This window comes from Misgurnus anguillicaudatus, unplaced genomic scaffold (assembly GCF_027580225.2).
Source record: "Misgurnus anguillicaudatus unplaced genomic scaffold, ASM2758022v2 HiC_scaffold_28, whole genome shotgun sequence".
NCBI lineage: Eukaryota > Metazoa > Chordata > Actinopteri > Cypriniformes > Cobitidae > Misgurnus > Misgurnus anguillicaudatus.
Genome location: NW_027395278.1, coordinates 6825698 through 6969876, shown reverse-complemented (window position 1 = coordinate 6969876; position 144179 = coordinate 6825698). Strand labels below are relative to the sequence as shown.

The following is a 144179-nucleotide window of genomic DNA, read 5'->3' as shown; positions in this document are numbered from 1 at the left end:
AACAAATAAAGAACTAAGTAATGACCACTCAGGGCATATCAAGCAACAACAACAAAGTTAAGAAAAAGATGTAAAGGAGGAGAGACTTTCAGGAGCAACAAGCAATGAGTGCAAAGCAGTGGAGTTCACAAGCAATACACCTGGACAAAGTTGCTGCAAGGATCAGTAACACTTCAGCGAGGACCGGTAACACCAGTGAGAAGTTATTCTACAATAATCTCAGGAGGAACAAAATCTAGATTGAATACTAAAGAAACCAAAATAACAAGTAGACAAGGACATCAAAAGAAGAAAAGGACATCAACGGAAGGAAAAATATATATATTGGGGATATTTTATGGGAAACAACAAAAACATAATGAATAGTACAAATGGTACAACATTTTCAAAGATAAGAGAAATTGGTATGAACAATTGCTTATTATGCTCTGAATTACGAAAGGTAATAATAATCAAAAGTCAACATGATATTATAGGGGTGTTCAATTTAACAAATTGACAAATTCTGGTTTAAATATCCATTTTATAGGGCATATTTTGGTAAATAATCTCAATTTTGGAAAGTTAATAAAAGCATTAAAATAGGAAAAAGGCAGAATAGGAAAAAAAAATATATACTAAAGATTATAAATGCTACAGTAAACCTGATGGAACTAAAGATGAGGGATATTTAAAGGGAATATTCTATAACAAAGAACTTGAACAAATCAAATATAAAATTCCAAAAGCTATTATAAATCCTTAATAATTTTGGCTTTAGGTATGGAAAGGGTAGACAATGCTAGTATACAGTAAAAAGAATGTGGGAATCAGATCATAGCACTGGACATATGAAGATTGTAAACAGTAATGTTAGCAGAATTCTTTTGGTTTAATTTTGATTTGATGGGAAATGATAACTTATGGTGGTTCTGCAATTAGAGAAGAAATATATATGTACAAGACTAAGGTTAATTCAAGAAATCATCATTATTATATTGAAGTATATTGAACAAAATACAGAGAAAACAAATGATAAAACTAAAATAGTTTATCCCTAAATTGGTTTGGTATATATTCCTATTTATATGTTCCAATTTAAGCAAGAGATGAGATAAAATCATGGTTAGAATAAATATTGATTTAATCTAGAATTATTAAGTTATATCTACTATAATCAACAAAGGTTTATTAACTTTAACTAATAATGTTTTAACAATCTTAGAAAAACAATGAGATACTACAAAGGGGTATAGTTTTATTGTATGGAGATTAATGTTATGCTAACAATACAACATCAAAATAGGTATTCATTGAAGCTATCAAATAAGAGTTTAGGATAGGAACTGCAACTAATACAGGAAGAAAGAATCTTAATGTGGAATTGGTGTGATTTAAAATTAGGGAAATTGGGTGATTGGTTTGTCAAATTATCAAAGATATATTTTGGTATGTCAAATGATTTATAGGTTAAATGATGCAAATAATTAAAGGTATAGGTTAAAGGATGAATATTATCAAAGGTATAAGGTAAATGATACAAATTATCAGAGGTTAAGGATTTTAATTGGATGGATTGTTATTTGACTGTGTACTTACTATTTTGAAACAAATGTTAATGTTGAAATATCAAGATGAAAAGTTACTTCATATAGGACATTACAAAGTGCAGCAAAAATGGGTTTTACAAAAGTTAGAAAATGGTAATACTACATCAGAAAAAGATAATGAAAATAATAAGTATTGAAAAGGTTTTGACTCATTTCCACTCTTATGATGAATATGAATATAAGTTCTGATTTAACCACTACAATAACATCATATGGCCCATGCTTGAATGGTATGTTAAATTAGGGAGCAGGTTCTTTTCCTTCTCCAAGGAGAGGATATTTGTTCCACACTCCACCAAAGTGCGGCAGCATGATTAAGTCATTGGTAAGGGAAATATGGCTTAGTTGGGCCATTAATTAGCTTAACTCAATTGAACTGGATTATGAAGTTGCACTTTGGGTGAGACTTGTAAAAGTCTCAAAGGGTGGAATGAAGAAGATTTTTAATTCAGATCTGTATCTTTGGTGAACATGGTATTCAGATTCAAATGTGTTTTGCAAGTATGTATGTCTCATGTTTGTAAGCTGAAGACTAGCAGTCTTAAAGACTGCAATGTATGCAGGGTTTAAAATATGGTAACTGAGAGCAGAGCTAAAAATGCATAGGCTGACATTTGGAAGGAATGAAGTTACCACACCTGTCAAACATAAAAACATGCTAAAAACAACTACATGGGAGGGGTTTCAATTTTTAGAGAACTGTATATTAGGTTGAATTCTGAAAAAGACTCTTTAGTTGCTTGGCCACCAACTCGGCCTTATTGTTGTATGCAATAAAGTCATCTTTTGGCAATGGAACCCTCTGCTGAAAATTCTTTTTTGTAATCACTAAAAAATCCACAACACTCTTCAAATGTTTACAACAGAATTACAACACATAACTCTACATAAGCTGCCATATGTTCTATATCTTGCAACAACGAGTTCATTTACATCACCAAATGTCGACTGGGGGTACCGAGTGAGCCAAAAGCTCACTCGTAATTTTCTGCAGCTCCGAGTCCGAGTACAAAGGGAAGCGTGCGCGCGACAATGAGTTGGTCCGCGGCTCGGGGATTCACACAGAGAGTGACTCAACTCATAGAGCTTGAATCCGACGAGCCTTGCTCGTGTTATTAACCCACTGACTCATGTAGGCTAATCTGTTGCAATATATGATATGGTCCAGCGGGCCGTATTAAAATTTACCCCGGGCCATGTGCGGCCCTTGGGCCGCCAGTTGCCCATCCCTGCTCTACATGCATGCAACGCTTTTTGGCAAAACCTGCACTTCTAAAAAATTCACTTGGACAAGACATGTTAAACAGTTGTGAAATCATTAAAGATGCCACTAGAAACATTGCAAATGATACAAGTCAGAGTGTAAAAATGAAGAAACTGAAGGACACATTGGGGGTGTGTGCTGTGATCCATGTCACTGCTACATTTAGGTCGCATTTAGGTCCAAGTTACGAGGGACATACATTTAAAGAGTAACTAAACCCTAAACCAACTTTTTTTAGTTAATGATCTGTAAGAATGGGGCTTCATTAGTGCTGTTAATTGATTTTAGTAACTTTTTTGACATTTGGATATAAAGTGTTTCAATACTACAATATGTAAAAACGTCTGAGTGCTGCCCTCTTCAGATTGAATGGTAGCTACTGCAGTTGAATTGTCCTATTGGATGTTGGGTCCAAAAAATTATGTCATGACGTAAGCAGGTTCAAGCTCACCACGCCCTTGTTACGATCTCACCACACACTTCGTTGGTAAGAGCTTAGTTCGTCCCCTCTATCTCCATTGGGATCTGCCCACTTTTCTTGCATTTTTCAAATATTGCCAGTGGGTGGAGTCAGGCTAAAGGTAATCCAGAATCGTTTCATGCACTGTCGTTCATCGACTTCATCTTTTGTGCACTTAAAGCTACAATATTTAAGTTGTTTGTAATAAAATATCCAAAAAACACTTCACACTGTGATATATTTAATTCAGTTGTGTACTTTATCCAACAATTTCTTAATGATTTGTAAATTCAGAGAAATTCCTGTTTTAAACAATGTCTCGTCCCTTGTCTCTCTTGTCAGTGTTGCCCTTTATAGTTTTCGGTTGAAGAAAATATGGCAACATGAATGAACACATAAGTGGTGGTTATCTAACACGCAGTTGTTGTGCCTTGCAGCTACTTTATAATGATGGCATAAAACAAAGTGATCAAATGCGCAGGTTAAAAAAAACATTAATTGATTACGTCATGCATGAACATGATTAGCAAATTCCAAACGTCTCTGGATGCTGAAAACAACATATTTGCACTCTCCTTCATAACGTCATTAAGCTTCACCTTTGTTGTTGTTATTGTGTAGTAGCGCCCTCTGCAGGTAAAAATCCTATATAGTGTGCCTTTAAGGACTTTGCTGAAAAATCAATGTGAGGTTAGCAGATTTTGGCAACAAAGCTGTATTTCTGAATGGCCTTAAATCGGGATTAAGTGGATTTGAAGTGAAGATATGAACATATAATATGTGCCGAGAGCATTCAGTCAATATCATCATCTCAGTTTTGACAGCGGTGGCATTGCATCTGAGCTTCTTGAATGCTAATAATAAAGTGCAATAGACCATACTTTACATCCGTGGTCTCCAACATGGTGCCCACACAGAGTCTGTGAGTTGCCAGCCAAAGAACATTCTGTTTATAACCTCAATTTTAATATTTATTTATTACATTTTATTATATTAGCTTGGCTTCTTTTGTGTATGTTAAAATTTTAAACAATGATAAAACATATTAACAAGTAAAATAAAATAAGTTTGAGTAGACAATATAAAAAAGTAGCCCTTCAGATTATTTTATTCACTTTGGTAGCCCTTGCTCACAAAAAGCTTGGAGATCCTTGCTTTACATTATAAAATAAAGGGCACCATATAATAAAGTGCAATTTACCACACATTAATATAAAAATAAACAAATAAATGAAAGAAGTAACAAGCTTTGTCTTGAGATGATACAACTGCTTATTTATAACAACCTATTTATCTTAGTTTTCTTACCTTACAACCAATTCAAATTCTGCATCCTTTACTAATAAGCTGAGTTAGATGAGGGATAGAATTTTACAATTTGTTGTCATCTAACTAAATGCAAACCATAATTCATACACTGTAAAAAAAAGGCAGCATGAAGTTAAAACAACTTGGTTTTGCAAGTCAATTCAACCTATAGTACTATTTTAAGATTTGACTTGTGATATGTTGACATAACTTATTAAAACAAGTTAAAATGTTTAACTTAATTTGTTAAGTTAAAATAATATGTTGATTTGACTTTTTATTTATTTTTAATAACTTTATTTGGTAACACTTTACAATAAGGTTCATTAGTTAACATTAGTTAACTACATTAATTAATGTGAACTAATAATCAACTGCACTTATACAGCATTTATTCATCTTTGTTAATGTTAATTTCAACAATTACTAATACTTTTATTAAAATTTAGTTAATGTTAGTTAATGCACTGTGAACTAACATGAACAAGCAAATAAAGCTTATTTATATTAACTAACGTTAACAAAGATTAATAAATACTGTAACAAATGTATTGCTCATGGTTTGTTCATGTTAGTTAATACATTAACTAATATTAACTAATGAACCTTATTGTAAAGTGTTACCCTTTATTTTTATTTATTTTTTACAGTGTAGGTAAAGTCATGGCTGAGTATTTGCTTCATGAAAGATAGTTGCTTAAAGGAATAGTCAATTTTCTTAAAATAAAAATCCAGATCATTTACCACCATGTCATCCAAAACGTTGATGTCTTTCTTTGTTCAGTCGAGAAGAAATTATGTTTTTTTGAGGAAAACGTTGCAGGATTTTTCTCATTTTAATGGACTTTAATAGAGCCCAACATTTAATACTTAACTCAACACTTAACAGTTTTTTTCAACAGAGTTTCAAAGGACTATAAACAATCCCAAACGAGGGGTCTTATCTAGCGAAACGATTGTCATTTTTGACAAGAAAAATAAAAAATATCCACTTTTAAACCACAACTTGTCGTCTAGATCCGGTCATGATGTGCCAGCGTGACCCCACGCAATACGTCATGACGTCAAGAGGTCACAGAGGACGAACGCGAAACTCCGCCCCAGTGTTTACAAGTGTGGAGAAAGAGGACCGTTCCTACGTTGTTGTATGTCAACTGATACTAATTAATGTCTTTGTGTCAGTTTATTGTTTACAATGGTCCGCAAATGTGCATTTCATGTAATACGTGAGCTCCCTACGTCACTACGCATTTACGTTAGGTTGCGCTGGACCGGACCTAGACGGAAATTTGTGGTTTAAAAGAGCATACTTTTTATTTTTCTTGTCAAAAATGACAATCGTTTCGCTAGATAAGACCCTAATGCCTCGTTTGGAATCGTTTATAGTCCTTTGAAACTCCGTTGAAAAAAACTGTTACGTGTTAAGTATTAAATGTTGAGCTCTATTAAAGTCCATTAAAATGAAAAAAATCCTGCAATGTTTTACTCACAAAACATAATTTCTTCTGGACTGAACAAAGAAAGACATCAACATTTTGGATGACATGGTGGTGAGTAAATTATCTGGATTTTTATTTTAAGAAAATGGACTATTCCTTTAGGCTGCAAAAAATTTGGAATCAGATTGCCCCATTGATCAGTGTTTTTTGTAATTATTTAAGGCAGTTCTATGCATAAACATTAGTTAATACATTGGTAACAATGAACAACATCTTAACAGCATTTATTATTTTGAATCTGGTTTATTAATTAGTCTGGCTTATAATCCTTTCTCATTTTTTTAAATCAGGCCTACACATACTGTATTAATTACTGGAACAAAACCCACAGGTGTTAAGAAGGTGGTAAATTTGCTTCAAAAGGTTTGTGTACTAGACAGAAACGATTTTGAGCACTGTGCATACTAGCTGCACAGAAATACACTCCACTGTCGTTATCTGACAGATCTTTTATGACTAGATGACCGTACTGGTTTGCATCTCCTTTTAAATCAATTTTGTTTTTAAAATCCTCCTCTGGTTGTTTAGATCTAATTAAGAGATATCCCAATAATGTTAATCCATGGCTGGGGGTTTGTTTGTACCAAAGTATCACATTGTAGCTCGATATGCTGTGATTGCATTCAAGCTGGGCATCAGCTCCATTTGTTTTAAATAAATCTGAAGGACTCTGAGTGACTGTGTTACCACAGACAGAGCCTGTAATAAGAGATAAAGAGTACAGTATGTAAAAACAATAAATCATCAAACAAAAACGTTTAGGGTAAAAAATAGCATTAGCCATTTAGTTTGTACTCAAATGAAATAATACCTGTTAGCCAGAGCACTGTGACAGCAACAATAAGACAAACTCTGATCATCTTGACTTGTGCTGGTCAGAGATATTCTAAGAAAGATGTCACACCACTAAACATCCTGTGCTTTGTAAGGTGTCTTATGAACTGCCCCCAACTAAATGTGAAGTTAAAATGACACCTGCTTCTTAGTTTGATTTCAGGTTTTAGTGGTTAATGCGTCAGCTAACAGTTAACAGTCAGCTCGGGTCATGTGACCTTCTAAGCCTACAGTATAATGTAATGTGCCACTATGACTTGCTTATATGACAGTCATGCCGCATCACAATTTGCATACTTTTTAATCTAAATAGTTTCCAGAATATGAGTTAGTGTATATCAAATCCTCATCTAGCCTACCTGCTACTGGTCGACTTACACTGCACATTTTTGATGTCTTACTTAACAGACATAAACAACTCAGATTTTGAAGCCTTAACTAATAGGCTGAGTAAGATGAGGGCGATATCCAAATGTGCAGTGCTGGGGAATGTTCACTGACACAGGACTGGGCCAAAAACCTTTAATTAGGAAGGGTTTTTACCTAGGAAACTGTAGGTAACAGCATTACTTCATGAGAGATGGCGGCGAACATGTGGAAATAACGTGGAATCAGATTGCCCCCTGTTGATCAGTTTTCTGTAACTGTTTAAGGCAGTTCTATATTTGTTAATGCAATGGTAACAATAAACAGGTGTTGAATAGGTGGTAAACTTTAAACAAAACTTTTGAAAGAGACGTTTTTGTAATAGACAGAAACGATTTAGTGCACTGTGTAATAAGCTGCACAGAAATACACAGCACTGTCTAACAGTGTGATGGATTTGATAGTCAGAGTGCCTTTTTCCCTTGCATCTCCATCCAGTTTAATAGTTTTATCAAATTCAGGCTCTTTATTCTCAGCGTTATAATTTAGATATCCCATGAGTTTGAATCCCAACATATCTTGACTTTGTTTATACCACAGTAGTCGGTCATAGCTTGGTATTTTGTGTTCACATTTGATTACAGCAGATTCATCTTGTTTCTTTATTAGGTCACCAGGACTCTGGTCAACAGTATTACAAAGACAGACAACTGCAGAGAAAGGAGTATATAGTAATGTTTAGGTTATAATAATCTGTATAAAATCAAAGTAGCCTATATTTAAAGTAAATCCATTTTATTTGTTTACCTGTTAATCCCAGCAGATATGGAGATATGCTAAGGAAAGAGTTCATTGTTGGCTCTGTGTACTATATGTCTCTGCTATGAATTACATAGGCACAAGCAGGAGGAAGTGATGTAACCTGAAGCAGTAAACAGGTGGGTCACAAGTCAGTTCTGATATGTCAAGCATGGCAAAGAAAAAATAAACTTTCCTTTTATTTGTATTTAACAAATTTGATAGACTTTTCGCTGCAAAACCCTCTACATGCAAGTTTTTTGTGCACAATTTGAGTCAATTTGACATAACTTATAAAACACGTTGAAATTGTTTAACTTAATAATAATAAGTTATATATATATTTATATTTCACAGGTGAAATTTGAAGAAATATTGGTGGTTAGTGACGGAGTTCCAATAAAAATGATCTCAGTTTTATCCATGTTAAGTTTAAGAAAATTTGAATTAAGCCAATCTTTTATGTCCTTTACACAAGCTGAAGATCATTCACTACCTTTACCAGCGCAGTTTCAGTACTATGGAGGGGGCGAAAACCAGATTGAAAGGGATCGAGGAGATTATTTTCAACCAGAAAAGACTGGAGTTGGGAGGGTACAGTGCTTTCCAGCAATTTAGCTATGAACGGCAGATTTGAAATAGGGCAGTAGTTAGATAAAACTGAGGGGTCGAGGTTGGGTTTCCAAGAACAGTAACTGCAGCAGTTTTTAGTGGCAGAGGAAATGAAGCAGAGGTAAGTGAAGTATTGATGAAGTGAGAGATAGGTGCAGAGATGAAAGAATGCAACCTGATCTCACGAATTTCCGTGGCATAGTCACGGAATTTTGTGCTAATTTTTTGCTACGGACGGTCTTTTTCCGTGGCATTCTCACGGATTGGTTACTCAACTGTTTTGTCCTATTTTCTCACCATTTTCACTTCGGTTTAGGGTTAGATTTACATGAAATTACATCCCTACGCAAACCCAACTCTAACCCCAACGCCAGGCAATAATTGTTTAAAGTTTAGAAAATATAAAAGAATAAATCCGAAAAAATAGTATAAACCAATAGTTAAAGTGACATACTAACGCAAACACCAAATCTAACCCTAAACCGAAGCGAAAATGGTTTGAAAATAGGAAAAAGCAGTTGAGTAACCAATCCGTGAGAATGCCACGGAAAAAGACAGTCCGTAGCAGGGCCACGGAAAAATGTCGAGATCCGTGAGAATGCCACGGAAAAATGAGCACAAAATTCCGTGACTAAGAGTTGGATTTCATAATTAACTTAGAGACTGAAGATGGGGTTGTCAGAGAAAAGCTGGACATATTTTGACTGGATAAATTTGGTGGATGGTTGAGCGTTGTATCAGCAGAGAAGCATTGGTGGACGGCATCGGTCTTTTCAAGCAAATAATTCATGAAGGAGCAGCAGAGCTCATTAGAAGGTAGGGAGTCTTGAGGTGGAGGTTTAGTAAGTTTATTTATTGTGTTGAATAATGCTTTTGGCCTATTACTTGATTGGTTAATTGTGGCGGAGACAAAACTAGAGCGAGCTGAGATGAGAGCAGATTTGTATATTTTGAGATGATCCAGAAAAGCTAAATAATGTACAGTAAGACCGGTTTCCCTGTAAAGACACTCGAGCCGTCTACCAGTAGCCTTAAGGATACAAAGCTCAGTGGTATACCAAGGAGAGGAGTGGGTGGAAGGGACACGCCTAGTCTTAATAGGGGCATGCTGCTAAGATATCAGAAATTGTTGAGTGGTATGTAGATAATATAGTGGAGGCAGAGGAAATATTAGAGACATTGGAGATGTTTGAAGAAACAATAGAGCTACAGAATGATTCAGTATCAATAGCTTTAAGATTGCGGTATGAAATAACAGTTTTAAAGGTGCCCTTCCTCTGGCGTTTTTATTGTTTTAGACTGTTGTCTGAGGTCTACTCATGATGTTTGCATGATTTTTACATCCAAAAACATCAAAAGCAATAAGTAATAGGGTATTTTGTACCCTGGTTTTGAGGCTGGTTAGAGAAGTGATCCGTTTTAATGGGCGGGCTGCATTGACGACTTGGAAGTAAACACCCACTGCTATTATTGGATAACAGTTTTTCGTTCAAACTAACTTTCAATTTAATCTCATGTGCAATCAGTTTAATGTCAAGTGAGTGTCTTAAGACACAGTGTCTTTCTTACACACGCATATTTTATCATAAACCCTTTTGACAAACCCTTATCGTAAACCCACGCACAAACACACACACACACACACACACACACACACACACACACACACACTCTCACACGTGTCTTTTATCGTAAACCCTTTCGATGCGCGTGTAGCAGCGCATGCACACACACACACACACACACACGCGTCTTTTACACAAACCCTTTCGACACACGTGTAACGAACGCACAAACAAACACATGTCTTTTATCACATTCGATGCGTGTGCATCATGAATTCGCGTGAATCGCGTCCCTAAAGAGAACTCATAGTGACACAAAGTACTAAAGTGTTTTACTTGCACACACGCGTGCGTGTCTTTTATCATAAACCCTTTCAACGTGTGTGCAGCATGAATTCGCGTCCCTCCGAAGAGAAAACACCGGCCACTACAGTGACACAAAGTACTAAAGTGCTTTACTCACATAAGCTGCGCCATTCTGTCCGGATCCGCTTTTTAATCGCAGTCTCTCTTCAAATCCAGCGTTCTTCTGAACATCCAAATATGTAGCAACTGTTATGATTCCCTCGTTTAATAGGAATGATGTCTCTCGACGAAAAACAATGGCCCGATTACGGTACGGTTGACGTTTAGCCATCCTTGCTGTAACTTGTTATTAAAACTAACTCAACTACACGTAATATGTGGGCGCGGGCTCAAGTTGAAGAGCTCATGACCTATTAATGACCTCGATCAGTTCCACGTCACACTGATAAGCTTTTTTAACTGACCTGATTTCTACGCTTATTTCTTTTCAGTGGCTAGAGCTGACAGAGGAGGCAGAAGTTAATTTTCACATTCACGACACAACACAAACACACATGGACCTAACACATATCAAAAAATACAAGTAAAAACGGTTTTATGTGGAAGGGCCTCTTTAAGGCATTTCTTATGTATAGGCAGACATAGACTAAAATCAAGGAGTTTATGATCAGAGATACCAGTGTCAGAGTAAGAAATGGAACAGTTATCAGACATTGATGTACAAATCAGATCAAGAGTATGGCCACGAGTATGGGTAGGAAAATTAACATGCTGAGTCAAATTAAAACATTCAAAAACTGACATTAATTGATTAGTGTTAGAACAAACAGTATCAACATTAATATTAAAGTCACCAAGCAGGACAATGGGAAATGACAATGAACACGCAAAGGTTAATAGTTCACTGAGTTCAGAAAAGAAGCTCGACAGAGTTTTAGGAGGACGATAGAGCAGGATAATTATAAGAGAGTGAGCCTTCAACACCATATATTCAAATGAATTAATGTCGTGAAAATAGAGTTGCGTTAGTTGGAGATTGTCGCGGTAAATAACAGCGAGACCACCCCCTTTACCATGGAGACGAGGTCTGGACAGATATTTATATCCGACAGGTGTAAGGAGATTCAACTGGAGAAAATCATCCGGGGCTTGCCAAGTTTCAGTGAGAAGAAAAATGTCAAGCTTATTGTCAGTGATAATTTCGTTACGATAAGAGGCTTTGTCCGTTATTGCCCGACAGCTCAGTAGCCCAAAGTGACGATGCAGGGAATTGAAATTGGTGATACGTAGCTCGGCATCAGTGAGATTAATTAAACAGCGATGTAAAGTATTGACGGTGAGTTCTTGTCTGCTCATGGACGAAAATCTACAATTAGTCCAGATACATGGCGGGGTATCAGGCTTAGAGCAAAAGGTACTCCTGAAGACACGACGAGAGCGGTGTATGTATCGAGGGCGACGGAGAATCCCTAGATTCCAGCAGCATTCATATGTCACTGAATCGAGATGTGGGGTGGCGGTTCAAGGCCCTTAACTGGGATGGTAAGTATCAAAAATCCATTATGAAAGTGAGAAAAATGAGGCAGAACAGAGCAGAAAAAAGAAAAAGGAAAAGTTTTCCCCGAGACATGTTAGTGCTGAGCAAAAACAAGCCGATCACAGGCAAAGACCACATTAGCCAAACCCTGAACGCCACTACACCAGAAACAGCAGACTAAATAGGAGACGACACACCTAGATAGCAAGCTATTAAACGAGCAGCGCAACCGACAGAGAGAGCGGTAACTCACCCGTCCGAAGAGCCAAACGTGGTTGAGACATTTAACTGGTAGAGAGCTCGCAGCAGCCCGGCGGCAAGTTTGCAGACAACAATTCAAAAATGATAATAGTCCGGTTCAAAAATCAGTAGTAAGGAGCTGTGTAATCCAGACAAAGTCTTGATAAACAGATGTACAGTCTTGTTCAAAATAATAGCAGTACAATGTCACTAACCAGAATAATCAAGGTTTTTAGTATATTTTTTTATTGCTACGTGGCAAACAAGTTACCAGTAGGTTCAGTAGATTCTCAGAAAACAAATGAGACCCAGCATTCATGATATGCACGCTCTTAAGGCTGTGCAATTGGGCAAGTAGTTGAATTAGTTGAAAGGGGTGTGTTCAAAAAAATAGCAGTGTGGCATTCAATAACTGAGGTCATCAATTTTGTGAAGAAACAGGTGTGAATCAGGTGGCCCCTATTTAAGGATGAAGCCAACACTTGTTGAACATGCATTTGAAAGCTGAGGAAAATGGGTCGTTCAAGACATTGTTCAGAAGAACAGAGTACTTTGATTAAAAAGTTGATTGGAGAGGGGAAAACCTATAAAGAGGTGCAAAAAATGATAGGCTGTTCAGCTAAAATGATCTCCAATGCCTTAAAATGGAGAGCAAAACCAGAGAGACATGGAAGAAAACGGAAGACAACCATCAAAATGGATAGAAGAATAACCAGAATGGCAAAGGCTCAGTCAATGATCACCTCCAGGATGATCAAAGAGAGTCTGGAGTTACCTGTAAGTACTGTGACAGTTAGAAGACGTCTGTGTGAAGCTAATCTATTTTCAAGAATCCCCCGCAAAGTCCCTCTGTTAAAAAAAAGGCATGTGCAGAAGAGGTTACAATTTGCCAAAGAACACATCAACTGGCCTAAAGAGAAATGGAGGAACATTTTGTGGACTGATGAGAGTAAAATTGTTCTTTTTGGGTCCAAGGGCCACAGGCAGTTTGTGAGACGACCCCCAAACTCTAAATTCAAGCCACAGTACACAGTGAAGACAGTGAAGCATGGAGCATGATATGGGCATGTTTCTCCTACTATGGTGTTGGGCCTATTTATCGCATACCAGGGATCATGGATCAGTTTGCATATGTTAAAATACTTGAAGAGGTCATGTTGCCCTATGCTGAAGAGGACAAGCCCTTGAAATGGTTGTTTCAACAAGACAATGACCCAAAACACACTAGTAAACGGGCAAAGTCTTGGTTCCAAACCAACAAAATTAATGTTATGGAGTGGCCAGCCCAATCTCCAGACCTTAATCTAATTGAGAACTTGTGGGGTGATATCAAAAATGCTGTTTCTGAAGCAAAACCAAGAAATGTGAATGAATTGTGGAATGTTGTTAAAGAATCATGGAGTGGAATAACAGCTGAGAGGTGCCACAAGTTGGTTGACTCCATGCCACACAGATGTCAAGCAGTTTTAAAAAACTGTGGTCATACAACTAAATATTAGTTTAGTGATTCACAGGATTGCTAAATCCCAGAAAAAAAAATGTTTGTACAAAATAGTTTTGAGTTTGTACAGTCAAAGGTAGACACTGCTATTTTTTTGAACACACCCCTTTCAACTAATTGCCCAATTGCACAGCCTTAAGAGCGTGCATATCATGAATGCTGGGTCTTGTTTGTTTTCTGAGAATCTACTGAACCTACTGGTAACTTGTTTGCCACGTAGCAATAAAAAATATACTAAAAACCTTGATTATTCTGGTTAGTCACATTGTACTGCTATTATTTTGAACAAGACTGTATATATCCAAACAAAAAGGAGACAAACAAACAAACAATCCAGGTGCGAAGCGGAAGCACAGACGCGCACAGCGTTCTCGACCTGGAAACGGAAGTTTAAACAAAGTTTAAAAAACTTAATTTGTTAAGTTAAAGTAACATGAAAATATATGTTGTTTTGACATCATTTTTTTACAGTGTAGGTAAAGTCATTGTTGAGGCATTACTTCATGAGAGATAGTTGCATATAACAGTCTCCAAAAATGTGGAATCAGATTGCCCCCTATTGATCAGTGTTTTTTGTTATAGTTTAGGGCAGTTCTATGCACAACCGTTTAATACAATGGTAACAATGAACAATGGTTACAGCCAAGGGCGTAGGTTTGATTCTGGCATTGGTGGGGACATAAATAAAATGGTCGCATTGCAAAAACTGTTTATCACCGTTTACTTGACATAAACAACAGACTCAGTATGCACTTTACTCAGTGAGAAAGTCACATTGTAACATATATGAATCCATATTTACTTTATAACAATGAAGAATATGCAATTAATATTTAATTCTTAATTTAATTTTGCCAAAAAAATCCCAGTGTTGAAGTTGGTATATATATCATGCTGTTTCCTGAACAACGTTTATTAACGTTTCTGTAGTTCACATTAAATCTTCTTTTCATTAACAGACAGTTAATCAGTGTGAAAAAAAATAGTTTTAAGTTTAAAATGCAACCTTACATTATGTCTACATCTGTGCAAGTAATGACCACAGTGCAGTAATGTAAAGTATTCAGCAATCATGACATGAATTCATGTTTTTACCATGTTGAGGTTATTTTCTTTCATGGATTAGGGACCCCCTAAATAAATTGCTACCCCATTTATAAAAGGTTGACAAAAGTTTGTAACTCCTCAGGTTAACATGGGATTGTCGTGTATTGGTGAAAACACTGTCCTTGTGCATGAAACACTTACAGTGGGTATAATAATACTTTCTTCCTCACTTACCTGTAGCCCGATTAATCACGCGCGTCTTGTTGAGTGAACTTTGGCGCGTTGTACAAAGTGAAACCATCCTATCACACGTAGCGAGTAAAGACAAGCCCATCAAGTGATGTGCGTTAGAGAGGTGGGACTCAAGAAATGCTAATCCAATCATATTAGCAATGTGAGTAGAGAGGCGGGACTAAAGAATTGCAAAGCCAATCATATTAGCGATGTGAGCTACGGAGGCGGGCATAGCAGAGAACGAAAGCTGTTAACCGTTTGTGTACCACATAGAGCGTAATTTTTACAGAACGGGATTGCAAAAGATTTCTAATCTCATTTAAATGATTCCTGAAAAAAATATAATAAGTAAAAAATAGAAAACACAAGAATAAGACGGACATCAGTGGTTATATATAAATACAGATTAATTGTTTGGTCGAAATTATTGCTAGGGACAATTCAGTCTTCCCTGAATATTGCTAGGGACATGTCCCTAGCGTCCCACCCTAAATCTACGCCCATGGTACAGCATTTATTTATTTTTTTCGAATCTAGTTTATAAATTAATCTGGTTTATGCTCCTTTCTTCTTATTTTTTTATAAGGCTTGACATACTGTGTTTATTACTGGAACTGAATCAAAACCCACAGGTGTGGAGAAGGTGGTAAATATGCTTCAAACAAGACTTTAGAAAGAGACGTTTTTGTATTAGACAGAAATGATTTAGTGCACTGTGTAATATGCTGCACAGAAATACATTGCACTGTCTAACAGTTTGACTGATTTGATAGTCAGCGTGCCTTTATCCCTTGCATCTCCGTCCAGTTTAATCGTTTTATCAAATTCAGGCTCTTTATTCTCATCCTTATTAAAGAGATATCCCATAAATTTGAATCCCAACATATCTTGACTTTGTTTATACCACAGCAGTCGGTTATAGTTCTGTATTTTGTGTTCACATTTGATTACAGCAGATTCATCTTGTTTCTTTATTAGGTCACCAGGACTCTGGTCAACAGTGTAACATAGACAGACAACTGCAGAGAAAGGAGTAAAGTAATGTTTAGGTTAAAATAATCTGTATAAAATCAAAGAATATTTAGAGTAAATCCATATTTGTCTATTATTACCTGTTAACCCCAACAGAGATGCAGATATGCTAAGGAAAGAGTTCATTGTTGGCTCTGTGTACTATGTGTCTCTGCTATGAATTACATAGGCACAAGCAGGAGGAAGTGATGTAAACGAAACAGTAAACAGGTGGGTCACAGGTCTGTTCTGATATGTCAAGCTTGGCAAAGAGAAAAGTAAAACTAAAACTAAAGAATTCCGTCTAAAATGTTTTCTTGTAAATTAGCATATTTTTTATCAGGCTCTTATGTTTAGGTGGAGCAATTTCTGTTTAATAGCAATGAAAATGTTATTAGTCAGTTAATGAAATGCCTTAATTTCACAAATGTCACTTTAGTCATTTTATTGGTATTTAACCAATTTGATGGTCTTTTTGATGCAAAATCCTCTACAAGTCTCTTTTTATTGGGGGGGGGGGGGTACAACTTGAATCCATTTAACCTACTATTTTAAGTTATGACTTGTGATAAGTTGAAGTGTAGGTAAAGACGTGGCTGAGTAATTACTTCATGAGAGATAAGTTGCATATAATAGGCTGCAAAAATGTGGAATCAGATTGCCCCCTGTTGATCAGTGTTTTTTGTTATAGTTATAGTTTGTTATAGGCAGTTCTATGCACAACCATTAGTTAATACAATGGTAACAATGAATAATGGTTACAGCATTTATTAATTTTTTTAATCTAGATTATAAATTAATCTGGTTTAAGATCATTTGTTATATTTTTATCCAGGCATTGACATACTGTGTTTATTACTGGAACTGAATCAAAACCCACAGGTGTGGAGAAGGTGGTAAATATGCTTCAAACAAGACTTTAGAAAGAGACGTTTTTGTATTAGACAGAAATGATTTAGTGCACTGTGTAATATGCTGCACAGAAATACATTGCACTGTCTAACAGTTTGACTGATTTGATAGTCAGCGTGCCTTTATCCCTTGCATCTCCGTCCAGTTTGATCGTTTTATCAAATTCAGGCTCTGTATTCTCATCCTTAAAATAGAGATATCCCATAAGTTTGAATCCCACCACATCTTGGCTTTGTTTATACCACAGTATTCGGTCATAGTTCTGTATTTTGTGTTCACATTTGATTACAGCAGATTCATCTTGTTTCTTTACTAGGTCACCAGGACTCTGGTCAACAGTATTACCTAGACAGACCACTGCAGAGAAATAAAGAAGTGCGTAGTAATGTTTAGATTAAAATAATCTGTATAATACAAAAGTATATTAAAAGAAAGTCCAAATGTGTCTACCTGTTAACCACAGCAGTGATGCAGATATGCTAAAGAAATAGTTCATTGTTGGCTCTGTGTACTATGTGTCTCTGCTATGAATTAAGAGCACAAGCAGGAGGAAGTGATGTAAACTAAAGCCGTAAATGGGTGGGTCACAAGTGTGTTCTAATATGTCAAGCATGGCAAAATGCTAATAAATAATAAAGTGCAATAAACCACAGTTTACATTGCAAAACAAATGGGCGTTATATGATAAAGTGCAATTTGCCATAGTATATAAAGATCAATATAAATGAAAGAAGTAACAATCTTTGTCTTGAGCTGATACATCTGCAAACTGTATTTTCTTCATTAGATTTTGTATAATTCTTCGGTAGCTAATCTGTTTGATCTTGTAAATAAAATTCAGGTTCTGGGTTGTCATACATTAGGCAGCTGTAAGAGACCATACTGTACATATTAATTATGTTAATGTAACACAAAAAATAGTGCTCACATCAAAAACTTTGTACAAACTAAAAGTTTTCATTAGACAGATTTGTAAGGTAAAATATAAAAATATAAATAGTTAAAGAAATATCAGTCATGTTTGTTTTATAAATGATACTATGAAATTCAGGAGACACTTGCAGAAGGAAATAATTTCATCTTTTGGCACTGACATCAAATGTTGGTTAGTTGCTGTGAGATAAAACTATGAAGATGCAGTTCACCATTACTTTGTATTTAAATTTTATTCAGATTTATAAAAGATGAATTCTGAAAATAGATAAGATATTTGCATTTTCATATTATTTTTTCTGAATGTTTCTAATCTAGAAACTAGTGTTTTATACACAAAACTGATAAAGGACTTTAATTTGTTCAAAATTAAAATGCAAGAGATGTGCATTTTCAATGCTGTTTTGATTTAATAATAATGGACATATAGCTCCCTCTACTGTTTTGTGATGAAGTTCATCAGTTCCTCAAATGCTGGCAGCAAATCAAACTTTGTACCCTTCTGTAGGTGATACGTAGTTGATGTGTTGAATCGTGTAATAGCATTAGAGATCACAGACTATTTGTATTGAGGTTTTGACTATCTATACCACTGTGCATACTAGCTGCACAGAAATACACTCCACTGTCATTATCAGACAGATCTTTTATGACTAGATGACCGTACTTGGTTGCATCTCCTTTCAAATCAATTTTGTTTTTAAAATCATCCTCTGTTTGATTAGAACTAAGAAAGAGAAGTCCCATTAATGTTAATCCATGGCTGGGGGTTTGTTTGTACCAGAGTATCACATTGTAGCTTGATATGCTGTGTTTGCACTCAAGCTGGACATTAACTCCTTTTTTCTCAAATAAATCTGAAGGACTTTGAGTGACTGTGTTACCACAGACAGAGCCTGTAATAAAAAATAAAGAGTATGTAAAAACAATAAATCATCACCACAACAAAATTGTTTATATAGGCTGAACAATTGCATTAGCCATTTAGTTTGTACTCAAATGAAATAATACCTGTTAGCCAGAGCACTGTGACAGCAACAATAAGACAAACTCTGATCATCTTGACTTGTGCTGGTCAGAGAAAGTCGGCTAAAAAAGATGTCACACCACTAAACATCCTGTGCTTTGTAAGGTGTCTCATGAACTGCCCCCCCCCCCCTGGATGTGAAGTTAAAATGACACCTGCTTCTAGTTTCATTTCAGGTTTTAGTGGTTAATGCGTCAGCCAACAGTTAACAGTCAGCTTGGGTCATGTGACCTTCTAAGCCTACTGTATAATGTAATGTGCCACTAGCGATATTGACTTGCTCATTCTGCATCCCAATTTGCACTTTCCAAATGGTTATGAGTGTGTATCAAGTCCTCATCTAGCCTACCTGTCGACTACTTCCACTGCATATTTTGGATGTCTACCCTACCAGACATAACCAAATCAGATTTTGCCACCTCTACTAATAGACTGATAAGATGAGGGAGATATCCAAAGGTGCAGTGCTGGGTAACGCTCACTGACACAGGACTGGGCCAAAAATCACAAGATAGCTTTAAAACTACAAAACTTTTTTGTAATTTTTAATTTTGAAGGTAAAATGATGACATGTGAATCTACTTGGTTACCTTTTTGAAAGCTCAGTATTGAAAACTCAGTGGCAAATTATTTTTGCTCCTTAGTTATTCAAGTACAGTTTAGACACAATGAAAATGTCAGTTTTACATAGAATTTGTTCTGGCTAATTCATGCAATACAATAATTCAAACGTAAAGTCCTAATTGCATTACTTAAAGGCAGAGTCCATGATGTTTGAAAGCCAATGTTGATATTTGAAATCACCTAAACAAACACGCCCCTACCCCAATAGAATCTGGACCTTCTGTTGATAGACCCGCCCCACACATATGCAACCCGGCAAGTATGTCGGTTAGTAGACACGCTCCTTACTGCTGATTGGCTATAAGTGTGTTTTGGTAGTCGGCCCGTATCCTTTTCCAAAGCGTTTTTCAAACATTGTGGACTCCGCCTTAAATGGAAGACGGCTGCGAACATGTGGAAATAATGTGGAATCAGATTGCCCCCTGTTGATCAGTTTTCTGTAACTGTTTAAGTTCTATGCACATTGTTAATGCATTGTTAACAATAAAAAATATTTTACAACATTTATTATTTTAAATCGGGTTTTATCCAGTTTACAATCCCTTCTCTTTTTTTAATTGGGGTAGACATACTGTGTTTTATTACTGGAACTGAATCAACAAACACAGGTGTTATATGCTTTATACAAGACTTTTGAAAGAAACTGTTTTTGTACAGACAGAAGTGATATTGAGCACTGTGTAATAAGCTGCACAGAAATACACTGCACTGTCTAACAGTGTGATAGATTTAAAAGTCAGAGTGCCTTTATCCCTTGCATCTCCATCCAGTTTGATAGTTTTATTAAATTCAAGCTCTTTATTCTCATCCTTATAAAAGAGATATCCCATAAGTTTGAATCCCAATATATCTTGACTTTGTTGATACCACAGCAGTCGGTTATAACTTGGTATTTTGTGTTCACATTTGATAACAGCAGATTCATCTTGTTTCTGTATTAGGTCAACAGGACTCTGGTCAACAGTATTACAAAGACAGACAACTGTAGAGAAAAAAGAAGTGCATAATAATGTTTAGATTAAGTAAGTTGTATAATATGTAGTTTTAAAGTAAGTCCAAATTTGTCTTTACCTGTTAACCACAGCAGAGATGCAGATATGCTAAAGAAAGAGTTCATTGTTTGCTCTGTGTACTATATGTCTCTGCTATGAATTACATATAGGCACAAGCAGGAGGAAGTGATGTAAACTGAAGCAGTAAACAGGTGGGTCACAAGTCAGTTCTGATATTGTCAAAATGTGCAATTAAGCATGTATTTTGGATATAAAAATAAATATGACGTAACCCTGATAAGTCCCTTGGGGTCAATCTTACCCCCAAGCCACTTTTTTTGTTAAAAAACATTGTTCCCTTCATCTCAGTGGAATAAGATTTTGATACTTTTCTAGACTATCTATCAATATTCATATAAAAACACTGGGCTTGATTCGGTCATTCTAAAGGTGTGTAAAAATTTACCAAAAGACGCCCTTTGGGGGTAAAAATGACCCCAATTGAACATGAATGGAAAATGCAAAAAAACTTTTTCTTTTAATTTGTCAAAATAAAATCAATGCATTTAGAATAAATCTGAAAATTTCAACACAGAAAATTAGGCCTGGTACTGGTAAGCGAAAATAGTAAGAAAATAGGACAAAAGAGTTGAGTAACCAATACGTGACAATGACACATAAACAGAAATTTGTGATACGATCACGGAAAAACGCAGAAATTTGTGACAGTATCACGAAAAAGAATAAAAAAATTATGTGACTATAGGTACGTAATTTCGTGGTTTTCTGAAAACTAAAGTTCATAATTTAGTCTTTAGATGTAAAGGTCTAACCATAAATTTAGTGTTAAATATGAAGCGCACCAAACTGTAAATTAATAATGAGACAAAGAGTAAATGCAAATGAAAATGATAGTAATAAGCAACACATTAATTTTGCAGACTGCAACAGGCTGAACATGTGTTGAGACACATTGCCCCCTGTTGATCAATGTTTTACTCTATTTGTTGATTTTTTAAGACACCTGTTTTTTGTAGACTCTCCCCAGACTTTGAAACACTGTGTGCTCACTCACTGAACAGAAATATATGGCATCATCATCTGGCTCTAAATCCTTCACAATTAGAGATCCACTCTCAGGTTCAGATTTATTGGCCTCTAGTTTATCTTTCTTAGAGTTTTCATATTCTGGTTTGCTGTAAGTGGTTGTGAACGCTACGAGCATCATAGTTTCTCCATGGCGTTGTCGGTACCAATACATCAGTCTGTAAGTTGAACCCTTATTCTGCGTGCAGTTTATCTGAACAGAACTCCCTTTCGGTTTATAAATAACAGTAGGATTTTGCTCAACATCATTTTTACCAGCAGTACCTGCGCAAAAATAGAGTACATGAGTTTAATAGTTTAAAGAATAAAGTGAAGAATAAAAAAGAAAGAGATGTTTGCATTCAGGGTGTAGATACCTTGCCACCAAACCAAAATTATAATTAATAAAATTGTAGTTCTGATCATGTTGGATTCTAGAGTGTAACGTGTTGCACTAATGTGGGTTGATTAAAACTGCTGCTGTTGTACAGGATGTGACATCAAAAGGTTGAAAGTGACTAGCAAATCAACTTACAGTAAATACAGCAGTGTTTCAATAAAAAGACACCTGACTTAAATAATAACATTAAAAATTATATATTTGTGTTGGGTTTTGGGTTAGAATATTTGAATAACAAACTATACAGTGCATAATGTCATGTAGTTGATCACGTATTACAAGATGGGTTTTGATTATCGTTATTGGATAAACTTAAGTTCCAACAAAATGTAAAGGATTAAAGTAAATATTTCATATATTTATAATTAATGTGAGCTGGTAATAAACTTTTTTTTAATGACAGGTATAAATGCATACGTAAAGTGTGGATATCATTTTAATAAATCCTCCATTGCTAGATACAGACAGTTGCAGTATTTAGGTACAAAGAAACATATCTCAAACCATCTGTTATAAATGTTGGCAGGAAATGCAACCACTTTCCATCTAGAGGTGAAACAATTTCATGGTTTGTATGTAAAAGCATTTTATTCAGTATGATACCTTCAAGCTGTCTTCTTGCACATAAATACATGCAAAGGCCCTTCTACCCTCAATTGTTTGAATTAACTTTTGATTATGAACCATAAACCTTGTCATGCAGGCTTTGCAACTAAATTTTAATTAATTCGTCAGTTGCAATGTTTTATGGCGTAATAGCACTTTTGGAAGTACTTCGACTCGCCTGAAAAGTCCGCTCCCCTTCTCACTCTCATAATGGGAGAGGGAGGGTGTTACTGCGCCGAGTCGAAGTACTCCCAAAAGTGCTATTACGCCATAAAATATAGTTACTCTTTTATCTCTAAATGGCAGCATTGAATGAATGGGGCTAAGCTAAATGCTATCGTAGCGTCGCAGCGCGCTCCAGCGCTTACGTGCACACACACAGATGATAGAGGGATGATTCAACAGTTCTTAGTTAAGGTAATAACATATTTTAATATTGAAAATGAGTAGACTATTCCTTTAAGCTCTGTCTGGTTTGAGGTAGCTAACTCAACTGCTCCCCTCAAGCCTTCAAATGCAGTCCAAAGTCTAAACTGTGGAAAAACTTGGTCTCCGTCTTCTTAGACAAAACTGTAGAAAGGCCGAAAGACAATAGAAAAAGGACAGATTGTGGGCCCTATTTTAACTATCTAAGGGCATTGTCTAAAGCGCATGGTCTAAATGGGCGTGTCCAATGCCACTTTTACTAATTTAACAACGGGAAAAATGGTTTGTACACCGAGTGCACGGTCGAAAAGGGTTGTTCATATTCACCTAATGAGTAATAGGTGTGTTTTGGGCGTAACGTGCAATAAACCAATGAGAGTCTTATCTCTCATCCCTTTTAAAAGCCAGTTGCGCTGGCACTATGTCTAATCCCTATTTAGATGACAGACTTTGTAAAATGAAAAAATAGGGAAAATAGGAAGAAGACCACCAGTTTAAGCATAATGTTAAAAAAATTTGTTGTTTTCATTTTTATTGAAATTTTAATTTTTTTAGATTAAAACCTTAAAAGCATTTTTCTTTCAGTCATAGAATACAAAGAGCAGGCTTTTAATTGCTGTAATATACAATAAATCCGTAGGGTAGCATTTTAAAAACATTTAAAAATAGATGCATTGGTTTAAAGCAAAGCATTTATTTGCAGGCTACAGGTGAAGCAGCTCTTTACGCCTTCTAATGTCTCATAATCGGTCCTCATTTATGTTCAAGAGACTTAATAATAATATTTTATATTTCAATCCTTTAATCTTTTATATTTAAAAGCGATTTTGTGCAGGTGCGCATTCATGTATGTGATAAGCAAACCCGCGTTGTCGTCCTGTTTATATGCGCATATTACTAATGCGCTCTTTAAATAACATATTGACTTTTGACTTTAGACCAGGTTTTAGTTGGTCAAGGGCGTAGTTTGTTTTAGTTGCCTCAAAATAGCAATGCGCCAACAATGCGCCTGAACACAACTCGTTTTCAGACCAGAAAAATTGGGCACAAAATTGGGCGCAAATGCATTTGCTATTTAAACAATGTGGCGCTAAACGTGAAAATGATAATTGCGCTGGGTTGAAACTAGCAAAAGACACTTGCATCGCGCATTGCGCCGGGTGTATGATAGAGCCCTGTATGTTTCTCTTTAAAGGTTCAGAGACTCTCTTTCATCTTATCAATCTGCAGCTAATTCAATGAGAACAGCATTATTTTTCTAATTTACTTGAAACCAACCAAGTGCCTTTTCTCTATTATTCAATTGATTGTGAATCCCTCCGTCATTTTCTCACCGGCTGCCTCTGTTACTCTGTGTGAAGCCTTCTTGAGATATTTCAGTGATTAAATTACTGATATAAGACAAAATTACAGATATAAGACCTAGTGTGGGCCCTATTTTATATGTCTCTCATACTCCATCATTATTTTCTGCCTCTTGCTTTTAAACCGGTTGACTTACAGGACGTGAAAGAAGTGATTGAAAAGTTAAAACCCTCCATCTGCCCTTACTATATTACACATCCTAAATTCTCAAAATTAATTTTTGCCTCAGTTGGGCCTTGTTTGGTATCTCTTATTAATAAGTGCCTTCTGACAGGCTCCGCCCCTGCGAATCTTAAAGTCCCATTGTTCAACCCTCTACTCAAGAAGCCTTTACTGGACCCGTCAATCCTAAAACATTTTGGCCAATCTCTGTTTTACCATTAATATTCACATATTTCATATTTTATAAATATGACAAACATGGGCAAGTCTTATATCAAATGAAAGCTCATTCTCAGGAATAAGACAACATCATTATCTATTATCAACACATATCCAACAATCGTTGAATGAATAATAAGGTAAAAAATTGTCTTTTGTAAATTTATGTGAAACTTGAGCGTGAACAGCCTCAGATAGCACAGATAGCCACAAATGCTACACCATCTTTTATTTTAGGTCCTACTCTAAAAAATGAGTCCATTCACAGCATTTTCTTAGGTTGTGTGCATGACTAATACCTCGCTATTTATTATATGTGCAAAACAAAAAAATAATGTTTATATGAAAAATTTATTTTCACACCCTTCAGTAAAATGAGAATAACTTTTGAATGCGACATGCTTAAGAGTTCATTCTTTTTTTGGGTGTTTGCTGCTGGTAACAACCAGAACTGTCTGCCGTCTGCTAGAGCACCCAGAACCAGAGTTACTTTCAAATTAGTGTTTACAACACAAAAAAAGAAAATTTGGTGTTCCCTTTCAGTCGGTCACTACGACGTCACGTCGTGACCGACGAATTGGGAACCGCTTCGCGGGTGACCTATCTGCTTCGAGAAACCTTTAAAACGCCAATGAACTTGGCATGCAGATAATTGCATCTGCCGGCGCCGCCCCGCCGCACAGCTATTTAATGAGCGGCAGGTGCAGTTATCAAATCAGCTTTTTAGCTTCGAAAGCTGGCAGACTGACTGCTCACGAGAAGCTACTCTCTGCTCTTTGGAGAACTCTGCGTGTTCGATTTGGTTGGGCAAAGGCATTTCAGCGGAGGCTCGCGGGTGTTCCACCTCTCTTTTTAATTTTTTGACTTTTTTCTCACTCTTAGTTGAGTGTGTGCGTAGCCGTTCCCCTGTGTGCTTCATCAACATCAGCACATTAAAAGAGTATTTCCTCTAAAAGAGTATTGCGGTGTTCTGCGTCTTTTTAAAGACAGCATTTCACTTGCACTGAGACGGGAGCGTCTTTTTAAAGATGTCTTTCCGTCCGTGTTTCTGGATGCGGCAAATGTATGGGTCCCCGGGTGGCCTCGATCATTTTCTCTCGTGCGCAAGAGTGTATGCTGAGGCTGCGATCGTGGAGGGTTCATACTCCTAAGAGAGCATGAACCTCTTGGATGGCGGAGACGGGTTTCGTACCTCCGGGAACGTTACCCCTGTTTTTCCGTTGCGGAGCCCCGTTCAAGGTGCGGTGGCAAAACTCCGGAAATCTTATCTCCGTATAAACGGTGCTGAATCGGTTAGCTGGTTCGTCCAGTGACTCTCAGCACCCCCATCCACAGCCAGAGGTGCCGTAAGAGACGGGTGGCGCGTGTTCTACGCGCTCTCGTCCTCTTTCAGTCCTCACGAGGATTCTATGTCTGTCACAGCATCGGAGAGGGGGTCGTCTATTCGGTCGCCGACTCGGACCCACTCCTGCCTTCGGGTTGGGTAGGGGCTTCCGTGCTCGACCCCGAGTGGCGGCCATGTACGCTCGGGAGCGCGGAGACGGTCTGCGTGGAGCGGAGAGCTCCTCCCCCACCGCACCGTCCCGCCTAGATGATTGGCACCTCAGGACTGCAAGAACAGCCCCGACCTTCTGTGCCTTTCTTCCCGGGGTGCATGTTGGTTGACACGGTCGTGGAAAACTCGTTTTCCTCCCGGAACCGATCGTTCAGCCATCACCTCTCACCTCTCCTGACGGCGGGGCCGCTAAGGTTGCTGCTCCAAGAGACCAGCCTCCCTCCCCTCACAGACCCACGGGCTTGTGAGAGGCGGCCTCTGCCGTGCGCGCCATGGCGTGATGCAGGTCCGCCAGGCTAAGGCACTGAAGGATCTGCACAGGTGAGGTCACGGTCCGGCAACTAAAAAATCCTGTGTGGCTCTGACCTGGCGCTACGTGCGACTGGGTTCACCCCACAGGCCGCCGGACGTGCTATGCCCACCCCCGGTGGTCCAGGAACGCCATCTCTGGTTGTGTCTTGCGGGCATTAAGTAGGTCGTTAATAATCGTCCTAAATGTTCAATTTTAGACCAGCCATTTCGGCGACGCGGCTGAGAGTGTCCAACAATGATCGGCCGCTTTAGAGCAGACTGAGGCATCATGCCACGTCGGAGCCTAGCTGCCCCCTCCGTTACGTCAGTATATTGGTCTGCTTTTCGCCGAGGGCGTCCTGCTACGGCTTTTTTTGTTCCTTCATCCCGGCAGCTCTGAGGAACCTGTCGTAAGCAGTACACCCGCCCACTCAGCCCGCTACAGAGGTGGAAAATGAAACTTAGCGGCTCTGAGTCGGGCGATCTGAAGATGGAGAGGATCGCTCTTCAGGAGATGGTGAAAGCATCATTCTCCCCCCCCACCCCGGAGGAGGGCCGGGTGGGGAATCCTTGGTTTCGTTTTGTGTTCCGCCGACTTCAATCGGCACCCACTAACCTCAAAGAGCGAATTCCTCTTCTTTCTCCAGATCACCGGAGGCATATAGGAGTTTCGGACGGGCTCAAAACCCTGAGTTCTCCTCTTCCTCTTTCGCCAGCGGATGTGTCGAGCGGGACATCTACAAAGGAGCCTTTGCTCAGCATCCATCAGCGGTTTCGGGTGAGTGTTTCATTACACACAACATCTCACAATGCGGCCAAAGAGCACGCGTCGTTGAGCTCCCCGTCTCCGCTCGCCACGGGTACACACATCGTGCCGGTAATTTCCTCTCGCTCGGTATCTGGGGGCCTGGGAAGAGCTTCCCAGCCCGTCGCGTTGGCTTTTACGCACGATCCGTCTCGGTTACGCATTCAATTTGCCCGGCTACCTTACAAATATTCAGGCATTCGCTTCACCACGTTGAAGGCTGTCGATGCGCACGTACTGCGTGCGGAGATTGCTGTCCTATTGGCGAAAGGACGCGATCCAGCCGGTCCCTCCAGCCGAGATAAATTCGGGGCATTACAGCCCTTCATTGTACCCAAGAAGAGTGGCGGGTTGCTTCCGATCCTAGATCTGCGCGTACTGAATCGAGAATTCACAGAATTCACATTCACAGAATGCTGTTCAAAATGTTTACGCAGAGGAGCATATTTTAATGCATCCGCCCATAGGATTGGATCGCAGCCTTCAACCTGAAGGACGCGTACTTTCATGTCTCCATACTCCCCCAACACAGGCCGTTTCTCCGCTTTGTGTTCGAGGGGAGGGCATATCAGTACAAAGTCTCACCGTTCGGGCTTTCTCTCTCTCTCTCCCTCTGTCTTCATGAAAGTTGCGGATGGCGCACTGCAGCCCCTGAGAGAGAGAGAGTGGTGTTTGCGTTTTGGCGTATTGGCTCATAATAGCTCAGTTTCGTCAGATGCTGTGCACACACATAGATCGTGTACTTAAACACCTCGCTCGTCTCGGTCTTCAGGCCAACTGGGGAAAGAGTAAACTTTGCCCCGTGCAGAGAATCTCTTTTCTCGGAAAGTAACGGGATTTGGTCGATTTAACAACACGTCTCATAGAAGCGCGTGTTCAGTCAATTCTGGCTTGCCTCAACATTTAAAGGCAGGGTTGCGGTTCCACTGAAATAAGTTTAGAAACTTCTGGGGCATATGACAGCAGCCGCGGCCGTGACACCGCTCGGGCTGCTCCATATGAGACCGCTTCAGTGTTGGCTTTATGACCGAGTCCCGAGGAGAGCGTGGCTCACCGGCTTTCACAGTATTATAATTACATCGAGATGCCGTCACACTTTCACCCCGTGGTCAGACCCAGCGTTTCTCAGGGTGCGGGTGCCACTGAGAGGTCTCCAGGCATGCTATTGTTGGCAAAGATGCCTCTACCACGGGGTGGGCAGCCACGTACGGCGGGCTCGTCGCTTCGGGGGTCTGTTCGAAATTCCAGCGACATTAGCATAAATTGCCTCGAGCTGTGCACTGTATATCTTGCGCTCGTCCGTTTCGTCAACGTGATTTGATGCTTAAGATGTAGTGCGCACCGACAACACTGCGGCTGTAGCGTATATCTATCGCCAAGGCGGTCTGCGCTCTCGTCACCTGTCGCATCTCGCCCGTCTCTCCTCCTCTGGAGTCAGAAGTATCTGAGGTCTCTTCGTGCCATTCACATGTCGGGGTCGCTGAACACAGCGGCAGTCGCGCTCTCACGAGCAGCGCGCTCCGGCGAGTGGCGACTCCACCCCCGGTCGGTTCAGCTGATTTGGAAATGTTTCGGCAGAGCGCAGTTAGATCTGTTTGCTTCTTCAGAAACAACCCATTGTCGCCTGTTTTATTCATTATCCGAAGGAACACTCGGCGTGGATGCACTGGCACACAGCTGGCCGCGGGGTTTTCCCCAGTAAGCTTTATTGCGCAGACACTGTGCAAAGTCAGGGAGGACGAGGAGCGCATTCTATTAGTTGCGCCGTAGCGGACAACTAGGAATTGGTTTTACAGAGTTCACTCTCCTCGCGACAGTCCCTCCCTGGCTGACTCCTTGGCACATTATGGCACCCTCGCCCCGATCTGTGGAACCCCCATGTGTGGTCTTTGGACGGGGCGCGGAGGTTTTAGGTGGTTTACCCCAGGCGGTATCTAACACCATCGCTGCAGCGCGAGCACCGTCTATGAGACAGGCGTATACGCTGAAATGGAACCTGTTTGTTGTTTGGTGTACCTCTCAGCGAGAGGACCCCCGAGAATGCTCGATCAGTATTGTGCTTTCATATCTCCAGCACCGCTTGGAGAAGAGGCTGTCACCATCTACTATTAAAGTAGATATCGCGGCAATATCCGCGCATCACGCACCTATAGACGGTAGATCTGTGGGTCAGCACGATCTGGTCATTAGGTTTTTAACAGGGGCACGGAGGCTGAATCCTTCGCGCCTCCCTCTATTCCTCCTTGGGACTTGTCCATGGTGCTGAAAGTTCAGCACTGCCCTTTCGAGCCTCTGCTGACGGTGAGCGTCAAGTTTCTCACTATGAAAACTTTGACGCTCCTCGCATGGGCTTCTATTAAAAGGATAGGGGATTTTCATGCATTTTCGGTCAACGATTCGTGCCTTCAGTTCGGGCCGGCTGAATCCAGCGTTAAACTGAGACCCCGGCTGGGCTACGTGCCTAAAGTTCCCACCACTCCCTTTAGAGATTGGGTGGTGGACTTTTCAAGCGCTGCCTTCGGAGGCAGACCCAGCTATGGCTTTGTTATGTTCTGTACGTGCACTACGTGTGTATGTGGATCGCACTCAAAGCTTTCGGACCTCAGAACAGCTCTTTGTCTGATACGGTGGTCAGCAGAAAGGGAAAGCTGTCACTAAACAGAGGATGTCTCATTGGATTGTAGACACAATCGCCCTGAAATATGAGAAACAGGGCATTCCTTGCCCTTTTTGTTTGAGAGCCCATTCAACCAGAAGCGTGGCTTCATCTTGGGCTTTGGCTCGTGGTTCCTCGCTTTCAGATATTTGTAGAGCTGCTGGCTGGGTGACACCTAATACGTTCACTAGATTCTACAGTGTTCGTGTTGAGCCGGTATCCTCTCGAGTTCTCTCGTCAGATCAGTGAGAACATCGAGGAACGGCTCCTGTGTCGGCTTGGAGCCTTTCTTTTTGGCTGCGCAGAAACCGCACCATTATGGAAGGCCATTAAGGCAAAAACGTTACAAAAAATGTTTTTTGTCTTTTCCACCGCTTGGTGACCGATGTTGCGGAGCATCGGCTGCCAGCCTCTCACTAGATGTATTCTTGACTATCTGGGTGAGGCTAGCGCCCACATTGCGCCCCCTAGTGGTTTCTTTGTGAGTATTTCCGTGGAAAGTTTATGATTTACCACGTTTCCCTTAGCGGAGTTCGTTCCGCGCCTCTCTAGTGTTGCTAAGAGAGTGTATTTTTATAGACCTCGTGTCTTTTTATCCATCACCTTAGTGGTAGACCCCTAGAGGGTTTTTCTTCCGCAGCGATCTTAGTCCCGCCTGACGAGTTCGCTTCCCAGTTCGCCTAGTCACTATCGTGGGTTAAGGAACAAGTAGTGACCGGCCTCTGCTTCAACCCCATTTCCGTTCCCTTAAAGAGGAGAGTCGGAGGGTTTATGCAGGCACTGGAAGGGTCAGCTTCAGTGGCGCTTTGGTAGGGATTCCCAATTCGTCGGTCACGACGTGACGTCGTAGTGACCGACTGAAAGGGAACGTCTCGGTTACATATGTAACCCTCGTTCCCTGAAGGAAGGGAACGGAGACGTCACGTCCCGTCGCCACAGTTTGCTGTTCCACTGCTGATATCGGCCGGACCCTTTCCTTCTGTCCAGCTTTCTCAGCAAAAAATAGCTGATTTGATAACTGCACCTGCCGCTCATTAAATAGCTGTGCGGCGGGGCGGCGCCGGCAGATGCAATTATCTGCATGCCAAGTTCATTGGCGTTTTAAAGGTTTCTCGAAGCAGATAGGTCACCCGCGAAGCGGTTCCCAATTCGTCGGTCACGACGTGACGTCTCCGTTCCCTTCCTTCAGGGAACGAGGGTTACATATGTAACCGAGACGTTTCATCATATGAAAAACAACATAAATAACAATGTTTGTCACAAACAGCAGCTTTTTATGTAACTTCAAAGGGTTTTCTTTAAAATGATATAAAGAAATTGCACTTATTCCACTGTATGTGGTTATGGGGACACTTTTTTAGGCAGAAATTGTATACAAAAAGGGTATTATTCCTCCCATCAGTTGGAGCAAAATAACTTTTGCATAGATTATGATAGAGAAAAAATTCCTTTTTCCTCTGTAAGCTGGCAATTGCTGGAATCAAACAAAACTATCTGCAGGTAGCTGAGGCACCCAGGGCCAGAGTTATACACTTTCAAATAAAAACTTTAGAAAAAAAACATCAAAAAGTGGCTATTTATTTTTGTGTTTAGAGGACTGACATCACATACAACCATGTTTAGCACGTTCAACAGTGTTTTATGTAATTTCAAAGGGTTTCCTGTAAAATTATACCAAACTTTTGTATGTAAACCTCTGCATGTGGGTATGGGAAGCTTTTGAAATTGGGTAGGCCAAATCCAGGCGAAAATCCCTAAAATAGCTTCAGGTTGTAAGAAGTTAATTTCTAAGGTTATGGAGAAAATAGTATTGAATCAACTGCAACACTTTGTGACAAATAACTGTATGACACTTTTCAGTCTTGCTTTAAGTCTGCTCACAGCACTGAGTGTGCCTATTGAGAGTGTTAAATGACATTTAACTATTGGTTATCTATCCGGTGATTCTGTGATTCTCATTCTTTTTGATTTATCAGGCACTTTTGACACTATCGATCACCCCACTCTTATATTTAGACCTAAGTTGTGTGTGGGTCTAAAAGCAACAGTGCTGAATTGGTTTCAGTCATATCTGTCTGATGACAGAATTTTGTAATTTGGGTAATTTTATCTCCCCTACTGCACCCTTATCCTATGGTCTTCCACAAGGCTCTATCTTGGCCCCTTTTATATTTTCTCTTTACATGATACCCTTAGGCTCTCTCTCTCTAGGTCGTCCTCAGACGAGCCTTCCATCGTTGCCTCCAGTCATCCCGATTTTCCATGCATCTGGCCAGTTCGTTGGTGCTCTGGGCTCCTGCATCCCTCTTGAGTATGTCAACGTATGTTATCGTGGGACGTCCTCTTGACCGATGGCCATGTGTTGGTTCCCATAGCACCAGCTTGCTGGTTGGCAGCTCTCGATGCCTTCGGCAATGTCCTGCAAGTCTCATTCTCCTCACAGCAATCTTGTTGCTCACTCTAGGCTCAGTTCTAAGGAAACACAGTGTTTCTTTCCATTTTTCGGCAAATGACACTCAGATCTATCTGCCAATCAAAAGAAATTCTTCTACATCAATAAACGTCATGTTTCAATGTTTAGAGGAGGTTGAACCTTCACACCCATCTACTCCATCCAGAAGTTTAAGATCCTGTGATCAGGCGCTGCTAGTTGCTACAGGATAATAGTACTAGTCCCTCACTCTAGCGCAGGATACTTTCACAGTAGCTGGCCCACTGGACGTCTGGAACTCTCTGCCATAGACATTTGAAATGCCCCTGTCTTTAAGTCTCTTTTAAAAACTTATTTAATTTCCCTAGCGGTTTTCAATACTTTTTTTTGCGTTTTTATTTTTCTCTGTGTTTTATTTTGTATTCCTCTCATGTGAAGCACTTTGGTCAGCCTTAGGGCTATTGTAAAAGTGCTGTATAATAAACTGACCTTGACCTTAAACTGACCTTGGAATATTAATTTAAATGTAAGAGTTTTGATCTCCAAAATATTGACTGTACAAAACTGCCACCTGTTGTTTAAGTTTAAAAGTGCTGAATGTTTTTTGTACAACACTCCCTAGCCTTCACCACACTGTGTTCACTCACCAAACAGAAATAGATGGCACTGTCTTCTGAATCTAGATTTTTCACTGTGAGAGATCCACTTTCTGGATTACTTTTCTGAACTTCATATTTGTTAGCAAACTCATGTTCAAACTCTGCTTTTGCATAAGGGGACGTGAATACAATGAGTCTCATTGTTTCTCCCGGTCGCTGTCGATACCAGTACATCTGGTAAAAGGAGGTACCCTTATACTGTTTGCAGTTCATAGAAGCAGAAGTGCCCGTTTGGTTCCAAATAATTTTAGGCTCTTGAACAACATCACTTGCGCCTGCAGTGCCTGTGCAATAATAATAAAATAATAATAAATTAGAATTTAAGAAAATATTGTTTTAATTGCTATGGTGATAAATGTAAATAGGTACCTTGGATCCATTGCAGTAACAGAATCAGTGACATAATTGTTGTAACCATGTTGAATTTTGGAGGAGCACAGACCTTGTGTACCAACCTTAGAATAGGTTTGAAGTCTAGCTGCTGGTAGGATGTGACATCACAAGTCCTACTGTAAAAGTATCAAGTAAAGGATATGAACATGAAATAATAACATCTTTCTGTGAGAATAAAATTAGACATTTATTTTACAATCCATATTACTGGTATATATGGATACAAAATGCAAAGCTTCTTGACTATATTGATTCAGAAATTAAAACTTCCCCATTAATAATAAATGTTAAAATGTACCCTTCATTTTTTTTTTGCAAGAAGTTAATGCTGCTTACTGGCACAGAACTAAAGTTAACCCACAAATACAGTTAGAGGTTTAGGCTGAATCTTTTGCTGATAAGCTTTGCTGTGCCATTTTTGTATTAGATACAGGAGAGTCAGAGCATTGTGTAATATGCTGCACAGAAATATGCTGCACTATCAGATGGATTAAGCTTTTGGATTGTTAGAGTGCCGTTCTTTCTTCCATTTCCCTTTAAAAGGATCTTGCTTGTAAATTCAGTTTCGATGTTTGCTTGCTCACCATTGAGGTCTCCCATCAGTTTAAAGTCCATGCTGTTATGGGGCAATTTATACCACAGCATTTGGAAATAACTTGGTATATTATGTGTGCATATGAATGTAACTGATTCATCTTGGTCCTTTATTGAATGAGAAGGACTTTGCTGAACAGTTTTACCAAAAGTGGTACCTGTGGAGAGAGAGAGAGAAATGATGGAGAAGATAAGAGAGAATTATAAACTGGCAAGTATTTATAACTTTAGCAAAAAATCTACAACAATCTGGTACAAACTTACCTGCTGGGAGACACATTAAAGTAACTACGTATTTTAGAAGAATATACTTCTTCATGTTGTTTTCCTGTGCTAAGTAAGTAAAAGTTGATTAAACATCGATGGAAAAAAGAAGGTAATAAAGGAAGTGATGTCATCAAGAGAATGTTTGACATCAAATATTCATATGCACATACATTCATTCATACATAAATACCAATACAATATGTCTGTTTTGTGTCAGTTCTAATTAAAATTAGTTTGTGTTATTTAATTAAACAACAACATTTATAAATGAATTGTGAATATATTATGGATAAACAAAATAACAGGAGATTTAGATTTGATGAGAGCTGAATTCTGGGTATTTTTTTTTTAGTAGATTCAAATACAGAAACATTTTAATTTAATAATTTAATAAATTGAGATTTGATAAACACATTATTGTCTTCATGGTTTATAGATAAAAAAAGTTTTATGAATAAAATACACTAGTCACAACATTAGACGGTATAAAAAGGTTAATCAAAGTTGTCCTAAGACAATAATGGGTTTCAAATTTGATACAAAATTAGACAACTTTTATGAAAGGTTTTGATCCACTTAAAATGTTGACTAATGTATATGTGATTTATTTATATTTTTTGTTTTTATGCAGTTTATGAATAAAAATCCATCTTAAATTTACGCCATTGTTGATCTAGGAGGCAAATCTTAAAAGCTTTTAATTCGCATTTTCCATAAATATTTTATTTGTTCCTCTATGGGGCGCTAAAGGCCCAAGAAAACAAAATACGCTGCGTCCCAAACCGCACAGATTGTTTTACGTTCTTTATTATATCTGTCTACAAACCAGACCGTGCGCACTTTTAAACTGTCGCAAAACCGCCCTAGTTGTGCCCTTGCTGTAGTTGTGCTTTACGGCATTTGAATCATGGCGGTGTCGCAGAGCAGTGTACTACTGAGCACGGTAAAACATTTGGCTTTTTAACACTTCTGAAACGAATAAGATCGAATGTCATGCTTTCTGGGTCAGATTATGATTTCAGCAGTGGATGAATTGTGCTGCTTCTGCGTGTTGCACTTGCAGAGTTTTTGTTATTTCAGAATTTAAAGCGAACATTTTGCTCAGACGTGTATTCATGTTTAATGTTTACCATTAGGCTTGTAAACACCAGTAGACCTGACCAGCGAATTAACTTTACATACTTATAACTATTCTTAAATCTACTTAATTGCTTGATTTGTAGTGTTTAGTATCTTATATATTAACTAACAACACTATGTGGGTTTATTTGTAAGTCAATTGTATTTTTTTTTTTTTTTGTATTTTGAGTAAAGTATTGCAGATAGCCCAGTCTGGTTTCTGTTTCAAAATGTTGTTTTTATTGGTATTGCTTTTATTAACATGCTTTTTATTAATAATAGCAACAATATTAATAGCAACAATATTTATGTTTTGGATTGTGAAGGTACCTTTTGTGAGAAAGAAGTTTGGGGAGCAATTTCTTATATATTATTTTTTTTTTATTGTTGCAATTAATAGTAAATTCTGTTCTCTACACTTCAACTCCAAATCAAAGCAAGGTTGCCAGTGGTATTTGGAGTTTTAATCTAATACATTTATTTTGTTACCTTTGTGTATACCTTGCAACACTGTAAGTCACTTTGGATGAGTATATCTGGCAAATGCACAAATGTAATGTACTGTGCTAAAATGTCTTTTTAAAGTAATATTTGAGAGAGAGAGAGTAACATCCTTATTTTTCTGAATCCACATAACTTCTTTCCTGTTTATGCATCTAGCAAATGCTTTTTATTACAAGGTTTATAAGGCTGGATTATCCCGACCAAAATTCATATTGGTAATTTAGGGATGAATGACGGTATACAATAAATGAATAGTTCGGTTCTAAAACGTGATATAAACTATATAAAAAAATGAGTTGCCACCAAAATCATTATTTTATCAGGTCAGTATTAAAAAGTAAGTTCTTAATTGTATGCAAAATCCGATATCCGCCATGTTATTTTGTCATCTTTTCTCCAAAACACGATAAACGGCCGTTCTCCTTCTCTGCAGAATGCAATAAATCGCTCAACAAATCACAGTGCACCATTCCACACAATGTAAACAACAATGGCGGTGCGTTGAATACACACAGAATCCTAGTTTTCCTCATCTACTTTGTACTTCATAATCAACAAACAAACAAAAACAAAATAATACTTTTGATGGCATTGATAAACCTGTGGTGGTTTTCTGTGACAGAGAAGAAATGTAAGCCACTCGGGCGATGGAGAAGTGCTGTATGTTGCTTGTTTTTACACGACAGCATAAAGCTTCCATCATGCTAACACATTGACCCCATGAGATCTTATGAAAAACTTTCCCTTTATTTACTCGAAGTCAATGAAAATCGAGCAGGACCAAAACATTTTACAGCTGATTGCTGTCAAAAAAAAGTTAAGCAACAACATCCCAAGAATGATAGCAGCAATGACAGTGTACTATAGACCATTTCAAAGGATGTAAACAACACTGGTCCAGAAGCACTTCCTGTTTCCGTTTTTTAACACTAGATAAACGTTGGGATAAAATAAACCAACAGAACATATAAACCTGAATTAACTGAAGTTAAACAAAAATCTTAAATATAATTATATATGTGAAATAAAAAAATAACTGTCACAAACTGTAACAGGAAGTGTTTCTGGACCAGTGTTGTTTGTCATATATAGACCAGTTCAAATGATGTAAAGTAAGTGTTTTGATTAATGCCATTAATGTTTATTTTTTTAAATCAGCGTATACCATAGTCAACTAAATGAATATAACATGGCAAAGATGAATGCACATTTATATATTAATTAATATATTAAAGCATTTATTGCATTTTGCAGAAAAAAAAACTTTTTTATAATAAATCTTTGAAAATCAAAATATGGATTTGAACTTTTACTGTTATTATATCCTAAAGATGCTATGTGAAAGTTTGTAACAGAAAATAGAGGATTCCATCTTGTCACTTTCTTGGTATAGAAAACGCGTTTTTACCAAAATTAGTCAAAATGGATTTAATGCGTTTTGGAACCAAACACTTCAAATATCTTGGTGATTTTTACAAAGTGGAATAAATGTTTACAGCACGTCAAAGTCTCGTGTGCAATGTCACAATCATCTTTAAAACAGTGTTTAAAAAATATATAGTTCAAAGACATGGTTTTTCATCCCTGTTTAAACATTTAGCACTAAACTGTATAATTTTTTTGTGCAGCTAATGCAATGCTCTTTACAAATTGAGCAACAAGAACACCGTGTTTTAGCCAGAAAATGTAGGTTCAACATTTTGATTTGCTTTCACGAAAGGGGTTAACTGTGTTTTAAGCTGGCACTGTAGATATTGTCTTTGAAAATAATTCCTTAAATTGTATGTGTTACAACTGACCCTTGATCTTTCTCTTCAGATCAGAGGTTTTATTAGGAAGGGTTTTGCAGACTGTGGTATACATACATGGGCAATAAATGATGGTAGAATCTAGTCACACATTAAGGCACTAAAATATTTAAATGTTTTGATTATTTGCATAGGGCAGGGCTTTGTTTGGTCACTTTCCAAATTTCAGGTTAAGATACACCGACTGAAAATAACTAGTCATTCAAGAGACAGTTGGTTTAACACTACTTGCAACCAATCACAGGAAAGATATTCAGTTTCTATATTGCACAACAAGTACCAAAGAAAATACCATAGATGTTGTTTTTGATAAGCTCATTTAGAAATGTCTAATTAGTTCAGAATAGGGATGCATATCAATTAATCGCGATTAATCTATAGCACAATAAAAGTTTTTGTTTACATCATATATGTGTGTGTACTGTGTATAATAACTTTGTATATTTAAATGCACACACATGCATGTATATATTTAAGCAATGTTTACATGTGTATATACATTTGTATATTTATGTATAATTTATATTATATATAAATATAAATACTTAATACATAAATATATTTTTTTCTTTAAATTATACATGCATGTGTGCATATTTATATATAAATAATTATTATACACAGTTCACACACATATATGATGTAAACAAAAACTTTTATTCTGCTATAGATTAATCGCGATTATATCACGGGTCTGTTGTATGCTGCATTCTGATTGGCTGAGAAATGTTCTATGGGTGTTGATTATTTTTCTGTAAACCGCACACCTAACTTTTCAAATGTCTTAAAAATAGGCACCAGAGCAATGTTTGTGGTAACCGTGGTATAAGCGGAATAATTGACTCCGGTCCTTTGAATTATTTGAAAATAATGCACACCTGCGGTGTAACAGCACTCCGCTTCGCGTCGTGCCGCATTACCACCTTGGTGTGCATTATTTTCTTATAATTCAATGGCCCGTCGTCAATTATTCCTTACTTAATTGATATGCATCCCTAGTTCAGGATATGTTCAGAACAAACCTTTTTGTAGCTGTTGCTGAGTAAAACATTTTGTTCTGTATTTACTTCAAGTGCCTACAGGAGTGCGTAGGATGTAGTGATGCTCACTAAAGAATTTACCTTTCATGCCCTTTCTCTTTTGCCACCAGAAATGGTGGGAGGCATCAAACAGAGGGGCTGCAATACTCAGCTATTTGGGTGAGAAGGTCCCCCTTCTTTACTGCCTGGAGACAGAGCAACAAGATGAGGAGCAAAAGGTGGAAGAACACCTCCTTTATCCTCTGGAGTGCTTTCTTTTTGGGGAGGACCCCCATGCTGGCCTGGAAAAGCTACAGCAGTGCGACAGCGGCTCATCTTCTCAGCAGTGTGGGCGTGTCTTTAAAGAGGGCGAGACGGTCTACTCCTGCAGGTTAGAATAGAAAGGGAATGGGTAAAAATGGTTCGAGTTGGTTTTCTAGTTTGTTTGTTTTAGTATTTTTAGGTGTGCTATGTTTCGCTGTTTGCACAGTAGAAATGCACCTCAAAGGCAAGTTCGGCCCAAGTCTTTCCTAGTTAATCATTCAACTTCAAGTCTTGCATTTTTAGTAAACATGTCAAGTTAAAAATGTTTCAACATTTAAAAATGTGTTTTGAAACCCTTCCGTTCTGTTCTGTTCTATTCCGCTATATCTGATTGTCTCTTATGTAAAAACAGGCCCAGGGCTCCAGACTGCGACCAAATGTTTCTCAAAATTTGAGAGTGTGCGACTGAATATTACATCCAGTTGCACATGTGCGACCAGTAAATTTGCCTCCCCCACCCTCCGTACACGTTTATACATTAAACGTGGAAGGGGCACGTCAATGATCAATGAAATAATCAATGAGACGCGAGCGCACATGCACGCAAACACACACACATACTCATGAGAATGCTGGTGTCATACAAAATTAATTCACAATTACTTTTTTTGCCAGTTTTCTTAGTCTGGAGCCCTGGCTTTGAATTATTAGGAATTTGTACCTACCTGAGAAAATACCTGGCTAATAGATAGCACACTAGTGAAACTAGAGAACTAAAGCCTAACATTTAATGCACTTATCTTAGTCTTTTCAGTGTTTGTGAATATAACTGTTGGCTAGGATGAGCTAAATATACATTTTGAACTAACAGAAACTCTATAGTCACCCGTAAACACTTTTTCTTCCACTGTTTCCACTGTTTACTATTTGTACTGTCATGACAGCGATGGTGCTGTCAGTTTACCTTGTTGCATCTTCAAAAGTACAGAATAAAATGTGACACTGAATTTGAAACAGCTTATTGTAATTTCTGCATCCATTATTAAAGCAATTATTGATAATACAGTGGAAATTAGTAGATTTGGTTAGCATGTTGATTTACGGTGTGCGCCCCTAAATTTTCTGGTTGTGCCCCTAAAATGTTCAATTGGGGGCCACTGTGCTCCTAGTGAAAAAAGTTAGTCTGGAGCCCTGAGGCCATAAGGGTTGTGTCTGTTTCTGTATCAGAGTCAGGAGAGCCTACAAGGGCTTTTAACTGCGTGGGGTTAGGGTTAGGGTTAGGGTTACCCTAACCCGTTTACCGGCGTGGCTATTGTGATTTTGACACCTGCTGTGTTTGCAGCGCATACAGTGCAGCTTACCAACAGTACAAACATCTCAAGTTCACATTATTTTATTTTACATACATTTATTGGCAAAAGCAATGCACTGTCACTTTAATTGACCTTGAGCAGCGAACCAAAATAAAGCCGATGCCGAAACAATCACTGTTTTAGCGCAACTTCTGCTTGTTTTGGTACAGTTTCTTCAATAAATTAGTGATTTTGTTTAATTGAAATGTATACTTTTATATATAATTCATACAACAGTTCTTTCTGGTTCTCGAAAATAAGTGCGTTTACCTGCACAGTCGTACACCGATTATGCTTAATAAACTAATAACACGGGGTCATGTAAACACGTAAAAAGTTTTCTTTTATCAGGAAAAGCCCATAAACAGTGTAAGCAAAAAACTCATTAGTCCAATTTCGTGTGGCATGTACACACCTTAACCATCTTTCTCATGGTTTTGTCCATGTGCGCATGTCTCTGCGTGTGAAAGACAAACATCACACGTGGAAGTAGGCGCAAAGTAACGCATAAAAGTCTCCACTCGACTAAAGCAGTTGGCTGAGTAACTGCGAAAATAGAAGCTCATGTTATATTTACAGGTTCTGCAGACAAGAGAAGAGATACAAGTATAGCTTAAAGTATTAGTCAATTTTCTTAAAAAAATTAAGATAATTTACTCACCGCTATGTCATCCAAAATGTTGATGTCTTTCTTTGTTCAGTTGAGACGAAATTATGTTTTTTTAAGGAAATCATTCCAGGATTTTTCTAATTTTAATGGACTTTAATGGACCCCAACACTTAACACTTAACTCAACACTTAACAGTTTTTTTCAAAGAAGTTTCAAAGGACTCTAAACGATCCCAGACGAGGCATAAGCGTCTTATCCAGCAAAACGATTGTCATTTTTGACAAGAAAAACAAATGCACTTTTAAACCACAACCCTCTTCTTCCTCTGGCTGTGTGACGAGCCAGCGTGACCTCAAGTAATTGCGTAGTGACGTAGAAAGGTCACGTGTTACATATATGAAACGCACATTTGCAGACCATTTTAAACAATAAACTGACACAAAGACATTAATTAGTATCATTCGACATACAACAACGTCGGAACGGTCCTCTTTCTCTACTCTTGTAAACCCTGGGGCGTAGTTTCGCATGCATCATCCGTGACCTCTTGACTTGATGACGTATTGCGTGAGGTTGCGCTGGCGCATCACAGGACCGGAGATAGACAAGAAGTTGTGGTTTAAAAGTGCATATTTTTTATTTTTAAAAAAAATAATAATATTTTTTAAAAATGACAATCGGTTTGCTAGACAATCGACCCTTAAAATGACAATCGACCCTTATGCCTCGTTTGAAATTGTTTAGAGTCCTTTGAAACTTCGTTGAAAAAAAAACGTTAAGTGTTACGTATTGGTGTCCATTAAAGTCCATTAAAATGAGAAAATTCCTGGAATGTTTTCCTCATAAAACATAATTTCTTCTCGACTGAACAAAAAAAGACATCAACATTTTGGATGACATGGTGGTGAGTAAATTATCTGGATTTTTTTTAAGAAAATTGACTAATCCTTTAAGACAGATATGCCGTTGGCTTTTTGAACGACTATTATGTACTATAGGTGGTGACGTCACTGCCTGCCAGAAACCTGACAATTCTCCAAGTCCCATGTAAATGCAGTTGTCTGCATAGCCGGTTTATTGATTTGCATGTAAACGCATGAAAACAGATTTCAACAATAAGCATATTTTTGATAGTTATCCGCTTATTCTGTGCATGTAAACGCTCTCAATGATGAGAGGCTTTTTCAGCCATGCTATATTCCCTCAGTATATAAACAGAAACCGTTTATATCATTCCGCCATTGGTCCTTTTAGAATCAGTAATAGAGGCTTGTTTAACCATATGAGCCATTATGGTCACATATTTGTGACTGTTAAAAGCTGCCACCAGAGCAGACGATTTGCAGGACAAATGCTCTTTTTAAACACACTGTGTTTATTCATGTTACAGACACTTAAAATAAGAGCATGTCTATCAATCAATAGTTATCGGCAACATCGCTCTCCTCTCTTGTTGTGGCAACAACAGAGTTAATGACAGCATGCCAGTTTAACCCTGTTAAATGGGAGATTGCACACGAATAGTGCATTTATAGACGTGACTTCGGGGGTCATTGTTTATTAACTTTACAGTAAGTTATTTATTTCAAATTAGTTTGGAACTTACTGTTAAGACACTGATTGACTACTTGTCTGCTACTGCCTGAACAAGAGACCTGCTTACTGAAGAGAAAGGCTTGGCTGGTTTCACTGTCACCACAGTGACCTGGGTCGCCAGTAGCAAACAATGGAATGCGCTCTGCTGGACAAACTAGTTTTAATTACACAATTTACAATTATTTTTTTTTTATTATCAGCCAAATCTAAGTGTAACCAAAGTCCTTTTAATGAAGTTGCATCACTCCACCACCATATTTGAAACGCCTCCACGGCTGTGTCCGAAATAGACCCCTATACCCTTTAATAGTGCACTTTTTGAGGGAGCATCCATTTTTAGTGGTCTCTGAAATTATAGTGGACTTAATTGAGTGCACTCATTCAACCCCACAATGCACCGCAATAATGAGTGTACAACCGATGTACACTCAAAGCTAGCCGCCACTCGTCCACTAAGAGGCGGGACTAAAGCGGCCATTCTGACCTTTGCGATCTCCCCCATTCATATCAATGCCAGTGGTGCATATTGTTAATATTTTATATCTGTGGTGTAACACAGATTTGTGTTATAACAAGCATGAAGGAAGTCATTTGATGTCACATTACAGGAAATGTTAGTTATATTGTAAGATGTTTCACACTAATTTCAAGAAAACTTTATACATATATATATATATATATATATATATATATATATATATATTTTTTTTTAATAATAATTGTATAAGAAGTAAGTTTGAAAACCTGTACACTTAGATGCAGGTTTAAACAAAAAACTTTTGAGAGTAATACCTGATATTTTAGTCATTAAATCAAAACATTAGTTAAAAATAGTTTTAAATGTCAGTATGGTGGTCAGTATGGATATAGAACCCTGTTGAATGCAGCAACGAAACTATTACTTCGTCGATTGTCAGAAAATTATTTAACCGGTTTATCAAGCACTCATGTTGTTTGTTTATAAATTAGATTATGCAGAGTCTGAAGTTCCTTGTTCCTTGGTCTATGAGGATGTTGATGTTTTTTTTATTTTTGTTGTATTTATTATCAGAGACTGTGCAATAGATCCCACATGTGTACTCTGCATGGAATGCTTTCAGAAAAGTGTGCACAAAAGTCATCGCTACAAGGTACATCCCCAAGTGTTTGTTTTTAATGTGTATACGCCAAGTTATACAAAATATAGAAAATAAACTAACTTTGCTAATTTAATTAAAAATAAATCTGTTCTTTTAAACACTGTTCCCTTTAAATGTAACGGTTTACTCTTTGATGTTTTTTTATAAAAGGTTTCAGGAAAGTAATTTGTTTTATTAGCCTATTTGCTAAGGTTATTGTTGCTGTATTAGCTTTGACATTGTAAATTTGCCACCATAGATGCATGCCTCAGCAGGAGGAGGATTCTGTGACTGCGGAGACTTGGAGGCTTGGAAGACTGGACCGTACTGCTCCCAACATGATCCTGGCACCTCAGTCCCGATGGAAACGGTACGGTTCATTGTCCAGTAACAATTTGATGTTAAGACTGTTCTAGATTTTCCATGAACGCTAATGTCCATAAACTTCCTACTCTAATGTCAGAAGAGAGGCCGTGTGGGACACAACTCCCTCCCGGCCCCTCTCAGGCATGGGAAAATGAGTGTGTGTGGGAAAGTGACACATCTTTGACACAACACAAACCTAATAGATAGATATAGCAGAGATTTAGAGGAGTTGAAGGAAAACTAAGGCTTTTGCTGAGCATCTAAAATGTTTTTTTTTTAAAGACTTGTGAACTTAACGCAACAACTTAGCATTTTGTCAGTGAGTTTTGCACAGGCTAGTAACATTTTCATTATCAATTTATTATACTGTACAATCATATGAAGGCTAGAACATCATGATTTACATATAATCCATGTAGATTTCTAACTCTCTGCCGACAATAACTCCCTGAATGTTTCCTTGAAAAGCAGATGGCCTGCTTCAGTGTGCAGATAACTTAATAGACAAACTGTGATAAGATCAGGCTCCAGATTCATACGTGCCCATGGCCAATCACCACGTCCTTAGCTTTGTTAAAGACCAGCAGGTGCCTCTTTGTTTTCCACCTTGAGCCTTTTATTTCTGTGAGATCTAAACCTGCACGTAATGAACATGACATCTTATCGTTTAACCGAAACTGCAACCATAAAAATGATAAAAGCGGTATCTACCATTAGTTTTCACCATGATCTTTGATAAACCTTATAATCTGAGCTCTTTCTGTATCTGAACACTGGTTTTGGTAAGTGGTTAAACAGAATGCAGTCGATCCGTTATGTTCCTTAAACATTACAAGTGACTTTGTCACTGTGTTTCGCTCGTCTCTGTCATTGACAGGGTTCCAACGGGGTTTGGAAAAGTATGGAATTTGATTTGAGTAATTTCCAGGTCTGGAAAAGAATGGGAAAAATAAATCAGAGTACGGAAAAATATTTTCGTTTCCAGACTATTGTCCCTATTTCGTGGGTAAATTAATAAGTAGCAAAAGAGAAAGATCCGCACACCAAAAAGCTCCCTTTCACATTATTTATTGGAGTGACGTTTCGAGGTAAATTGCTAAATAGCAATTGCTACTGATATATTTATTTGATCCTGCACCCATATTTAATTTGGATGTGCGTGATTCTATCGTTTTGCCTCGTGGGTCTGATTTAGCATTTTGTTTGTTAAGGTCACAAAACACAATATTTTAATATAGAATTTCTAAATATTTTATTTATAATTAGCCTATTGTTTAATCAGTGTTTTCAAGTTTGCTGTACCTAACAGCCAATTAATCACTGACATTTGACTTTAGCTCTATTTTCACATTTTCTGGTTAATTGTTAATTGCTTGTCGGTGCCAATAGCATTGTGGGTAAGTGTGTCGCCATGCAGCGCCGTTGTGCTTCGGGAGACCCGAGTTTGAGTCCTGGTTCATGGACTTTTCCCCATCCTGCCCCCCTCCTTCACCCACCTCACTTCTTGTCTAGCCACTTTCCCATTCTAATAAAAGGCAAAAACACCAATACTAAATGTTTAGAATGTAACATACTTGTACGCAGTTGAATTTTAAAACAATTTATCAGAACAAGTTAAATATGTTTCTTATAATCTGCAGGGAATTCTGGAAATTTGAGTCTGGAAAAGTATGAAATTTTGAAATGAAAGTTGTGTAGGAACCCTGCATTGAGGTCTTTAGGAGCAGAGCCCTTTAGGAAGAGAGTTGCATCACTCCAATTGAACTCCAATGTTTTTTTACAGCAATGCTGGATTATGGAGTCTTTAGAGCAGGGCTAGTCAACTGGCGGACCGCGGGCAAAATGCTGCCAGTCATCTTTGTCTGATTTAAAAACAGCTTGGTTACTTTAAAGCCGCTTTTACACTGTACATGACAAATGACGGCCAATAAACTGGAAGGAGAGTCAAAAAGGGGCTGCGTGGGGCACCAGCTATCTACGGGTGCGTAATTTTCAGATCCAGTTTGAGCTTTGGATGCATTAAATGAAATGAGATTAATTGTAAATTTGTGTCAACATAGGAAATAAACTGAAATTTCATTACCATTAGGGAGTGAACTACGACTGTAATGTCCAATGGAAAGGCGGTTTAGAATATAAAAATATTCCCCTTTCGTAACTTTCAATAGCAGGGGACTATTTTCAGGCACTGCATAATATCATTGCGCCTTCTGTAGCCATGTTACTGCAGCAAAGTCCTTGATTATTACACCAGAATGAGAATATAGTTCCTTGCCATATCGGCCTAGAAAATTGCAACTTTCAATTTTCCGTCGATGTAACTACAGAAGAGTCAAGTTTTAAGTAGGAAAAATAACAAAACTCTTTGGTTATTTTTTTGAAAAACAGCCCCAAACCATGAGGCTTCTACCCCCAAACTTAACTGTTGGTATGGTGTTCTTGGGGTGGTGAGCAGTGCCATATCTTCTCCAAACATGGTTTGTAGAATGACTGCCAAAATGTTCAATTTTACTTTCATGTGACCATACTACAGTCTCCCAATATCCACAGGCTTCTCCAAAGGCTCTTTCGCAAACTTTAACCGAGCCTCAACAAGCTTTTTGTTCAGCAATGGAGTCTTGCATGGTGAGCGTGCATGGATGCTATGGCGAATTCAGTGCATTGCTTATAGTTTTCTTTGAAACAGTAGTACCTGCTAGGTATGTAACGATTCAATTGAGTGTCCCATTAAAATTGCCTGTCTGAACAAAATAATTCAAAATATTCTTTATTATCATGAAAATACCTGAAACAATCGGAAGAACAGCGATATAAATAGTCCTGTTGACATTTCCTGGAATAGCGTTGTAATGCTACATCTTCTGTGGCACAAAGGCAGTTTCTGCACAAGAGCGCCCCCTGGCTTTGGGATGTGGCGGGATTTCACCATAATAAACTCAAATTCATTCATTGAGAGAACGCGCATTTGCACGGTTAATCGTTACACCCCTAGTACCTGCTGATGCAAGGTCTTCCTGAAGTTCTGCCCAAGTGGTTCTTGGCTCTTGGAGAACTCTCCTGATTATTCTTTGGACTCCTTGGACAGGGATCTTACATGGAGCACCTGATTCTTGCCGGTTTATGGTAAAGTGATGCTCTTGCCATTTCCGGATAATGGCCCCCACAGTGCTCACAGGAACATTCAGCATTCTGGAAATGCGCCTATAATCATTCCCATCAAAATGCTTTTCAACGATAAGATTACGAAGATCTTGAGAGAGTTCTTTGCTTTTACCCATCATGAAGTCTTTCCTGTCCTCCTGGGTTATGAGAAGCCTTTTTAGGACATCAATTAGGACTAAAGCAGCTGATATCAATTAGTACTGATAGGGGGCAGGGCTTCTCTCTCAATACTGACAGATTTCAGGTGATCTCCTGGCTTTCTATGCCATTTTGCAGCTTGTTCTCTTCATGTGTTCAATACTTATTCCCTTAGTAATTTCACTTTATTTATTATGACTCAACTTGTATACTTAAATGTTCTGATTTCTTTGTATGAATTCAATATTTGGCTTGATGGCTACATCTGGTGGAAATTGTGTGTCACAGCCCACTTAGAAATCCCCTTACTGATTTAATACTGATGTGTCAAATACTTATTTTCCCCACAAGAGAAGAAAGAGAAAATCACTTCTTTAGAAGTTTTTTAACAGTATATCAATTAGGTTATATTAAATATGTTAATATATGCCATTGTTTTCTGGCCTGTTGCCAGGGCTTTGCTAGTCATAAATTAAAAGGATAATTTGCTGCTAATTTACTCGCCAGAAAATTTGCTGCTAATTTTCTCACCTGCAGGACATCCAAGAATTAGTTTCAAATAAAAATTATTTTAAGCTAAAGCTAAGTCCTTGGTTATTAAAAAAAAAAATCCACAAGTGTCTTCTTTTTAAGAGCTAAATAAAAAGGTCAGGCAATGCAAAATGAATACCGGCCACTCCTGACTAACTGACAAACTTTCCCTTTAAGAGATTTGAGCATAAAATATGTTTGTTGGTATTTGGTGTTCATTCTACTATTTCAGATGTCATTCCACAACAAGTTATCAGTCTATAGCTCTTTAAGTATGTGGTTATGTGTGTTACAGGATGAGTGTACGTTAGATTCAGGCCTTCAGGAACGTGCTCAGACGCTGTTTCGGACACTGCTGCATTACACTGCAGATCTTCTGGTTTGGAAGGAGAATGATGAACTATCAGAGGAGCTGAAGCCAAAGTAAATAAAGCCACAGACATTATTTAAGCAACAAGCTGTAATTTCCGCAACAGGGCTTTCCAATTTTCACTAAAAGAAGTTCAAGGTTAAACACTTGAAGATTTTACATAGAATATTTTGAAGTTAATCTCAGAAGCCTATAATTTATAACAGGATGTGCCTGTACAGATTTTGACATATAAATAAATATTAATCAAAGTATTGTGTGATAATCAGCCTTGATCTTTATCTCTTGTCACTCATTTATTTTGCTTTGGTATTTGGTATTAAAGACATACTGTGTTGTTTTATGTCTTGTTTAGAGTCAAAGAAGACACCTACTTTTGTGTGCTCTACAATGATGAGCATCACTCATATGACCATGTCATTTACACACTTCAGCGTGCTATTGGCTGTGACCAAAATGAGGCTCAAATATACACAACTCTCATTGACAAAGAGGTGTAGTATTTAAAGCATGTCATTACATGATAGTGGACATTGGGTTAGTTTTACCTGATAGTGGGTTAGTTTTGCAAATTAAGTGCATATTAAAGTTAAAATCACTTTAACTTTGTTGTGTAAATTGACTTTTCAGTAAAGCTTTTGCTATGATTTCAGGGACGGAAAGCAGTGAAAAGAGGCATTCTGAGATCCTGTCAGCAAGCAAAAGACAGTATCAGGGTAGACCTAATAGCCTTCACAGTGTACACATTTCCCATTATAAGGGATTATGTAGATGTACTGAGTAATACAGAGTGTCCATTTACCCAATTTTATTTTCCCTTTGCAGCGTAACTCAGAGCACATTACCCAGCAACCGTTGCGGGTGGAGATCCTTCACACTGCTGTGATGGCTCACCAGACCTTTGCCCTCAGACTTGGCACATGGTTCCAAAAAATCTTTGGATACTCAGGTAGAACCTTAACAGATGTTCACACCAAGTCTAATGCAGTTAAATGATTTGATTCAGAGTCCATTTGCTGATCACCTTATGCATTTTGCACATAAACTTTCAAACCACTTTCTCAGTCTTGCAAGCTCAAATGTGATTGGCTGACTTTTTGCATGTTCCTGGTATAAAGAAACTGAGTTTTTAGTTTCCCATTATTGTTACTTTATGTCAGATATCTCCTCATCTAAATTAACCTCTTACTTGACTACTTGTAACAGTGTTTATTTCTGTAAATTGTGTTTGATAATTTTCTTGTTGTGGTTCTGCAGTTGGCTTTAGGCAGGTGTTTTGCCAGGTGGCTTTAGAGCCAGGCGTTGACAACGATAAGCTCTGCCTGATCAGTCGAGTCATGCTACATGATGCCAAACTTTATAAAGGTCAGTAATGAGGTCCCTCAGTCATTGGGTTACAGTGTTTATATAGGTTAGGGACATCTCTAGTAGAAGTCAAGTCAAATCTGAATACTATATCCTGGTTTTTGTCTCACCTGTTTTTTGTAATTCTTCCCAGGTGCCCGCAAGGTCGTCCATGAGTTAATTTTCAGTAGCTTACTAATGGACACAGAATACAAGAGGCAGTTTGCCATGAAATTCACAGAGGTATTATTTTATTTAAAAGAGAGTATAACTGCTTGTTGTCATGATTTAAAGTGTTCAGTACATATTTTCATCCACGACAGCTAAGATAAAATGTCTTGTGTATATCATCCTTCAGCACTATAAACAGCTTCAGGAGGACTTTATCAGTGATGACCACCAAAGGAATATTTCAGTCACAGCTTTGTCTGTACAGATCTTCACAGTTCCCACTTTGGTATGAAATTACAGCCGTCATATCCATATCCATTACTTAGGAGACTTTTCTCGTCTTAAAGGGGACATTTCACAAGACGTTTTTAAAGGAATAGTCTACTCATTTTCAATATTAAAATATGTTATCACCTTAACTAAGAACTGTTGAATCATCCCTCTATCATCTGTGTGTGTGCACGTAAGCGCTGGAGCGCGCTGCGACGCTACGATAGCATTTAGCATAGCCCCATTCATTCAATGCTGCCATTTAGAGATAAAGCTAGAAGTGACCAAACACATCAACGTTTTTCCTATTTAAGACGAGTAGTTATACGAGCAAGTTTGGTGGTACAAAATAAAACATAGCGCTTTTCTAAGCGGATTTAAAAGATTTAAAAGATAATATTGAAAATGAGTAGACTATTCCTTTAAGGTGTAAAATACATCTTTGGTGTCTCCAGAGTAAGTTTGTAAAGTTCTAGCTCAAAATACCATATAGATAATTTATTATAGCATGTTAAAATGGCCACTTTGTAGGTGTAAGCAAAAATGTGCAGTTTTTGGGTGTGTCCTTCTAAATGCAAATGAGCTGATCTCTGCACTAAATGGCAGTGTCGTGATTGGAAAGTGCAGACGAAGGGGGGGTATTTTCCCCTTCTGACATCACAGGGGGAGCCAAATTTCAATTACCTATTTTTTCACATGCTTGCAGAAAATGGTTTACTAAAATTAAGTTACTGGGTTGTTCTTTTTCACATTTTCTAGGTTGATAGAAGCACTGAGGTCCCAATTATAGCACTTGAACATGGAAAAGTCAGATCTTCATGATATGTCCCCTTTAAACTAGGATTTAGTACAGTTACTGAATCCTACAGGATGCTGTACTTATACTGGTAGACAGGATGCTGTACTCATATTTTATAACCTAAACATCTTATAGTATAGGTAACAGTATAAGTGTAGGTATAGTAGAAGTATGCTCGTTGAAACACATGTACAATGTTCTTCTTTCAAGTAGCATTTTAAAAAACAAATGCTGTTTTTTCTCAGTCATTTTTCATTGGGCAAAAACATACTTACTAGTTGGACATATTTATGGTCATGTGATGTATGTGATGTATTCTCATTTATAGGCCAGGCAGTTGATCGAGGAGGGCAGCGTCATAAAGGTGATTATAGACACAGTAATGGAGATGATAAGGGAACACCTCGACAGCAACAATCGCTTCCACTTTCAGGGCTATAACTCAGACAAGTTCTTCCGGATTCAAGTTATCTTCCATGACCTTAGGTGAACCCAAAAGATCTGAATAATTTACTTAAAACGTAAAATGTTGTCGTCTTATACTAATGACATGGCATTCCAAACCCATATGACTTATGTGGAACACAGAAGCTGAAATGCAGAAGAATGTACTTTCATAAAATGAAAGTGAAAATGAATGGAACTTGTGTTGTCAAGATCTTTAAAACGATAACGGTTTTATAAATGTTTGATTACAGTACTCTGGTGATAGTATTATAATTTTGTGTGATTAGAGTACCTAAGCCATAAAGAGCCTCACTTGCTTTGTCGGATATTTAATCAGATTACTGTGTTTGACAAATTATTTGTATTGTACTTGTTTCCTTGAAATGATTGAAAATATTGTTTATCTCTCTGAAAGTCGTTTTAATGCCAATTTATTTTGATGATATCAGGTACATTCTCATCAGTAAACCCTCAGCGTGGACTGAGGAACTGAGAGTGAAGTTTCTTGAAGGCTTCCGTGTCTTTCTTAGTTTCCTTCGTTGTATGCAGGTAATATTTTCCAACACACTACTTTTAATATAATAAAAAAATCAGTGATATATTCTGTGTTTTCACTTCCACTAACCAGTACTTGGGTTTGGGTCTTTCTTGTATCAGGGGATGGAAGAGGTGAAGAGGCAGTTTGGTCAGCACGTGGAGGTGGAGCCAGAGTGGGAGGCGGGGTTTACTCTTCAGATGCAGCTACGTCACATTCTCTCCATGTTTCAGGACTGGTGCTCTTCTGATGTGAGTCACAGCTACTTAGAGATCTTGCTTTTCCCCTTCTAAGTGTTTCAAGTATCTAAACATTGTGGTGAACCAAGTGCACCCATTCATGGCATTACCACCAGGATAATGTGCCATGCCACACTGCCAGAATCAAGGGGTGGTTCAAAGAGCATGATGGTGAATTTTTAATATCCCCTTCGCATCCAAATTCATCTGACATTAACCAAATTGAACATTAATGGTTCGGTCTGGAAAAGTGGGTTTAGGCGGGTCATAATGTAATGGCTTATTGGTGCATTATACAGCATGTAATTGTAAAAATGGTTCAGGGCATGCATCAAAAGTATTACATAGTTCACTGTAAAGGCCATTACTCTTTCTGTGTTAATTAGCTTTAAAATTTTGTTAACCTCTTGTTAATGAATAACCTTGATATGTGACAATGTGTGGGTCTGTTTTATTTATATACACAGGAGAAGGTCTTGCTGTTGGCCTTTCAGGAGTGTTATCAGGTTTTAATGTCTTGCACCAACCAGCCCTTCCGCAGAGAGCCAACTGACAGCTACATGTGCAAGCAAATCCTCCATGCACGGCCTTACAAAGTCTCCCAGGAGCCTGTCTCCATTCACCTGCCCGTCTCTAGACTGCTGGCTGGTTAGCAGAGTGTTTTTTATGATTCTTGAAGCACAAAAATACGGCACCGTCTTTATTCCCTTGTATTTATGTAGTTGAAAGTGAATGATGACTGGTTCAGACAGGCTACAAAGTGCTATAAATGTGCTCCACATGATGCCATCTATTCCTGTATAACAGGGTTCCCCAAATCTTACCCTGGAGGGCCGGAGCACTACAGAGTTTAGGTCCAACCCTAAATAAACATACCCACCTGTGATTTTCTAGTGATCATGAAGACCTTGATTAGCTTGCTCAGTTGTGTTTGATCAGGGTTGGAGCTAAACTCTGCAGTGCTCCGGCCCTCCAGGCTAAGATTTGGGGAACCCTGCTGTATAAGCTATATATTCCCTATGTAAGTCTCTTTATGAGTTACAATGTTTTGGATGGAGGAACAGAATAAAAATGTAAGTCATTATTTTCTGATAATCTTCTCCAGTGGGCTGTTAAATCCTGTATTAGTGAGTTAAACCCAAGAAAGGTTTTAAACAGAATTAATATAAAATTTATGGCAAAACTATCCCTTTAAAGGAAAACCCCACAGTTTTATAATTTTTTAATTACATTAAAAAAGAGAACTATATTGTATGGTGGAAGAGCACTTAGTTTGCAGCACTTCAGTCTCGGCGCACTAACATCATCACTCCTGACAACTCCCCCTTTCGGTAAAAATTCTGTCAATATTACTGCGCCCGAGGTCAAAGGTCTGCAAACTACGTGCTCTTCCGCCATACAATATAGTTCCCATTTTTTATCAGCTTAAAAATTTGTCACATTTTATTTTGTGCCACCATACTTATAACTACTTATGTAATAGTCTTTAAATAGGGAAAACATGGAAGTGTTTGGTGGTTTTCCAATTCATCCCTGTTTGGATCCTAAGGAATGAATGGGGCTATGCTAAATGCTAACACATTCATGATGCTGTATAGTGTAGAAAGATAAAGTGCACGCATTAAAAAATATATATTCATGTATTAATTTGTCAAAGTTGAGGTTAGAACATAGTAAAATATTGAAAACGGTAGTTATTAATTGCATTTAATAATCTGTATTCTTTAGCTTTTTTCAAGTTATTAACTCTTTCACCGCCAGCGTTTTTAAAAAAAGTTGCCAGCCAGCGCCAGCGTTTTTCATAATTTTCACAAAAGTTTAATGCCTTCCAGAAAATGTTCTTCTTCAAATATATAAACATACAATATACAAAATGAAAGAACAGACCCTCTGCTTTCAAAAAAAAAAAAAACGTTTCATCCTACCTTGAGAAGTTCTTTTGTAATCAGCTTTTGAATATGGGTAGGTTTCTGCAAAAACACCACATTTTGAGCAAAAAGCAGAGATAATTCCATTTTTGTGACGGACTTTTCATAGAGATCCCATTCAGAGCGATCTTTAAAACAGACACGGACATGCAGCAGCTTGCCATAGGGCAATACTTCCGGGTTTAAAAAGTTGCGGAAAGACGGAAATACTCGTCTTGGCGGGGAAGCGTTTTCTCTTGATTGACGAGATATCTCGTCAATGGCGGGGAAAGAGTTAAGGGTGTGTGTTTAAACTCAGTCTATATTTGCTTTTAGGTTTATATGTGCTTTTGTGTAAAACCGGAGCAGTTCAGTACCTCCCTGACTTTGTGGATCCTGTAAGTGCTGTTTTAATTCTAAGAATAAACCTTTAATGTGTTGAGTTCTGGTGCTTAGCTTTAATACTGTGTTTGTGTTGCAGGCTCAGCTGAACTTCATTGAGATGACAGAACAGTCACTGCGCTGTGTGGTGCTAGCAGCTCAGGTGTGTGCTGACATGTGGCGTAGAAACGGCCTGTCACTCGTCAGCCAGGTGAGATTTAATCCCTTATGCCCTGTTTACACTAGTTTATTTTTGTTTTAAAAATGTTTTAAAATAAAAACAATCCTGGTCTATTGCCGATTCATAAAAGATCCACATACGACTGAACAGGCATGAAACATGAACATGCACTGACCATCTGTATTCAAGTGCAAAAGGGCTTATTGATCAAATAATAGCTTGCATTTTGCGGATTGTCTTTTGGGTTCTAACCTTTTTAGCCATTTCTGTAAAATTTTGTAACTAAGCCCCTAGCGTGAGTTTATACTGCATGTAACAGAAGCGGACAGAGCGCGCTGGTGCAGGCAGCTGAAAACGGGAGAGTTAAAGGTGCAGTGAATCTGGCATTTTTAATGTTTTATACTGTTGTGTAAGGTCTACTTATGAAGTTTGCGTGGTTTTTACATTCAAAACATCAAAAGCAATAAGTAAAAGGTAGGGATGCACCGATATGGAAATTTTGGCCGATAACCGATAACTCTTTGTATTTGGGGGCAATAACCGATATCTATAGGCCGATAAATATTCATATTATTTTCACAATGAGAAACTCGCAGACCGCGGACATCTTGTCTTTGCGCTAGACTAGCCTACTCTTCTTAAGCCCGCAACAGGTGTCATCATCGTGCTATGTCACAGAAAGCACCAATCAAAACTCCACATGGCCAGCAATGAGCAAGTGAAGTGGTTCAACAAACCAAAATAATCCATCATTTATCGGCTTTCATTTATCGGCATAATTTTCAGGATGATTACATCATTACTTTTACAATAGCCAATGAGAGATGTGCTCGCTCTGGTATGAAAATCTTTATAATATCCTGTAGTGTGTGATGCGCCATGATTTACAAATCTTGTAGTGTAAGCATGTTTCTGATTTTAAAAAAGCTGTCAAGATTCTCCTGTGTGTTTGCTGCAACCAGATTCATAATGGACCATCATTTTATAAATCCTGTAGTGTGAGCTTCCACAGATTTGGAATTGTTTTTTTTTCATACAATTTTCCTAAAAAATTCTTAAATGATGTCACTTGCAATCAAACTTAAAATGTTTGCTATCTGTATTGTATTTTAAGTTTAAAGTGGGTGGAAAATAACTTGGTAATGGAATTAAATGCATACCGGTAAATGTTACTTTTGTTACGTTACTAATCAGTTTTTTCTTTACTACGTTAGGTGTATTATTATCAGGATGTTAAGTGCAGGACTGAAATGTTTGATAAGGATATTATCATGCTGCAGGTATGGACAGAAAATCATTAAAAGTTATAAATATTTGCAAACTTTAAAGTGTTTTACCAGATCTGAGATTAATGACATTTTCTGACCATTTCCAGATTGCTGCTTCCAAAATGGACCCGGACCACTTTCTTATGTTCATTCTTTTGAGATTTGAACTTTTTGATATTTTTAACGGTAACTGCCCTAGTAAAGATCAGGTGAGTAAACCTATATTTGTGAATCAATTCCATTGTTGATAGGCAAAGATATTACAGTTATTTTTAGAATGATGCTTTGACATTAGTGCATGTTTTAGATAATCTTTTGTTGCAGTTCAATGGCTTCGTTAAATGGCGTCTTTTTAAAATGTTTACCTTGTTTTGTTTAGTTTTTTTTTGTAGATAAACAATATTACAATTAACATGTTTAAGTATTTACTTACTTATTCCTTATTCCTTGTTTTTTGTATGTTTTTATTTTTTATTTTATTATAAGTGTTTAAAGTTACTGAAATTGTTGTGAAATAGTTGCTTCTTCACCACACAGGAGGTGCTGAAGCAGTGGAATAGTTTAACAGAGGAGATGCTTTACCTGATAATCATCATTATAGGCAAGTTCTCACCTTGACCAAAACAATACATACATACAAACATATTAGTTTTACCCCACATGATTTCTCTTGATGGACAGGATTCACTATTCATCAGTTAATAAATCTCAAGTAATACAGCAACTATACTGCCTTTTGATTGGTAAAATGATTTGTCATTAGTTATTTTATATTTTACTACGTCCAATGTGCAGGTGAGCGGTACATACCTGGAATCAGTGACGTGACTAAAGAAGATGTGACTATGAGGGAGGTTATTCATCTGCTGTGTGTTGAACCCATGGCTCATAGCAGCCTTGCCAAAAGTCTGCCTGAAGATGTAAGTCATTTTATAAGCCACTTTTACTGTACTTTGTAAGTACAAACCTGTGACTTTAATTGTGATCAATAAACAATTTTGAGGTGAAACGTCTTTTGTTGCATCACAGGAAAGTAATGAAACAGGAGTTGAATCCGTCATAACTAAGGTTGCCACCTTCAAGTGAGTAAATTCAAATAATTGAAGAGTTTGGTTCCAAAACCAAACAGGGGATCTTATGAAAAAATGTCCATTATTTTACGTGAAGCCAACGAAAATCGAGCAGAACCAAAACATTTTACAGCTGATCGCTGTGATAAAGTTCAGCGACGACGTCCCAAGTATAACCGCAGCAATGACAGTGATCTTAATATGACAGAGTAAGTGTTTTGTTTAATGCTATTAATGTTTAATCAGTGTATACCACTAGTCAACTAAATGATTATAACATGGCAAAGATGAACGCACATTTATATATTGATTCAATAGATTTATAGATTTTAAAAAAAATAACTTGTCATGTATTTATTGCATTTTGTGGAAAAAATTATCAGATTTTATAATAAATCTTTGAAAATCAAATTATGGATTTATTTTATGTTTTTATAATCTAAATATGCTATGTGAAAGTTTGTAACAGAAAATAGTGGTTTTCATCTTGTCACTTTCTTGGTATAGAAAACAAGTTTTTACCGAAATTAGTCCAAATGGATTTATTGCGTTTTGGAACCAAACTCTTCATATATTTATCAGGATTAAACTATCCCAAAATATAAAGTCCTCCCAAGTTCTTCCAAACATATAAGCAGACTTTCGGTTTGTCTAGGAAACCTGGAGTATCAGGTCATGGCTTGTATGAGCTGAAGAAGGAATGGTTGAAAGAGTTTAACCCCTTCTTCTATCATTATTCCAAACCTCAGCATAGTAAGGTACATGATGTTTATTTCATTTCCATCTTTGGAAAAATCTGGTTTAACCAGTTTCACATTTACCTTGCAAGACCATGAAACAGCAGGAAATGTTTTTTTGTTTTGTTTATAATAGGCAGAAGAGGCTCAGAAGAAGAGAAGAACCCAAGAGGGCAGTGATAAAGGTATGCTGTGCTTTTCCGTGTACTAAAGTGTACTTCCTTGTATTGCTAATGCAGTCTGTTAGCTTAGAAAACTGGTGGGTTTTGCTAGGATGTGAAGAGATGTAAAGCTGGGTATCATCCGCATAGCAGTTAAAAATTATGGTATGTTTCCTGATAATGTCTCCTAGAGGTAACATGTATAACGAGAATAGGATAGGACTAAAACTGAACCCTGTGGTTCGCTGTATTTAACCAGAGAGTGATATGACTCTTCCTCATTTACATAAACAAAGTGGTAGCGATTGGTTAGATACGATCTAAACCAGGCTAACATCTGACCACTGATACCAACATAGTTTTCTAGTCTATTGAGTAAGATTGTGTGATCTATTGTGTCAGAGGCTGCACTAAGGTCTAGTAATATAAGGATCGAGATTTCACTGCGATCGGATGTTAAAAGGTGGTCATTTGTAACTCTAAGCAGTGCTGTCTCTGTGCTATGGTGGGGCCTGAATCCTGATTGGAACTTTTCATACGTACTATTATTCACTAAGAATGTGCATAGCTGCCTTGTCACTACTTTTTCTAATACCTTAGAAAGAAAAGGGAGATTTGAGATTGGTCTAAAGTTATTAAGATCTCCCTGGTCGGTGTAATTTTTTTTAATGAGCGGTCTAATAACTGCTAGTTTGAAAGCTGTTGGAACGTATCTTAATTCTAACGATGAGTTAAAGATATTTATTACTGGGTCTGACACTACAGGGAATACCTCCTAAGTAGTTTTGTGGGAACGGGGTCTAATATACAGGACGATGATTTGGATGATGTTACAAATGGCTGAACCCAGAGAGTTTATCAAAGACCCTGCACAAAAATTCTGACATTCTTTGTACATTTTGTACTATATAAACCAGTGGTCTTCGCACAGAGTCTAAGAATTTTAATATTTATTTATTATATATTTTAGTTGGATTATTTTATGTATGTTTACATTTTAAGCATGATAAAACATATTAACAAGTTAAAAAATCAACAAGTAAAACAAAAAAGTTTTGATGTCAAAAAGTAGACCTCCAGTTTTATGCGTTATGGTAGCTCTTGCTCACAAAAAGTATGTATAATCAGAACAGCAAATACACTCTTTCCAGTTTCCACACACATCCACATGCACACACAGCTGTGACAGGTGTTTCAGGCAAAGAAGCTGACCCAAAGCTTGTCTTTGAAAAAGTACCTGTTGTATTTGTCGGGATGTACGTTCACCGAAATGTGTGCATGCACGAAACCAGCTATAGAGTTGTCGTCCAGATTCGAGGTAGCAGTGCCACATTGTCTTTCTTCTCCTGTGTTTTGTCACCTTCTGATTGGTTAACTTTATGTGCATCGCCAGATCGTCTTGTTCACCCGCACCAACACTACAAATTTATAACGACAGCTCCCAAACTTTTTTCACATGTTTAAAAATTATCGGGAGGTCGTGAGGTGCTCGCAACATGCTCGGCTCGTAATTCCTCTCACACCGTACAGGCTGCAACCATACAAGCATCAACAATTTGCTCCCAAGAGAAAAAAATGGATGCGAGCTCATACGACAGCAAAAATCGCACCGTGTACGTCATCCAAAATAAATTAGCAGAAAGAAATCTGTATCCTGGACAGGGTTTAGATAAATCCTGAACTAGTCCTTCCTTATTTCTTTCAAGTAGTTTTTACAAAAAACACACCTTAGAAAAAAACTTTACGGATGTGCATTTTGAGAAAACAATGGCATTGATCTATGTTACGATACGTCTTTCTTCTCCAAAAAGTAGCTTTAAATGTACAAAATCTTTAAGATATTTATATAACAAAAGTAGCAAGATACTTGCATCTACTCTCTGATCAATGTTGTTCTTCTGTTTCAGCCCTACGTCCCCCAGTGCCCCCTCCCTTTTGCCCAGCATTTGCAAATATAGTGCGTCTGCTTCGCTGCGATGTCTTCATCCACATTCTCAGAAGAGTTATGCAGAAAGCAGTGGAGGACCGCTCCAACAGATGGACCGAACCCATGATCCAGAGGGTATGTGCCATAATACATTTCTCTATATGTCACTTTATTCTTGTTTTAGTATTGTTCATTTGAAATTTAAAGGGATATCCCCCTAAAATTAAATTTGGGTTATCATTAACCCCCCCCCCCCCCCATTTTGTTCAAAATTCATAAGCCTTTCTTGTTTTAGTGGAACAAAGTTTTGAATGATGTTAAGTTTGTATCTTGTGTGTGTTTCTGCAGGCTCTGCACCTTGTTGCTCAGGCACTTCTAGAGGAAAAGGCGCAATTGCAATCTGGCAGTGCCAAAGATGTGACCTTTGATTTTAGTCTGAAAGCACAAAGTAATTATGCATATCTCATCTTTCTTACGTCAACTCTCTTTAAAGCTTTGTAACCAAGACGCTCTGTACCAGATGTGAAATCAGCAATAAATGCATACACCAAAAATAAATATTTTTAATAAGATTAGAGGATGTCTGCTTTTTATCAGTTGCAGCTTTTGGAACTGGTAAAAATGTTTTAATCGTATGTGAGCCAAATTAGGATTACAGGGAAGATAGTGGCATAAGGGTTTGTTGGCACTGCTAAAATATCAAATACCAGTGTGATACCATTATTTTTAATGAATAAGCTTTGATGCTATGCTTTTAGCTCCAAATGCTGTGTTTGACAGCAAGCTGTATACAGTTACTTTCAGTTTTTCATTGCTGTATTTTAAATTGCTGACGAATGCAAATGTACTGAAATTTCAGAAATCGGTTCTGAACATGGCAAGTCTTTGTTTCAATTCCTAACCAAAATGAAGTCTTTACCATCACTTGAAGCTCAAAAAGACATGATCACATGGAATTTACAGGTATGAATGTGGAAAAGTAATTGATTTAGATTTTTTTTATGTATTTGATTAATATTTAAGTCATGAATGTTTCTACAAAAAGATGTTTGAGGTGGTGAAGAGCATTCGGGAGAAATCCGGGCCTGTAGCTTCATCTCCTGTAGATCAGAGCAAGCCAGAGGAGTTACTTGGATTTCACACTGTGAGTTAGGTTTAAAATGCAACTCATCGTTGAATTATTTCATTCATTTAAAGTGTTTAAAGTTTTTTTATTATTATTATTAATTGCTCTGCTCAGAGTGTTCAGGAAAAAGAGAAAGCAGAGCGGAAAAGGAAAGCAGAGGCTGCTAAAGCGCACAGGCAAAAGATCATGGCGCAAATGTCTGCAATGCAGAAGAACTTCATAGAGTCAAACAAAATGCTTTATGACAATGTACCTGAGAGCTCAAGTCAGAGTGAAACAACTGCATCTCTAGAAAGGTAAATAGATTTGTTTGCTCGTGGTTTTGCTTTCACTTTGTTCTTAGTCCTTTACTTTTAACCCTTTAACACTTTGACCTTTTACTTCTTTACTCTGATTTTTTTTCTCTGTTGCTGTATTTTTTTCTGTCTTTCTTTCTTTTATAATCACTCTCTTTTGCTGTAGTTCTTCTTCTCTTTTGCATGCTTTGTCTTTCACTCTTTAACTTTCTTGCTAGTTATTTCTCTTTTGCTCTTTTGTTTTTTTTTTACACTTTTTTCACTTTTTTTTGCTCTTCCTTGCATCTTTGTTCTTTTAGTTGTACTTTTCCGTTTTGTCTTTTTAAATGACAAGTGTTAAAGGTACAGTTTGTAAGATTTTGCAGTAAAATATCCAAAAACCACTATGCCAGTGTTATAGGTTTTGTTCAGCTGATTACTTACAATCTCTCGAATGTTTTGAACTACTTTTAAATCATGAGAAAATTGCCATTTTAAACAGTGACACGGGGCAGTGCAGTTGCCTGTCAACTTTGTTTTACACTTTGTTACCGCCTTTACTGACCTAGAAACCACATGACAACAGTCTCCTGGCCAAAAGCGAAATTGGTAATTATAATGTGATTATTGCTGTAAATAACCGATTAAAAACTTAAGCCTTCAATATACAATACCAGATCAAAAACCAACCAATGAACTTTATAGTTTACTTTTTTTTCTGTGTTCTTTATAGGGGTGGGCGATAGATAAACTGGTAAAACGGTGTATGATAAACTGGTGTAGATTTTGGACTGTCATTTCTTTTGAGGTATTGCTGTATATTGCTGTGCGCGTGATCATGAAAATGTAACATTTGCACACGTATTTAAGCACTGCAGTTTAAAACAAGTGACATTAAAACAACATTGCTATATTGTCACCCTGTTTCTGTGTGAGAGGAGCTCATTGAGCTCGTAAGCATTTTTTCTGCTTTATTGGCCTTAAATGCACATATGTGTCACATTTTTTATCAGTATTTATGTTCCCTGGGTTCAAACCCATGAACTTTTGCGCTGCAAACGCAATCCACTACCTATGGCTATACAGGAACATTTAGGGTGAAACTCCTTAAGAAGCTGCTTGATAAAATGCCCGAAGTAATATTTTGCATATTCATTTTCTCACAGTTTTGATGAGTTAACTATTATTCTATAATGTGGAAAAAATATAAAGTATGAGTAAAGGGGGTCACGCACTGGACGAGAAGCGCCGTGTCACGCCATGAATCTAAAAACAGAACATTTTATTTTCTATGAATACGATACAATACCTCAGAGTTGTCCTAGACACGATGTGGCGCTTCTCGTCCGGTGTACGACCCCATTCAGTGATCCTAAACGTTTGACCGGTAGTGTTGTATTAAGCTTGTCACCTAAAGCCTCACCATTCGTTATTTAAGTCACCCCTCAAATGTGGTAATGATGGCAGCTCATGGAGGTTTTTCATATTTTGCAGCATTCTAATGGATATGGATGACAACAGGGTAGCTGTAGGACCTCAGCAGGGTGTTTGCTCTACAGACTGGGAGGCTATGACCTGCATTCTGTGTCAGGAGGAACAGGAGGTTAAAGCTCAGGCACCCGCCATGGTACTCACAGCATGTGTGCAGAGATCTACTGTTCTTACCCAGTGCCGGGGCAAAACACTCTCTGCCAAAGGTAAATGACATTGCACAGTTCATTTTTGAAGGTTTTTCTGTTAGCTGGTTATTAGCATCATAAGATACTGCAAGTCTACTCTGTGCTTAAAACTGAATATTTCCTTTTGGATCAAAAGAACAGTACTACCCTCTATTTATGTCCCCTGATCTGGCTGTGGGCACACATACTGGCAGTTGTGGACATGTGATGCACGCCACCTGCTGGCAAAAGTAAGTCAGTGTTTAATTTGTGACAGCTCATGACATTGATAAAAAATACAACAGATTTTCAACGCAGGAAACAAATAAATATTTTGTTTTAGTTCCTTTCATTTGCATTAAGTAATTTACATTTCAGAGCGTCAAATGAGAGAGCATCAGTATTGTCGTTTAACATGAGAATTACAAAGTTCACTACGAAAATGTTAATCACATTTGAAAGTTTCTTTTGCACCAATGCAATTGTTATCCCTTTGTTCTCAGGTACTTTGAGGCTGTGCAAAACACCACTCGAAATCGGCTGCACACGGAGCTGCTTATAGACCTTGAGAATGGAGAATACATGTGTCCTCTCTGCAAGTCTCTCTGTAACACTGTTATTCCTTTGATCCCTGTGGAGCCCAGCAAACTCAACTAGTATGACTTTAATATTATTATCTTCTCTCTACTCTACTTTGTCCAGTATGGTGTGTCTAATGTTATACCTCTGGCCCCATTTTTCTCACACTCTTTCAGTGAAAGTGCTGAATTAGTTGGTCAACATCTAACTCTTGCTCGCTGGATTCATGTAGTACTTTCCCGGATCAGAGGCCTGAAGGCTAAACGAGAAGCAGGTGAGAGTCCCGACTCTTGAGTGATTCCTACTTGCTTTATCTGCCTTTTCAGTCAACATGCAAACTGATTTACAAAATGACTTGCTTTGACAGAATGCTTTGTTATTTTGCAGGCAGTAACAGAGAGCAGGGAGCAGAGCAAGCCACCGTGTTTTTTGAAGAGGGTCAAGCTGATTTTAGATCCATTCTCAGTTTTGGAGTTCAAGAACCGTGAGTCTTTGAACAGATTGGTTTGTTTATGAAGTGCTAGTGTCATTTTATGCTGTCCTTAATATTTGTAATAAGATAATATTGAGTAAAACTACAATTTGAATTTAATTGGGAACTGTGTTGACCTTGGTTGGGGCTAAGGCATTTTATTGCCTGTTCACCCACAACCGTCGACATATGTAAAAATTAGTGCTGGGCAAAGATTAATCATGATTAATCGCATACAAAATAAAAGTTAATTTTTTGTATAATATAAGGGGTCTCCAACCTTTTTGTGAGCAAGGGCTACCACAATGGATAAAATGGAGGGCTACTTTTTGATTTAGTCTACTTAAAACTTTTTGTTTTACTTGTTGATTTTATCTTAGGGTGTTTTCACATATGTTGGTGCGCACCGTGGTGCGGCCTCGGAACGCACCAAAATACATTGTATAATTTTTCAGTTAGTGCGGTCCGTGTTCACATATTATTATTTTTACTGTACTCGAAATGCCGCACCGTACACCACGTGACAACGGTCACCCCTGTCATTGGTCTCTGACAGCTCTTACCGTCTCATGACCACCCCCACGTTTCCATGACAACCAGCCTGACAGGGAGAGCGCAGCTATCAAGATGTGGAGATAAACGATGCACGTCTTTGCGAAGTTTCTTTGCTTTAACGCGAAATTGCGTAGTTGTTCTATTAAAGCCTTTCTCACGGAGCCATTTGCTAAAAGCCCGTAATGTCACTATTTGTGTGTAGAGGACAGCTATGCATTTATAAAATCATCAGCTCAAACGAAAAGGAGACAGCGAATCTCTGCAACGGACCAGGTTTGGCTTGTTTGTTGTTAACCCACAATATAACACCCGGCTCATGTCACAACGGAAGCCCAGTGGCTTAAACATGTGGAGAACTTCCTGTATTTGGTTCGGCCTGAGGTCCAGCAGTGTTCACACCACAGGTGGGTCGCCCCAGAGTTCGGAGACAGACGCTCCGAGACCACCTGTTTAGAGCGGTCTCGGAGCGGCCGTTTAGTGCGCACCCAAGTGCGGCTGTTGTGTTCACACAACCGTACTCAGAGCAACACGTCATTTGGGCTAACCTAAACAGTGTATATGTGAAAACACCCTTATTTTACTTGTTGATATGTTTTAGTATTGTTTAAAATGTAACTTACGTAAACCAAGCCAAGCTAATATAAAAAATACGCAATAAACAAATATTAAAATTGAGACTATTAATAGAAAGTGCTTTGGCGGGCACATCAAAGACTTTGTGCGGGCTACCTGGTGCCTACGGGCACCCCATTGGAGACCGCTGATAGAATATATAAAAATATAAATAAATATATACCAGGGAACTACACTAACCTTTTCCACTGGTGGCACTTGCGCTACCAACTTTTTCAGTTACTGGCGCAAAATATGATTTGGTCGCACATATTTTTTTCAAGTAATATTAAGGCGCTCTGGTTAATAATGAACAATAATGAAATTGTATTGCATACAGATATGCTTTTTATTTTACTTGCCATCTTTTAAACCACATGCCGCCTTGTTTTCTTAAACGTTGCAGTCAGTGTTTCCCACAGATCTGAAATTTACTTGGTGGTGGTAACCATAAAAAGGGCAATCATTACCCACTGACAAATAATGGTCTACTATACATATGACGAAGAACTAATAATGTGTGACACAACACAATACTTTGATTTATTGAAAATTAATATTAATTTCACATTATATTTCATTAATCTAAACACTCCAAACTTTCTTTGCCATTAACAAAGCTGACACTGTTTGTCAAAGCACCACGAAAACACTTACTGTTTTTGCACTGATATATGAAGCAATTAGACCCCTTTTATCAAACTCAATATAATACAATACTATGTATAGTATATTAATAGACAGTGCAGGTCTATAGATTATAAATGTGACTGATGTTATGACTGATGTTATAATGGTAATAATTTCTATTAAATAGGCACTTTTACTGCTTCTGCTCTATCTTTCTATTTCTCTCTTGCCGATTTAAAAAGCTTAATCCACTTTATTTCAATAATATTATTCCACTTATTTTATTTTCAAATCTACTTGCTGTCCCGGTGACAAACTTTACATTGCTTTGCTCGTTTAGTGCAATGGGCTTGACATTAGCACTGCTTTTTTGCTACAATCTGTGCAAACTTAATATGGATATGGTTTTAGAAAATATATGGTTTATTAATAATAAGATTATTAAAAACATGTGAGAAAGAAAACGCAGCGCGTGGTCGTAACAAGAACCATCGCCATAGAAACCGAAGGCACGCTAAACTGCACTCGAGCTTTAGCGCGGTAGCGCTCATGTCCGTTTTCCGATCGACTCGGGTTATAAACTCAATATTAATCAGACTTGGGACCCAAAGTAATTAAACTAGGACCTAACCGGACCCGACAGACCATTTAAAATATAAACCCGGAACCATACGGGTCCCGCGTCCTCAGTGAAGAAAGACCTCTGCTCAAGTTCAGAAACATGGAAGACACTGCGCTTGCGTCGCGTCGCACCCAATTCATTGAGAAACAGCTGAGCACGCAAACGCACACTGATGGGGAGAGACACGACGTGCTTTCACGCAAAATGAAGCCAACGTGTTGATGGCTCAGAGCACGTTATAAAACGTATTCTTAAAATCCACATTTCTGTTTTAATAAATGCTCATAGTAAATCATAGCATATTGTCTAAAACATTAGGTAGCACATTTGCGACCCATTAAAAATAAGGGTCGCAACGGCAGTTCAAAAGGTCGCATATGCGACCATTTTGGTCGCAGTGTAGCTCCCTGATATACTCATGTAAATGTTTCTTAAATACATAAATGAATGTGTGTGTATTTATAAATACATGATAATTTTGCAAACAGACAATTGTAAAAAAAATTAAAAACATGATAATTACACACAGCACACACATGTATATTATACTAAAAATTACTTTTATTTTGTATGCGATTAATCTTTGCCCAGCACTAATAAAATATGGACGTAGTGTACGTGAGGTCAACCAAAGGTTTGTAAATAGCTTTTTTTGAAGTCAACAGTTTGGGGGCCTCCGTCGGCATTTTGGCAACACGTCACCTCACATCACTTGCGGATAACAGAAAATGGGTAAAGAGGCGGGACATTGATGAAGCTGAAGTGAACGCTTGTTGAAACCACCCCTGCCTAGCTCGACTGTAGTGATAGCAGTGGCAGTTTGCCCGTCACTCAAGTGGCCACACCTTTAATTATGCATAACTTTAAGGCTTAAACCGATGAGTTATAAAAAATTCACCCACCTCACAGTTATCATGAAGGAAAAAAGCTACAGTGGCAAGAAAAAGTATGTGAATCTTTTGGAATATCATTATTTTCTGAATAAATTTGTCATAAAATGTGATCTGATCGTCATGTAAGTCAAGGGTATTGACAAACATAATGTGTCATGTCTTTATTGAACACACTTATTCAACATTCAAAATGGCAGTGGAAAAAGTAAGTGAATCAGACCTACACATAGTTGAGGAGGAATTTTAGCCCATTCTTTCTGGGAGAACTGCTTAGCTCTGTCATATTCTTTGAACGTCTCATCATGTGTATGGCCCTCTTCAAGTCAATCCATAGCATTTCTTTTGGGTTGAGGTCTGGGCTCTGACTTGGCCACTCCAAAAGGTGGATTTTATTTTTCTGAAGCCATTCTGTTGTGGACTTGCTCTGGTGTTTGGGGTTGTTGTCCTGTTGCATCACCCACCTTCTACACAGTTTCAGCTGATGTACAGACATTCTCACATTATCATGAAGAAGTGTCTGATATACTTGGGAATTCATCTTCCCCACAATGATTGCAAGCTGGCCAGGCCCTAATGCAGCAAAGCAGGCCCAAATCATAATGTTTCCTCCAAGAATGATAAATGAGGGCCATTATGTTTGTCAATGCCCTTGACGTAGATGAAGATCAGAACACATTTTATGACAAATTCATAAAAATAAAAAATAAAATCTTGCCGTTGTATATAGACCAAAAGTCATTTTTTGTTCAAGGCTATAAACATATTTGTTTTTGTTGTAAAGTTGGCCATTTTAACATGGAGGTCTATGGGAATTGACTCCCTTTTGAAGCCAGCCTCTAGCGACTAGTCGATAAATTGCAGTTTCCGTATTGGCTTCATCAGAGAGATTGTAAGGTTGCCCACAACTAGGCATAGGCCGGTTATCGGTTTCAATGTATACCAAGGTTTTAAAGAGTCAAGGTTTCAAAACCACTGTTATATTTAATATAATTTTTTGAAAGAATATTATAATTTAAGGCCTTATTTTTCCCTGGCATACATGTTTTATGTTGCTTTAAAATAAAATGTATTGTGTCCAGTTGAAAAGTTGTTGTTTGTATATGCAGACATTTGAAAATAACACATTTTAGTTTTGCAATGGCAATACTGCAACACTGTGAAATCATGTTATTTTTGATTAAGGTTATCATACCGCCAAAATCTCATACCTGCCCATGTCTACCCACAATACCCTAACATGTTTCACAAACAGCATGGTCAAGCACTACTCACATGTCCTTTAATTTTGTATTAAAAGAAATGATATAGGAGTAATTCTGATGTTATGTTGTCTTGAGTAAAAAATATGTTGTTAAAAATTTTAATCTCCAATTTAAACTCTCTTCTTGTCTGATTAGGCCGAAGTTCTCCAGCAGCATCACAGAGATGTTGGGGGTCTGCGCAGTGACAGTGCACAGGGTGGGTCTGCAGACTGCCCCCAATGATCTGTGTCCATACGTACCTGTTATGTCCTGGAACACCTGCGCCTACACTATCCAAGCTATCGGTAATGCTGTTTTTCCTCTCAGCTTATCTGCACTGATGATTTTTTAGATACAGTGCCTTTCAATTCCGTTTGTGCCTCATCACTTGTTTAAATATATCTGCCTCCCTCTGTAGAGAGCATGCTGCAGGATGAGGGGAAAGCTCTGTTTGGTTCCCTTCAGAACAGACAGGTGTGTATATAGGCGTTGCTGATACAGATCGGTGTGCAGCTGCCAATGTTTTATTCTGGCTTGATTTGTAACATTATATTCTTTTTTATAGCTTGCTGGACTCAAAGCTGTGGTGCAGTTCTCATCAGCTCAGAGCCTAAAGAACCGTCAGACTGTAGTACAGCAACATTTCGCTGATATGCTTGCAGGTTTGTTGTATGTGCAATATTTTGTGAGATGTTTATATTTTTGATGCAGTAATACAGTAGTCTTCTCTCTCTCTTTGTTTTTAGTCTTGTTGCCTGTCTCTAATGTAGAGGACACACCATCAATATTAGAATTGGATTTCTTTCATCTACTGGTGAGACATTTTTATTACTGAAAATAAAAATATGTGTTATTACAAGCATGTTTGTCTTTTTTTGTGATCTTTGCCAGGCAATTAAAGGGGCAATATTTTCACTACTAGAAGATGCTAAACAAAAGCAAAGACTTTAGTTTGATAATGCTTTTAAAGAGCATGGAAGTATTAGTCTGCATGTTGAATGTTGATAGGAATCAATCTGACAGGATTCACAAATAATGTTCATGGATGACATATTAACATAAATTCCCCTTTCAAAATCTACAGCGAATGGCCGGTTTGGGCTGCAGCCCTCGACTTCCCAGTTAAATGACGTCAATAAAATAGTTTTTGACTAAACTCCGCCCACAGGAATATGTCTGTTGCCAGGCTCTGCTAAGCTAAGCTGCTAATGAATCACAAAACACTAAACAAACTGCACTATCAGAACTCGTAACGTATTTCTGAAGGAGGGACTTCATAGAACAAGGAAGACATCAGCCCGTTTTTAGGACAGTGAAAACAGCGATATACAGATTAAGTAAATTGTGTGGAAAAACACAGCTTTTTTACATGTGAAACATGAACACATGGATGCCACAATTCTCAATACATTATTGAACCGTTCGGTTCGACCCCCACGGTGCAATACGCGCATGTGAATTGCGGTTTTTCGGTTTGTCCATCCAAATCTGTCAGTTTTATATTCCCTGCACTTCCCCTCATGATCTGCACGCTTATAAACGCCACCACGAGTTGATATCCAGTCACTGTGCGCTACCTGCGTTAACTCTGCTTGAACTCTGCTTGCAATGCTGGTGTCAGATTTCATTCGCGTGCACACACACCCAACAGAAGTACGACAACAAAAAGCAGCAGAACGACTTTCTTTTAAATCTGAGGTGTGGATTAATTATTTGCGCGTGTAGATTACATACAACATCAATGTAAAGATTGATGGTAAGGTATAGCCTTCATTTACAATGTAAAGTTTAATTTACTAAGTACAGGTATATAAAATGGCCAATTTATGTAATGTAATGTAATAAATTCACATGTTCCCCAGTTTGAATAGGAGATCATTTTTATATGTCTTTATTTAATTATATCTTATATTATTGTATCAATACACTAGAAATGTGTAAGATGATTTTGCATTTACATAAAATAAAGAGAACTGCAATTAAAACCAGTATTTTTGCTTCTTAACATCTCACTGTTCCTGTTACCTTAGCATAGAATAATAAAAAAACACTTTAATAGGCCAAGGCATCAGAACCGAAACCGAACCGAAAACCGTGGACAAGATCCGAAAATTGTATTGAACCATGAACTAAGTGTATTGTTGCATCACTAATGAACATGTTATATTGCACACTGTAAACACAATCAGAGCTTCAAAAACACAAGAAGAACGGGACCTTTAAGGGAAGTCACATAAAGTGACTGCTAGATTCATCATAAGCATGCTCCTATGAGCATTTTAGGCAGAATTGGGCACTTTTGCATGAGAAGTCACATTGCCACTAGAAATATGAAATTCTCACTCTGAAACGCTGTTCTGAGCTGGATATGCTTTAAAACGGCTAGTTTTATCATAAGCATGCTCCTTTAAGCATATTAGACAGAACTGTTGCACGTTTGCATCAGAAGTCACATTCTCACTTTGAAACACTGCTCTGCGCTTGATATGCTTTATGTCTTGCCATTCTTAAATGTTCCCAATCTCTTTCCAATCCTCTGTAAAGTGATACAAGACAGCGTTGTCCGGTCAGTCCATGATTTATACTCTGATTCACAAATGCGTGTGTTTGGAATCACTCTCGCGGACGGTCTCTGCGGCACTGCGTAAAGTCAAACATGCTTTTTGGGCACACATGAATGGGTGTTTTTGCTGCTGCTTGATTAGCAGCGCGGTACAAAGCTCCGTATGCTCGTGGTTTATTAATTATGACCTGAAATAGACGCACAGCGATTTTAGGAGGATGAATTGTATGTACATCTTGAAACGGCACAATTTGTGCAATGTGCGCATGTCAAATAATCACAACAGATTTAAAGCTTCTACCATATAAACACGCACATCAATCCGATCACATTATTAAGTGTTCTTGTAAACGGAATGATAGGATTTATCAATCAGAATGATAAGTGTTCATGTAAACGGAATGATAGGATTTATCAATCAGAATGATTTTCTTCTGATTGAGGCAAAAGGTGTCCATGTAAACGTAGTTAATGTCATTATAGCAAAAAGCCAGTAGAGAACGCCAAAACAATGCTGTTTATTAGCAATATGCACTCCTAATGAACTCATTTGGAGATTTTTTTGCACCCTCAGATTCCAGATTTTATAATAGTTGTATTTGAAGAGTTTGGTTCCAAAACGCAATAAATCCATTTTAACAAATTTCGGTAAAAACGTGTTTTCTATACCAAGAAAGTGACAAGATGAAAACCACTATTTTCTGTTACAAACTTTCACATAGCATCTTTAGGTTATAAAAACATAAAAAATTCAAATCCATAACTTGATTTTCAAAGATTTATTATAAAAACAAATTCTTTTTTCCACAAAATGCAATAAATCCATGACAGTTTTTTATTTCAAAATGCTATAAATTTATTAAATCAATGTATAAATGTGCATTCATCTTTACCATTTTATATTTATTTAGTTGACTAGTGGTATACAATGATTAAAAAATAAACATTAATGGCATTAACCAAAACACTTACTTTGTTATATTAAGAACACAATGTTTTAGCATGAGAAGCTTGATGCTGTCTGGAGAACAAGCAACCGAGTGCCTCTCGCGGAAATTATTAGATGTTGATGGCGTATGTTTCTTTCCCGTCACAGAAAACCATCACAGGTTTGGCAATGCTATTAAAGTATTATTTTGTTTTGTTTGTTGATCACGAAATACAAAGTAGATGAGGAAAATTAGGATTCCGTGTACTCAGCGCGCCGCCATGTTTGTTTACATTGCGTGAATGGTCCGCTGTAATATCAGAAATGGATTTATTGCATTCTGTAAAAAAGGAGGAGTGGCGTTTGTCGCATTTTGGGAAAAAAGGGAGAAAAGATGACAGAATATCACGGCGGGTATTGGATTTTGCGTAAAATTAATTATTTACTTTTAACTACTGACCTGATATAATACTGATTTTGGCAGTAACTCATTTTTTTCAAAAATGGCGTTTTGGAACCAAACTCTTCATTTCTGTTATATAGTGTCCTATCCTAACATTATGTATACATCTGTTTTGTGGTCCAGGGTCATAAATACATGTTGTTTGTATTTTTTTAATTAAAAGTAACAAGAGCAAAATCTAGAGGCCAGAATATTACGTAATATTACTCTATTATTTGGACCAGTAAGCAACCCCCCAGAACATCATTGCAATGACCTAACAACAGTTCTTAAAGAAAAACACCACCAACATATTTTACTATGTTCTTACCTCAACTTAGACAAATTAATACATATCTATCTTTTTTCAGTCGTACACTTAATCTTTGTACAGCACGTCGTGAATGTGTTAGCATTTAGCCTAGCCCTGTTCATTCTTTAGGATCCAAACAGGGATGAATTTAGAAGCCACCAAACACTTCCATGTTTTCCCTATTTAAAGACACATGAGTTACATGAGTAGTTACATGAGTAAGTATGGTGGCACAAAATAAAACGTGGCGATTTTTCGACCTTGGCTCACAGTAACATCATCACTACTCCCCCTCTCGCTCAAACTTCCGGCAATATTACTGCACCCTTGGTCGAAGTGCTGCAAACTAAGTGCTCTTCCACCATACAATATAGTTCTCATTTTTTTATCCGCTTAGAAAATCGCCACATTTTATTTTGTGCCACCATACTTCTCATGTAACAGTCTTTAAATAGGGAAAACATGGAAGTGTTTGGTGGCTTCTAAATTCATCCATTTGGATCCTAAGGAATGAATGGGGCTAGGCTAAATGCTAACACATTCACGACGCGTGTACAAAGATTAAGTGCACGCATTGAAAAAAAGAGGTATGTATTAATTTGTCTTAAGTTGAGGTAAGAACATAGTAAAATGTTGAAAAACAGTGGTGTTTTCCTTTAAAACCATATATCAGCTTCATGGCAAAAAGCTTTTAAAGCCAACCACAATACTTTAAACAATAAAAAAAAACTTTTGTTAGAGATTCAGAGCGATAATCAATAGGGATGTCCCGATCAGGTTTTTTTGCCCTCGAGTCCGAGTCTGAGTCATTTGATTTTGAGTATCTGCCGATACCGAGTCCCGATCCGATACTTCTATAATACATAAAAAAAGAATAAATAAGAGCGAAAAAACAGAACCAGGATGTTCCTTATGTCATGCCGCACGCATTGCTGTTTCTGTGTGGAGTCAAAAGAGTCTAACTTGGTGCCAGCGCATAACTACAGATGTGTTAAAAAATAATGAGAATATATATATAGTATAGTACAGGGGTTAAATTGGGATTTGTTTTGTGGGGATGCTCTGTTGGGAGGGAGGGTTTGAAGGGTAAAATGTTTAATCCTGATGACAGCAAAGCCACTGGTGTGTTTCAATGACATTTTGGACCTCTGATAGGATTTTATAAGTTTCAGTTTTAAAGCTGTGCCACATGTTGACCCAAACTTTAAAATCTGAACTTTAAATTATGCAAATCAATAAGTCTGACACCCTATATGCATTTGTTGCACATGTCATTATGCACAATTGATCAAACTTTGAAGGAAGTTATAAGAATCAACCTCCTTGACTAATTCTAGGCATAAGATAGGCTACCCAGACTCAATTAACAAGAAAAACAACATACTGACTCAGCAATATATCTTATAAATTAGCCATAGAGATTCCCTAAGCTGGTCAGCAGTTAGTTATAAAATACCTTTAGTTAGGTCGTAATTAATCTGTATAATCAAAATACAATATTTTATTAAACTATACAATCAGTTGTATCCAGTTATCTTGTTAACATATTGTAATGAGATGAGTGACATGGCTAGACATACTTTTAATACTTTGTTTCTAGACTTATATTAAGTTTTCTCGACGTGGGCAGTTACCTCTCTCTCTATCTCTCATCTCTACAGTATCCTGCGCGAATGCGCGTTCTTGAGGTTCTGAGTGAGACGCGGATCTGCGTCTGAGCACATGGTGACAAAAACGATCAACGCGTCGTTTAAATGAGCGGTAAAAACCCGGTTTTGTCGTGGGTTCCTTGCACGCACGAATGTGAAGCCTATGAATGAATTTGAAAGCACGTCAATAGGCTTGTTCGACTTCATGCGGCGCCGCAACAATCGACAGCCGGGTGACGTCAAACTACCGCGAGAGTGATCCGCGAAATCATACGGAGGAGATTGCTTTTAAATCGCTTTCGCGGAACTTAGACGTCATCCGGCTATTCTCTTCTCATCAGTTCACACGCACCAGCGCAGCGCGTACACTGGCGCGGAGCAGAGCGAGACCTTAATGGATTTTAAACCCTGCATATGTATCCGAGTCCTGATCGGGAGGTAACGTCCGATTCCGATCGAGTCTGAAACCACGTGATCGGGGCCGATTTCCGATCACGTGATCGGATCGGGACATCCCTAATAATCAATACATACACAGAGATTTTACTGCTTTTCGATTTGTCGATGCTTTAATGTTTTATAAGTCGGGTAAGAGCGCCACCTAGTGGATAATAGCGGAAATATGGATTGCAATAAAAACTCTTCATTGGCAGGGAAGCATTTTAATTTTTTGGGACTTTATGTTGTGGTGGTTCTTCACAGGTGGGGCTTGTTCTGTCAATCCCAGTGTTGTATCAAGAAGAGGCAGTTGACCTGCAGCCGTCAGCGATCAGTACAGCATACAATCACCTCCACCTGTTGCACCTGGTCACTATGGGACACATGCTACAGGTTCTGCTGACCTCAAACGGTATACCCACACGCAAACACACTCACTGCTTGGATGTGGCTGTGGTTTTTGCATGCCTACTTGGGGAAAATGAGCTTCTGTGGTGACATGAATGATTGTGTATGTGTGTGTTGTCAGATTGTGCTGTGAGTAGAGGAGCTGATGAGGGAGATGAGGCTCGGGCCGCAGCAGAGATTTACTCTATTGTGTCTCAACACACTGATGGGTAAGATCCAATGGCGGCTGGTGATAATGTGCTTATACACATTAATATGTAGTAGTATTCATGTATTTGAATATTTATCAAGTTCTTAAAACAATTAATCATGAGTGCATGGGGAGCTGGGTAATGTAACAAAACACAATATTAGTAATATAATACAAAATAGTTTTCCTGTTATTTTTTATTGCTTGTTCTTTTGTTTATCTTTGTGCAGTCGTGGCCTAATGGTTAGAGAGTCTGCTGACGTGCCTTTGAGCCAAGACACCTAACCTGTTTTTTATCTCCCTCTGTCATTTCCTCTCTTTCTCAGATTGAGTTCTGGTGTATCTGGCTCTACAGTTGCAGAGAGAGTAAAGAGAGGCATCCTTCCTTTCCTGCGCTGTGCTGCACTGTTCTTCAGTTGCCTTACAGGAGTGCCCCCTCCAGAGGAACTATTCAGTATTGCAGGTCACTAAGTATATACATTATTTCATATTAATTGTGACATGGTATACACTACAGTTCGAGATATGCCACCATAAATATTTATTGCAGTTACTTAAACTCTCATGCCCAAGGCTATTTTGTTAACGCTTAAAGGGAAGAATCTAAAAATTTATTTATGTATCTTTTTTGCAGAATCTCCTGAGAGTCAGTTGCTACTGATCTGTAGTTACCTTGCCTTGCCCTGCAACCTGTTTCAACTGTTTCAGGATCACATGGATGTTATGACACCCTTAATAAAGAGGTACAAAACTTAGCAGACACCCCTGCTTATAGGATCTTATTGTTATCAGGAATAAGTAAGTAAGTAAGGTAACACTTTTCTACAGTGTCTTTGTTACAATACATGTACTTACTATAGTAAAACCAGCAAAGTATGCATAATTACATGCAACTAACCCTACTTTAATGTTTCCATTTAATGTTATTTAGCACTTAAATGGACACTTCACCTTTATTGAAAATATTCTCATTATCCAGCCCCACTAGAGTTAAACATTAGATTTTTTTTTACTGTTTTGTAATCCATTCAGCTGATCTCGGCATCTGGTGGTACCACTTTTAGCATAGCTTAGCACAATACATTGAATCTGATTAGATCATTAGCATCGCATTCAAAAATAACCAAAGAGTTTCAATATTTTTCCTATTTACAACTTGACTCTTCTGTAGTTATATTGTGTACTAAGACCGACGGAAAATTAAAAGTTGCGATTTTCTAGGCAGATATGGCTAGGAACTATACTCTCATTCTGGTGTAATAATCAAGGACTTTGCTACCGTAACATGGCTGAAGGAGGCGCAATGATACTACGTAGTGCCCGAAAATAGTCCCCTGATATTGAAAGTTACCAAGGGGACTATTTTCAGTCGCTGTGTAATATCATTGTGCCTCCTGCAGCCATGTTACAGCAGCAAAGTCCTTGATTATTACACCAGAACAAGAGTATATATAGTTCCTAGCTATACCGGCCAAGAAAATTGCAAGTTTTAATTTTCCGTCCGTCTTAGAATACAATGTAACTACAGAAGAGTCAAGTTTTAAATAGAAAAAATATCGAAACTCTTTGGTTATTTTTTAGCGCAATGCTAATGGTCTAATTAGATTCAGTGGATTGTGCTAAGCTATGCTAAAAGTGGTACCGCCAGACCTTGAGATCAGCTGAATGGTTTTCAAAACTGTAAAAATCTAATGTTTAACTCTAGGGGAGCTGGAAAATGAGCTTATTTTTTTATTTTTTTTAAGTGGAGTGTCCCTTTTAAGTGTATAATTTCATTATGACAAGGACAAAAATTATAACTGAAAAAAACAACAACATAAAGAGTCCTATATATTGCTTTATTATTGCATTTTTTTTAAATAAATGTAATATTAATAAAATCAAAATGACCTGAATATGACCTTATATGACCTGAGTTATTTAAGAAATTCCTTTGCCTTTCGGTTTATAACTAACATGAACCATTGTAAAATCAGTGTAGGCAACTACTTGTGCATAATGCTTTTAACAATGGACTTATATCCATTATATCCACGTAATTTACAAGTAGATGCACAGATTAAATCAGGAGTTTAGAAATATCTTAAGCATTTCTAAATATCAAGCGATGTTTTATGTCTGTGACTCAGGTGGTGTGAAAATCCAGCCATATCCAGAGCACTTAAAGGTGAAATGCACATTATCAGGTCAGATGACATTCACTTTCTCCTCTGTTTATTTGTCAAAATCATTCCTCATTATTAAAGGCAAATTACATGACTTTCCGAATTTCTGTTCAGGTATCCTTGCAAAATAAACAGGTTAATAGATCTTCCAGAGGACTATAGCGTGCTGCTGAACCAAGCAAGTCAATTTAAGTAAGAGTCTGCAGTTAGTTACCTAAATCATGTAGTCTTATCATGTAAATGTCTTATTTAAATAGATTAAAATTAAGTTGTAATAAAAGGATTTTCTGCTTATCATCTCTCTAGATGTCCAAACTCATCAGATGATGAGCGCAAACACCCAACTTTGTGTCTGCTCTGCGGGGTCATGCTGTGCGCACAGAGTCCCTGCTGTCAGGTGCAGCTGAACGGAGAAGATGTGGGAGCTTGCACGGCCCACGCTGACACCTGCGGGGCTGGTGTGGGAATATTTCTCAGGTGCGTCTCATAGGGGTGTAACGATTCATCGTGCAAATGCGCGTTTTCTCAATGAATGAATTTGAATGAATTACGGTGAAATCCAGGCACATCCGAACACCAGGGGGCGCTCCCGTGCAGAAACTCCCTTTGTGCCACACAAGAAGTAGCATTACAAACGCTATTCCAGGAAATGTCTACACATGAATATTTATACGCTGTTCTTCAAATTGTTTCAGGTATTTTCATGATAATAAAGAATATTTTGAATGATTTTGTTTAACGAGTGTTGCTTTTTTAAATGCACAGTATAAACGACTCCGACTCATAATGATTTTAGATTGATAAGGACTTCCTACTGACCAAATGCCGTAATACAGGCACAAGCTGTGCATAAAACAAAGAATCGCAGCCTTGCGATTCAGAATCGATTTCAGACAGGCATTTTTAATGAGGACCGCGATTGAATCGTGATTGAATCGTTACATCCCTAGCGTCTCATTTTCCATCCACATCTTTTTTACTAACAAACTACTTGGCATAAGATGATAAGGTGATTTTACACCAGTTATAGACAGGTTTGTGATTATGCACAGTACTGTGCAAAAGTCTTAGGCCACCATCACCAGCTGTGTTATTTTATCAAAGTTTTAATGTCCATCCATATTTATTTTTCACTCTTTTTTTAAGATACAAACAAAATACAGGAAATATGTCTACAAAATAAATAAAAATTTCAGAACTAAATGTCTTCTTCAGGCATCAGCCAGTATTTAGTGTGACCTCTCTTGGCACTAAACACATCTTGAGCTTTTTTGAGAAGACTGAAGTCCAGAAGTCATTCGATTAGAATGAGAAATTATGATTTAATTTCATTTAGGTTTAAGAGATCCTGCACAGCTGCCTGCTATTGCTGAAGTGGAAGGGGAGTTTACCCTAAATACCTGACACTTCCGCTTATACTTTTATACTGTTTTTATTGCAACATACACATTCCCTGTATTTTCTGGTTGTATTCTAATAAAGAGACTGAGAAATAATTATATACAGTATGACTATACAATTGCAAAAACAACAAATCTAATAGTAGCATGGTGGCCTAAGACTTTTGCACAGTACTTCCAAACAAGGCAATGTAGAATCTATGAATGTATGCTGTTGTTTTTGATCCAGACACTTAATTGTACCTGGAATAAGTTTACTGTTTTGATCTAGTGTGTCTATCAAATGATTGCCAATGAAGATTTTGTTTTTCTGTTTGTTTGAGCAGGGTTAGAGAGTGTGAGATTGTATTGATGGCCAGTAAGACCCGAGGGTGTCGATATCCAGCTCCTTACCTTGATGACTATGGAGAAACAGATCCAGAGCTTGTGTAATGTATATTTTTATAGATGCAAAATAACCAGGGAAGCACTAACATATAAATTTTGGCAACTGATAGGCCTGCATTTTCTATTGAAATTATCAAAACATTGTTTAATAATGTGGAATACTTTACAATGTTTAATGTTTTTACATTGTTAAGGGGTCGCTCCACTTTTTTTGAAAATATGCTCATTTTCCAGCTCCCCTAGAGTTAAACATTTGATTCTTACCATTTTGGAATCCATTCAGTGGATCCCTGCGTCTGGCGCTACCACTTTTAGCATAGCTTAGCATAATCCATTGAATCTGATTAGACCATTAGCATCCCGCTCAAAAATGACCAGAGTTTCGATATTTTTCCTATTTAAAACTTGACTCTTCTGTAGTTACATCATGTACTAAGACCGGCGGAAAATTAAAAGTTGCGATTATCATTTCAATGATATTACGCAGCAGCCAAAAATAGTCCCCTTAGTATCTTTTAATAGCAGGGGACTATTTTCAGCCACTACGTAATATCATTGCGCCTCCTGTAGCCATGGTACAGCAGCAAAGTCCTTGATTATTACGCCAGAATGAGAGTATAGTTCCTGGCCATATCTGCCTAGAAAATCGCAACTTTTAATTTTCCGTCGGTCTAGTACCAGGGTTCCCACGGGTCCTTGAAATCCTTGAAAGTTTGTGAATCTGGGGGAAAAAATTCTAAGCCCTGGGAAGTTTTTGAAAATATACATACATAGGTACAGGTCATTAAAAGTGCTTGAATCTATTTTATGCAAGTTTTCTGGGAAAAAAATCCATATTATTCACTGTGTAGTGTAGGATAATATCATAAAAATTCTAGCCTTTTAAGCACATGTGCTAAACTGTTCGCTTTAAATGCTTATATCTTCTGTATGCAAATGTTGATTCATACCAAAATGCTTTTTTGCATAGTTGTGTTTGACACATGAAAACGTCTCGGGTTATGTATGTAACACTTGTTCCCTGAGAATGGAACGAGGCGCTGCGTCTCCCTTGCCATATTCCTGCGTCCCTGAAACGCCGTTTTTGGCAATATTTCAGATAGCGATATACTTCACCCTGCCTTTGTCGTTAAGCCTCATCATTGGTTGAATTTGATATACACATTCAGACGCACGTGGAGGGTCCCCAAAGTGTCACCGCAGTGACGCAGCGCGATTCCCTCGAAAGGGAACTGTAACAATGAAACGTGCCCCCACATTTAGTCCTTGAATTTGAGGGTATTGGACCTGGAAAGTCCTTGAAAGGTCCTTGAATTTGAAGTTAACTAAGGTGTGGGAACCCTGTAGTACACGATGTAACTACAGAAGAGTCAAGTTTTAAATAAAAAAAATGTCTAAACTCTTTGGTTCATTTTGAGCGTGATGCTAATGGTCTAATCTGACTCAATAGATTGTGCTAAGCTATGCTAAAAGTGGTAGCGCCAGAACCGGAGATCTGCTGAATGGATTCCAAAACGATAAAAATCAAATGTTTAACTCTAGGGGAGCTGGAAAATGAGCATAATTTTAAAAAAGTGCAGTGTCCCTTTAACAAACAGAACAATATTGTAAATTGTGTCCCAGTGTTGTACAGTTCAAACAAAAAATGCATCACTTAAGCATACATAAATTTGTCCTTACCGTCATTTTAATGTTGAATATTGACTCTCAGTCTCTTAGACTTGTTAACATTTTCTTTACGCGCATTGTGTGCTCTTGCAGGCGTGGGAACCCTCTGCACCTGAGTCCAGAGCGTTACCGCAAATTGCTCAATATGTGGCAGCAACACTGCATCCTGGAAGAAATTGCCCGTAGTCTGGAGGTTCTCAACGTCATGTTCGCCTTTGAGTGGCAGATGCTCTGAGGAGCAGCACAACGCCAACCGCAGGGCATGCGACATTCTGCTAGGTTACGCTTGAAATCTGCCTCACTGCAAAGACTAATAAAACTTCCCAGCTTCCCAACATCTTTACGAACTGATTTCCTTCAGACATTGTTTTATGGGCAGCCACACTGAATAGACCCATAAAAATGATTCACAAAGTCAGCGTGTTTCTCGGCTCTTAATTTATTTAGCTTTGGTTGCAGGCTGCATCGTTTCTTACTGATTTGTGCCTCATTGTGTGGTTTTTGTATCATTATCAGAATGTAAAGAGGCTTTTGTCTCTATTACATGCTTTTCTGTTGTTTTATACCTTTGCAAAATGTTTTCCAACCCTTCTTTGCTGCAGTTTTTTTGTTAATCTGCGAGAAAATTATATCAATATGTAAGGTTATTATAGAAAATGTGGTAAAGTATATTGTTTAAGGATGTGAAGCTGTTACTTGTGAATTATACAAAATTTTGTCTAAGTCACGTTTCTCCTCAAAATCATAAAGCCCATTTTAAGGGCCATTACAATTTTTTGCATGTGCCTCATTGTGATATTCTTTTGGGGGTAAATCTGTAATCTTTCTTCACCTGTGCTATGGATGTCACATGAACATGTATATAAAACAATAATGTATAATTAGAAGCTTATTTTATTATATAAATATAACCGTTATGTAATAGAAACACTGTAAGTCAATGTTCACATGCAACAATGCCTGTTGGATAAATCCAAGCGTATTTCACTTTTTCCACTCATTATTATGTATTAAATACTAGCCTTTTCATTTAGTGACAGTTTAATGGCAGGTTATAAAGAACACAATACACAACTTACATCATGTTTCAAAAATATGGAAGAAGTTTTAGTTTGCACTTGGCTTCAAGCTGTTTGTTTACAATAAACTACTGAGTGAAAACTCATCCATGATGGATTGCTTGTCTTTGCTTTGTATCTTGTAGACTAGATGTGTTATGTGTACTTTCTCAAGTTTTTTATTGTAAATACTGTAGTTTCCAAATGAAAAATAATGGTTATCTTTGGTTCACATTAATATAAGAAATACAGTTTTCCTGTTGAGACAGAGCATTGTGATTGAAAATCTCAAAACTTACATTATAATAATAATCATGAGTTACACACATTCTGAGTGTTTTTGCAATAAGCCTAGTTGGTGCCTATTGTACACCAATGTTACACAACAAGCCAAAGAATTTAAGTATCTTTCACATCCAAAAACAAAAAATGCTGGGTTTACATGCAGACATTTAAAGCGAAGTAATTAAAGCGCTCAGATGCTAAAGCCACTAAATGCCACATCCGTCAAAAATGAAATAATGATATTAACCAAATGTTCTCGGCATGTATTATACATTCATCAAATACTTTTGCTTCAAATTCACTTAATCCTGACTTCAGGCTATTAAGAAATACCAGTTTGTTGGCAGAATCCATTGAAAGTCTGGTAAAAAAAAACTCATTTATTTTCTCTCAGAGGGTTTTGAATCTGAGCTCATAATTGTACCCCATATAGCAATCCTAGACATTACAATTTTGGGATTATCAACTTTTATTCGTTAATCAAACATTACATGTTGAATTTACTATCATAACATATTTAAAATCAATTTAGTCATAATTGAACTTTATAGTGTAAAAATAGAGTTAGAGGCCATCGGTATTGTTATAATAGCCTAATGTAATCATTTTTGTGAATAACTGTATAAGCCTATTTTTTCAGGCACGAGATTGAGGCATAGTTTTTGCATAGGTGTTGTTGAATATATACACTCACCTAAAGGATAATTAGGAACACCTGTTCAATTTCTCATTAATGCAATTATCTAATCAACCAATCCCATGATTGGGCAAATGAATGGGGTTTTCGGTTCTCAGTGGACAAAACTCAAGTAATTTGTTTTACAAAAAAGAAAAGTAACCCTATCATTAGCATTAAATTGTATGGTCAAGAAGTGAAGCAAACAGCAGTTGTGCGTTTTTTAGGTGTATGGATGGATGTTAAATTGAATTTTATAATACATATCCAGAAGCTTGTAGACAAATGCAAAAAAGCTTTAAATGTCATGAGGTGCTTAGCAGGAATCGATTGGGGAGCATGTTGTCAGTCCCTTAAGACAGTTTATTGTGCCACAATAAGATCAGCAATAGATTACGGCAGTATGGTATATTGTACTGCATCTAAAGCTCAACTTGTAAAGTTAGAGACAATTCAGTCGCAGGCTTTGCGAATTTGTTGTGGAGCTTTCAGATCCTCTCCAATACCGGCAGTGCAAGTAGAGATGGGGGAAATGCCTCAAAAAATTCGTAGACTTAAGTTAAAAATGAGATATTGGATAAGTATTAAGGGACATTCGGATCGTCATCCAATTAAAATGGTGTTGCAGGAATGTTGGGAACATGGAATTAAAAAGATATCGAGTTTTGGATGGACGGCCAGTGAGGAGGCTCGGAAGATGGGGTTAAGTGAATTAAATGTTGCATCTACTGTAAATAGTTCAGCAATCCCCCCTTGGCTTTTCCCAATGCCTTTAATAGATACTCAATTGAGTAAAGAAAGGCAGAATGATGGCTTAAATAGTCTAGATATACAGCAATACATAGACCAAACGTATTATAGTGCAGTACAAATATATACTGATGGTTCAAAAGATCCAGAATCCGGGAAAACAGCAGTAGCAGTATATATACCACTCTTTAATATCAGAATATCAAAAAGAACTTCAGATCATATTTCTGTATTCACAGCAGAAATAATAGCAATATGTCTAGCTCTACAGTGGATAGAAGAAGTACAACCAACAAGGGCAGTGATTTGTACAGATTCTTTTTCAGTTTTGTATAGCTTGGCAAGTGGAACATCATCAGCAAGGCAAGATATGATTTTTGAAGTAATGCAGAGTCTTTACAGATCAAGACAGTATGGATTATTTGTAAATTTTGTTTGGATTCCATCGCATATGGGGAGGAAGGAAATGAAGAGGCTGATAATTTGGCCAAGCAGGCATTAAATCATCCACAAAAGGATATTAAAGTGGCATTAAGTAAGACAGAAATTAAAGTGATAATAGCGAAACAAATACAGGAAATTTGGCAGAAGGAATGGAATGAAGAAATAAAGGGTAGACATTTTTACGGTATTCAAGGAGAAGTTGGTTCAGTGAGAAGAAGATTCAGAAATAGGAAAGAGGACGTTTTAGTCACAAGAATGCGTTTAGGACATTGTTTATTAAATAAATGTCTTCAAAGAATTGGTAAGCATGACAATGGAAATTGTGATAAATGTGGATTAGCTGAAACTGTAGGACATGTGCTCATAGAATGTGAAGCTTATGAAAGAGAGCGTTTCAAGTTAAAACAAGCTTTAAGAAATATTGAGATTAATGAGATGACACTTCAAGTTTTCCTAGGGAAAGGTACTAAGCAATCAAAAATATATCACGAGTTAATTATATTTTTAAAGGAAACAGGATTATTTAATAGGATGTAAAAATCACTTCTGTGTAAACTCTTAAATTTATATATTTTTTTTACAGAGTAGGTTAAGTTTAAATCTTCCTTTCAAATATGCTCCTTCACACTCCTTTCCAGTAGGTGGCGGGAATGCACCTTTTAAGTTGGTTTGCCAACCGCCATAAAACCCTAGAAGAAGAAGAAGAAGAAGAACCAATCCCATGGCAGTTGCTTCAATGCATTTTGGGGTGTGGTCCTGGTCAAGACAATCTCCTAAACTCCAAACTGAATGTCAGAATGGGAAAGAAAGGTGATTTAAGCAATTCTGAGCGTGGCATGGTTGTGGTGCCAGACAGTGCCGGTCCGAGTATTTCACAATCTGCTCAATTACTGGGATTTTCACGCACAACCATTTCTAGGGTTTATAAAGAATGGTGTGAAAAGGGAAAATATCCAGTATGCGGCAGTCCTGTGGGCGAAAATACCTTGATGCTAGAGGTCAGAATAAAAAGGGCAGACTGATTCAAGCTGATAGAAGAGCAACTTTGACTACAATAACCACTCGTTACAACCGAGGTATGCAGCAAAGCATTTGTGAAGCCACAACACGCACAACCTTGAGGCGGATGGGCTACAACAGCAGAAGACCCCACCGGGTACCACTCATCTCCACTACAAATAGGAAAAAGAGGCTACAATTTGCACAAGCTCACTAAAATTGGACAGTTGAAGACTGGAAAAATGTGCCTGGTCTGATGAGTCTCAATTTCTGTTAAGACATTCAGATGGTAGAGTCAGAATTTGGTGTAAACATAATGAGAACATGGATCCATCATGCCTTATTACCACTGTGCAGGCTGGTGGTGGTGTAATGGTGTGGGGGATGTTTTCTTGGCATACTTTAGGCCCCTTAGTGCCAATTGGGCATCATTCAAATGCCACGGCCTACCTGAGCATTGTTTCTGACCATGTTCATCCCTTTATGACCACCATGTACCCATCCTCTGATGGCTACTTCCAGCAGGATAATGCACCATGTCACAAAGCTCAAATAATTTCAAATTGGTTTCTTGAACATGACAATGAGTTCACTGTACTAAAATGGCCCCCACAATCACCAGATCTCATCCCAATAGAGCATCTTTGGGATGTGGTGGAACCGGAGCTTCGTGCCGTGGATGTGCATCCCACAAATCTCCATCAACTGCAAGATGCTATCCTATCAATATGGGCCAACATTTCTAAAAAATGCTTTCAGCACCTTGTTGAATCAATGCCACGTAGAATTAAGGCAGTTCTGAAGGCAAAAAGGGGTCAAACACAGTATTAGTATGGTGTTCCTAATAATCCTTTAGGTGAGTGTATATAGAATATTTATGATTTCACGAAAATGTTTCTTCACAGTGCATTATGGACAGGAATTTAAAAGGCAGGAATGCAGTTGAAAGTTACTATTTGATTATTCAAAAATAACTTTATTTGGTAACATTAAAAATGTTTGATATTAATGGACTAACTGAAAAAAAGCTGTTGTAAATGTAATAAACATCCCTAAATGCCCTTAAAAAATTTAAATTTCTAACACTGCAATCCAACCTACTTACCATAACACATGTATTGATCCTTATTCACACTATTTACAGTACATGGTACAATTGCTAAACACTTTTATATAAATTAGACTGTTGCATCTTTATTAAGAGGCAGTTTAAGATGTCAAGGCCCCATGTTGCTTTACACTGACATAAACCTCTTCTTTGCATGTCAAAACAATGTAATTCATGATTTTCATTTCACATTGAAACGGAATTCAGCAAAAATGTGCCATTTGGGTGTGTCCCTTTAAATGCAAATAAACTGATCTCTGCACTAAATGGCAGTGCTGTGGTTGGATAGTGCAGATTAAGGGGCAGTATTATCCTCTGACATCACAGGAAGAGCCAAATTTCAATGATCTTTTTTTTCACATCCTTGCAGATAATAGTTTACCAAAACTTAAAAAGTTACTGGATTGATCTTTTTACATTTTCTAGGTTGATAGAAGCACCGGGGACCCATTTCTAGCACTTAAACATGGAAAAAATCAGATTTTCATGTTTGTTTGTTTGCTTATGTATGTAACATTTAAAACGGTCATCAGAATGAACAATATGGCCAAAGGCTAACTGGCTATTGGAATAGGCTTTGGAGGCACATTGTCTGGACCATAGTGTGCTGTAGATGGTCTGTCAATGTTTGGATCTCCATTGCTGGCTGTGTTGATTTGGTTAAACTTGCCCAGGTTTTTGATAATGCTGAAATTAGAGCGAGCCGTCTCCACCAAGCTGCTCTCGAGGAGCCACCCGTCAGAGTCACTTTCGGGGTCACCTTGACGCACCACGTTCTCCAGGGCCGTCTGGAGGTACCGGACCCCCGTAAGGACAGAGAGCTTTCAGAGAAGGTACTTATATTAGAGGCTGGGTTAGTTTACACCAAAAAATGAAAATTCTGTCATCATTTACTAACCAAACCGTTCATGAGCCCCATTCACTTCCATAGTATTCTTTTTTCTTACTATAGAAAAATGTTTGGTTACAGGGTGATTCTCTGAATTGGGTGCCTTTTGGGTCATACTTTTTTTTAAATATATACCTTAAATAGTTATATTTTTGATCATTTCATGTGATAGTGGATTAGTCAAACCTTTAAGAAAATACATTTTCCCACCTCAGGCATGAAATTCTAATCAATATTGAGTGTTTTTTTCCACTTGGACTTGGACCCTGTTTAAATATGATTTAAAAAGATTTTCAAGTAAATTCTTGTAGAAGCTTTTCAAAGAGATGTCCCTTGTTTGATATCATTTATTGCATGTAGAATTTTTTTTTAATACTCACCATTTGAATACCAAATCAGGTCATGAAAACTGTATCTAACATTGGTCTTCATATCTTATCACAAAATATGCATTAACATTAGAATTTAATCAGGCTTTCATATTTTTTCAGACTGTCCTGTAAATTCTGCACACAGCAAAACAAACATTGACCTAATTTGTCGTTTTATCACCAAAATATTAATAAAAACTATCAAATAACAGGGTTGAACTCAGCATAACGGGGTTGAAAATGATAACAGGGTTGAAGTGATGATCATCATTTAATATAGCATGGATTTCTTACCTGTAAAATGAATGATATCACATTCAATAAAATTGTATTTTATTAAAGTTGGCAAAAACAAACAAACATTTTAATAAGTATTTAACATTAAATCAAAAGAATTAAGGATTATTTGATCAAAAACATCAATCGATCTTTCAATTTGGTTTTATTGAACATAAAATACCATAATCGATTATTTCTAACAGGTCACATAACAATATAACAAGTCTACAATTGAGTACTCTACTAAAAAGTGTCAAATTTTCAACCCCGTCACAACGATTCAACCCTGTTATAATAAAAATGTGACGGGGTTGAATGTGACGGGGTTGAAGTTTTTGCCTAACAGTAGCTGTAACTCCGTACTTAACTAAGACAGTAGCATCACATGGCATTTAGGAAATCATACAAGTTTAATGTTTTGCAAAACTATTATTAAATTTTTCTTAAACCGTTGTTTACTATCATTTAGTAATACAACAGAGTTGAAATGTTGAGCCTGACAATCTTAATCTGACAGTGAAAAACATGAAATAAATGTAAGAAAAGATTCTGACACTTGCCTTTCTTTGCAGCATGTTCTTCAAGAGACTTGTGTGATATCACTTTCTGGGTGTGATGCCACAGGGATTGATCCGTTATTTTTATAGGGGGGTAAATAGTATGGCGTGACGGGGTTGAAAACAAACTGGAGGACGTGTATAAATATTGCAATTTCATATATAATTAATGCATTTTTATATACATATGTATATTTTAGTTAAAGTAAACCCACGTATGATTAAATTAGCAGTAACTATTTTGCATTAATTGCAGTTTTTATTTGTTTGATATTCAATGAAAATGTAATGATGGTTAGTGGGGACATGCAAGTATGCTTGTTGTCTACTACTTCGGCAACCCATATCTATAAATTAAAATAAAATAAAAGCATTTGTTGTTGCATTATAATGCAAAGGCACCTGGTTCTATTAATTGATTGCGTTAAAATGCATTTTGTGATTTCCTTTAATTAAAAATCTTTGAAGTAAGTTTGGGGGACTTGAAGGGCACCCAATTCAGAGAATCACCCTACAAACATTCCTCAAAATATCTTCCTTCGTGTTCATCAGAGCAAATAAATGTATACAGGTTTGTAACAACATGAGCGTGGCAGAATGATGGCAGAATTTAAATTTTTGGATGAATGATTCCTTTAAAAGGCTTTGCAAATATTTCTAATTTCACTGTGGATTAGAACATCAAAGCTGTCAAATTAAACGCAATGTTTTAACTTTGCTGATCAGCAAAGCAATAAAGACAACTCACCTCAAACAGCCAGATAATAAGAACAGTAAGGCCAATTGAATGCATGATGTTTGTGTAGTACTCTAACAGAGCTTGTCGACAGCCTCTCATCCACAGGTTGAGCTCCTCGGTCTGGTACTCGTAATTAAAGTGGGCCGAGTTATTGGTGATTTGATCCTGAATGCATGGACGAGGAGAGTTGACATTGCAGCAGCTGAAAGGAACTGCGTCCATTAGATATTTGCCCTCCACATTGCTGCGAAGGCGGCTAATAAGAAAAGAAAATACATTGTCAGAATCTAAATCAAATATAATTGCTTATTTTGACTTGGCATGTCTAACTTACTCCACCACTTCCCGTCGAGACATGTCTAGGTACCGGTTGCTGACCCACTGGATCTGAAACCAGTCTCTGTGGCCCTCATTCCCACAGCATTGGAACTGGATCTGCAGGAGATCGACAGTGCGTTTTAAGAAGCAGCGTCCGGGTGTGTCCGTGTCCTTGTAGTACCGCATAGCATCACGTAGCCCCAGCATGAGTGACTCTTCCAGCTGTCCGTGCAAGCTGTAGCACATCAGGGCGCCCACGAGGACACTCAGAGTGAAGAAAAACGTACAAATGATGTATGGAAGCATGACAAGCTTCCAACGCAAGAACTTGCTAGTGTCCACACAGTCATAGCAGATCTTTCCTCCTAAAAAGTTGATTCCACAAGCTATCAATCCTACTGCAATTAACATGTTTGGCACAGACTGAAGCTGACGTTCGGTCATTAGGTCCTGCCGTTTGTTAATCTCCACTTTCAGAAAGATTCCCAAACTAAAGAGGATGATCCCTGTTACCACAGAAACCCAGTTCAGCACCCACAGAACCTGAGCCAGTTTGTCCCTCTTGGTTTTAGTGAACCTCACTGGTAACACAGCCATATTAGATCCGTGGTAATTGCCTTAGTTTCATAGAAGCATATACGGTTGGTATTTGAAGAATAGACAAGCGCATAATAGGACTTATTCTTCTTAACCATCAGCTTTATGCCCTAACTTAGTGTTATTTAGTAGCTATGTTCAAACTGTAAGAATGTAGCAAATTCATTTTAAGGATTTTAATTGTGAGATGAACAGATTGTGATAAAAAGGCAACAAAAAAAAAATTGGTCAGCTGAGCTTAACAAGGCCATTTAATTCACAGGTTTATCAAAGTGGTTGAAGAGGCCATTGGTGGTGATTTCAAAAAATAGTGAAATATTTTCCACTCCAAATATTTTTGCAAATGTACACCTGAGGAAAAAAGCAACACAGTAGGTACACTGAGCAAAACCAGAACATTACATAGAGATGCAAAACTGTATAACATAAATCTGACTTGGTGAAATTATCATTGATACTATGGTAACTGTATTATTTGCAATATATTACGCTATACCAGATTCAGCAATCTTCCGATTTCGGATCAGCACATCATTACTATTTACATACATTTCCATAAAAGTATTGTAAATACTCTCCAAATGTCAAATCCAAATATTTGCAGCCATATAAAGTGATAATTCTAAAAATATTCATGATCACGATATTAAAGGCTCAAAATAGCAGGCAAAACAAAGTTCACCTGGACAAACATACGCAGGCTTGTCCTCATTCAGACTTGGTGAGTAAGGATGATCCTTGAATAGGGATTGTATTAAAGAGGTATTACTCACCAGTTCATGTCTACGGCATTCATGTCTATGATATTTCACTTCATTAAAGTTGATTAGTCCCTGTATTTCCATCAGATGTCCTCAGTTTTTGTCCAACAATATGAATGCATTGTTTGTTCATAAAAGTGGACATTTGTGTAAGGGTCTGCCACAGGCTAAGCTGTGACCTCTCTCATAATTCCTTTTAATCAGTAATCAGCCCAGTTGGATTTGCCTTCTGCCATCAGCACAAATCTTACTGTGTGTGTGGAGAGAGAGAATAGAGATAGTGATAGTAAACGAGAAAGAACTATAGGACACAAGATCCTATGTCTCCTATGCTGATATGTATCTTGCATGTCCCATGATTAAATACTTAAAAACCAATGCAAGAGCCAATGAGATACATTATTGACATTCTGCCATATTTCAACTTAAAGCACAGATTAATGTTTGCAAATTAAACATTGTAATTTAAAACAGTCTATTTGTGACCTCTATATTGTATTTCAAATAAAATACCAGTATTGCATATTTTGTAATAGCTGTTCTTGTAGATGGAAAAAAAAACACAATAAAGCCCCTAATGGTCACAAAAGGTCAGGTATGTACTAGTAGTTTTTTATGTATACTGTATTAATATGTTTGAGATATAACAAACAACGCAAATTGCTTATAAAAGTCCTACCTATCTTTTATTGTATGGTTTGAACTACCTGCTGCATAATTTATTTTTTTTCTAACCACAGGCATTACAACGCTTTCTGAAACATTTGTATGAATTAATGCTTTTAGAAAACTATTTAAAGTTTGTGTTGTACAGTTTTGACACTATTTTGCCTTTACATGCCATCGGGGCTTGTGATATATTCTGCTAGGCGCCTCTGCTGCAGAGTCAAACTGCGCAGCTGCAGAGCCACAGCTCAAGGCTGGCTTGCGCCACAATCGCGATCAAAATGGCAATGGATAATTTCATATTTGCCCAATGCATCCTTTATTTTTTAGCCTTTGTATTTGGCTTTATAGCGGTAGTACCTCTCTCGGAAAACACTGATGATTTTCGGGGGAAATGTTTGCTGTTTACGCGAGGTATGTGGCAGAACGAGAACATCACGGTGTCGAAGCAGCGCTTTATCATTGAGGAATGGGGACCACAGTCATCCTGCAGTTTTATCACTGCTGTCGGCATCGCGTCACTAATCCTGTCCGCTGTCCAAGCCTGGAGACTGCTGTTCTTTATCTGTAAAGGCCACGATGAGTGAGGGGGTCATTTATTTCATATTATTGCATGTAGATCTCACTTGTACATTACTTCCAGTGATGCGGTTTGGATGCTGAGAGTGTGCATGGTTGCTGTTATGTCATACAGTACCACATATTACAGTAGCATATTCGTTTAATGTTTAGTTACATAATAAACTACAATGTAATTGTGATTTGGTAGCCTCATATTTTGCACAATATGAAGGTCTAAATAAGTTGATAGTGGCCATAACCAAGTAACGTGGCCAATATTTTACACTAGAAGTTATACAACTTGAAAATAGATTTTGAGCAGTTTGTAATAATAAAGAAATTGATAAATAATTATATTACCCAGTATTTCTATAATGTTGACATCCATTTTAGAAACCATTATTCTTTGAATAGTTCATCAAGTTCAATATTTCAGTCAGTAGTTCAACCTAAATTATGTACTTACTCAAACCTTTATTTTAGACAAAAAAACAATATTCCCAAAATATCACAGCAGCCTCTTTCCAATTAAAATCTATGGTAATTTACACTTCCAAGTGTCAAAATGGACAAAGCAGCTACACAAAAATATCAACACACTAACCCATCCTTTTGCTGTATGTTATATGTAATAGGATAACTTTAATGTTGTTATTTGCTAAAAAATTTCCCCCCTGCCATAACTCTCAAAATGTTTCTTACATGCACTCAAAAACTTTTTCTTTATGATATGTCATGTTCAGTTGAACTATTCTTTTAAATGAATTGAGTGTTAGAGATTTTTAAGCATTCTGTCTTCTTCATGTCTTTATAACCCTACGTATGTAGCTCAATCTTCAATTCCTTCCTGAACCTGCTTATCAGCACCCTCATAGTGTTTGCAGTGTTCCTTTCCAGCACAATAGTCAGTGTGGGCTTCAATCTATGGTGTGATGCCATCACAGAAGGAGGCAGTATGCCCAGCAGGTGAGCATGATGGTCCGGTTTCTTCTCAGGACTTACTTTATAAGTTTAATTACTGTAATTGGGTAGGCCTTTTTGGGTACGTTTCTATCAATAAAGTGTATTGTGTGTTTTGTTAAAAACTGATCCAAGTAAGTTTACTTCAGTGATTGTTAAAGTTAAAGGGGTTGTGACATGTTAAAGCGGTTGTGACATGTGTTTTTTTAAATATTTTTATTATGTTCCCTGAGGTATACTTATAATATTACTAAAGTTTTTTTTTAAATCATACAAATGTAGAAAATGTATTACCATTTTCCACCCTGTTTTCATCCACTGATTGAACCAGTCAGTGTGATTTGTGTCCTTCCTTCCCCATTAAAGTGTAATCAAATGTAATCAAAACCAACAAATCTTATTTTTAATATAATATCTGTGTAAGTCTATTTTTTATGCATGCACCCTCATAAACTTCAATTAAAATCTGAAAATGTACTTCCGCCCACTTGTGGTGAACATTCTCTGCTTGGACTGGAGCAGAGTCATATAAAGAGAGAGTTACGAAACGCTTTGATCTCGCCGCCGCGCGGTCACGTGATTCATGTAACGTTCTACAGTTCCTAACCAAGCAGGGCTGTCAATCTGTTTGCATAGGTTTTCAGCTATTTTAGGTAAATATTAGCTTGTAATGTGAATTGATCACTATACTTACTATGTTTATAACGTTTTTTTTTTTACTAGGGATTGATGGAAATACAGTAAATCAGTTAATAAAGATAAACAGTTAATGATGACCCAAAGATAACTGTGGTTATCTATACCAACTACAGCAACACAGTTTATCTTTTATTTTTATAGCAAAAATATGGCTATATAAATGGCTATCAATCTGCTAAAAACATAATTCCTACACTTTTACTATATTAAAATCACAAAAAAGATCGCCAACGCGGTTATTTGTAACAGTGAAGCATAACAGAAACACACTAAATTCATATTTAATTGTATTTATAGTACACATTAAATGTTAATATAATTATACATGATTTTCGAGGATACATCACTCGTATTACTTACCAAACACAATGAAACCCATAGCAGCATTGTGAAGCAGTGTGACTTTCTTATAAGGCATTTAGCTTGTCGCTGTTGCCCCCTAGTGTTACTCGTAATATATTAAAAAAGATAAGTATAAAGTCCACCAGTAATAAAATATTAAACCATTAAATCTATATTATTCACACATTATACACAACTCATTAAAATATAAAAATTGTACTAGTTATTATTAACGATAATCATTACCTACAGCAGAGTTCATAAAATATCACTGTTGACTATATTAATGAAATGTCCGAAAATGTAAAGAAAAACGGTAATTTCATCGATTTACCAGCAGGTGTCATTGAAATGAATGGGCTTCAGTGCTGCGTTTGGAACTATGCGTCACTACATGACACGCTGTTACTTCCGCATTCCATTCTTACAACGGACGTCTATGTGAGTGTCGTAACTCTATTATTATACGACTCTGGACTGGAGCATTCGTTAGCTCCGCCCAGTGTTGGGTAAGTTACTCAAAAAAAGTAATTAATTACTAGTTACTAATTACATCTTCAATCATGTAATTAGAATACTTTACAAATTACTTTCTCCAAAAAGTATTTAATTACTTATTACTAATTACTTTCTAAATCCTATTTAGTACATGATACAAGGATAGGCTTGAAATGGCTTGAATAAATAAAATACATCAATTATTCTGGTCCCACTTTAGGGTCCAATTATCTCTATTAACTAATTATTAACTACTTTTGCCTCAATATACTCCAACAACTAATGCTAAAGAAGTTATAAATTTTAATTATTGGTAGAAATGGGGAGGGTTAAGGATGTAGAATAGACCCCTTCACGGTTCACGTCACAGGCTGTTCCCACTGCGCATGTCGGGGTCAGAAAAGTCATTACAGCAGATTGAGTTGCGTATTATTCGGTATCGTCAAAAATGCCTACTTACGTCGTGGGCTGTGAAAATCGCACCAGGTCTTCTGTTAAGTTTTCGCGATTCATGCAGAATCTCAAAAACAAAAAAATACAACATCTGCGTCTGCAAGCAATTAAGGTGCAGACTGGGACAATGCAAAGATCAAAGAGGCTTGTGTTTGTAGTGCTCACTTCATTTGAGGTAAGTCATCATTTTTCAGCACTGTTAGATTAAATTATAAAGCCTAAATGGTATGAACAGTTCGACCCCGTGCTGCGCGCGCACCCGATAGTCATTCAATGTTTACAAACCTTGAAGGGGTCTATAAGGTTTTGCAGAATCAGGCATTAATATGTGCTATTAAGTATTAATAAACAGCCAGCATCTCATTAATATTAATGCTAATAATCAACCAGTTAATAGTGATAATTGTAAACTTAAACCATGTTAAATCCACTTTTGTATTATAGTATATATAATTGTCCATACACAGTATTTAGTTACATCAGAAGTAACTGTAATTAGATTACAAGAAAAATAAGAGTAATCCCTTACTTTACTTTTTCAAAGGAAAAGTAATTTAATTACAGTAACTAATTACTTAGTAACTAGTTACACCCAACACTGGCTCCGCCCCCATCCAATTGTCAGGCTGCTGCCAGTTCCATTTCTAAATGAAATGCTCTCAGCTTGTGAACAAGCACTACAACATTTTTACTCTTTTAACTCTTTCACCGCCAGCGTTTTATAAAAAAAAGTTGCCAGTCAGGGCCAGCATTTTTAATGATTTTCACAAAAGTTTAATGCCTTCCAGAAAATGTAAACAAACAATATATCAAATAAAAGAACATACGCTCTGCTTTAAAAAAAAACAGTTTCATCCTACCTTCATTATTTCTCTTTTTATCACTACCTTCATTATTTCTCTTTTTATCACATCTCAAATATGGGTAGGTTTCTTTAAAAACACCCAATTTTGAGCAAAAAGCTGAGATAATTCCATTTTTGTTAGAGATCAGATGCAGAGCGATCTTTAAAACATACACAAAGTTCTTTCTCTTTCACGTGATGCGCTACTTCCTGGTGGATAATAGCGGTATTGCAGAAAGCCGGAAATTCTCGTCATTGGCAGGGAAGCGTTTTCTCTTAATTGACGATTTATCTCGATATATATTAGCATAATATTTTTTCACAGCACAAAATTTGACATCGAAATCTTACTGTTATCACAATCTTATCATGGTAAACAACTACTCCATCAGATTCAGTTACTCCTCTGAATAAAGTCTGAACACCAGTGGGTAGAGCTAATAATAATGTGCTGTGTCTTTCTCTGAGACAGGTCATCTAAAAATTGATTTCAAATTCAAATTGAATTCAGCCATTTTTCATGTCTTTGTTTTTTTCTGAGAACAATTATCTATTAAAAATGCTTTTGTAATAGAAGAGGAAGTGGTTTTAAACTAGGAAATTTTGCAGGATATATTAATGATACCAAGACCTGCTATATGTCAAAAGATCAAGTAAAATTTAATTCCTAATTTCATGATCCCTTATGAGTATCAACACACTTTTGCATTACTGGAATATAAAATTGTGTCATATATGTCAGTATTGAGTATTTCATCTGGCACACTGCTTTACCTGAATATTTATTTTGCTTGCATTTGTGAATTATCTAATGTTTGTAAATTATCTAATGTTGACCACTGTTTTTTTTTAAGCTGTGAGGATCTGCAGGACACTGATCTTGAACTAGGCTTGGACAACTCTGCTTTTTATGACCAGTTTGCTATAGCACAGGTTGGTCTTCAGCACATATAAAATTCCCACAGTCCAATAAACTTGGCCCAGTTCTTCAGCCTGTATTTTGGGTTACTGTCAAAGCTTTATCAGGCCAACATTTACAGTTTGATGATAAACTTTTACTCTTCTAGTAACTGTGATGTTGCTCTTTTTTAGTTTGGGTTGTGGGCAGCCTGGCTCACTTGGCTCAGTATCACCGTCATGGCATTTCTGAAGGTCTACCATAACTACCGTCAAGAAGATCTTGTTGACAGCTTGATCCATGAGAAAGAGTTTTTACTCGGACGTTCCTCACGACGCTGCTCTGATGTGGTAGACAGGAAAAGTGGCATGATATAAAAGACAAAACATTGATTATGCTATTGATAATCTTGTAGTGTTACAGTCTGCTGCTTCTAGACAAATGAAGTGTTTCATAGACATAAAAATCTAATTCACACATCAGATGAGCTCAACTCAAACCTGCTTCTAAATACATTTTTGAAATATCCTTTGTGACACACAATCAAAGTCAATTTTACTGTCATTTATTACCAGACATGTCTAACTAAATGACTCTAATGTGTTTTTAAACACATCTAGAAAAGAGGAACAAGCTTCCAATCAGTTTTCTTTTCCATTAGTAATACATTAGCTGAAGAGTTAGATTGTAGAGCTCAGGTATACCACAGATACTAGTTTAAACCATTTCAGTTACAGTTTAACTATATTGACATTCTGTATGTGATCCATCTTTCTTTGCATTTCCTTTCTGTCAATGGGTTAAATCTGTAAAAACATTCCGTAGAAATACAGTGTTACTTTCAGCTGGTTGCCAGTAACTTACTGTAAATTTAAATGTATGTTATTTACTGGCAACATTAGGGGCCCTATTTTAACGATCTAAGCCCATTGTCTAAAGCGCACAGCGCAAAGTCTGAAAAACTAAGCGGAGGAAGAAGATCCCCAGTTTAAGAATGATGTTAAATTACTGTATTATTTTTCACTTGTATTGAATTTTTTTTTTTTTATTAAAACCTTTAAAACCGTTTTCTTTTAGTCATGGAAGTAAAAAAGCAGGCTTTTAATTGCTTTAAATCCAATATCATCAAAAAGTAATTTACAAGTATGTAAGAAAAGGTTTGTACTCCAAAAAATACTTTATTTGTAGATAAAGAATTTACAAACGGCTCTCCGCACGTTTCAGCACTTGGACAGCGTCATGAGTTTTTTTTAAGCATTACTTAAAAATGTTTTTCATCTCACCATATCCACAGGTACAGAGTCATCATAAACAATAAATCTGTGAGGTAGCATTTAAAAAAAATACATTTAAAAACAGATGCATTTGTTTAAAGCAAAGCATTTATTTACTTACCAGGCTACAAGTGAAGCAGCTCTTTGCGCCTTCTAACGTCTCATAATTAGTCCTCATTTATGTCCAAGAGACTCAATAATAATCTTTTACATTCAATCATTTAATCTTTCATATTTAAAAGCGTTTTTGTGCTGCTGCGCATTCATGTGTGTGATAAGCAAACCCGCGTTTTCGTCCCGTTTATAGGCGCATATTACAAATGCGGTCTTTAAAAAACAAAAAACATATTGCGCCATTGACTTTAGACCAGGTTTTTGTTGGTCAATGGCATCTATTTTAGTTGCCTCAAAATAGCAACGCGCCAACAATGCGCCTAAACACACCTCGTTTTCAGACCAAAACGCCCATAGGCGCAAAAGGGATTTGCAAATGCATTTGGTATTTAAACAACGTGGCGCTAAACGTGAAAATGATAATTGCGCAGGGTTGAAACTAGCAAAAGACACTTGTGTCGCGCAATGCACCGGGTGTATGATAGAGCCCTTAATATTTATTTAACTTTGAACAAACTCTTGCCAGTAAATAACATAAATTTAAATCTACAGTAAGTTACTGGCAACCAGCTGCAAGTAACACTGAAATTTCTATGGGATTTTTTTAACAGTTCCATTTGATGTTTCTATGTATAAAATATAACCATGTATATGACTGTGATAGTATTTTCCTAAAGGAGCTGCTATTTTAAGCCATGCTTGCATGTACATTTGTGTTATATTAAACTTAAATGAAAGTTAATTTCAGTGACATAAAGCTATCTTCATCATGACATCAAACTTCAATGAAACAGTATTCTGTAGAATGTGCTGTATTGTATACGGACAGTGATCAAATATACCATAGTACTGAAATCCACCATAGCATTAATGAGGTACTGTGGTTACTACCATGATACGTGTATAGAAAGCCATCAAATGTACCATGGTATATTTTTATAAGCGGTGTGAGACTTAAAGGAGTTTTTAATGATCGAATTTGGTTAATTTATGTTGGGTTTACTTGCTTTTATGGATAGAAAGACCTCATGAACCTTAAAGGTGATTCTATTTAAAACAACTGTTGTGCATGCTGCAATAAAGTTTGATGTATTGTATGCCTTTTTGGTGTACGCATCTTCTGTTATGTAAATGCTAATGAAACATAGTCTGTATATGAGTTTTTTAAGTTAATATGAGCACAAGTTATGAGAATATCTCTGTAACACTCAATCCCATGTGTTTCTCACAATAAAACATTGTATATACAGGAAACTGTTTTTTGCATCTTTTTTGTGGTAGGAACAAATAACAGCAACTTTCAGGTTTATAAGGTATTTTTTATTTTTAATTTTTTTTCAAGCATTTTTTACAGCAGCATAAACAGAACTAATAATGATAATAATACAAAACCAATGATAGAAAAGGTTTTTTTACTGATCATGAATTTAATAAATGCCTAGAAATATGCATTGCTGAACAAAAAAGTGTAACATGTTTTCCTCCTGCATTGCTTTTATTGCTTTAAAGATTTCAAATAAAACCATTGAGATTTTATATTATTACAATATAATATAAAACATATTACAATAATACAAAATATTTAATTGATTTCTGTATTTTATCCGAATTCCCCTGAAGCAGTTCCAGTAAACAAAAGTGTGCTATAAGATGAAGAATTATGATGAGATATTGTCAACAAAATTAAAACAGTTAAATGGTGACCGTATAACAAGACATTTGTTAACACATACCGATTTTAATCCTCAAGTATCTCACAGTGATTTAATGTAAGTCACAGCAGGTTTGGTAATGTACTCAAAGTGTGCCCTTATCCAAAGATTAATGTTTAATGGTTATGTTTTTGAATGCCTTCTTATAGAGTCTACCAGAATGAGAATATACTACTGGCTGAATTTTCTATTTTTATATGAATGTGAGCATCACACCAGTATGTGTTAACATTCAAGACCCCTGTCATGTCAGTCACTGAAACAAAGGTATAGTTCCTCTTTATCACTTCCCTTTTAAATGCTATTTATGAGTTGTATGACAAACACAATAAAGATTTAAGAGCTGTGACACAGTTTAGAGATTCTGAAAAATCATTGAAAACTTTAATTTGATAAGAATCAAAGCCTTTCTTGTTATTCTAAGTCTGTTTAAATACATGCAACTATTGTATAGAATGAATGAATGAATATGTAACCAATAGTTCTGTGATTGACATAGAGTATGGATGTAGTTTCATAGAAAATGCTCGCACAAAGACTAGAAAAATAGAGACAACAACTGCAGATATAAAGGAAGATTAAAAGTTAAAACGTGTGAAAGAGTAGTACAAATAAATATAGAAAAGAAAATTCGTATAAAAACAGTAAACCAAAATAATGCATCATTGGATTTCTGCAACAATGCTAAAATTGAAACAAATATTGCGAGCGTAACAAAGCAGTCAACAATTTTAAATGGCATTCATTCTTTTGCCAGTTAATCTGGCAGTGCATGACACAAAATATGGCCAACTCATCCTTTAACAGTTTCTATCTCTTACAGAGATGCTTTAGAAGATGGAAACATTTGTGCTTAAAGTAACAGCTTTGCCCTTAATTTAAACTCGTGTAGATACATGTTAAAGGTGTAGTCATTGTGCCAGTTCCTCTCTTTTCACATACAGTATACATTTAAATATATTCATTAACAATGTTTAGTGTCCTTCTGTATATTCTGTACAGTACATGTTTGATAAGTGCATTAAATGCATATTTGTACTCTAATACTATATCTTATAATTAGTAAAATAAATATTATTGTCTTGCATTCCACTGAGACATTCAACATCAGTATATACAGCAAATGCATTAAATGCAAAATAGTAGAATAAACAAAATATTATAAAAAACAAACAAACATAAAAGTGTACAGTGTGCACATTCTGTAGAGCTCGAGTGATTTTAGGGTCTAATAAAGTGCTGATATAACAAAAACACCTCACAGGTGTATCAAAATATTTGGGTAAACAAATGTGGGCACATATCCAAACGTATGGTCTTGAATAAAACATGTGCCAGTGGTTCTCAAACTGGGAGTGGAAAGGAAATTTTTATGAAATATTTTATAAAGTTTAAAATACATTAATTCCTCATCAGCAGCAGTACTAACCATCAGCAGTACATTTTATAACTTAATATGTTTTGTTTAATTCAAATTCTAAGTTTAAACTGTTTAAGGTCATGAATTTTCTTTGTAGGGTGGGAGTGAATGGATACATCCTACAGAAGGGGTGGGGGCGCATGTTGAAAAGTTTGAGAACCACTGCCTTAAGCATTTTATTCCCTCCCTAACTGAATTTCCTCATAAACCTTTTTTTATGCTATAGTAGCTCTAAAACAATTATTTTAAAGCTAGTGTGGAAATCATTTTCTTGTCAAGTAAATAATTTATAACTTGTTCCTGAAATCATTACTTGGATCTTACATCAGTGCGTCTGTAAGGAACCCAAGAAAGCCCTTTTTTAGGGGGAGCTGTTTATATCAGTACAAACACATGTCATATTCCTGCATACTTTCTTACACTTATTCTGTTTGATACACAGAAAGTGTGCCATTGAAATCATCCACTTTATATACAAAAAATAATGGCTTGCATTCATTTACACTGAATTATTTAAGGATGATTTAACTTTCAATGATATTCTACCAATGTATCGGGCTCCAATTCTGGTCATCATCAGAAATCATTCGTACTCTATTTTTATGGTTCTATACAAATTCTGAAAGTGATTAAAGTTTTCGTTAATATTCCTGCAAAGGTATTTTTGGATGGAGACAAAGAAATGCATTCCAACAGCCTATAATTGCTACAATGATAAAGCACTAGATACAGAGGTCATTTATATATGTTTGGTATAATGAGGATGTGACATTAGCTATGCCACCATAAAGGGCAAAAAATGCACACCAGGTTAATGGTGCTGAAAAGCTCATGGCCTTTAAACAACTAAAAACAACAGAATCGGATGTTAAACATCCACATAGATATTGACTGGTGCCCAGTCTAAATATAACATTAAAAATAAAGCTGTTTCTTAGTAATAAAAATCATTTTCATTCTGTTCCATTTCTCTGTCATCCTCACCTTTTATGTTTCCTCTTAGCCACAGACAGCCCCCTGTGGTTTGTTATAGTTATTGCATGGTCAGCCATATCCAGCAGGCCCAGACTATCTGCTTAAATTGCAGCAGGTACACAGCCAGCGCCGTCTGCAGCTCCTCGCAGGAACGCTGAGGTCTTCGGCGGTCTGTGCAGTACAGAACGAGACCGAGCACAGACAGCAGTAGGAAAAGGCAGGTCAGCAGGGCCAGATGCAAATTGTTCTGAGGCGTGTCATACACTGTGAAACACAAAACCCTAAAATGATATTTCAGAGCTAATAATAATGAAGGGAAAGTCACAAATAAACAGAAGCACAAATAATAACACAGATGTACATAATAATAGCACAATTCATGCTAGAATTCTTTTAAATAACTTGAATTAAAATGACAGAAAAACGTATCAGGCTGCATGCAAAAAAGTATATTCACCCAATACTGCATTTCACTAATAACATTGATGTCAGTGAAAGCAATGGATACAAATTTAAATTGAAAAAATCTTAGGTCCTAAAGGTCCTAATTTTCCTCCTGTATTCCTGTACAGCTCGTTAGCAGAGCAAAATGTCATGGATTTGAACCCAGGGAACACACATACTGATAAAAAATGTATACCTTGTAATGCACTGTAAGTCACTTTGGATAAAAGCATCTGCCAGATGCATAAATGTAGGTACAGATGTGTATGAACTTGTGAGGTGCAAGGTGTACTTTTTTAAAGGGTACTGCCCCAGTGACAGATAGGAACCATTTTGACAGTAAATATTAAGGTACATTTAGAAAGAAAAGTCTTTAAATGGCTAAAAATTGTAAACAAGCAGATTACAAAGTGTAGTATTATCTAGATAAACTCTTAAAACTACAGCACAATGACACTCATAAACTCTTCTGTCTTACATGCAAATAAAAAATTGTGCTTTTTCATGCATTTTAGAGAAACAGCACACTGTTCAACGCATTCACTTACCTCCCAAACAGTCATAGTATGGAATGTCTGGAAACCCACATAAACAAGTATAATAAGGTTTAGGATTAAGTTGGTTTCATAGTGTTTGTGAACTATAAACATTTCTTTTTTGATATTTCTTGCAATAACTTTAGTGATAGTAAATGATTAAGCTTCAAAAATGCATACAGCCAACACCAATGGCGGCCAGTTTTTCGAGGGTGCACGATGTGAAGCTCATCAAAACATGTATTTAGTTTGTAATGTGTGTGCCTCGTCATGTCAAAACAGGGATTTGGTGCCTCATGTGAAGTTATGTGTATCACACGTCATGTCAAAATACGTGCCTGCTGTAGACGTTTCGGGTTTATGATAAAAGAGACGTTCGCGATGGCCAGATACTCAATTAATCTGTGTAATCAGAGTTTAGTGTTAAGTAAGTGTATTTTGAGTATATTGTTAATGTGAGCGTCACTTTTATCATAAACCCTTTCGACGCGTGTGCAGCAGGCACGTACACTCACCTAAAGGATTATTAGGAACACCTGTTAAATTTCTCATTAATGCAATTATCTAATCAACCAATCACATGGCAGTTGCTTCAATGCATTTAGGGTTGTGGTCCTGATCAAGACAATCTCCTGAACTCTAAACTGAATGTCAGAATGGGAAAGAAAGATGTTTTAAGTAATTTTGAGCATGGCATGGTTGTTGGTACCAGACGGGCTACAGGTCTAAGTATTTCACAATCTGCTCAGTTACTGAGATTTTCACGCACAACTATTTCTAGCGTTTACAAAGAATGGTGTGAAAAGGGAAAAACATCCAGTATGCGGCAGTCCTGTGGGCAAAAAATGCCTTGTTGATGCTAGAGGTCAGAGGAGAATGGGCCGACTGATTCAAGCTGATAGAAGAGCAACTTTGACTGAAATAACCACTCAATACAACCGAGGTATGCAACAAAGCATTTGTGAAGCCACAACACGCACAACCTTGGGGCGGATGGGCTACAACAGCAGAAAACCCCCCGGGTACCACTCATCTCCACTACAAATAGGAAAAAGAGGCTATAATTTGCACAAGCTCACCAAAATTGGACAGTTGAAGACTGGAAAAATGTTGCCTGGTCTGATATGTCTCGATTTCTGTTGAGACATTCAGATGGTAGAGTCAGAATTTGGTGTAAACATAATGAGATCATGGATCCATCATGCCTTGTTACCACTGTGCAGGCTGGTGGTGGTGGTGTAATCGTGTGGGGGATGTTTTCTTGGAACATTTTAGCCCTATTGGTGCCAATTGGGCATTGTTTAAATGCCACAGCCTACCTGAGCATTGTTTCTGACCATGTCCATCCCTTTATGACCACCATGTACCCATCCGCTGATGGTTACTTCCAGCAGGATAATGCACCATGTCACAAAGATAAAATCATTTCAAATTGGTTTCTTGAACGTGACAATGAGTTCACTGTACTAAAATGGCCCCCACAGTCACCAGATCTCCACCTTTGAGATGTGGTAGAACGGGAGCTTCGTGCCCTCGATGTGCATCCCACAAATATCCATCAACTGCAAGATGCTATCCTATCAATATGGGCCAACATTTCTAAAGAATGCTTTCAGCACCTTGTTGAATCAAAGCCACGTAGAATTAAGGCAGTTCTGATGGCGAAAGGGGGTTAAACACAGTATTAGTATGGTGTATTTTGACATGACGCATGATGCACATAGGTTCACATGAGGAACCAAACAGATATTTTGACATGACGGCCCACACACGACACTCCGAACACATATTTTAAATTTGCGCTCCTCGGAAGAGAAGTCACCAGCCGCCACTGGTCAACACAACAATTTGTGTAAAAATGGAGAAAATTGGAAAGTAGATGCATTTCATGCTATGTTAATTTAATGTTAGAGAATAGTTCATCTAAGATCTCTAATAGTTCTCTTTCATTGTTGCTGGGAAAAAGCCAGAAAAATTCAGCGAGGAACAGCATGAACTTTTATTGATATTAAGTTTTGTAAAACCCGTTAACTGCAAAATTAAAGCTCTTCAGGGAAAGACAAAGTGTACCGATGCATATAAACAGAACTGAACAGACACTCTAAATTACCTTTCTTAAATTCATTAAATTTGTTGTTTTATTAACATAACAGTTTTGTTTGGCACAGATTGCACACTTCCTCATTTGCATGTATAATTAATCTGGCAAGTAAATCACTTGGGCATGTTTGTGCATCCATGTTATGTTTTCCTGGTTTGCTTTATTGGGGATTCATTAAGCATAGCCCTTAATGGGAAATCTTTTACAAGCCATTAAAGCATGTTTAAATTTACTTCACTTTTAAGGTCCCTGCTCTTAATAATGCAAAAAAATTCCCTTTAACAGTTAAAGGCACCCCAAAGGACGTTTAACTCACCGTGAACTGTTATCTCCGGCTCTTTGAAGCGAACTCGCCTCTCAGTTTTTCGCCTGCGCAGTGATGCTGACTCTACATTGCTCACACTGGACCTTTTCAGGATAGAGGTGGGCAGCTTTTCACTTGTGATCTGAAAGAAAGAACATAATTAAAGATTTTGACTTTAAGAATGTGATAAATCCAGCTATGACTATGCCAAAAATGTTAAATGGATGAATCAATATGGCGGGGCATGAAATCTCATTGGTTCTCATTTCTTCTTTTGCACAAACAGAGAAAGAAGATTCAAAATCAAAAACATTTCTGCTTAGAAATTACCACTGTGGTAAATGAAAAAGACTCGGGAGACTTTGGATATTAATTGCATGCTCTTTGATAATGTAATGTTGCGTGAAAGCTCACGTTACACACGCTGTTTCTGCATTTCTGATGTTAATCTGGAGTACCTATAGAGTAGTATTACATCCTTTATATCTCCAAAGAGTCTTTAGTTTAATCAGATTTATTAAAGAAAGATTAGCTTTACAGAATCGTTCCTATAACGTCGAAAAAATGAAGAAGGAGGAGTTACTACCGCGGGTGGAGCGAGTACGAGTCATGCAACACTATACAAAACGTATAACTTATGATTCACTACATGTTTGTGTCATTTATATAATATGCACGCGCCTATTTCCAACATAAGACAGAAGTCTTACTTACCGCATGCAACTCGTGACCCGGTTGGGAAAATCCACCGCATCAAAAACACGCAAAACTCCGCTGCTACCCCGGATAATAAACTATATCCATTGTTTCCATAAGGCTGGCTTTCTTCTCCTTACATCCAAAAACACACTTCTTCTTTCGTGCCATTGTTAGTTTTGACATTAAACTAATCTGTGTCGCGTGATAAGATGTTTGCAAGTTGTAGCGTCTCCCGCTGATTGACGGGTGGGCGGAGTTTTCCGGGGGAAGTGCCCATATAAAGAAGTGATATAGAAAACCCCTGAAACGTCAGTTGGACCTGTAATCGAAAAAAACTTTCCGAAGCTTGTACGAACCCTGGCGAAGTGCATTCGGCACAGAAATACTCTGTAACACGCCCAACTGCTTTTTTGATACTTTGTCTACGTTTAGCATGAGGAAACAACGCTATAAACGTGTTAATAAGTCAGAATGCTTGAAATACCGTTGGACCCCCCTTTAAACTGTTAATGTTCATTTAACAAACTACGGTTGTCATCGAGAAAATTAACTGAAATGATCATCCCTAGCACAAACCTATAGTTTCACTTCAAACTAAACTTATTAACTCACTGGAGTCTTATGAATTACTTAAAGGAATAGTCTACTCATTTTCAATATTAAAATATGTTATTACCTTAACTAAGAATTGTTGATACATCCCTCTATCATCTGTGTGCGTGCATGTAAGCGCTGGAGCGCGCTGCGACGCTTCGATAGCATTTAGCTTAGCCCCATTCATTCAATGGTACCATTTAGAGATAAAGTTAGAAGTGACCAAACACATCAACGTTTTTCCTATTTAAAACGAGTAGTTATAAGAGCAAGTTTGGTGGTACAAAATAAAACGTATCGCTTTTCTAAGCGGATTTAAAAGAGGAACTATATTTTATGGCGTAATAGCACTTTTGGGAGGACTTTGACTCGCCTGAAAAGTCCGCTCCCCTTCTCACTCTCATAATGGGAGAGGGAGGGTGTTACTGCGCCGAGTCGAAGTACTCCCAAAAGTGCTATTACGCCATAAAATATAGTTCCTCTTTTAAATCCGCTTAGAAAAGCGATACGTTTTATTTTGTACCACCAAACTTGCTCTTATAACTACTCGTTTTAAATAGGAAAAACATTGATGTGTTTGGTCACTTCTAACTTTATCTCTAAATGGTACCATTGAATGAATGGGGCTAAGCTAAATGCTATCGAAGCGTCGCAGCGCGCTCCAGCGCTTACGTGCACGCACACAGATGATGGAGGGATGTATCAACAATTCTTAGTTAAGGTAATAACATATTTTAATATTGAAAATGAGTAGACTATTCCTTTAAGGACGTTTGTCGGCTCTCCTGATTTTGCCAAGTGGTTGATGTCCTCAGGGCAACATTATTTTGACCCTGGAACAACATTTCAATCAGCCAATCAGATTTCAGAAATAAGATTATAGTTTGTTTTAAGTTTAAGCTTACATCCAAGATTAGCTGTTTCTAGACTATTGTTTTTTACTTATCATGTCCCTCTGATTTTAGGGTTTGGTTATGGTTAGGGTTGGGGTTTGGGGTAGGTTTAGGTTTTATTTAGAAAAATGTTGTCCTTGGGTCAACACAATATGTTGCCCTGAGGACATCAACCACTTGGCAAAATCAGTTCGAGCGACGCTTGTCAAAAAGTATGGGGAAGCTTGTCTACGCTTTGGCCGCTCTGAAGTCTATTTTCGCAAAACTAATGTTTTGGTAGGAACGAGTTTACATTATATGTACCTCCGAAATCAGGCAGCGAAGAACATCTAGGCTATATTCTGATTGGTTGCTGCCGTTTTGCCGCTGCTTGCCGCTGAACCGCGTCATAGCTCATTACCATAAAGTTGAGCTTCTTTCAACTTTCTGATTGGCGCTCTGGTCCCTCAAGATGCCCAAAACGCGTCACTGATGAATTTGACGCTCCTTGCAGCTGAGAGAAGCCAGCTTCCATTGAAAATTAATTACTTCCGGTAACTTTGGAAGCTCAAGTCTGCGGTGGTGTGATCGTACAGTTAAGCGATTTTCATTTTTGAATAAACTTTGGATTAAAGTGTCATCCAAAATGCATGTCGATGGACACTGTCCAAGTCTTTGCACCCACTCCTAGGTCCAAATCATAACGCAAAACCTGATTTTACAGAACATGAAAAGTATCACCAGTGCAGTACCTACCAGTGATGCGCGGGTCAATGTATAAACAACCTGACCAACGTTTTCAACTAACCTGCCTGGCCTGCATTTTTTAAAAGTAGTAATTGTTTAAAATAGTTAATTAGCATCTTTATGACCCGACTGACTGCGACCAGAATATCATTACAAATATTTTGGATCAACCCGCGCATCACTGGTACCTACAGTTCAGAAAACTAACCCTACTAGGAATAAATGGGGTAGTAATGAATGGTCTTAAGAAATGAAATGTTGCTTCAGAAACAACGAAAGATGTTAAAAGCTTTCCAAGAACAAGAATTAAGCTCAAGGCTATTACCTTGTTTGTAGGAGTTTCATGTTGTGTGTATGTTTCTTTTCTGTGCCGCAGCTCGGTGTGTTTTTCCTTATGGCTTTGAGAAATGCCACTTAGAGCGTCGCTAAATGATTCAGTGGCAGAGAACCTCTTCGAAAGAGTCGACACACACTCACCTAATGAATCTGTAAAACAAACATCACTTAACAATCTCCTGAACAACACGGCTTACACAGCAACAAGCTAATTTAGCAACACACATAGACATATCTGTGGTGAATTTACCACATATCTGTGGTCTTTAAAATAGCGCTTTTCCTTCAAAAAGTTAACTAAGCAGCTGCAGTTCGACATTCATGACACATTGTTGCCCGATACGCAACATCTTTCATCGTCCTCTATTATAAAAGAGATTATGTTAAGCAGCATTTCCTTCAGAAAAAAACTAGCGAAGCATTTCTGCTCACTTAAATGCATCAGACTGTGATAACATGAATTATCTAAATATGCAATCATCAGAGGACAGAAAGAGTGTTTAGAATGCATACTCATTCTGCAGTTTACCCCGAGTAGGCATTTTACCTGGTGGGCAATAGTCTGCAAGCATTTTATACAGAACTACATACAGTACAGTTATGCTTAGATGTGAAGCAATAAAAGTGATTTACTGTTGAGAGAGGGAAAAGGCTGTGTACATTTACGGGAAGGGGGAAGCTACTATGAATATATATGCTCGAACTGATTTTGCCAAGTGAGAAACATCCCCAGGGCAAGATATTGTGTTGACTCAACGGCAACATTTTTGTAAATAAAACTTAAACCCATCCCAAACCCCAGCCATAACTGAACCCTAAAATCAGAGGGAAATGATACGTGAAAAACAATGGTCTAGAAGCAGCAAATCCTGAATGTGACCTTAAACTTGAAACAAACTGTAAACTTATCTCTGATATCTGATTGGTTGATTGAAATGTTGTCTCAGGTTCAACATAACGTTGCCCTGAGAACCCCAACCACTTGGCAAAATTGGGAGAGCCATATAAAATGAGGGAACATACATGTATCTGCTGATGAAAAATATATACTGAGATTTCACTGTAAGTTACTTTGAATTTATGTATTTGTCAAGCATGCGTCTTACTAGTATATTCTGTTTTGCCAATCTCAGCATATACGGTGGCAAGCAGCTCCAGACTCCGGGCTGTGATGGGGTGATCATTACCAAAAGCCCGCTGGTTGATTTTTGTGGCCTTTACAAAAGTTATTGGGAAAAAGTAATTAGAAACATATTTTCTTATGCTATATTATTATTATATCATGTTAGTTAAACACTGAAAAGAAATTCACATAATGTACCTTGCCACTGTACTCCAATGCAAGATGGGGTCTGAAACAATAAAAAAAAAACTATTTACTTTCCACTCTTTACTATCTTACAACTGTAAGATAGTAAACTACAGTAGCATTTCAAATATAAAACATTACATGTTTAATCAATGTGTTGGATCCGTTTTTTTTTTTAAATACAAAAGTTCTTGTATTTTGTGCAAAAAAAAAAAACGTCTTTTGACAGTCTGACCAAATAAGATGTAAAAATCACTTGGTTCTGGTCTAGTTTTCACAGTTGAAATGTCTAAAAGTGGTAAAAAATCCACATTCTGGAAAATGTCATTATAGTATATCATACATACAGAAAATAAATACACTGTGCATATAGCTTACATATGGCATACGGGAAAGATTTCATAGTTAGTATGCTACTGTTCTGTTGTGGATAGCCACAATCTCGCCAGCTGATTATTTACTGTACATGTGACATAATAATAAATGTGTGTGGTGTACAGTATATTATTGATCAGCAAATCCATATCATTGATTGTGCCTTGGAGACTCAGTTGACCCATTTCTTTACTCTAGAGCAGGGATGGGCAACTTCGGTCCTGGAGGGCTGGTGTCCTGCAGAGTTTAGCTCCAACTTGCCTTAGCACACCTGCCTAAAAGTTTCTAGTATGCCTAGTAAGACCTTTATTGGCTGCTTCAGGTGTGTTTAATTATGGCTGGAGCTCAACTCTGCAGGACACCGGCCCTCCAGGACCGAAGTTGCCCATCCCTGCTCTATAATGAAACTTTACCAGAGCACATCATGTTTAAGTTATCCTGGACCACTCACTCTGGTTCTTTGTCATTTGGTACTAAATAAAAAGAGCAATCTTTCAGATCTGCAGGTGTTCTAATAATTTTGGCCACCACTGTATATATACAAAACGCGATAAACGCCGTTTTTAGTATTGTAAGTCAAAAAGTACATTCTTAATTTTACGCAATATACAATATCCGCCTTGATATTCTCTCAACTTTACTCCCTTTTTTCCCAAAACGGGATAAACGGCAGTCCTCCTTTTTGCAGAATGCAATAAATCCACTCAGCAAATCACAGCGCACCATTCCACGCATTGTAAATCCTAGTTTTCCTCATCTACTTTGTACTTCATGATCAACAAACGAACAAAAACAAAACAATACTTTTGATGGCATTGATAAACCTGTGGTGGTTTCTGTGGTGTGGAAAAATAATAAGCCATCAAAATCTAATGATTTACATGAGAGGCACTCGGGAGATGGAAAAATGCCGGCTGTTGCTTGTTTTCACACGACAGCATCAAGCTTCGGTCATGCTAACACATTGACCCCAGGGGATCTTAAGCAAAAACTTTCCATTATTTTACTTGAAGTCGACGAAAATTGAGTAGGACCAAAATATTTTACAGCTGATCGCTGTCAAAAACGTTCAGCAATGACGTCCCAAGGATAACAACAGCAATGACAGTATTCTTAATATGACAACGTAAGTGTTTTGATTAATACCAATAATGTTTTTTTATCAGTGTATATCACTAGTCAACTAAATGAACATGGCAAATATGAATGCACATTTATATATTGATTCAATAGATTTATACCTTTTTGAAAAAAGTACTAAGATACTAAGTGAACGTTTGTAACAGAAAATAGTGGTTTTCATCTTGTCACTTTCTGAAAACACATTTATATGTATATTATATATATATAAATATATATATATATATATATTAAAGTTACTGTAGAATCTTCATAAGAATCATAATCTTTGTGTCATACACCCGCTGTATTACCATTCCATCTTTTGGTGGTGGCAACACTGTCTGAATATTATAATATAAAAACTGAGTAGAATATAAGATTGGACTGGGCCCTATACCTGGATGGTTGAACTCCCCCCGGTAAATGTATGAGACATGGGGTCAATTTTATCAAATAAATCAAATTTGTGTAAAAACAAATCTTGTAAAAACGTCATGCTGATTTGCATATATAATGTATAATTAGTTAGTCAGATGTTCTATCCAGATCCAGATGTTGTATGCATCAATAAAACATTTGGCACACAGTATACTGCATACAGCAGAAATAACACGTGTAACATGACAGTGTGCTAATTTGTACAAATCCGTCCCCCCAAGTCTGCCACGTCCTACCAACTTCCACAAAAGCCACGGCTACCTATAAAAGCGAATCCATATTTGAACAAGACTAAAGCAAGTGTGAGTATTCATGTGTCCAAAAATAGCACATTCTTCACCTAAATCCTCTGTGACTCACAGTAAAGTATAAATCATAGTTTATATAGTAAACTTTAATTTGATCTGTTGTAAAGATTTTTTTTCCTCTACACTGTAGAGCACTTGGATAAAATTACTTTTGATGCCACAGGCCTGGCACCTTCACTTAATTTGAACAAAGAAATAGTTTGTGGAATGACCCAGAAATAGCCCAACTCTGCCTAGAGCAGAAGGCATGCAGATTCATTACATCACCCATCACAACAAATCCAGGCACACGTGTGTTGTAATTCCAACTGAGGTGCCTAATGAAGGTAATGGAAATGCATCACCCATGCCAAAGATATGGCTTTGTGATCTACTCTCTACTGTTTACTGTTTGGCTGAAGCGCCTGGCATGTGGGTAAAAATATTTGGCAGTGCTGTTTGTTTAAAAAGAATTGTCATAGTCATTTCAGATATAATTATAAAGGTATTTATAAATAAATATAGGCTAATGTTTTCCCTCAGAAGGCCTTTATTAACCCCTGGAGCTGTGTGGGTTACTTCTGTGAATGATGGATGGACTTTTTTGGGCTTGAAAGTCATGGACCTTGTTTTTTACTGTTATTTTCTTCTTCTTCTGTTATTTCCATACCCTTAAGATGGTCTTTTGACCGAAAGCTTGGAAAGGTTATTAAAACCTGCTGCTAAGGATTTAAGTGTGCAGACGTCTTTATTTTCATTGACTACTTTATTGTCTGGCACCTTATTGATCGTGAGTGCGGTGTTACTCTTCTAATTACTGTTCTTTTCTAAAATAATGAAATTATTGCTTAAGTAGATCATGGGATAATTTTAATTTTTTTGCTGAACTATCCCTTTAATGTGCACTTTCCTCTTCTCTCTTATTTAATGTACTTGTTGTTTTAGTCAAAACATATATTGGTTTAGTTATAATGGTTATGTTTTAATTAATAATGACTAGGTGTTGGTTTGCAGTGTTTGGGACTGTCCTCAGGAGACATCTGATCGGACACAACATGGCAAAGCTCTCAGCTGCAAGCGTACTTCCTGTTCTAACACTGAAAGATTCAAGAGGCAAAACCACGTCTTACAGTGTGGAGCATGTGCTGTTTTATTCCCTGAATATCAGACATCCCAAACTAAATTCATCTCTGAATTCCATCTCAATGATTTGAATCTAAATGGAATTTTAGTAAAATAACTATATGTCTAATGTAAAGTTTTTATTGAAGCAAAAAGACAGAATATTTTTGCTTAAAACAAAAACAAAATTGAGCAAGCACATAAAAACTAGAAAATGATTATTTTTTTCAATTTTCATGTTAGTCCGACTTTATGGATAGTGAACTTTAAGTGAACTTTATGGATTGCAGCTTTAAGTTAAGTTTGATTTTTGAAAATTACTTTGGAAAAGGGAATCGGGATGAGTACCAAAACATACTGGCTGTTTCTCAATTCCAAGAACGCAAAGAACGGACTTGCGTTCTCGTGAAGACTGGTCTTGCCAGGTGACCTTGAAAGAATGAACTCAGGTCGCGAGAACACAGAACGCACTTGTGAGAATTGTGTGCAATCTTCCTGTTGGTCACCTGACCTGCCCAGATTTCAGCGCGCAAGTCTGCACTCAATGCGTCCTCGATATCAAGAACATATCTGAGTATTTTCATGTGTCCTCTGTACTTGTGTTCTTGAGAATTGGAATTTGACTTCGACAGTTAATGATGACTTAGAGCGAAATCACAAGGACGCAAGATCGCTGAAGAACGCATATTAAGAAACAGCCACTATAAGCCAATCAGCAGTAAGGGGCATGTCTATAACCGACATCATTGCCTGGGTTGCGTATGTGTGAGGCAGGTCTATCAAAAGAAGGTCCAGATTCTATTGGGGTAGGGGCGTGTTTGTTTAGGTGATTTTAAATGTCAACACTGGCTTTCAGAGATCATGCACCCCGCCTTTAAGTTTCAAATTTTGTGATGTCCATCAAAAATACTAACTCTCTACAAAGATCAAAAAAATAATAATAATATTGACATCAAAAATTATCATGTAAAAGGTGTTTTTGTGGCTTTGTGAGAGCAATGATATTGCTAAAAAGCTGACCACAACAAGTTTAGCATGACCATACTCATACTTGTCTTGAAGAGCTTTCCTCTTCATGTTTCCAGAGTTACCTTACCCAAAGACTTTAAAGGATTACATGCAAATGGTGTGGCTACCATCAAAGTTCATTGTTCTCTGAAACAGAATCTTATTGAGGCAGCAATAAAACAATCTCGTTCTCATTCAAGTTTAATGTCATCCTCATTCCTGTTGCACTAACAAGCTGTCCCCTTCCCTAGGACAATTAGGTTAAATGTGTTTAAGTTCCCAAACAGTGCCAATAGTGGAACATAAATGTCCTGGAGTGTATGTGGTAGTGGCCTAACAAAAGACTGCTTCATCATGTTAAGCCCCTGGAGGAAAGAGGACACCTGAGTCAGAGTGTCCCAGTAACATTTGAAACCTTGAAACTCACATACTGTAACACAAGTCACCTTTCCCTTCCTCGTTCTTTCTATGAGTGTGGGTTTGGCTCAGTATGAGGATTCCTAATTCCATGTTGTTATCGACTTGATTCATTACATAAGATAAAATAATATTACGATATCATTTTATTTTACAGTGCTTTAAGATGAAGGTTTCATGCATGTCATTGTTGTAGAAAAGCTAACATCTGACTGAAACAACACTTTTTTTCAAAGAACATGTATCTGATCATGTCTGTGAAATCAAGATTAAAGTCTCAAAATGTAAATATCAGATTGGGAGCATCAAAGTGGTCTTAGTTTTAAAAATGACTAAAATAGGTAATTTGTTTATTGGTGTAAATTATGGATTTTGAGATATACTCAAATTTTAATTCATAAAACTTAAATTAATGTTTTCATTATGTTAAATTTATTATTTTATTGACACTAGACTTTTTATTTTGCATCAAAAATTGAATAAAAATATTTTAATGATAAATCAATATTTAATATATTAAGATATCAAGATTATATGTGTACAGAATTGTATTTTGCAGGATCATTTTATGTATAAAACAGTAAATCACACAAAAAGCTGTCAGCAAAAATATACCGACCCTGGTGTGTTCTGTGCCAAATCACATAAGACCGATTTTATACCAGACGCCGACTAAATAAATATCCTTTTATTATCTTAACTGTTTCAAGCTAATAAATAATATATGACAGGAATCATGAAACACTCTTGATCAGTATACATGCTTGATGAAAATTAGGGTAGACTTGGGCTAGTTAGAGCCACAGATCTCAATGTTGGTTTAGTTTTAAAAGTGAGTTTCTGTAAAGGCACATACCATTAATGCAAATTACATACAGTACAGTATATACTGTACAGAAACATCAAAACATTGATTTGCTAGCTAAAATTGTACTGTAATGTAAAAATGTGACATGTTGATCCTATCAAACATTAATGGAAAATAGCCTTGTCCTGAGAGCACAGTTCAATATGTAATTATTATGGTGATAATGAAATAATGAGGCTAGAAAAAAAAATAATTTTCCATAATAAAACATGTCTGACAATTTAGGAATATGTAATTGTGCAATTTCTATAAATTTTGACTCAATCGCAATATAGTACTTGTAACAAATTACTTTTGTGACAACAAGTCCCGGTCTCCCTTGTTATTTTTTACCATTGTGCTACTTGATATAACTCTTCAATTTATGTCAAACTGTAACTTTAAAGCTGGTGAGAAACAACTGCACGTGTTTACAGTCATCATGACTCTTACCTTTTGCTCATGATGCAGAGCTGGGCCAGCCGCTCAAGATCCTGGGCCTGTGAAGTCTGTTCTGATAACTCCTCCTGGGACAAACATCCTGACGTTCCCAGAGACCTGTCTTCCTGAGACCCTGATTCAAGCAAAATCTGTCAGAAACCTCGCAGGTGATACAAGCACAGCCAGAGACTCACATACAGAATGTCAACAAGACTATTACTAGACAATAACAAAAAGAGAGCATGAGTGGAAGAGACGACGGGAAAGAGAGAGAGAGAGAGAGAGAGAGAGAGAGAGAGAGAGAGAGAGAGAGAGAGAGAGAGAGAGAGAGAGAGAGAGAGAGAGAGAGAGAGAGAGAAAGTGAGAGAGGGAGGTTCTGTAAGGACAAAGGACAGGTGATCATTGAGGCCACACCCATACATTCAAATACTCAAGATAATGCAAACGTATGAAAAACAAAAGCTAAATCCTTAACCAAAACTAATAAATAACAAACCTTTAACTAGCAATTTAGACTTCAAGCAAAACAATCAACAATGACATTGTGGCGAGCAGGACGGGCGCTCCCACGGCTTTCACCCGTGCTGCTCGCCACAGACATTCAAATAAAATTTCTGACCTGCATTCAAAATAAAAAGGGCTAAATGTTAAGCCTGATATTTGCCATATGCATTGCTGTCCAATAGTGGCAGGATGATGGATTTTGATTTAAAAAAGTTATCTTACAATTACAGTAGGCTGTACAGTTTTAAACAGTAGATAATCTTTTAATTTAATTAAAAAAAATTGGCATTTTTTAGTTGTCACATGAATATGTTAAAGGGGTCATATTATGAGATATTTTTAAGATGTAAAATAAATCTTTGCTGTCCCCAGAGTGTGTATGTGAAGTTTTAGCTCAAAATACCATATAGATAATTTATTATAGCATGTTAAAATCGCTAATTTGTAGGCCTGTGCAAAAGTGTGCCGTTTTTGGGTGGGTCATTTAAAATGCAAATTAGCAGATGAAATGCAAACACTGATCACAATGATGGTGTTTTTTTGTCATTGAAACTCAATTGTGCTGTCAAGTCCTTCTTTTCTCCCTCTTTCTCTCTGAACTAAATGTCAGTGCTGTGGTTGCATAGTGCAGATAAAGGGGGCGGTATTATTGTAATTCGCCTTGCGATCTACCTCACAAAACAGGCGAAATCTGAACGACCTAATTTTTCACATGCTTGCAGAAAAGGGCTTACTCAAATTAAGTTACTGGGTTGATCTTTATCACATTTTCTAGGATGATAGAAGCACTGGGGACACAATTATAGAACTTAAACATGAAAAAAGTCAAATTTTCATGCTATGACCCCTTTATTGGTGAGACATTGATTTAAATTGCATGCACAATGCTCATAATAAATAAGACTTGTGGTTACTCTTTGTATACAAAAATTGCAAAAAAGGTCCCCAGCTGTCACTGCTACAGCACCCTTTAGGTCATAAAATGTACCATTTAGGTACAGATATGTACACTCGTCTAAAGGATTATTAGGAACACCTGTTCAATTTCTCATTAATGCAATTATCTAATCAAGCAATCACATGGCAGTTGCTTCAGTGCATTTAGGAGTGTGGTCCTGGTCAGGACAATCTCCTGAACTCCAAACTGAGTGTCAGAATGGGAAAGAAAGGTGATTCAAGCAATTTTGAGCGTGGCATGGTTGTTGGTGCCAGACAGGCTGGTCTGAGTATTTCACAGTCTCCTCAGTTACTGGGATTTTCACACACAACCATTTCTAGGGTTTACAAAGAATGGTGTGAAAAGGGAAAAACATCCAGTATGCGGCAGTCTTGTGGGCAAAAATGCCTTGTTGATGCTAGAGGTCAGAGGAGAATGGGCCGACTGTTTCAAGCTGATAGAAGAGCAACTTTGACTGAAATAACCCCTCGTTACAACCGAGTTATGCAGCAAAGCATTTGTGAAGCCACAACATGCACAACCTTGAGACGGATGGGCTACAACAGCAGAAGACCCCACCGGGTACCACTCATCTCCACTACAAATAGCAAAACGAGGCTACAATTTGCACAAGCTCATCATAATTGGACAGTTGAAGACTGGTAAAATGTTGCCTGGTCTGATGAGTCTCGATTTCTGTTGAGACATTTAGATAGTAGAGTCAGAATTTTTCGTAAATAGAATGAGAACATGGATCCATCATGCCTTGTTACCACTGTGCAGGCTGTTGGTGGTGGTGTAATGGTGTGGGGAATGCTTTGTTGGCACACTTTAGGCCCTTAGTGCCAAATTGAGCATCGTTTAAATGCCACGGCCTACCTGAGCATTGTTTCTGACCATGTCCATCCCTTTATGACCACCATGTACCCATCCTCTGATGGCTACTTCCAGCAGGATAATGCACCATGTCACAAAGCTCAAATCATTTCAAATTGGTTTCTTGAACATGACAATGAGTTCACTCTACTAAAATGGCCCCCACAGGCACCAGATCAACCCAATAGAGCATCTTTGGGATGTGGTGGAACGGGAGCTTCAAGCCCTGGATGTGCATCCCACAAATCTCCATCAACTGCAAAAAGCTATCCTATCAATATGGGCCAACATTTCTAAAGAATGCTTTCAGCACCTTGTTGAATCAATGCCACGTAGAATTAAGGCAATTCTGAAGGCGAAAGGGGGTCAAACACAGTATAAGTATGGTGTTCCTAATAATCTTTTAGGTGAGTGTATATAATATGAATACTGTATACCTTTGAGGTACTAATATGCAATCTCTAGAAACAAAGTTGTACTTGTTGAAAGAGTACTACCCAAATAGGGACCTGCATAACTTCATTTATCCACTGAAAAGGCCATTTGGTTCAAAGTAATTTCATTTAAGGAGCCTGTAGTTTCAGAGAAAGAGGTTCAGCATCATTTTTTGCTGAGCCAAATAAAAACTACTAAATTATAAAAAGGCTATACTGTAAATTCTCAGCTGAGTATATATAAGCCTTTAGGCTAGAGGGAAGAAATCATGCCAGGACTCAACCAAAGCGCTGAATCAGGCAGCGTTTCCATGGTACTCAACAGCTCTTTATGAGGTAATGTATAGCTTGGTCATTTATCTCCCTGTTCTCTCTGGCCATGCTAAAGCTCTGCGCTGCCTCAGCAGCATGCAGGCAGTTTGAGGAACGGCAGACTACTGCCAGGCAGCAGATTGATGTTTCTTATTCATCCATGAATACTGGTGCATCTCAGGGCAAATGAAGATGAACTTCAGTCACTGTACAATAAATAGACTCCTACTCTCTGACATTATAGCATAGGGACAGATTCTGCCATTGGATCAATAACGTTTCTGTGTGTTGTCTACTGTATGTTAAAGAAATTTTTGTCAAATAAATGGGATATATTAACGATTAAAGATCTTTGCACCTTGTGTCTGGAATACTCGTCCGTTAAAAAATAAATACGACCTCATGTTCAATTACACTTACACAACTTTGGTCCATCATAAAATCAGATCAGGTTTGATTTACTGTGTTTTTCGCATCCATAGCAAGCACTTTGAGAGGTGTTTTGACACCAAAGGCACTGTACAAGCGAACGCCAAAATGAATAATATTGTCGGACAAGTTGATCCACACACCACATCATCTTGCAACACAAAGTATGACAAACAAAGTGAGGAATACAAAGGGACGGAATATAAAGACAGATAGAAAGTGCCCCCACCAGGAACTGAGAAAGCTGCCTTGCTCAAATTAGCTTACACGATACACTCAAAAAAAAAAAAAAAAACTAGTGCTAAATAACACTAAAAGCTCGTCATCATAGTGGAATAATTTTTAGTGCTTTAAAGCACCGATGATGAAGCACCTATAAAGAACCATCTGCGGGTGATACACTCTCAGAAATTAAGGTTCAAAAGTTGTCACTGGGACACTACCCTTTCAAAAAGGTACACCTTTGTACCCAAAGAGTGCATATTGGTACTTCAAAGGTACATTGGCAGTTCAAAGATACATATTTTTATCTAAAGGGGGTCGCACACCGGCCAAGCAGCTCAGCGCCACGCAGCGTCGCTCAAAAAAACCCCGAACACATTGTTTTCTCTGTATATACGCACACCGGCAACGCCATGTGGCGCCTGTCCGCGCCGCCCAGCTTTGACTCAGGAAGTTGCTCAAATCCCTGTCAAGCCACACAGCACCACTCACATAGTTTAACATTAAATAACATCATATTTGTTTCAAATTATTAACGATTAACATTGGCTGCTAACGTATATTTTGCATTTTGAAGTAGACGCTATCTGACAAAGTGCACTATTTAATGTGCACTTCCGGTTTACGATACCTCAGAGTTGTCCTAGACGCGACTCGATGCGGCGCGACGCTGAGCTGCGCAGCAGGTGTGCGATCCCCTTAAATGGTACATATTAGCGCCTTTTTTAAAGGGTACTGCCCCAATGACAGCTTTGTACCTTTATTTTTGACAGTGTAGCACCACTATAGCACCAGATATGGTTCTATATAGCACAATACGGTGCTACATAGGTGCTATATGGCACGTACAATTATTCCCCTATGATTACGAGCCAGTGAACCACTTTTAGCACTGTTTGTTTTTAGAGTGTAGCTTGTTGCTATCTATCCATTCACAGCGAATAGTACCAAGCCCCTAAGGTGACATTGGAGTAAAAAATCTAAAGTTTAGTTTCGTGTGCTCATGTAAACTTTCATGTGCTCAGGCAAAACCTTCTTGTGCAGAATTTTTCTTAAGGTTAGTTTCTCGTGCTCACATGAATCTATCACATGACGCGTGCGCACGTGAAAGTAAAAGTTTCACGTGCGCACGCGATAGATTCACGTGAGCATGCAAAAATTGAGCTTAAAAATATTAAGATTTTTAAAGACTTTAGATTTTTTTACTCCAATGTCACCTTAGGGGCTTGATATTATTTACTTGGTACCACTGGCGGCTGGTGACTTCTTTTTTTGAAGCACACGATGTGAAGTTCGTCACAACATGTAGGTAGCTTGTCATGTGTGTGGTTCGTCATTTCAAAATATGTGTTCTGCGCTTTGAGAGATCGTGTGTGCATCACGTGTCATGCCAAAATAAGTGCCTGTTGCCTTGAACTTGAACTTGAAAGGAGACGCTCGCGTGTGCCAGATACTTGCACAATCGCATGCGTAATCAGAGTTTACTGTTAAGGGAGTGTCTTGCATGTATTTAGGGAACGTGAGCGTCTCTTTTATCATAAACGGTTTTGACGTGTCTCCAGCAGGCACTTATTTTGACAAAACACGTGATGCACACAGGATCTCTCCACACGCATGACACATATTTTGGAAAAGGGAACCACACACGTGACAATCCGAACACTTATTTTGAATTAGCGCATCCTCGGAAGAGCAGTCACGAGCCGCCACTGCTTGGTACTAAACGGTAGTTTCATGTGCGCACGCGCTAGTTTCACGTGCGCACGCGAAACTAAACTTTATTTTATTTTTGCTCCATGTCCCCATAGGGGCTCTGTAGAATTGTGCTAACGTTACAGACTTCGTTTTGTATTGTTTTGCCAATTTTTTTGCAACGGATGAATTAATATGCATTGGATACAGTGTACAAGGTTTGTGTGCGTGACATATTTGTAAGATAACAAATACGAAAAAACGCATACGAAAATTAAAAAAATAGGAGGAAAATTGACTACAGTGTGCAATGCTCTTAAGTGGTGCAAGGCCACTTGGGTGTTCTAAGTGATTTTGCTGTGTGGTTGCTGTACTATTCTTGATCATTGGCACAATGTTGATGCAGTTACTGTAGCTAAGATTGTAGTACAACAATTGAATGAAATTCTACAAAGTTATATAAATTAGCCACAATTCAAGTCTGAATTTTAACAAACACCATAATTACCACAATATGATTACTGTTATGTGTGTGTGTTTTTTACAAAACCTTAACATTGCTTAGTATGCTTGCTTAGTATAAGCAATAGGAATCAAGCTTTAGAAAGCACTAATGATAGCTGTTTTTAGACAGTCTAAATTTCTACATAAAATGTACATTCTGTAAAAATATAACCTTGATATCTTTAATATTGTCTGAGTAAGGTCATGTCAACGATTGAAATAAAGGTGAAATCAATAATTAAAATCAATTTTAGAGACTTTAGCATGAATTTCATAGGCAGGGTCACAAACAAGAGCTAATATAAAGTGTCCTACAATTTGTAACATGTTTACATATACTGTATATTCAGCATTTGTCTGATGATAAAGTATTTAAAAAAATACCTTTGTGTAAGTCTGAAAGTCAACTAACTTTGCTACCCAAGAGTTCAATAAAACTTATATACTTATATATCCACAGACAGCTTTTAAATCTCTTGTACACATTGATCAAAGAGACATGTATCCACTGAATAGCACCATAAAAAGAAACGCTTAGGTAAAGCCATAAAAAGTGGACCTGCCTGTGCTTCCCTGCAGCGAGGTGAGCTCGATCAATGCCACTTCGTAGAACATCTTCTCCGCCTGAATGAACTGCAGAGCTTTCCCATCTGATTTTATATGAGTGAAGGATTAGACATGCTTGTAATCAGAAATAGCCTTTTGTTATGATCACACACGGCACCAATAAGTCAGACTCGGTGAAATTCTGATTTGTTCAGCCGCCAAGCATCACCAGATATAACAGAAAAGAAGTTATTGAAAGTGTTCACTGGACACTTAATGTATCGCCTGAATGGAAAACAAGATACTTTTTCAAATTTATATTCTAGCTTGAGGCCTGTGTGCTATTTTGATTCCTCTGTGTTTGTGTCACCCACTATTTATCTCTAAAGACACACAGCTTGTGGTGGTGCTAGAAATAGACAGTGAAGAGTATTTCCAAAGGCCTGGAAAGGGGGGTGGGGTGTTTTGTACGATAATATTTGCTCATAACATGTGTTATTACAGAGCCTTGGCCAGGAAGGAAATGTTCTTAAAATAGACATGAATGGCTTTTTATTTTTATGGTCAGGGACTCTATTTTGGTATCAAGTTCACCTGGAACCCTTCTTAGAATCTTAAAAGTTGTGATAAATTTAAATGATGTTTAATGTTTTTGGTAAAACATCTTCTTTGAATACATTTTCTTTAAAAGATTTTTAAATTTTCAAAGGCCCAAATATGTACCATTTAGGTATATGTTCATCTGGTACCAATATGTACCTTTGAGGTACTAATATGAACTCCTTAGGCGCAATATGAAAGTTTCTGTATTGCTTTTAAACATAAGCAAAACGAAAATTTTGTAACATGAGCAAGATATATCCAGGTGTCCCAGGCATATTTTTAGATCCCAGCTGGGTGATGAACATGTGAATTTGCTGACTAACAGGATGATTTTGAAAGTGATAAATCTATTTGTGGTGCATGTGATGAGAACGGCTAAATAAATGGTGGCACGAATGTATTCCGCATTGATTTTGTAATAAATTTTGCTTTTTAATTCAGCATATCCTCTCTGTACTCAGCTTGATTAAAAGTCTGTGTCCTTGTGCGTCATATTTTTTAAATATTTGTAAATGTATTCATGACACAAGCAATGCTCTCACTGTTGGATGAGATCAGCATTTATAGAGCTTGAAACTGCTATTTTACATGTGTGAATGAGGCGTGGACATAAAAGCATTCTGCACTGACAATGAAATTTATATTAGTTTACAATATAAAATATGACCAAGGAGCTGGCAAGAACAACGCATTGGAATGCTGATGACTAAATAATCCTGTAATGTAGTACATTATTGTATAGTATGTCACTGGTTATGTATCAGTAAGACACTGGACTGCTATTTTTGTGCTATGATTTGTTTTGCTTTGATTTTTTAACACTTGTCACAATAAGTTTTGTGACAACATCAATGCTATCTCTGAGACTTCAGAAGACGAAAAGACAAAAGAAGATTTTAAAATGTGTTAGAAGGGTTGGAATGGTTTAAATTAACATTTGAGACGGACCAAAACGTGACATGCATTCGACCTGTCAAAACATGTTACCATTATTAGCAGATGATAAATCTATTTAAACATGCACAATTGAGTTAAATCTTCTATCCCTTAAAATAATTTGTCAGGCATAAATAAAAAATAAATGGAATTTAGAATTGAATCTTTAGCATTTTTTCAGCTTGCTTAATCCACTGCCTCTGATAACTGCTTCTGTGATTAAGCTGTTACTGACTGCTGGTCTGGGATCAGTTTCACCAACCCAAATTCAAATCTCAAATCTAATCTGCCTACTTCATAAAAAGGCTCTCTACTGGATTATACCTAAAAAGTCATGAACATGAAAGAGATTTTATGCACATTTCATTAAGTGTCATTTGTTCAATGATGTCATTTTTAATGCAAAGATGACATTGTTTGATATGTCTTTGTTATGAGAACTTGACATAAACCAATACATCATAACTTGTCATAAATCTGTCATAAACATGACATGGCAGAATAAATATCAAACTTAAGAAACTATCTAGCTTTATGGGTTAACATTATATTAAACTGTCATTTAAATATCATTGTTAGTACTTTGTTAATTTTTAATTTATGTAATAAATCACCAGAATTAGCAGCGATATGGACCAAAGGCTGCTTAACCAATATTGTACTGTTTTTATTAATTTTATGTGAATGGGTTTCCAAATGCAAAAATTAAAATATAATTTTATCAATTTTAATTATTATTATTATTATTGAATGATTGCTTTTATTTCTTAAACACCTGGAGGAACTTTAAAAAAAACAAGAACTTGAGAATATTCATGATGCCTAGTACTTTGACGTTAGCTCTGCGCCGTTGCTGCGAAATCGTAATAAACTTGAAAAAGACGCAAAAAAAAATGCTGCCATTTTCATATGAGATTTAAAAGGGACTAAAGCAATCACAATTTTGTGTACAGATTATGAAATAAATTAAAATTTTTACGGGGCTGGGCACCATAAAAATGCCTAGGGATGCCAATGCTTGGCTGGAAGGGCGGGCTAAGCCCCCAAGCCACCCTCCTTGATGCCGGGCCTGTGCATCACCCACATTCAAATAGCCTACTGTATATTTTAATCATCCCCCTGCATGCATTTTTAAAGCAGACTGTTTTGTATGCACTTACATTACTTATTCAATTAAATGATAAAATCTACACCCATTATTTCTCTTTAATGCAATTACACAGTAATCACATTTTTCGTAAGTCCACCACTATTTACTAGCACACTGTCAGAGCACATATCAGAACAAATATGTTAAAACCGATTCACATGTAATTGGCTTTTAATTGAAAAAAAGATCAACAGTGTTCTTGGTTAATGACTCAGGTCAGGCAAATGACCCATTTTAACACAAAACTAAAACACTCTTGAACCCGAACTCTATGCCTTTGTAATTGAGAGGCCTGTGCTTTATGGCAGAATGTATGTCATGTAACACTTGCAGTTAATTGCAGTCTATAGATGAATCATGACAGTGGGGCATGTGCTGGGTTAATTAGATGTGATGCTCTTTCAGTCGACGTGATAAATGCCTACAAATCCTCTTAGCAGAAAGACCACACTTGTAAAGCCGTAAGTCCCTGCTGCAAACCTGCACGATTGTTTGCATGCAAAGTATCAAACCTAGCAAGTGTTTTTTACTACAGGCATGCAGATAAATAAAAAGTATATTACTTTATGTTCATTGCATTATGGGGTAGGGGGGGCTGGCAAGAGTTCACAAGAGTTTCATTGAAAAGGATACAATTCTTCACATCAATGTACAGTTCAGCAATCTGTATGGAGAAAATCAAACAAAAACAAAAATCAGACCAAACCAAACTTGAACTGCTACAAAATATGCCAAATTCAACATAAAATATGGCATATCCACTTTTGGATATACCATAAAATAAGGTGATAAAAATAAGCTGCCACTTTAGTCTTTATGTATATTGTACAAATATACAACCTACACATGCTCATTTGAATTACGAACCTCTGCCTACATTTCTGCATAACATGAAATATGTTCCTCCTGTTACATACAGTATCATTAGGCTGGAGTGTCCACTAGAGGCACTGAGGCGCTTGTTTTTCTTCGTTTTGATGCGGGTTCATTCAAGGTTACAAAGCAGGGAATACTAAATATTATTCTTTAGTTCATGCTTGTATAACTGTGGTGGATAAACGTATGATGTCATCACTGTCAGAATTGATCGCGTTCGGCCAAGGTTGATATGTGAAGAACTTGTTGTTTACAGAAATCATAGTGGAGACAGTAATAAATGAAGTACATCTGTTTGTTTTGGTCAGCTGTGTTTTATTAAAATTAAACTGCACAGATAAATCTCTGTGTCTGCTTTGTAATTTTTTAAAATCTTGCATCAAAACAGATTAAACAATTCATCAAAAGATGGGCAAAAAAGTAGGCAGAGGTAGGCCTACACACAGTATGGCGAGTAAGCCTGGGCTGCATATAAATATTGTACATTGCAAAGAGAAAACAATCTAAATTAATCTGAAGATCTTTCCAAGGGCACATAGGTTTTCATTGTACAGTATTTTATTTAGGAGTCATGTTAAATGTTTTACCATATGTTTTCTGTGCAACTGTTGTGGACTGTACTATGAATTATTTTATGCTAGTTTGTTATTGTGCCATAAAATATCTGGGCAGAGTTAGATTGACTTCCTTGGTAAAACTGCTGTTAGTTCTTATTCTTTCTTACACAGCAAAACATTTTTAATATTGGTGTAAAATAAGACACAACATTTTGGGATGCATAACGATTAATCGTGATTAATCTATAGCAAAATAAGTTTTTGTTTACATTATATATGTGTGTAAACTGTTTATAATAATTATGTATATACAGTGAGGAAAATAAGTATTTGAACACCCTGCTATTTTGCAAGTTTTCCCACTTAGAAATCATGGAGGGGTCAGAAATTGTCATCGTAGGTGCATGTCCACTGTGAGAGACATAATCTAAAAAAGAATGATGTATGATTTTTTAACAATTTATTTGTATGATACAGCTGCAAATAAGTATTTGAACATCTGAGAAAATCAATGTTAATATTTGGTACAGTAGCCTTTGTTTGCAATTACAGAGGTCAAACGTTTCCTGTAGTTTTTCACCAGGTTTGCACACATTGTAGGAAGGATTTTGGCCTACTTCTCCACACAGATCTTCTTTAGATCAGTCAAGTTTCTGGCCTGTCGCTGAGAAACACGGAGTTTGAGCTCCCTCCAAAGATTCTCTATTGGGTTTAGGTCTGATGACTGGCTAGGCCACACCCGAACCTTGAGATATGCTTCTTACAGAGCCACTCCTTGGTTATCCTGGCTGTGTGCTTCGGGTCATTGTCATGTTGCAACCCTATATCACGAAATTATGTACCTATAGGCACGTATGGACCAGCGTCACAATGTCACGTTTTGCCGCGTTTGAGCGTGAGCATGTCACGCTTTTCTTTTTGTGTCACTGTCACGTATTGGTTACTCAACTTTTTTCAAACCATTGTCGCTTCGGTTTAGGGTTAGATTTGGTGCTTGCGTTAGTATGTCACTTTAAGTTTGGTTTATAAAAAAAGATACAAGACTTATTCTTTTATATTTTCCAAACTTTAGCCAATTGTCGCCTGACGTTGGGGTTAGAGTTGGGTTTTGTCATTTTATGTAAATCTAACCCTAAACCGAAGCGACAATGGTAAGAAATTAGGACAAAAAAGTTGAGTAACCAATAGGTGACAGTGACACAAACAGAAAAGCGTGACATGCTCACGCTCAAATGCAGCAAAACGTGACACTGTCACACTGGTCCATACGTGCCTATAGGTACATAATTTCGTGATATTGGGTTGCATGTTGGAAGACCCAGCCTCGACCCATCTTCAATGCTCTAACTAAGGGAAGGAAGTTGTTCCCCAAAATCTCGCAATACATGGCCCCGGTCATCCTCTCCTTAATACAGTGCAGTTGCCCTGTCCCATGTGCAGAAAAACACCCCCAAAGCATGATGCTACCTCCCCCATGCTTCACAGTAGGGATGGTGTTCCTGGGATGGTACTCCTCATTCTTCTTCCTTCAAACACGTTTAGTGGAATTATGACCAAAACGTTCTATTTTGGTCTCATCTGACCACATGACTTTCTCCCATGACTCCTCTGGAACATCCAAATGGTCAATGGCAAACTTAAGACGGGTCTGGACATGTGCTGGTTTAAGCAGGGGAACCTTCCATGCCATGCATGATTTCAAACCATGACGTCTTAAGCCCGGAATACACTGCAAGATTTTTGTCCTCTTATAAGATCATTACCTTATCACACTGTGCGACATGTATCGTTTAAACTCGGGTACGACAGGCATGTAGACTGTACTATGATGACACGGAAGCTTCGGCGGCTGCGTCACACGTTGCGCAACGTCACCAGCATGCGCTCGTGGTAAACAAATACCGGCGCGCAGGTCGTAGCAGCAAACACACTGTGCGGTGATCATGCCGAATTTCTGACACTGACAGAAAACTATCGTAGGCTATCTTTGGACGCAAGACCGGGAAAACGGCCGTCTTTGAACCTCTCTCACTGTACGACATAGGACCACCGATGGAAAGCCACGATCACAGAAATCGCGACGATAGTTTCATGATGGCAATCTTTCATCTGGGACAGCCAATTATCATGCAGTGTATCCCGGGCTTTAGTGTATTACCAACAGTAACCTGGTCCCAGCTCTTTTTAGGTAATTTAGGTCAGCTCCTCCCGTGTAGTTCTGGGCTGATTTCTTACCTTTCTTAGGATCATTAAGACCCCACGAAGTGAGATCTTGCATGGAGCCCCAGTCCGAGGGAGATTGACAGTCATGTTTATCTTCTTCCATTTTCCATTCCAACAGTGGACCTTTTTTCACCAAGCTGCTTGGCAATTTCCCCATAGCTCTTTCCAGCCTTGTGGAGGTGTACAATTTTGTCTCTAATGTCTTTGGACAGCTCTTTGGTCTTGGCCATGTTAGTAGTTAAATTCTTACTGATTGTATGGGGTGGACAGGTGTCTTTATGCAGCTAGTGACCTCAAACTAATTTAGGATAATAAATGGGGTGGAGGTGGACATTTTAAAGGCAGACTAACAGGTCTTTGAGGGTCAGAGTTCTAGCTGATAGACAGGTGTTCAAAAACTTATTCGCAGCTGTATCATAGAAATAAATAGTTAAAAGATCATATATTCGGATTTCTTGATTTTTTTAGATTATGTCTCTCACAGTGGACATGCACCTACGATGACAATTTCAGACCCCTCCATGATTTCTAAGTGGAAGAACTTCCAAATGTATATACAGTACATATGTAAACATTTCTTAAATATATACATGCATGTGTGTGCATTTATCTAAGGTTATTATACACAGTTCATGCACATATATGATGTAAACAAAAACTTTTATTCTAGATTAATCGCAATTAATAGTTATGCATCCCTAAACAGGAACATTCGTTTTTCAAACTCATCATTTCAGAATGCTTGTGATAATAATAGCTAATTCCAAATACTATTTTTTGCTACTAATTTCAGAATCAGCTCTGTCTGGTTATTATCATACCACACATTCCAGTAGTCTTGTGTAAGAGCCACTGTTTATGTTCTGGACGTTTCCTGGGACACTCGTGAGTTTCTCAAGAGGGTGTAAGACAAACCAGAGTGTGTGATCACGGATGAGGGTTTTTATCTGACTCACTTTCAACAAGTTGAACCCATGACTAAAAATATGAAAAGGAAACATTTATAGAACCACTCTAGGATAAATTGACCCATCTGTTTTATGGAAACATACATTGGAAACATGTTGTACAGACTTTTATACAGCAACACAATGCTAAACAAAAGTTTAAATCCACATTAACTTAAACACATCTTGTGCTGTGCCCTGGCAAACAAATGTGCTAATCTGTGTCAACAAACTCTTTGCATACAAGTGAATGTGTGTTTGCTCTGCTCAGGAACCTGCATGCATGTACTGTACACTATAAATGATTGAGAATGCATTTACCAGTGTAAAATATGCATCGACTGATTCAGGCTGGTTTTAGGTTAGTGTGTCATTGCATCATTAAGAATGCACATGCATGTTACAGTAGGTAGGTAGGTATCTTTATTAATACTAACGAGGGTAAATATAGTTGCGGAAACAGGAAATTCACCCATCCATACACACATACATAAAGCATTGCATGTACAAATATAAAAAGTCATGACAATGTGCCTCATAACCTATGCTCATCCTTCCCAAATAGGAACTGTGCCAAGCGTAGCCAAAGGTTTCATCTCTTACTATTTTAATTAATTAACTCAATTGCTGCTGGAACAAAAGTATTCCTGTATCGTCTGATTCTTCACCTTGGGGCCACAATCTGGCAGGCGGAGCAAAGTAGCTGAAATTCAGCATGTTAAGGACGGGAACAATCTCCGATTTATACAGCGACGGATGTCTGTTTTTGCATGACTGAGAGATGCATGCAGATTTGAACTCTGCATTAGATATTTCTACCGGACTGTACTGTATGTGATACACACCAACACAGCGCACATGCAGAGACGTTAGATGTTTTAGCCTGGGTTAAATTTAAAACCCATTTAATCATTTCTATCCCATAATGCATCAATATGAGTACCATCCTACAGACTCGGGGCTCACCTGATGCAGGCAGTTGGGTAGTGATTGGAAGCTTTGCACATGTGTCAGCCCCAGCAATGAGCTCAGGAAGCAATGCAGAGCAGCTTGGGAGTCTCCTTTTTGCTGAAGCTGCCTGCCCAGTTCAAACAAACCCTCACGGCTCCCGTTCAGCATCCCGTGCCTGGGATGGCCCGCCAGAGAGACCTACTGTGCTTGTTCAAGTGCCAGACTACACTTACGTCTCCCATCTGAGCTGCAGCATAGGCATTGAGAAGCAGTCAGTCCAGAGGCATGGAGCACCACAGAGAAGGCAAAAAAGTAGGGATGTCCCGATCAGGTTTTTTTGCCCTCGAGTCCGAGTCTGAGTCATTTGATTTTGAGTATCTGCCGATACCGAGTCCCGATCCGATACTTCTATAATACATAAAAAAAGAATAAATAAGAGCGAAAAAACAGAACCAGGATGTTCCTTATGTCATGCCGCACGCATTGCTGTTTCTGTGTGGAGTCAAAAGAGTCTAACTTGGTGCCAGCGCATAACTACAGATGTGTTAAAAAATAATGAGAATATATATATAGTATAGTACAGGGGTTAAATTGGGATTTGTTTTGTGGGGATGCTCTGTTGGGAGGGAGGGTTTGAAGGGTAAAATGTTTAATCCTGATGACAGCAAAGCCACTGGTGTGTTTCAATGACATTTTGGACCTCTGATAGGATTTTATAAGTTTCAGTTTTAAAGCTGTGCCACATGTTGACCCAAACTTTAAAATCTGAACTTTAAATTATGCAAATCAATAAGTCTGACACCCTATATGCATTTGTTGCACATGTCATTATGCACAATTGATCAAACTTTGAAGGAAGTTATAAGAATCAACCTCCTTGACTAATTCTAGGCATAAGATAGGCTACCCAGACTCAATTAACAAGAAAAACAACATACTGACTCAGCAATATATCTTATAAATTAGCCATAGAGATTCCCTAAGCTGGTCAGCAGTTAGTTATAAAATACCTTTAGTTAGGTCGTAATTAATCTGTATAATCAAAATACAATATTTTATTAAACTATACAATCAGTTGTATCCAGTTATCTTGTTAACATATTGTAATGAGATGAGTGACATGGCTAGACATACTTTTAATACTTTGTTTCTAGACTTATATTAAGTTTTCTCGACGTGGGCAGTTACCTCTCTCTCTATCTCTCATCTCTACAGTATCCTGCGCGAATGCGCGTTCTTGAGGTTCTGAGTGAGACGCGGATCTGCGTCTGAGCACATGGTGACAAAAACGATCAACGCGTCGTTTAAATGAGCGGTAAAAACCCGGTTTTGTCGTGGGTTCCTTGCACGCACGAATGTGAAGCCTATGAATGAATTTGAAAGCACGTCAATAGGCTTGTTCGACTTCATGCGGCGCCGCAACAATCGACAGCCGGGTGACGTCAAACTACCGCGAGAGTGATCCGCGAAATCATACGGAGGAGATTGCTTTTAAATCGCTTTCGCGGAACTTAGACGTCATCCGGCTATTCTCTTCTCATCAGTTCACACGCACCAGCGCAGCGCGTACACTGGCGCGGAGCAGAGCGAGACCTTAATGGATTTTAAACCCTGCATATGTATCCGAGTCCTGATCGGGAGGTAACGTCCGATTCCGATCGAGTCTGAAACCACGTGATCGGGGCCGATTTCCGATCACGTGATCGGATCGGGACATCCCTACAAAAAAGACAACGTGAGTGTGGGGAGAAAGCAAAAATAACGATCCGTCGCTGCACAATCGAAACCGGAAAAGATTGCAGCTTCTCATCTCCCTCCTCTCACGCTCTAAGGGTGAAGGGCAGGAGGCGTGGGTGCGTGGGAGGGAGGAGAGAGGGATTGTGGGGAGGAGGAGACGCCAATGCTCAGTGCCCGCCTACACAGCATCACAAAGAGCAGAGGAGGAAATCAGGACGTGGGGATTTGCCGTTTGAGTGACACTGATCACAGCCAATTGTATAAGTAAGAACTTACTGTATTAGCTCAGTTTTACTGGAAATGAAATTTGAATTTCATTTTTTGAAGGGTTTGTTTGTAACACCTGCTAGAAAATTTTGTTTAGACACAAATAATTCAATAAAATTCTGTCTATATACTAAAGGTGGATATTGTAGATAGATATCCACAAATTCATTCATCCATGATCCTTCAATTGACCATCCTTATGCATAAATGCATATAAATAGATTTTTTTTCAAAAGGGCTCCACAATTAAGACTAAAAAATCTTAATTGTTAGTTATCTCCCCTGATATTGTATTAACAGTTATCATTTTGATTAATAGTATCTATATTGTTTTTATTTTATTATCATTGTATCCACCTGTTTCTTGACGTAAATGTGGGCGCCACCATCTTTGAGCTTTCCTGTTTATGACTTCCGGTGAGCCACTAAAGCTATTGGTAGTCTATTGCTAAGGACACAATGTGCCATTTTGACTGGCTGTTTAATGTTTATGATGAAATCCAGGAAGACCAGCATAATTTGTGCAGTTAGGGGTTGTCATAATAGCTAATACATATGCAGTAAATCTCTACAAAACATTTGTTTTAACCATAATCCATGCACAAGAACTGAATGTGTATGTGGCGCACATGCACTCATGATCTGTATTTACAAATCCATCCAGTAAACCTTTCATAGAAACTGCCAGTAAACAATAAATACAATAATTGTTTAAAAACAACTAATATTATGCTGATAAAAATGTGCTGATTTATTTATTCTGCTACTATATATTATTACAAAAATGCGATTGCACTACAGAATATATACGACATAATCTGCTTAGTTAATGTTTATAATATTTTGTAATGTGTTTGCGCGTACTTTTGTTAAATTTTAAATTTTAAATGTCTCCAGCTAGTGCGTAAGAAGCGATGTAATCATATTTTCATAAAACGAAAACAATACTCAATACATGTAGTAGTTTAATATGTTTATTATGGTTTGTTCAAATAACTTACAATGTGTTGAATGAGAAAGATACTGCTGACTGTGTCGGACCGTGTGAAGTGCGACGTGTCGCCATAAAAAAGGCTATTAAAAATTGCCATCTAAAAAAACCTCACACCAGAGGGACAGTTGTGACATTTTAAACCAGCCCCTGAAAAGTTAAAAACACGAAGTCTTAGTAAATTCCATGAAAAAACACTCGACTGACTGACCCATTGTACAGATACTGGTATGTCTCTGTGCCTTTATATTTGGGCATTGAAGACCTGTCACCTCCGATCATAACATAAAATGATTGAATATATCTTCATATATCAAGCCACTTCTTAATTTCGTCCTCACACTGGTTTATACATGACAGGTGTAGTAAATATTAACTGTTTAAATCATGTTTTATGCGTGCTCCCACTACACTGTTTTCTACTGGCTGGCTACTGAACCGGAAGTCTCGCACCGGAAAGGAAATACGTCACATCACTTACTTCCGCGTTCGAGAAAAAGGTAACTGTGTTAGTAGTGTTACATTTAACCCCGCTGTATAACATGTTTTCATACTAAAAGTTGCTGACATGTTTCAAAATGGTGTCAATGTTGTTCAATATCTTAATGAAAACACATCAAAACGTTTTCACAAAATTTACATAAGATCATCTTTTGAAAGTAAGAGAAAAATACCAAAAAGCACAGATTGCTCGGTCCTGTATAAATATGTAGTAGCCGTGTAACAATTAACCCTGCATTAAATTGTGCCCACTCACCCCAACTAATATAACGAAGGCCTTGTCCTGGCTTAATCTGAATGGACCTCTTAAGGTATAGGCATATTTTCTGCACATATTAAAACTTATCATCTCCCCTTTGCACGTATATAGCATCATAACATAAATGTGTAAATATGTAGATAGGCCTAAGTATATTTTGTACAGTTATTGCATTCTTAGTTATGATACTGACTCTGTGTACTAATAGATGCTTATTAGAAAATTAATAAAAAATGGTAATAAATAAAAACAAATATTAGTACTGTATATCTATTAAAATGAACAATTATTACAAAGAGGCGGTATTCTGTAGCCTACATGGGCTCTTTATGGTCTAAACAAAGACATCAAATATTTATTTGCAGGGTGCGGTGACTTCACATGTTTACTGTTCTCTCATACTCTAAATATGAATGCTATCCTCGAGGCTTATGTCCCTCAAACTAAAGCAGCTTGGAAGTCCAAAAACTTTAATTATGTTGTATCAATTAGATAAAAACCAGTGTGACCTCATGACCGCATAACTTCACCTGGACCCTGTAACTAAATCAAAAGGTTTCCTCTCTATTTTACCGTGTGAATAATTCAGCTGTGTATTTTCTCAAATAATGGATTGAAAACATAAAACAATTAAAGAATAAAAACTGTACTTTAAAGTTCCGTTTAAATGTGTCATTTTTTTTGGAGAAATTTAGCGACTTACCCGTCATGCCAATCTTTAACTTATATGTAAAATGCCTCGACCACAGTCAATACTTTTAAAGTTGCTATTTCCCTTAACCCTGGCACCCTCTGGTGGAATGATTTAAAATCTCTTTTAAATTAGCATGAACTGATCTAATCACGAGGTTCTACCCTCTGGTTAGTGTGCTACTTTCACCGGATGTGCTTAAAAGGAACTTTTTTAAGGAGAACGTAATACTAAAATGATAAAAAGCCAACATATTAAATGCAATAAATGAATACAGCAAACACTGTTGGGTGTATAGTACTCCATCTTACAGAGTGTTAAAAATAATACTGAAGCAGAGCTGCAATCTTTCACTTTAACCTCCCTATCATCATTTCTGTTATTTTCTAAATAGATAAGATTAACTTCTAAACTGCTGTCAGAAAAAGATACAAGTGCTTAACTATTCCAGCATCCATACACGTGATTTAGTAGACAAATCTTCTTTCTGACGTGATGTAATCACAAGTCAAATGAACATTTCTCACAATATTTATCACATTAAATCTCCAGTTTGTGTTTGTTTTGGATTCATTTGAAGTCGCCATTATGGTGATTAATGTTTCTTTTATTTAGGCATTTGTCCCTTGACCTTCACTGAACTAACGCTCCTCTTGTTGCATTTGCAACAGTGTTTTATTAAGTGCACTTGTTTATTACTTGATACAGAGGGAAAACCTTTCAGAGAATATGAGGTTGTTTGATCATAAGATATACTACCAATTAAAACGAGATCATAAATAAATGATAAAGAAATAAAGCGTAATGCTCTATGCATATGACAATGTTCTGAATAAGACTGCTGTAATGCTTTAGGTTTTTTTTTTTTTTGCTCAAGAGAGACATCAACACTTCGGATACAAATCTCAACAATGGTCACCGTAAATGGTAAGAAAGTCGCACAATTTTGTCATGTAGCATGACGCTTTGTTGTTGAACATGGCTGTGTTTTATACGCTGATTGTTGATGTCTCAGTGTGTCTGTTTAATACCGTTAATTAGATTTTTGTTCTAAATTTAACTCCTAAGGCTATATTGATTTTTACAGCACTGTTGGGTTTCAAAGCTGTATCACAGTGATGACAAAACATAAAATGATACACCTTTAATCAGCAATTATTTTTTTCTATGAGATCATTGAATCACAATACTTATGCTTTTATAACAATTAGCTTAGCAAAAGACTTCATCTGCCTCTGCTCCAACAGATGTGTTTTATGAACACACTATCACGGCGAACAAAAGAAAACTCTAAACTTCAAGACCCAGGTGCCCAACTAAAGGAAACTCTAATTGGCACAATGGTGACTTCCTTTATTAACCAATTTTTTTACAGCAGTTCTTTAAAAGTTAAACTTATCATCCATGTAAACTTTAGCTGCAAGCAAGTTGTAATTTTACATTTCAAACAGGTTTGCAGTAGGGATGTCCCGATCAGGTTTTTTTGCCCTCGAGTCCGAGTCTGAGTCATTTGATTTTGAGTATCTGCCGATACCGAGTCCCGATCCGATACTTCTATAATACATAAAAAAAGAATAAATAAGAGCGAAAAAACAGAACCAGGATGTTCCTTATGTCATGCCGCACGCATTGCTGTTTCTGTGTGGAGTCAAAAGAGTCTAACTTGGTGCCAGCGCATAACTACAGATGTGTTAAAAAATAATGAGAATATATATATAGTATAGTACAGGGGTTAAATTGGGATTTGTTTTGTGGGGATGCTCTGTTGGGAGGGAGGGTTTGAAGGGTAAAATGTTTAATCCTGATGACAGCAAAGCCACTGGTGTGTTTCAATGACATTTTGGACCTCTGATAGGATTTTATAAGTTTCAGTTTTAAAGCTGTGCCACATGTTGACCCAAACTTTAAAATCTGAACTTTAAATTATGCAAATCAATAAGTCTGACACCCTATATGCATTTGTTGCACATGTCATTATGCACAATTGATCAAACTTTGAAGGAAGTTATAAGAATCAACCTCCTTGACTAATTCTAGGCATAAGATAGGCTACCCAGACTCAATTAACAAGAAAAACAACATACTGACTCAGCAATATATCTTATAAATTAGCCATAGAGATTCCCTAAGCTGGTCAGCAGTTAGTTATAAAATACCTTTAGTTAGGTCGTAATTAATCTGTATAATCAAAATACAATATTTTATTAAACTATACAATCAGTTGTATCCAGTTATCTTGTTAACATATTGTAATGAGATGAGTGACATGGCTAGACATACTTTTAATACTTTGTTTCTAGACTTATATTAAGTTTTCTCGACGTGGGCAGTTACCTCTCTCTCTATCTCTCATCTCTACAGTATCCTGCGCGAATGCGCGTTCTTGAGGTTCTGAGTGAGACGCGGATCTGCGTCTGAGCACATGGTGACAAAAACGATCAACGCGTCGTTTAAATGAGCGGTAAAAACCCGGTTTTGTCGTGGGTTCCTTGCACGCACGAATGTGAAGCCTATGAATGAATTTGAAAGCACGTCAATAGGCTTGTTCGACTTCATGCGGCGCCGCAACAATCGACAGCCGGGTGACGTCAAACTACCGCGAGAGTGATCCGCGAAATCATACGGAGGAGATTGCTTTTAAATCGCTTTCGCGGAACTTAGACGTCATCCGGCTATTCTCTTCTCATCAGTTCACACGCACCAGCGCAGCGCGTACACTGGCGCGGAGCAGAGCGAGACCTTAATGGATTTTAAACCCTGCATATGTATCCGAGTCCTGATCGGGAGGTAACGTCCGATTCCGATCGAGTCTGAAACCACGTGATCGGGGCCGATTTCCGATCACGTGATCGGATCGGGACATCCCTAGTTTGCAGCCATCAGTGTTCATTTAACTGGATTTCATCTGTTGCATGTGATATTGTTTTTCTTCATTGTGATTCTGCTCATTATCAAGTGTCTTCAACAATCAAATAATCATTACTCAAATTATAACTTATTAACTTTAAAGATGCAGTGTGTAAATTTTAGCGGCATCTAGTGGTGAGGTTGCGAATTGCAACCAACGGCTCAGTCCACTGCTCACCTCTTGCTTTTGAAACACATAGAGAAACTATGGTAGCTGCCACCGGACAAACATGTCATCGTTGGAGTTAACTTAGTAAAAAAGTTTGTCCGTTAAGGGCTTCTGTAGAAACATGGCTGCACAAAATGGCGGCTTCCATTTAAGGGGACCCTCTGTGTATGGAGATAAAACGTCTCGTTCTAAGGCAATAAACACATAACGGTTCATTATGAAAGGTCTTTATACACCCCTGATAATTTAGTTTAGTATATTATTTTGCATTTCTGTCAAAAGAGATCCTTCTAAAAATTACACACTGCATCTTTAACACTGCTTCAGAGTTACTTTTAACACCCTAGTCCCACACAGAAACCTTGGATAACTAAAACTGGGTTCTTTGAAACACCACTGGTGATATAGATGAATGCTGTATGTGTGGGATGTGGGGATACATATTTTCTGGAATTGTCTCAAAACTTTTTGACAAGGGGTTTAGGATGAAATGATGAAAATTCTATTTGTGGATTTGCATTTTACTACCTTTCACTTTCTGTTTGAAGAGATATGCCATGAAATACTGTGCAAAAGTCCACCATTAGATGTGTTGTTTTTCCAATGGCAATGACCAAATATTATTTCTGAGCTTCTTAATTAGAACACTCTCAGAAAATACAGGACAAAAAGGTTTTTATTTACCTTTCTGTTTTGCAAATAGTTCTTTGGGGTGAAAAAGGTTCTTCTTAGAGTACCATCCACGCCAGTAACTGACGAGAGAAAGATGATGTGAACTCCACTGCTTCGTTCTCATTGGTAGTCGCTCCCGAAATTCCCTCGACATTTGCATAAAGTTAAAAAATTTTAACTTTCTCGCTTGACACGCCCATATGGTCGCCAATGTGCCGCTGGAAGTCACCCGGTTTCCATTGAAATGAATGAGATTGCATCGCTCTGCTACTGCTGGTCGCTGGCTGTCTGAATGGGGGGTAAGAAATCGTGAATACATATAGTTGACACACATGACTAAAAATCTGATGATATGGCTTTGAGAATACTTTCATGTAGATCATGACAGAAATTTGAGATTCCAAATTTGCTTTCTCATTTGACTACTTCAGACGCAGGGAATTTAACGCCTGGTCCTTTTGTTAAAGCTGTCTTTTTCAAAGGCAGCCCAAAGTGCATGAAATCATTAGACCGATTATGTAAACTACACGCATGGATTCCTATGGAAAGTAATCCGATTAACACAATGTTAAGATGTTAAAAGAAGAAAAAAGGGGAGACTTTGGCATGGCTGCTTAAGATGTACAAAACTAGTTACAGAGCACTTACAGTGCTTGCATTGTAAGAAGATCATGGCTTTAGCAGGTCCTCATATACTGTAGATGCTGTAATACGGTCTAATACTGGAACCGTAAGGATTAAATTGTTGTTGTTGTGATTTTGTAACACTAGAACAATCCATGTGGCATTAAAGGCGGAGTGCACAATGTTTGAAAAACGCTTTGGAAAAGGAGACGGGTCGACTACCAAAACACACTTATAGCCAATCAGCAGTAAGGAGCGAGTCTACTAACCGACATCCTTGTCGGGTTGCGTATGTGTGGGGTGGGTCTTTTAAAAGATGGTCCAGATTTTATTGGGGTAGTGGCGTGTTTTTTTTTTTAGGTGATTTCAAATATCAACATTTGCTTTCAAACATTGTGCACTCCGCCTTTAAAGAAACTCTGCAAGATATTGGCACAATTTCACTCAATTAGATTAACAACATAATTTGCAATTTTCACCGCTAAAGGTCGCCAAACAACAACAACAACAACAACTTCCACAGGTTGATTTTGTTATTAAGGGTGATAGTCCAACCAAATATATGTTAGATCCAATATGTTTGTGACATTTCCTGTATATCCTTCCTATGTTTGTATATCGCTGGCATTGTCTCAAATGGCGCACTTTATGTGGACTTTTGGTCTTGTGGCCTTAAATTGCGCGTGCTCGCTTAGTCTACGAGTCCGTAGAGTGTCCCATCTGTCATTTTTACACTTTTAAGTGTGCTCATCAGCTCCTCCTTTGCCCCCTTGATGCGGTCTTCAGCGAATGGTGGGGATTACTTTTTGTATTGGATATATCTGCTCTTAAAGTGGAAACCACTTACTTGCATTATATGAATCACAGAGCACTGCAATTTATGCATTATTGTTCGACTGAAGAAATAATGTCACCAACATACCGGGTGACCTGAGGGTGAGTTAATAAAAAGCAAAATTTAATTCTTCGGGGGACTATACCTTTAAGAGCATGGTACAATGGGAGTTCTGGTAGTCTTCACCTTAAAGGCGGGGTGCATGATCCCTGAAAGCCAGTGTTGACATTTGAAATCACTTTAGTTAATAGACACGCCCATTACTGCTGACTGGCTACAAGTGTTTTTTGGTAGTTGGCCTGACTCCCTTTTCTAAAGTGTTTTTCAAAAATCATGCACCCCGCCTTTAAGTGTTAAAAAATAAATCCGACAGGACTCACAATTCATGTTCATGTGGATGATGTATTGAAATTAAGTTTGATAACCATTATATTATAATGTAAGTCCCACAGTGTGAAGCCACAACAAAGCGATGTGCGCTAGATGTTACTACTTCTGCATTTCTACTATGACATAAATATTGCGAAAGTAATTAAAAAGAAATAAAAGTTTGTTATAGTTATGTTATATTTCGATCAATCTGCGCAGTGCCACATGAAGTTAAGCCCAGACATGACCCCATTGACAAGTGACCCTATGAAGAGGGGTGAAACATTTAGTAAAACATTGTTGAATACATTTGGGATAATGTAAGTAGTACTCATGTGGGGTGAAAAGTAGTTTTTGTTCAGTACCTTTTGAATATTTTAATACTTACATATTGGGGGGGTTTCCCGGGCAGGGATTAGCTTCAGAACTAGGCCTTAGTTAACCCCATTGTGTCTTTAGTTAAAGACACAAAAATAATAGCATGACTAAATTGATTTTGTTATCAAGTTTGTAACAGAGCAGAGTACAACTCTAAAACTGTTAGAATATAATGCATTCAAAACAAATGTAAAGCAAATTTAATTTATTAAAAAAATGTTTTGCTTTGACAGATTAGATAATTAAAGGTCAACTACTGTATTTTGGAGAACTTTTACCCCTCATCTGATGTGACCTTAATTATCAGTCGTTTCATGAGCTTTAAGAAAGAAACACCTGCATTTTTATTCATGTTCTTTTTTAAATGATCCCCACCTCACTCATTTATTTGCATCATTTTGCAGATGGCCTAACCCAGTGTTTCAGATTCTGTCTTGTAAAACTGACCAAGTGGAAAAATAATGATGTTGGATATAAAAGGCTGGATTTGTACAGCAATTTGTGGATCTACAGAAAGGGCCTCTGTAATGAATCTAAAGAGGAAGAGTATGCCAGGATATACAGGTGCATGAGAGCTATAAAAACATGCAACAAAATCCAAACAGCTAAGCATCTCTTTCCTTTTATAACAGAGAAATTAATTGTTCTCATTCTCAATGCGTTGATCACATTTTCTCATGCACTGTAACAGGAAACAGTAAATGGATTCATTTAAGTGATACAAATTGATGCATCTCTTACAAAATAAATGTGGTTGATTGTCCTGATATTGGTACTGACAGGGTTTTGGTATGCGATGTAAAAATGTTAAACACGCATCATTATTTATATGAATTGTTTGACAAACTAATCTATGTGCAGTACTTATTTCATGTTCTCAGCAACATAGTGAATACATAAGGAGTTAGGTATTGGCAGTGATTAACAGATCAAAAGCACTGCTTTATTTCAAAACATTTAGGAATCTTTTGTAACCAGAATCCAGCGGAGGTTACACTTGATTGCCACTAATGAATAACTTTCATGCTACCCATCTTATTTTTAAAGTAAATGTGGGCGCCTTTGTGTAAGACCTCCGGTGCAATAATAGCTGATATAAATGCAGTAAATCTCTAAAAAAATTTGGTTTTGACCACAATCCACGCACCCAAGCTGAATGTGGATGTAGTGTACGCGCACCCATGATCTGTATCCATACATACAAAATATGCATGTCAACACCATACCTCAGAGAGGTATCATGGATTGTTTTTTGCCCCAATAACACACATTAAGTTGTTAAATTGTGAAAATAGATTTTATTTAACATACAATTTTATTTAATTGTTTTAAAATATATATTCATTTTGTAATATATAAGAAAAAAGTGTACCTCAAATTCATGTCTGTGGTGTTACAACAATGGATTTAGCCCCTTTAATAAAAGGGGTAATCTATTTGGACTACTTCCTTTGTGTAAAGGTCATTGCAGGTGCTGGTTGTCCCAAATGGCGCACTTCATGTGGACTTTCGGTCTCGTGGCCTTAAATTGCGTGTGATCGCTTAGTCTACGAGTCCGTAGGGTGTCCCATCTGTCATTTTTATGCTTTGAATTGTGCGCATTAGCGCCCCCTTTGCACCCTTCATGCGGTCAGACCAATCAGACGATGGAAGGGAGGAGTTCACACTGATGGGCAACTTCTCTTCCTATGTCCGATGTGACACTCAAGTCTGTCCCAAAACATGACTCCGGTGCTCCCTTGTGGACTCGCGTCAAGGGTCCCTAAGGTCTGCACTACATGATGTCATCAAAGTGTGGACTCTGGGGAGGTCCACAAGTCCGGAGTGTGCCATTTGGGACAGGGCCTGAGGGGTGCATGGTGAGTGCATTCTTTCTTATTAATTTTCTTAACCCCTTAGGTGGCGCAAACACCTTTACAGTGGGGGGGATGAAATTGTGATATACATCTTCAAATTAATATAACTCTGGCATTTTTTGGTCTAGAAGCCTAATCTTGGTCTTGTTTTAAAGAAGACACTTTGGGGGTTTTCACAGACATGAAAGGAGATGAACATATTAAATAATTAAATTGTTATAGCCGTTTACATTTATTTTAATAAATAAAATTATAAAAAATGTAAATGTTTCACAAAAGTAATAATGCAAACATGAAGCCATAAGTCTCAAGTAGTTTTGATCCAAATTTCAAGTTAAAATCACAAAAAATGAGGTGTGTCTCACACTTTTAGTGGTTTTGCCAACAATGGCCACTAGGTGTCAACGGTTTGCAGCATACACTTGTCACAAATTATTCAATTACTATCACTGCATTATTATTACTGCAAAAAGGTTTTTAATATGAAAACTACATTCTTAGAGCTTTCCAACAATATATAGTTTGTCAACATTTTTGAAAATGTATAATAGGATATAGTTTTATGAATATATAATAATTAATATGCATTCTATGGGGGGGGGCATGTAACAAAAAAAACTGTCACTACATTATTTCTATCAACAGATGACCTTGAAATATGAAAACTACATTCTGAGCACTTTCCAGTGATATATAGTTTGTCATGATTTTTTAGGTTTAGAGTAGGGTTTTAGTCTTATAAATATGTAAAAACAAATTGGGCCTACCTGTGGCCCCGTGACATTTTAGAAACTG

At 37.4% G+C, this 144179-nt stretch overlaps 4 protein-coding genes across 5 annotated transcripts; 2 read left to right on the top strand and 2 right to left on the bottom strand.

Annotated features, from left to right (window-relative positions):
- Window positions 1-35406: 35406 nt before the first annotated feature.
- Window positions 35407-82357, top strand: LOC141362616 (E3 ubiquitin-protein ligase UBR1-like). The gene is made up of 47 exons (XM_073864925.1): window positions 35407-35517; window positions 39156-39415; window positions 43899-43977; window positions 44225-44335; window positions 48458-48585; window positions 48888-49026; window positions 49186-49248; window positions 49358-49481; window positions 49790-49897; window positions 50031-50119; window positions 50235-50333; window positions 51445-51602; window positions 52013-52112; window positions 52221-52349; window positions 52805-52985; window positions 54581-54642; window positions 54726-54836; window positions 56021-56086; window positions 56182-56283; window positions 56612-56675; window positions 56870-56994; window positions 57104-57156; window positions 57800-57902; window positions 58018-58066; window positions 59950-60104; window positions 60318-60417; window positions 60829-60932; window positions 61015-61113; window positions 61210-61391; window positions 62865-63067; window positions 63186-63279; window positions 63532-63684; window positions 63784-63881; window positions 63995-64091; window positions 68789-68937; window positions 69051-69106; window positions 69198-69294; window positions 69379-69446; window positions 75230-75377; window positions 75495-75582; window positions 75890-76026; window positions 76198-76306; window positions 77693-77749; window positions 77843-77920; window positions 78035-78205; window positions 79455-79556; window positions 81277-82357. Exons 1-47 carry the CDS (start codon window positions 35482-35484, stop codon window positions 81416-81418), a joined length of 5226 nt encoding a protein of 1741 aa, XP_073721026.1. The 5' UTR covers window positions 35407-35481; the 3' UTR covers window positions 81419-82357.
- Window positions 82358-86996: 4639 nt separating this feature from the next.
- Window positions 86997-91241, bottom strand: LOC141362592 (photoreceptor outer segment membrane glycoprotein 2-like). Its single transcript, XM_073864881.1, has 4 exons — window positions 91027-91241; window positions 89673-90604; window positions 89348-89594; window positions 86997-87324 (listed from the first exon to the last, which is right to left on the bottom strand). The coding sequence occupies exons 2-4, from the start codon at window positions 90251-90253 to the stop codon at window positions 87058-87060; spliced, it is 1095 nt and encodes a 364-aa protein (XP_073720982.1). The 5' UTR covers window positions 90254-90604; window positions 91027-91241; the 3' UTR covers window positions 86997-87057.
- A 649-nt stretch (window positions 91242-91890) lies between these two features.
- On the top strand, window positions 91891-99489 carry LOC141362528 (transmembrane protein 179-like). Its single transcript, XM_073864751.1, has 4 exons — window positions 91891-92263; window positions 93070-93207; window positions 96892-96970; window positions 97130-99489. The coding sequence occupies exons 1-4, from the start codon at window positions 91962-91964 to the stop codon at window positions 97310-97312; spliced, it is 702 nt and encodes a 233-aa protein (XP_073720852.1). The 5' UTR covers window positions 91891-91961; the 3' UTR covers window positions 97313-99489.
- A 2069-nt stretch (window positions 99490-101558) lies between these two features.
- LOC141362527 (uncharacterized) lies at window positions 101559-131435 on the bottom strand. Of its 2 annotated transcripts, XM_073864749.1 has the most exons (10): window positions 131144-131435; window positions 126208-126238; window positions 122903-122989; window positions 116442-116562; window positions 110385-110415; window positions 110170-110278; window positions 109053-109213; window positions 105828-105957; window positions 103423-103449; window positions 101559-102694 (listed from the first exon to the last, which is right to left on the bottom strand). In XM_073864749.1, exons 1-10 carry the CDS (start codon window positions 131294-131296, stop codon window positions 102489-102491), a joined length of 1056 nt encoding a protein of 351 aa, XP_073720850.1. In that variant the 5' UTR covers window positions 131297-131435; the 3' UTR covers window positions 101559-102488. The 2 variants fall into 2 exon arrangements, with proteins under 2 accessions (XP_073720850.1, XP_073720851.1); XM_073864750.1 differs by lacking the exon at window positions 103423-103449.
- Window positions 131436-144179: the final 12744 nt, after the last annotated feature.

Excerpts from the sequence above, each read along its gene's own strand:
- LOC141362616 (XM_073864925.1), top strand. The coding sequence starts at position 35,482 with ATGGCGGTGTCGCAGAGCAGTGTACTACTGAGCACG. Across the intron at positions 35,518-39,155 it reads GCAGTGTACTACTGAGCACG|AAATGGTGGGAGGCATCAAA; the intron begins GTAAAACATTTG and ends TTTTGCCACCAG. Across the intron at positions 49,027-49,185 it reads CAACTCTCATTGACAAAGAG|GGACGGAAAGCAGTGAAAAG; the intron begins GTGTAGTATTTA and ends CTATGATTTCAG.
- LOC141362592 (XM_073864881.1), bottom strand. The coding sequence starts at position 90,253 with ATGGCTGTGTTACCAGTGAGGTTCACTAAAACCAAGAGGGACAAACTG. Across the intron at positions 89,595-89,672 it reads TCTCGACGGGAAGTGGTGGA|CCGCCTTCGCAGCAATGTGG; the intron begins GTAAGTTAGACA and ends TTTTCTTATTAG. Across the intron at positions 87,325-89,347 it reads TTATTATCTGGCTGTTTGAG|CTCTCTGTCCTTACGGGGGT; the intron begins GTGAGTTGTCTT and ends CTTCTCTGAAAG.
- LOC141362528 (XM_073864751.1), top strand. The coding sequence starts at position 91,962 with ATGGCAATGGATAATTTCATATTTGCCCAATGCATCCTTTATTTTTTA. Across the intron at positions 92,264-93,069 it reads ATCTGTAAAGGCCACGATGA|CTCAATCTTCAATTCCTTCC; the intron begins GTGAGGGGGTCA and ends CTACGTATGTAG. Across the intron at positions 93,208-96,891 it reads GGAGGCAGTATGCCCAGCAG|CTGTGAGGATCTGCAGGACA; the intron begins GTGAGCATGATG and ends TTTTTTTTTAAG.
- LOC141362527 (XM_073864749.1), bottom strand. The coding sequence starts at position 131,296 with ATGCTGAACGGGAGCCGTGAGGGTTTGTTTGAACTGGGCAGGCAGCTT. Across the intron at positions 122,990-126,207 it reads GTACATTGATGTGAAGAATT|ATGGGAAAGCTCTGCAGTTC; the intron begins GTATCCTTTTCA and ends ATATAAAATCAG. Across the intron at positions 105,958-109,052 it reads ATGAAACTCCTACAAACAAG|ATCACAAGTGAAAAGCTGCC; the intron begins GTAATAGCCTTG and ends TCTTTCTTTCAG.